This window comes from Buteo buteo, chromosome 5 (assembly GCF_964188355.1).
Source record: "Buteo buteo chromosome 5, bButBut1.hap1.1, whole genome shotgun sequence".
In the NCBI taxonomy this organism is placed as follows: domain Eukaryota; kingdom Metazoa; phylum Chordata; class Aves; order Accipitriformes; family Accipitridae; genus Buteo; species Buteo buteo.
The window spans coordinates 6,815,801-6,959,644 of record NC_134175.1 but is presented as its reverse complement, the minus strand read 5'-3'; the positions used below and the strand labels follow the sequence as shown (position 1 = coordinate 6,959,644).

Below are 143,844 nucleotides of genomic sequence, written 5' to 3'. Positions count from 1 at the left end.
AATGGCTTTGATAGAATAAATTTTTGGTGAAAGGTGCTGTTTAAAAGTAATGCATAGCACTGCAAAAGACATTTCTTGAAGCCCTCTGAGGATCTCATCTCAATTGGATTCAGATAAAATGCATGTAACAAATACAAGTAGTCTGCAGTGGCTGCATTGAAGTGCTTTGTAGAGATCTCTGTTGCTGTTTTTCACTCTCTGTGAACATGCTTTGGGCAGCTGCGCCCGTGACCTTGTTTACTAATGACTAATGCATTTTTAACATTACTTTTAATTAGAGTTTATTCCTTGGAGTGTGACTGTAGTGTCTCCTTTCTGTCATCTTGCCCTCATTTTGCTTTTTACTTATTTTCTTCTCAGTATCTTTGGGAAAACCTTTTTGGGAAGTTGTGTAGAGATTCTGGGATTACAAGAAATAGTCAGTGTCTATGCTTTTTGTGCTAGATGCAATGGTGTTTCCTCAACTTTTTGTGTTTAATACATACTCTATTCCCCACTATCCATTGCAAGAATGAAAAATTTTTCTGCCCTCTATTAAAACAGTATTAGACAGACTTTTAGCAATTTAATGACAAGGTTTAGACTGAGCATTTTTGGGGGTAGCCTATGTACACTGATTATTTCCAGAAAGACTTGAAAAATTAATTCAGAATTGGCCAGCGACAGAATTCCAAATATAATTGTGCTGCCTGTGTGATAAATAAAGGAAATAGATGTTATGAATGTTTGAAATTGAAGTACAAGTTTAAGTGAGGGTCGGTGCTCAGTGTTAGACTTCCCTGTTACAGACGCGATTAGCTGGCACAGTGTCAGTGCACCATCCTCTTGAATGCTAACATTTACGTTCACACCACTAGAAACAGAACTGATAAAAGAAGCCTGAAGAAGACAGAACTGGGTCCACTTGCAGAACTGTATCCCAAACTAAGTTAATCGCCAAACTTTACTGGAAGAAAGTTCATTAGTGGCAGCAAATCCCATATTACAACACAAAGGCCATAGCTAGTTGTGTGCACAAGACTACAAATTTTTAAGATACTCAGAGGGGTTTTTAGTGCCAGTACTGATACAGATGCTGTTTAGCTACTTTCAAGACTTCTGTAGCTAGTACCTCCTCAATGTGGATGGATAGGTAAATTCTGGTAAAGTGTCATATTTCCAGGTAAAGTTTGGCTATGCAAAAGAATAGGAGAGAAGGATGGCAGTGAGAGAAGGTAGGAAAAAAGCAAGAGCGGGTGACAATGAGACTGTAAGCAGCCTTCTGGAACAGGAAACTCAAGATTGAATTCAGTACTAAAATAAAGCAGTTAAGAGATTCAGAAGTGAATTGGTGTAGTGAGAAAAATTGAATTATTTTTGTAAGCCTGTTTAGAAAGACTGTGCCATGAGGTGATCATCTCTTGCTTCTTGGGCTCTTCTATAATCCCATTCCAATCTAAGATCTATTGCTAAACTTATTCTGTAAATAAAATAACATCTTAGTTCACTAGTCCAGGCCTTTATAGTAGCCCTGGGCTCACGGAAAATGTTAAACATTGTCTTCAAAACAAAGCATCATAATTATGTGAGAGTACAGGTTTCATTTGACCTTCTAACCTAACTAAAAGCCAGTGAAACAACTGAGCATTTTGTAAGTCCTCTTGACTTATCATTCTTTATCAGTACCTATTTATTCATCTGCTATGTAGAGAAGGCTGCCTTAACTTCATGTACTAATATAGAACCAGAGCAAGCTTCAGCTAAAAAGGACAGACTGTTCCATCCATTACAGCCATTCAGTTCTTTCCCAAGTATCATGCACATGCTAGCACGTCACTAGTACAGAACATAATATCCATTTTTTCGGAAAGGAATTAAAAACCTTAAGACATTTCACACATTCAGCAGCTTTTATTCCGTTCAAGCAGAAACTCCTAACAGAAATTAGATTCCCTAACAAGCGCATCAAATCTGTTTCTATATATATACACATATATAAATACATAATTTGATATCCTAGTCATTTTCAGTAAAATGATCTGACTGCCACTGGCTTTTCACTCTGTTTCTTCCATCTTAAGGTTTTTTGGAGTACTTCCATCTTTCACGGATTTGAAGATGTGAGGACAGCATTTGCAGGTGTGAACACCTAATGTTAAACTTTATATTTAGGCATTGAGACAAACTATTAAGTATCCTCTAATGCTGATCTGTAGGGCACTTGGCCATAAAAAATTTTATTTAGGGACCTAAATCTAGGCTTCAGGTTTTTTTAGGCTTTACTGTTCTGATAGCTTGAGGCTACTTCCAATGAAATTTCATATCTCTTCAGAGGCAATGCCTTTCTCACTGCTTATTAATGCATTAGCGGCAGTGTTTAAGTAGACTAAAGAGAACTATAGCTGGAAGCAAAATACCAAACAAGAAATAAAATGCCACATTTAAGCATTCCCAGTCAGTGTCTACTACATTCAGCAACATGAGAGAACAGCTAAATTGCACCTAAAGGGGCAAATACCAATTTTACTTTAAAAAGAAATAGCATATTATAGTGCTTTTACATTTATTGTATAGATAGTAATGAACACATGTGCATGAAGCTCACTTAAATGTTTATGGCTTCAGATTTTTTCTGGATGTATTTTCTATACATACTGGTGTATGTTAGGAGTGGGCATTTTCATTATCTCATACTATTATACTTTGCTAAATGTTAGGAAACTATTTCTCTTGATACTTGTTTTTTGTGAACTCTAAAAAAAACCAACAGAATTGAGGCCTCTCTCTTTTTTTTTTAAACTCAGCATCCAAAATTATAGCTGGGAAATCTCATTCTGAGGGTTAACAGGCAGACCATGATATTGAAGTAATAATGAATTTCAGAAATTCATGGATAAAAGATACAGTTAGCATAGGTATTAGAAATAAGCAAAGTCAGAAATACACAAGGAGTCCTTCAAAAGAGAGTCAAGTAGACCTGGAGTAAGTGATACTTCTTGATGCTTGTCTTTAGCTGGAGGAATATAAAATGAAACTCACAATACAATACATCATTAGTCAACGTATGTAGGGAAAAGCCATGTCAGATCCAAGAGCAGGCAATTTGAATGCACTTGATGGTCCAGCCAATGTAGTGTTTGAAAATTCCAGATCAAACAGTACCTATGAGAAACATGGTTGGATTATGGCTACAAAGTACCAGGAGAATGCTAATGAAATTTGGTATCTAGGTTTTTGAGATGGGAAGATCAGTGCCATTATAACTTGGGGCATTGTTTGTATAAAGATTGGGTTTAGGCTGCATCCATTTTCTAAGAGCTTCAATTTTACAGGGCAAGTATTTCAGCCTCTGAAAGTAGGCCTGTGCATAGTCCTTTACAGAAGCAAATGCAAAGTGTTTATTAGGATCTAGTTGCAGCTTAATTGCCTACAATTTATTATCAAGGTTTAAGTGCTAGACTTCAGTGGAGTTATAATCCTCTAACAGTAAGGCATCTCAAAGTCATATTGTTCTAAAACCCATTAGGGAATTTCCTTGAAATGAACTTTACCTGGAACCCTCCTGCATACTTCTTTATGAACACATGTATCTTTTTTTTTTTTTCTTTTTAAAAACATACCTCTCCTTTTAACATTATGGTTCTAGAATTCCAGCATTTTCACACTTCCCATGTTACTTAGGCGACCTATTCCTCAGGGTACAGACCCATATTTTCATCTTATTTTATTTTTTCAGTGTTAAGAGACAAGCCTATATAGAATCTAGCACCTGTCCCTTGACTGGGACTTCAAAGCATTCCCTTTTTAAAAGCAAATAATACATTACAGCTTGCCGGTATAGTACATCTGCTTCTTCAGAGGACGTAGCAGAAAGATAAGAGTGTGTGACATTGTCCTTGGGACAGCTGAAGTTATTACAGACGATGTGATGGCCCTGACCAAAATAACATAAGCTATATATTTATAACACATTCACACTTGTTATTTCATTTACAGATTTGTTTGGTATGAAGAAGCAACTCTTTGAACACGTTGTGGGGCAATGAGATACATATATAACTATCATCGAAGGTTTTCTTGCTGCAGCCAAGTACTAAATATCAAACTTCTTTGAGATACCATTTAGAAGAAGCCTGGCTGATTTTTTAAAAGAATAAATTGAACACTAAAAAATAATACTGGTAAAGTGTGTGAAAGTAGAGCACTAAGGTTAAATGGCACTCTCCTGTGCTCTGGAAGTCTTGTGTGTGGGGACAGGTAATTTGACTGAGACAGTCTGTATGCAAGAGAATCACCCAGAGGAAAAAAAACCACACCTTATAATTAATACTGATCACTTTATAGAAGCCATTCTTTTGTTCATTGTTCATGCAGAGGGGGTATGATGACCTGGATTACTTCCTGCCCAAGCAAAGAACAAAATTGGATCTATTGATAGGCATGAATGTAATAGGACAGGTGGAGTACAGAACATCAGTTCTCCACACACACTGGATTCTCATGTCATAAGGACAACCTACTTTTAAATAATGTAAAGAAAGTAACATATTGCTATAGAAGGAAGCAGATGAAATGGTATTGTTCATTGTCATCTTAAGCAGACATGCATGTAACCTTCAGATTATGATGTTTTCAGGTAAGCAGTTAGAAGCTCTGGTGCAATAATCACTGCATTCGCTTTGGGAGGAGAAATTCCTTGTGCTAGTCTTACTACTGTTACAAATGAACAGTCTGTTCCAAATTCTCTTTGAAGTTGAAAGAAAAGCTTCCATTTATTAGGTTTTGCAGTAGTACCACGACACAGCAAAGAAAAACATTCACTGAACAGGGTAAATGTTCCTCTTTCCCTCAGTCAATGGCTTGTGCTTCCACCGAGCTCTGCAGTCCTTCTAGGTTGCTTCCAGCACAATTTTAGCAAACTGCCTTGTGTGTGGATAGGAGAGGTCAGTTCATTCCTGTCTTGTTGAAAAGATGGTGCATACACAGGGTGGCTGAAACTATAGCTGGGAGCTAGCAAGGCCTCTGTACTGGCCCCTCGTTTATGATGCTGTATTTTGCCTATTGGCATCTATTATTCTCAATGACTAAGAATTCTGTAAAAACTTGAGGCTAAGCTAGCACACTGGAGTGTCACAGAATAAAGCAAGTAGAAAATTCCCATCTAAGCTATTTGGTTTGAGAACATGACCTAGATTCCAGTACCCATGGCTACATGGAGAGGAGCTCTTTTATTTCTTGTTATTGTATAACCAGACTCAAAATCATTACAGTACGCTGATTCTCATAACAAGAAGTACCCTCTAAGTGACTTCGTATGTTGCAGATTCTTTTCTATTTGTATTCTGTGTGTTGTGATGTTAGGTGAAAGCATCTGGGAAATAGGAATAGAGCTCACAGTCTGTAGGCTCAGTTTTGATCCACAGCAAAACTGCTGTTGGTAATGGTAATGAATAAGTGGGCTCCTACTTTTCCATCTCTAGGATCCTGGGCAAATACTACCATACTAAGTTATTTCTAGAAGCAAGGGCTGCAGTATGTAAAACTGCTTAAAACAATAGCTTTCTTTTGGAGTCTTTTTTGCTCTGTCACTTTCTTTTTAAGATATGCTTTTTCTACTTCTTCCTTATGGAAGCATGGATCTGATATTGCAGGTCGTCAAGGCCACTCCAGCACAGAGGTCATTTTAAAAGCTGGCAGGTGAGGACACTACAGACTTTCTTTTGCAGTTGGTCAGAAATAGAAAAAATAGAGTTGTTTATGGTCACCTGTGCACTCCTTCTTTAGACAATGCTGTGAGCATGGCTCAGCTGCTATGAAAACAGCAGTTCTCATGAGGTATCAGCAGCTATTACAGTGGTTTGTTTTACAGAAACACAGTTGTATAAAAACTCGTTTTTTCTTGTGCTTGCCACAAGTGAAATGGAATTCGTTTAGGTGCCATATTCACTTGGACCAGGCTTTTCTGCCAAAATACTGCAATGGTCTTTTCCTATTAGCAAGGAACTTCCTCTTCAAATGAATTTGCAATAAGTTACATTCATTTTCTTACTGTTTCTACACAACAGCAGTAACTGCTTTGATTACTGTCAACATCATGTTGGTTTATTGAAAACTGTTTGCTTTTTAAAATCTGACTTAAAAGATACAGGTCTTGGAATTCCAGCCTATGGCTTTTCAATTCTCCATTATTTCTCATGGTTTTGAATAGGGACGGATATCCATTTGTGTCCCCTTCTGCTTGTTACTCCCATTAACCCCTAGAGTTGCTATTTCCTTTCCAAGTCTTGATGAAAAGAAAATACAGATTCGATGAACAAGTCTCACTTCTTTCAGTAGAAAGGTTTGTACAGAGAGCTCTATCACAAGCTATAGAGTGCAATAGTATGTACTTCCTCTAGCTATCCGTGCAGTCACAGGCACGCTCAAGTGCTCCAGTATGTCAGCTTGTATTCAAGACCTGATGTGTATGAATACTGCAGGTTCCAGATTTCCAGAAATGTCAGAGGGTGTTTGAAACTGTGTGGCTCCTTTACCTTCTGGGCCAGTTCCATAGACAGGAGGTTTCAAAGATCTGCAGAGCAAGTTGCCTCACCATCTGGTATACATTGCCAGTGCACTCCAGGCTCAGAGAAAAAATGTAACGTGTATTCAGGTGGCAGTTTGCCTGGAGGAAACCATTCAGCCTTGGGCATGCTGACTGTTGTCCTATTCTGCTGGCAGCTTTTACTATGTTGTCAGTAAGAGGTACATGAGAAAGAGGGAAGGCAACAGAACGTCAGGCAAATATGACAGATACAGGATGGCTTCTAGGGATCAAAATTTGGTACAATCTTCATTACAAGGTCAAGTAAGTCAGGGTGATAAATGGATCCATAGCAGACTTAGCTAAAACTCCGTCTCAACTCAACGTAAACACGTGGGCTGGATCCAGATCACCAGTCAGGTTTGCACCATTAACACTAGGAGCCTGGGTTTAATAGTAAAACATCATATGCCATAGCTATTCAGCCACAAGAAAAATGGGATTCAGAAAAGCAGAGGAAATCTTACCGTCACGCATTCCTTATTTAAAGTGACATAATGGTTATATGATAGAGCTGTGTGATGGAAATGCCCTATAGACTGTGTGCACACAGCAATGCAGTGAAAAACTGGGAGTCTGTTCTGTGATCATTAGCAAAGAGTAAAAGTGTATCAAGTAAACCAACAGCAGTTCTCATGTCATTAATACACAGTTCTTGTATTTCCCCTTTACATTCATATCCTTACTAGCAAGATAAAAGCTATCTTGCCAACAGCCATAGAGACTTAATTCACTTCATTATTTGTTCTTTTCTAGCCCTGTTAATATGCTCTTCCTGATTTTCCCCTGTTGTGAATGAAGAGGGAGTTGGGCACATGCAGTGAACTGCAGGCTTTTACTGTCCAGTAGTAAACTATATTCTCACCAGTTTTTAAATTTGGATTTTTTTTGCTTTCACTATGAAGAAGCTAGCTCTACGCATTCTTCAATAATGCATGAAGGAATAATATCTGCTAGTGTGCATGTCCTTATGACAGGCAGAGGGAAAAGGTGGAAGCAGCTCATAGACAAACAAGCATCCATTAACCCTAAGCCATTCTTGTGACCAGAAGAAAAAGACAACTGTAGTTTTGGAACTACATGGGAAAAAGTCGTGTTGAAGGCACCAAGGTGTGGAAGGAACTTCAGTATCCCTATTACCCTGTTCTGGAGTCAGAATTTGTGTTCAGATGGAGTAGCTGGGAAGTGCTTCCAGATGTCCAGATTTAGATGCATCCAGGGTTCAACATTCACTTTTTTAAATACTCAGAATCATGGTCCCAGGTCATACCTGACCTCCTGGAAGACTGAAGATGAAATAACTTAATTTCCAGGAGCCACTCAAGGGGGTTATATAATGGCTTTTGGATAGTGGCAAATTTTGTTCCATTTTTTCCTGACTTTTGTACAAATTCAGAAACCTAGAGTTAACCCTAAAACTGTTCCTCAGCTATTCAATCTCTGACTGGAGCAACAGAAGGATTCATCAATATTCCACTGATTTGTTTCCCTTTCCTCTTCTTTGCAGGTCTCCATGAAATCCAGTGTTCCCTGCCTGTAGAAAATAGAAGAATTTTTCTGAATGAATTATCTGAGGTCAGCTTTAGTGAATGCAAATTTAGTTTGTCACTGACGGACCTTTTTATCATCATCTTCTCTGGAGTCGCAGTCTCCATTGCTGCTATTCTATCAAGCTTCTTCTTAGCAACTCTAGTACACTGCTTCCAAAGATGTGCTCCCAGTAAAGATGACGATGATGATGAAGACGACAGTGAGGACTGAACTTAGTCTATATACTTAAGTTTCCTTGGTTTATAAGTTACTAGATTATCAGCCAAAGTCTAGGAAGAAAACAAGTAGAGTAAAAGCTTTAAACATGAATTAAATGAAATCACAATGTGTAAGGATCCCTTCTAATCTCATGACGGTCACAGGTAGGAATTGCAGTTTGCATCTGAGACTGTTAGCTTTGCTTACATATGTAACCTGATGCAATGAGACCAGGTTAATTTCTATGATCCTTAATCAAACACTGCATTTAAATTTGCAGATTGGAGGGGAAAGGCAAAAAAAAAGTTCCAGTGATTTAAAAGACTAACTCACAGCTTCCAGATTGTCCTTCTGATGAGATGCAGATTCCTGTAAGTGCTTAATAGCTTGTCCTAAATGCACTTTGAAAAGGACTGGCTAAATGGAGGGTTTTCAGCTGGAAAATATGGAAGCAATTTAAAATAGTGTTCTTCCTAGATGTAAGTACTGGGAGATTCTATTAAACTCACACAACATTCTAAGTAACAAAATGCAATTAAAATGATACCTAGAATTGTAGAAAGCATTATAGGAAGGTCAGCATTTTCTCACTGCAAATGTTCTCTATAAACATTCATCCTCCATTTAATGACAGCAGTTGCAGCCATCATTCAGCCAAAAAAAATTTTTTCTATAAGCGAATACAATTCTAGATCTGAGTCATCCACTGCAGCTGCCTGGCACATCTTTAGTCATGGCACAAATACTAAATATAACATTCTTTTGCATTTTTAGATGCAACGAAGTAAAGGATTTCCCTTCCCTGTAATGCTAGGCACAAGTAACTGTTGAAGTATCCAGTCCATTTAGTTATTTTAAAATACTAAGGGCTATATTCTGCTCCTGATTATACTAGAGTAACACAGCTGAAGTGAACACCATGATCCAAGTTGGCAACTGTATAAACAAGAGTGGAATCTGGCCCAAGATGTTTCTGACTGTATTATAGATTTGTCAAAACTTGAGCTCTTCTATATAACGGTAGATATTTTTGTTAAAATTAAAAAAGACATTTATTACAAGAGATTTTTGGAATAGTGCTGGACAGCTTTTTAGGATAAGTATATTTTTAAAATATTTGTAATGGAAATATTTTTTTAAAGCTCTGTGTATTTAAAGTATTATCTAGAGTAGCTGTGAGGGCTTAAAGTAATGAATAACATAGTAACAAACAATGAAACAAGGACTGTATGCTAGTATAAAAGAATTAGATCTGATTAAAAGTAGCATCTATTTAACTACTGTAAATGCTATTATTTCTTAAAAAACACTCTTTGATTAAAATATTGCCTTGCTCAGTTAATGTGAATGGTCTTTTACAGACAGTTAGTTCCAAATCTCTTGTATTTGTTGTGCTAATCATTCAGGCAGACAGGATTGAATTACACTGTGTGTGTTAAGGGGTAATATGGTCCAGTAGATAGAGTACAAGATTAGGATTCAGAACTTCTGGGTGTTGATCCATCTAACAGTGATCAGCTAGAAGACCTTCAGCAAAACACTATCTGTCTGTGCCTCAGTTTCATTACCTATAAAATGAAGATCATAATAACTATTTATCTTTTTCAAGTGCTTTGAGATATGCAAGGGGGGGGCCACTATATTGGGGTTATGTATAATGATTATGTATGTCAGGCTGAAGCAGATGTTATGCAGTAGGTCTAATCTGAACTCATATCAGTATGACTTCACTGACATCAGTGAAGTTACTCCATTGGCTAACAGAGTTTGCAATGGAGTTTGCACCATGCTGAGGTCAAAACCAGGACAAGAGTGTTTATTTCTATTAGCTTTACAGCTTATTCAATGCGACTTAATGCTACCATTGTTAAGATTATTATTTCTGAAAACACACTGAGACAGAATTCAGTAGGACAGTGAGAGGATATTCTGTATCAATACTGTCGTATTCTATTCTGATTCTTTCAAGCAAAATGAAATGACATGATTTTCACTGTGTAGTGCCATGATTATAAATAACACAAATATATTTATAATTTCAATGTGGGCTTTCATGTTTATTTGCATGTGGGTATGAAAGAGGAAGAAAAAAACGTGCCTGATTCTCTCATCATTTATAAGCGGGGTTTTGCAGTATTGTTGGAAATACACAACTTGTTGCCCGATGCAGTTCATGAATTTGAAGTACACTCTCTTTGCAACAAATACGGATATGTTATCAACAGTTTTATATTTAGAGCTGTGCAAATTGTTCAGTCATGGAACGAGAAACTGGGTCACACTTTTTTGTCTGCAAGTTTTATTATGGACTCAAAACTTGCAACCAGTTAGCAAAATGATTTGTCCTATCAAACTTTTCAGTGAGACATCAGTTGATGTTTCAGCAAATGTCTACCCTTCCTTTGGTAAAGAATTTATGATTTTGTTTCATTATCCTGTAAGGCTGAGTAATTTTGCAGAGGTCACATCTCAAACTCAACTATTTTGACTGGGTTCTGCTCTTACTTGCAGGTTCATCCTACCATGGTGCCTCAAAATGAAGATCTAGATTTATTTATAGTTTCTAGCTTTTTGGTCACCCAACATAAAGCCCCGAAAGCACTATTTATATTTGGAACTTAGCACCCCTCAGAACAGCAAGGAACAGACCAAGCTGACACCCACATAATCCAGTGCAAGCTGAAGAGCAAAGCTTAGTAAAGCTTTATTTATGAAGCTGCTGTTATGGATACTCCATCACATCAAAGTGATTTTGCAATGTATGGGGGTTTTCCGCATAAGAAACTTTAATGATATTTTCCCCTACTAAGTAATGTATATTTCGTAAGTATTGAGCTCGTCTAGTTAGTAATGTTTATTCATTGTAATTTCTTCATCAGCAGTTACCTACTATTAATATTGATTTTGCATAATTCCAGTTGCTAGTAAATGAGACAGAACTTTGATTTAGTTCTTACTGGGATTTTTCTTATTTTATGTAATCTTCAGAGCAAAACATTCTCCTGTTGGAATATTGCCAGAACTAGTGATCACTCTAATGATCCCCTGCAAAACTTTGAAAGCAAATTTCATCAGGAATAGAAAGTGGCCTGAAGGCTGCATTATTATTGCAGTTTTACCTCCACAAAGGTAGTAACATAGAGGTAATCCCATCTCCAGCTTTGTGCACATGGGAAGTGTTCCCGTGCAAGGATGATGCTGTGGGTGGGATCTAGAGAGTATGCACTCCCTTCTCAGACTGCGGTAACCCCCATTAAGATTAGTGAAGTTAAAGTGGTGCCAAGTATAAGATCTGCATTTAGCTCCCTTGTACAGTACATTGCTAGCTCAAGAAGCACTGCCTGCAGGTGATTATAAATGTGTGCTAGAAAGATTGTCCTCATTTACAATTTTCCTCCTAAAATGGCTTTACTTTAGTGGTGGTATCTCTCACTGTCAGAAATGAGCATACATTTTACCTGCTTCAAGGGGAAGGAAAGATACTATCCGTGACCCAAATAAAATGTTGCAGGCTCAAAGAGCCAGGAAGCAGCTGTCACATTGCCTGCAGATATGTCTCCTTGATGAAATGCTGGATCTTGGTATGTGTGAGGATCCAAAAAATGTGCAAGAAAGCAAATGTGCATGATGTAATTGAGATACAGTCTGACTTTTTAGAAGCATGCGCATTGGTTTAAAAAAACTGATCCGTAGAATATTAAAATAAAGATCACCTGAAGCGACTGTCCAAACCTAGCATTTCATCCTCAGCCAGCCAGCATCTTTTTGAGGCAGCCTCAGTCCTGCTGTGATTCTTACTCAGTGTGAATATTAATGGATCATTTTTTAGAGCAGCATAAAAATACATTGGGAAAGTACCTTGAAGAGATGGTTCTGGAAGCTCATGAAAAGAAGCATACTGCTTGCCTACGTCAGGTGTATAGTAGAGAGTGAACCATTGTACACTGACAGCTAAAATTTAGCCTGGCATACTTATTGGTGACCAAAAATGGTCTCGTCTTTTGGCTGTGGGAAGAACTGTGTGCAATCACCTATGTATGTGGATAGGGTGAGCACACTCATGCAGTAGGGAGAAGGTGTGTAGATAACAATACTAGAGCTTGCTGTAACTATCACCCCTGTAGACAGCCTCAGTGGAACAGCTGAAGCCTGATGGGGATGCTGAGCCTGAGACAGTCCGTCATCCCTAATGGAGGTTCCTCTGTGCTGGCCTTCAAACCTGCGGGAGCAACTCTATGCAGGACCTTTTACTGATTCAGCATGTGCTGCCTACCTGCTATGTGAGTAAATTACTTTAGTTTCCAGGGCTGCTCGCTAGCACATTTCTAAGTTCAGCTCATGTCCCCCAAAATAAAGGAGCAGGGGTTCTGATAGCTTTCGAATCTGACCATTCCTCTCAGGGAGCGACGTTCGCATTTGCGGTGTAACCTGTTTTATCGGCCTCTAGTGGCAGCTGAGATGCTTTACTGTGGAGGTAAGTCGTGATTGATTGTGGTGAAGGTGCTGTTGAAATGCTGAATGCTTGCATACTCTTTCCAAAAAGAAACCAGAAATATACATTAGGAAATTACATTTCTTGGAGAGTAAGATCTGCCATGGACTTTTAGTGCCAAGCAGCCTGTAATATGCATGAGCCACCAGAAACGTTTATTTCATGTCCTATCTGTTAACATTGGAGCAATACAACCTTGTCATAGAATTGCAGAAAATAGCTATGGAAGAACCTCAAATACATCATCTAATGATAGCTGATGCTTTGTAATAAAAATACTTGGTTTTCTAATCAGATTCCCACTCTCATCTTGCCGTCATCAGATCCATTTTGTCTTGGTTTCTGTATATCTTTCTGTAAATCTGATATTCATCATATCTTGACTGTATCTAGAACAGAGTCCCAGTTTGGTACGATCTCTGCATGGTACAGCAATACAAATCACCAACAGCAATATAACCAACCAGCAGACTAGGAAAAACACAGTTTTGTTTATGCTGACCAACCATCCATCTATGATTGTAAAGAGTTAGCAGGAAAAAGCTATTCAATTTTAAGCTGACAGAGCAACAGGAGACCTTCTGTTGCAAAGCTGAATGCCTGAATTATGATGTGTCTCTCCCGTTCCCATCAACTCTCACACCCCACCCAGAGCTCCATAAAACTGTGTGAAATTGTGTAACATTGGGTTAGCAGCTCATAATGTGCTTTTTTGGGGGTTGTCAAAATACATACGAGTAAACACTTCAGAGCAGGCTTCTACTGTGAGTTTTGTGGGAAGTGAAAAGTTTGCAGGGAGGTGAGCAGCAAATAAGGAGTGAAACAGCTTGGGCCAGAGTTGTTCAGTAGTCAAGTTTGCTTCAAAGCAGCATTGTTTTGATCTCAGAGCTGCTTTTTCACCACTTTCTGTTAGCAGTGGTGAGGTCTAAAGGTTAGCCAGTTCACACCCGGGTGTGAAGTAGTATAGTCTGCTTCAAGCAGAAATTGATGTCAGTTGAATTTCTAAAGTTTAATGCTCCCCACCAAAGCACCATTTGCCTATTTAAAAGCTTTAATTTTAATCTGAAATGTGACACGTCACTTAGTAGGCTGTACAGAAGTTTCTTACCAACTCAGAACTGAGAAAGTAAAAAACATCCATCCAGACAATGGTGCTAGCAAGATATGGTTCAATTGTTTCAGTATGTGAGGTCATTATTCCAAGCTGACATCACTGGAATATAAGCGGTTGGACTTTGACTCTCCCTTTTTTTACTCCTGGTCATGCTACTCACCAATAGCTAAGCAAAGTACAAGATACAGGCATTGTACACCACCTTAGAATCTCCCCTTAGCTGGAAGAATGAGCAAAAAAGAATTGAGAATTCAGCAGGAAAGCCAGCTTTGTGACCTTTGCTTAAAATCTAAATGTGATACAGTCCAGCTGACTGACATTCCAAGGCTTGGTGGTGTTGTGTGGGGGTTTTGCTCTTTAATTAGGGCAAGTGTTGAAAGACTTTGCAGTAGAAATAATGTTTGGTCTTCGTGGTATTTAACAGGGAATTAAATGACTGTGAACATACTTGACAAACAATTCTAGACTATTTTTTGCCCACCAGTTTTTCTCAAATTGAGAAACTGTCGCTCTCTTAAGAGTAGATTAGGTTTGCAATCTGCAGTAGGTTAAAGTATTACTCTTTATCCTTTGAAGATCTGGCTTCAAACATGAATTTGGGTCACAGGAGGAAATGACCAGAATAAATCCCTTAAGGTCATTTTGGTCAGTTGGGCAAATGCATAGAGATGCTCTTATTAACAATATGAACTGTATACTTGAAGATGGGAAAACACTTCTCTGAACTCCAAAAGATTCCATGTAAATGTGATATTTGATGGTTTTAAAAGTACAAGGCTAACAAGAGAGATGGGACAGATATGTTGTAAATATCATTAAAAAGGAAACTGAGGCATAATTTGATTGACTAGTATTTTCATAGGTGACCATTATTTTTAAGCTGGTTACTTTGTTCAGTACTTACCTTAATCTTAGCATGGTGATGTTAAAGCCTATATACTGGCAGGGAAGTGTGGAATATTGGCTATAAATTAGCACTTGATGGGTTTAGAGCTGCAGTGTCCTAACCAATAATCTGAAATATCTGCCTTTCAGTGCTGATTCACTATGCAAACCCTTTCTTTGTTCAGAATAATTCAGTTGCCTTGTGATTTTATTAATTAAAACACCAAAATAAAACAAAAAAAACTAACAAAAAAAAAACCTATTTTGCATCTTCAACGGATGAGGAACAACAAGGAAATGTTCTGTAAGTGGACTCACTGCTTTCTTCTTGTGGCAAGTCCTAAATGTCTTTGTATTTACTGACCTCGGATAGGAGTTCAGTGATATATAAATATATTCCAGAAATACTTCATCACAGAGTACCTTTAGGTTGGAAATTCTCAAAATCCAATTGTAAATTATGTTTCCGAGAGTGGTACAATGTTGTGAGTGCAGTTAGATATATTGTCCACATCTTCAAAAAAAATCTTCTTTAAAACAAAAATTGGAAGAAAAAGCTGCTTTAGAGATTATTCAGCCTGGAGTGGCTTTTTTTAACAACCAAATTAAAATAAATCCTGCAATGTAGGATTTTAAATGAAAGCAGAAAGTGTTCTAACCATAAACTCATGAACATTATACTGTATGGCAGGGAAATGACTACAGATTTAACATAGTCTAATTTATATTATTCCTTGAGGGAACAGAAGTCATTAGGCTGAGAAGTTTGTATTGTTTTCAGAGGAAAGTATTTCATGCAGGCTGATTTCTTCAATATTGGCGTACAGGATGCAGATTATCCAGCACTGAGTATTGTGGGTTTTGTGAGACTGTGTGAGTGCACCAAAGGAAGTAATTGCTTTCTGTTTAACCTGAAGTATGTTTTTACCAAAAGTAATTGTAGCTACATGTTGGCCTTGATTCTGATTTCACTACTAAATTATTTGAGATCCATTCCTTATCTGGTAAAGACTGGTAGGGCTCCATTAACTTTACTACTACCGAAGGAAGATACTGCCTGGACAATGGAAACTCTGCAGTTGTGTGTGTGTGTTTATTCTCTACATTTTCATACAGAAGGCAAGCAAATAACTCTATGTGGGTCTTTTGTAGTGGTGATCTGTATGTATGTTAGTAACCTGAGTTTGTGGTTTCTGCATTGGAGGGTGAATGCTAATTTTATTTAGTATTGTAGGTGGCATTATTTGGAGATTGCAAACTTTCTGTGCAAAGAGAGGCCATACACCTTTTCCAGAATCCTTCTGGATTCAGTGGTATTGCTCTCTGCTCTGTGAAAGGAGGATCTGACCCTACTTACCAAAACTTGCAGTCTTGTGTAGCTCAGGCAGCAACATAGAAGTTGTCATTCTAAGCACATTCCCTCGATCTGATAATCACTGTACATCTATGTCCTAGTTTGATGATGGATTTATAATGAATGTCTTTAACCTCAGCCTAGCCCAGCCATCTGCTCTGTGAAGCAAGCTGGCACTTCAAAGCCATTTTTTGCTTCAAGGTGTCTCCTTGTAGTCTTAGAGAACAAATAGTGAGTCATCTCCTCCCACTAGAATAAAGCAAGTTTGTAACCTAGCTCAGTGTGAATGCCCTGTAGGAAAGACAGGTTGCAGAGAGCACCACAGTCAAATACAATAGTAAACTTTGCACTGAGGAAAATAAAGGCTTGTCAGAGCAAGTAGTATAGACTCACAGATGTCCTCAGCAGTGGCTGTAAAGGGGGCTGGAGTAGTGATTACGTTAGCCAGGCTTGTGAGGAGTCATTTGTAGAATCTCCTTGGTAGTACAGTTATGTAGAGACAGGCAGTCATTTTTTGGTGAGCCTTCTTAAAATGCAGAGGGCAGAGAAATCAGATAGATGTTTCCTATTTTGTTGCATCCCTCTTACTGCAGACTTCAGAGCTACGTATTACTGAACATAGGCACCAAACTTCAGCGTTATTGCTTCTCAGCTGAATTGCAGTGAGATGACACACTAATCTCTTGAGGGATGTGTTAGGTATGGGAATGGTTAACTTCTATGGTGTATGAAGGGAGGGATTTTCTTGCACATAGAATTGATGATCTGATTAAAACAAAAATAAGAGGTAATTGCTGTGTCTGGACTAAGCTGTTGGAGAAGTATCTCTGCCATGCTGGTTTCATTTATTACTTCTCCAATTGTTATATCAAATTATAGCAATTTTAGACTGACTGCTTGGTTTTGTTTCAGTTTTAGATGATCTTTGATTTAATAGATATATGTGGAAAAGATTTGAAGATATGGGGTCATTACTGCTACCTCATTGTATGCAGTACACATGTAAGGTAGCATGCATTGGCATAGTGTTGCATATAGTACTTTACATACCCCTTTCACTATATTACATGCATAGAAACTGAGGCTTAGCATAGTTTCTCTGTAAAACCCATGGTCACACAGGGAATCAGTTCCAAAGCTGGGTTTCAACAGAAAATAATAGATTTCAAATTTACCTATTATTTTACCACTTCAAATCTTTGAGAACCTGATCTAAATCACACGGCTACTGACGAGAAGACTCCCACCAACCCCCTATTGGATAGGCTTTTATCAAGCAAAATGCCTTTGGATTCTTCCAAGGACATATTGTCTATGTATTTATTTAAGGAAAGCTTGCCATTCAGTTAGTTGCCCATTTGCCCACCCTGAAGTCCCTCTGTTCTTTTCTGAGATGCAGGAATTGAGATTTCACTGTCAGCAAGGTACACTATTCCTGCAAGCCTCCATCACATACCCCTTTTGCAGCAAGGTGAAGACCCCGGCCCACATCTACAGGCAACAGGGGAAACCCAGTGCTTTTTCTACCTCTCCAAGACTTCCTTTGCATTCCTGATGAACTTCTGTCCTTGCCTGTTTCATATCTATATCACCATAGATTCCTGAGACTTTGTTCTTAAACTTTTATGGCAACTGTCCATTTTTTTTATTTAACAGGATAGATCAGAAAGGGAAAGTGTCAGTGAGGGCACTAACTTCATTAATGGAAATAATCTTGGGGTTATAAAACTGCTTTCCACCTGCCTACTGTTCACGAAAATGAACCTTTCTCGAGTATCTGGGATTTTGGTCTGTCTTATATTGCAGCACTAGAAAATTAGAGACATCCAATCTTAAATGGAAAAGTGTAAGAAGCTTTGTCTCATAAAGTGACATCTAAGACTTGTCTTTTTTTCCATGTTCTTTACTAGATGATCCCCCCTGCTGCCACCTTCAAATGACGTGATTTAAAATGGATGGGATATTAAAGCTTTAAGATGGGGTTTTAAAATAAATGAAATGTTATCGGAACTGTAATAGTAACAGCTGTTGTGTCCGCCAGCTGGACGGTAGACTTAATCACTCAGTCAAATCCCACTTTCCACAGTGCTGCACTTGTTTTCTTTACCTTCTGCCCTTTCACCAAAACCACAGCATAAACTCAACAGAGGGATGCTTTCCTGTGGTCCATAGCTGGCTCTGTTGGAGCCATGGAAGGAGCAATCTCTTTATCTGAACAGTCAGTGCAGCATGCACTGTGCAGCTGAGTTTCCAAATGCTTTCTAAAGTCCCAAAATCAGGAAGGAACAAGAGCTCAGGCTTAAACCTATGTACATGCATTTGTTTCCCTACATGCAAGATACAGATAGGAGTGTGTTGTTTGGTGCATTGCTATATACTTCACAGCTGCAAAGCAGGGCATTTTGGAATCTGTTTTTGTAGATGTTGGCAAAGTAGCTCGGAAGGCAGAAGTCCTGTCTTCTAAGCCTGCTGCTGTAGTGCTGTTTTTCAGAAAGAAGTAACTTCTATATTCAGTATGGGATTGAATATTAACTATGTCAAATATATTTCATGAATACTGTTGCTCTGAAGAAAAAGAACTTGTTGCTGCTGACTTTTAGGCTAGCACTATCTTTCAAAGCGGTTCCAGGTACCAGCCACTTCACCTGTTAAAACTCACTGGTGAAACAAATTATTTCCAACTGAGTCATCTCAGAAAACAACTTATTGTTTCAAAATGTCGGATTTCTCTTCAATTTTGACCTAAGCTTTCTATAAAGTTTAGCAAAATAGTTCAATACGATTTCCTTTGAGTTGAAACTGAATTTTTTCGTTGACAAAAATTAAATTTTTAGTTGTATCTCACTTGGTTAGAAGAGCTGTTAGAAGAAAATTATTTTTAGTGAAACTGAAAACACCATTTCTCTGATTTGTGCATCAGCTACCAAATCAAGAAATTGCTTATTTATTCAGGTCTGGGTTCTCACTCCTAACAGTGCAGCTAATTTAGTGAGCAACCATGGACAAGGCAGTTAACCTTTCTATTGTGCGTTTAACCATCTGTAAAATGGATATGATACTACTTACCTGCCTGACACAGCTGTACAGAGGCTTAATTTTTAATAAAGCTCTGTTAAAACACTTTGAGTTCACTGTATAAAAAATGCACGGAGAGGCAAAGTAGTTTTATTATGATGTGGCTGCTTTTATAATATTTACATTTCCAAGAGTAATATATGGTGAACTATCTCAATGTTCTAGAAATAACATCATAAAGGAAAGAAAGTATAAAGAAGCACGAGAGATGTACTGGGATGGAGTACAGACTTTCTGACAGTCTAGGGTTCCTTCGTCCCCATTAATTATACATGTGGAGCAACTTGTTAATGCATTTCTAAAGACATGTTGACACAAGCTTAGACCTCTATCCTGGCAGGCAGTCTTTTGAATTAATTTAACCCTGGGATTGGAAGGAAGTGGACAACATAGTTGCAGACATTTCTATAACAACCAAAGTAGACTACTGTCAACAAAACAGATTTCCTGGGTCCATGAGAGAGAACAGGAAGTAATGGTACACCTTCATGGGGAGCTTGTTATGAATAATTTCTGTAGAAGGCCCTGGCATTACATTTCAGGCTGATTGTCCATGGAATATGACCAGGTGTCATTCTCGATGTTATTTCTCTACCCCCTATGCCCTCCAACAGTTTCAAAAATAATTATAAAACCACTTCTTTTTACTAATAAAGTACTTGAGTCATTCAGGAGTTATGTTTACAGTAAAATATAATTGCTTATATTTAACAGCCGACAGAAACAGAAACCAACAATTAATTGTATTTTAACATATTGCCTAATATATGCTACAGTATTCAAATCTTACCTAATCTTTTTAAGCAAATTTGACAGTCTGTGTGTTTGCAGGCACAAAACCCACACAAAATTACTGTAATTACTGTTCATTTCCACAGTAGTGGAGGTGCAGTGTTTGAAGTGTGAAGTGACTGCATACATACTTTGGTGAGGTTTCCTTCTTTATGCCATCTCAGAACCTCAAACCACTCATGCATTCTTTACAAAAGAATAGAGAACAGTACAGCCTGAAACTTCCATGGACCAAATTGTGGCAATTTCTTGAGTCTGTAGATAAATAAGGTCATAAAGAACACATACTTCAGTGTGGTATGAAGCTATTACAGCAGATGGAATCATTAGCTCACAAAATTTTTATTGTCTCTTTTTCAGAGTCACTTAGAAAATTAGACTTTCCAGATAAACTGGTCTAAATTAAACAAAAAGCATTACTGGAAGACACATCCACACTGAGTGTCAAAACTATGACATTAGAAATACATTAGTCTGATTATTTTACACTGCTGATTCATTCACGGGGAAGTCCCCCCAAAGCATCTAAATATCACTGTGGGTGTCTTGGGCAATTTATAAAATGAATTCTTAAAACAACCAGATGATTTAAGCAAGCACTTTCTAAAGTAACTGCAGGTTCTGAGTGTGCAACTTGAGAAATCCTGAGGAACTTGACCTTAAAGTGCTGAGCACCTGCTGTCTGGAAAATGCTAAAAATTGGAGGTATCCAAATAACTTCAGTATGTTTGAAAATCCTAAATCTTAAGTTTAGCATTACCTCTTTACCTGAAGACCAGATCTCTTGTATGAGTACCTGAGTATGTATGAGTGGAGAAAAAAGTTAAAAAATGTAACTTACGACATTATGGCCATTACCAATATTATGGCTTTGGATTTTGTTGATTTAGTAAGTTCTTATTCCTCTTCCTTTTCCTTCCCATGCTGTTCAGAAATATCCTGAACAGCTATGAAGGTTAAAGTTTTATCCACCAAGATATATCCACTTCAGGCACAATGCATCTAATTCATATCCCAAACAATCCTGCAGTATTAACCCTGTAGTTTACACTTGTTGCAAGAATTTATGGAACTGACCAGACTAATATTTTTTTCTCTATTTACTCAATAAAAATAGGTTTTTGGATAATCTTTAAGAGCCATCACATCAGTCAGTGACACTTGTCACTGCAAAAATCCACTCAAGTTTCTATCATTCAAGTTGGCTTGGTCAATCTAAGCTACATGATGGTTCTTTTTTTCCTGATTTGTTGACACCACTGTGGAAATGACTAAAGAGTTTACAGGGTGTGTGACTTCATAGGAGAAAGAGTTTTGAGCAAAGCACTGCTTCAGCTATGTGAGTGCAGATGAGAACCCCTTTTAAAGGATGTTACCTATTGCTTCTTTAAATGAAGCTCTGTTTGTTAATTCCAAATCTCTAAGGCTTTTTACAGGTAAAGCTTAGGAAACTACTCACAAAAACATTTGCAAAAAAAGCAGAAAAGGAAAAGGATGGAAATATATTGTTAAAACCTGAACAACTAGTCAAGATCTGCTAACAGCCTTGTGGGCACTGAGAATGATGTCTTTCTAGTGGCGTTGGAAATTAGTAGGTGCCACACTCCACAGAATGAGAGACAACAGGAGATTTCAGGTGGAGTGGAAAAAAAATACGACTTTATTACCCAGTCAATATTTCTGATGTTTAGACAGGTGCCCACACTGTAGACAATAGCTCTGCAGCTTCCTCCTTCAGATGGAGGCTGTACTTGACTTTAAAGAGTTAATGTTCTCTTACTCTTCCTTCTTTTTTCTCTTTCTCTCTCTACTACTGGCTCAGAGCACTGGCTTTCATTTGAAGGGCACAGCATACTGAGTGATGTTCACATGATACCAATGACAGCAGCATGATAAGCCTATTTCTGACAGTGTGGCAAATTACTATTATGAAATCCCAGTACATTTGATTGCAGAGTGACTTTCAGAAGGGATCACACATAGCAAGGTTATGAAAGGCTCAGTGTTTACTGCAGTAATACCGACTTACTGGAAAAGAATATCAAGACCTCTTTAAATAAAAAAGCTTGGGAGATTCCCAATTCATAAAACATTTGGCTGGGTATATCCAGCTAAGTGTTATGTTTCTCTAAAATGAAAGGAGAAAAAACTATCAGCAAAAATTCTTAGGCCTTTTTTTTTCCCCTTTGGTGACTCAGTGAAATTTGTTTGCTAGAGATTCACTCAAAAGGGATCATCAACTTGAGGCTGTCCTTCCCCTCTGACGTTGTTCACTTTAGGAGGTTACGGGTGTTCTGTCTCTCCAGAACTGCCTCCCTATTCCAGCCAAAGGTCAGGATCTCCTATGTCTGTACAGTGCCCAAGTTAAAAGGAGAACAAGAGTCAAATAAAAAATTATGACAAAAGCAGAAGTGGCAGGAGAAATAGGTAATTTATGGGCTAAGAAACAGGGAAGTTGCCAGTAAAAGAAGCGTATCTGCAAAATAGCAGTAACCCACCTGTTGAATTACTGTCAGCATCCAAGGGTGTGTTATGACATGGAGATAAATTGTCCCTTCCCCAAGCACCTTCCTTTTAAACTTATTTGTGGAGTAGTACAATCAGCAAAATAAAAAAGAGCAGGCATTAAATGGCTCAGGTTTAAAGCAGGATTTTTATCACACCAGTGGGCAGCAAAGTATTTTCATGGTGAAATAAGTCTTTATTCAATAATCTAATAAATAAATATGATTTTTTTTTCTAGAAACTTTGTTGATCAAGTTTTTAGTTATGAAAACCCAGGTAAATGTCTAATTGGTTTTCTTGCTTTTCTTAATTACAATACTAGCAATTATTGTATTCATAAGCAATGTTCTGACTGGTTATCTTAATTAGAGCCTGTGTATTCTCTTTCAGGTAGAAGTAAGAGTACTGGGAGGCCTTCCTGTAAATTTCAGTTCAAGTACATTCTGCCCCCTAAATACAGAAATATTGGTCTCTGCTACATTTTAGCAGTGTTTTGGAGCACTTCTGTATGTTGTATTATACCCAAGGTGATACTACAGTAAAGAGCTCAGGATGCATATGAATCTGATTAGGATGATGAATTGGGGGAAAAAAAAAAACCCGCACACAAAAGAAAAAAACCCCAAACAATACCCAACAAACCCACAAAAGCAAAACAATCCCCCCCCCCAGTTCTTTTTTTAAGTGTCCCTGATTTTGGACTTGTTATAGGTCTGAGATGTTGAGGCAAATAAGTTTGCAATAAATATGTGCTCTAGATTCAGGAATTTTAACAATTTCTCTGCACTTCATTCAGTGAAGCAGCTACTTCATTAGCCTTGTCTGCCTTTGCTCAGGCAAACATATTTGCCCTGGCAGGTAAAATTAGATGTGTGGCAAATTCTGATCTCTCGCTTTCTCTTATCTTCCCGCTAATTGAGGAACTACCTAGATGTTGTCTGAAATACACCTGATTGCTGTAAGTATGGATACAAAATATAAAAGACCCTGAAGTTTAGGTAGAACCCCCTAGGTTTGCATAAGGTTTTTTGAACAGCAAAGGAGAAAAATTTGTCTCCAAAAGCCCCCAAACACCTGTAATTTCCACTTCTTAGCACATTTTTAAGCTAGGGCAAAACACGTCAATCAATAGATCAGTATACGCGATGATTCCCTTTCCTAATTACCTCCATTTTCTTGGCCAAGTAGAGAATTCCTGTGATGTTTATTTTGGGATACACACACAATACAATTTTGTTTGTCTGCTGGCTGGAATGTGACTATTCCAGTCTGCTTTGATTACTTTTCCGAGGTGAATTAGGGAATTGATCCCTTAGTTTAGTAAGTGCAGCCTTGCAGGGGCTTTTGTATTCTGCCCCTATTGCGATATGAATATATTTAGCTGATGATGGAATATGGCTTCAATCTGTAGGTGGCCACAGCCTGTCATAGGTTTAAGCTGACTGACCAAATGTCTGAGGTTGGATGTGTAGCATCAACAGCTGTCTTTTTTAAAGGTTATTTTTTAAAGGCACGTGTTCTTGGAATTTGTTTCCTGGGTGGCATGTTGTACCGTGGAGAGGCCAAGTGTTTAAATAACCTCTTCAAACATGTGTTTTGCACTTTGCTACAAGGCCTGAAGGCAATTGTCTCTGAAATCAAACTCGTGATGGCAAAAGGTTTGATGCGAGTGAATGGATAGTTACTGCCTTTCCCTATCTGTGAAAGGGGAAGAAATGACAAATTGGGGATCTTCTTGCGTGTCTAACAGGTATTTGGATAAATAAAACTTTTACTTCTGACTTCAGTGGGGCCAGAATGTCACCTGTAAGTTTTTGGAGATGAGAAATGCTGATGCTGAAGTTGGTAATACTATATTGCTGTGTACAAGCTGGGAGGATGAATGCTATTACTATTCGCAGTGATCAAAGACATACCACTACTGTGACTGCAGTGTTAACTAGCTTAGGTGCAAAGAAATGGTCTAATCGGAGCTGTACAGCATGTGGCACAAACCTCAAAACCCACCAAAAAGTTCAGCTCCGTGCACTACAGCTAGGCTGCCACAGCTACACAGGTTTGCTACTTGAAAGTTACTGTGTTCCTAATACTGAACTCGCATCACTGACTTGTTTGTAGACCCACCCATGTCTGCATCAATGCCAGCACATGCTTTCTTGGATAATTAAACACAGATGAATGGCAGTCAGTCTCTTTTGCTAAAACATCTTCTGATCATTTATGGAAAGTCCCAACATTTTGGAAAGAGAAGAGGGGGCAGGGGGTATCCAGTTTCACAATGCGACTCTTCCTCTGAAACCAAAGAAAAACATTTGGTGGTGCTACGCAGCTATCTGCCACCATAATCTAATAATGACAATTCTTGGTTTCAAGGTTGAGAGTGGCTAATTGCACAGTGTCTGATTTAATCTATAAAGAAAAAAGGGGGGGAGGGGGAAAGAAGGTCCCCCAAAACTTTGAAGTGCAAGGGGACCAGCGGATACAAGAAATGGGGGATTTCTTGTGAATCATCATGGTCGCTGTTGCAGTTCTAAGAACTAAGCATTAACAGCCTGCCCATAAATCTTTTACAGACGGTTTGAAATCTTTCCACTGTTTTCAATTTACTTTGAACTATATTGTATGTAATGCATCTCGTGCTGTAGAATTCCTAATTTTCCCCTGGAAATATAGTCTGGGTCCCTGCTGTGTTATATATATTACGATGCCATTTCCAGCAGAGTTTAAGGACCTACAATGATAAATGCTAGTTTGACAGCAAATTTTTGCTTAGGTATTTCAACTTAGTCATACAGTGGCTGATATCACAGTAAATCTGCATGTCAGTATTTATTTTATACAGGCAATTTGTTGTACTCCTGACATAGGAATTCCATCACTTACATGAAAATAAGGAAATAATTACTGTTGCAGAATTCCAAAGGGAAGAAAATAATTGGTAATAGTGGGTCACCTTAAAATAGGCCTTAAAAATGTCTGGAAGTTCGCTATGACTCAATATGTTTTAAGCAAAGAAAAATGTTATTTTAAGTATGAAGCTGGCAAATTCTACCATTTTGATTCCATAGCGGTAATCTCTGTAAAAGACATGATTTAAAAGCTGCTATTTCTCACTGTCTGAGGCTAAATACACTTTTCTATTCTAACAAATCTGAATAAAATTAGAGCACTCTGAATAAATTCACCCTGCCTCTGTGCCTGCTGTCTTAGCTTGAGGCAGAAGCAGATGACTGTGATCTTTAAGACTGTCAAACTAACACCATAAGCCAAAGCTACATTCACCTTAAAAAAACCATGAAATTTATTCCAGCCTGGTAACAAGCTGGTCCATTATTTCGGGGTTTTGGTGCCAGTGTTCAGTTTTGTAAAAGGCCATCTGAAACCTCACAGGCACTTTTGACATTTTGCCATTAACAGTCTTGGTATTTGGGGGCTTGAGAGTGCTTTGTTTGTGTTCAGATTTAAACTTTTAACACCTTAGATCTGTCACCAGTTCACTGGAAGATGCTATTTTGATTTTTCTTGTTAGCAGCTGTGAAAAAGGAAAAAAAAAATTAGCACATTTCTCATTTAATATTAATTGGAGCATATTTTTCCCTGTAGCAGTTTGCTGATTTTGAGATTTCAGTGCTGCCGATTGAGGTGGATTTGCAAATAGTCCCTATAAATAGAAAATAAGGAGCTGTTTCTGTGAAATTACCGACTAGAGAAAAGACTCATTAATCAGGGAAACAGGTACAGACCAACAACCCTGCCTAACACTGATCATGTAAACACAGGCTGACAATGCTGTCTGAGCAATGAAGCAAAAGAGTTTGGTCTATGCTAACATTTTGTGGGGAGAAAGTTTAGTCAAGTGTTTAAAATACGGAACTAAGGATCAAAATGCCTGTGTTGTTTCTCCAGCTCTCCTGCTGACTAGCCGCAGGCAAATCACCTTGCCTCCTTGTAATTCAATCACTGACAAAGGGCCAGTTTCCCCCTGAAAACTGTGGGAGCAACATTTCTTGGATACAGCAATGTCTTCAAAAATTAAATCACGGAGAGTGAAAGGTGAAAGTGGGCAGTGTGTAAATCACACAAATTTGTGTGACAATGCAAATTGTTCATGTTAAAACACTGCAGGTCATTTTGAGCTGTCTTGCATCAACATTTTTGGGGGAATTTACTATTTCCAGAAAAAAAATACTATTCCTGAAGGAGAGCAAGACCTCTTGCTACCTTGTCTATCAGCCATGTACCATTTAACAACTACCTGTGCCAAGGTCTGCTTTTTGTGTCGACTGCATAAAATCAAGCACAGTTTACCTTCAGTCCTGCTTTGACCTCGTTTCTACTGTAGTAGAAATAAAGAATACTAACAATGGCACCTTTCATCTCCAGAGATTTCAAAACATTTGGAAAAGCTGCATCCTCTGAACAGAGATACAACACTATTTTAAGGAACAGGGAGAAATAGTCCCCATAAGAAAGAGGGGGTACTCATTTCCCTTAAATTGAAGAGGGCCTCTAGGCCACTGGGGACCTATACCAGATCACAGCTGCCAGCGGTTCTTTGGTTAGCACTCGGACTTTTGCACACCGTGCAGTGAGCTTCAGTGTCCACAGATGGTCGGGGTGTCACAAATCAGAGGCTGAGAGACAGCTCCTCATAAACAATCGTTAGATGCCAGAGAACCCAAGGCACCATGGTGCAGTCTTCAGGGAGTACTAGAACAGAGCAAATTCTGCCACCTGCTGCTCCCCTGCATGTCTACAGTGCCCTTATTTTCAGTGTAGACTAAACCTTGCTCTGCTCTAACCTGGCTGAGATTTTACTGAGCTTGTATTTACCAGTGGGATTGCTGTATTTAAGCCTAAAGCCCTTGAGAGTCTGGATTAAGTGATTTGCTTTCAATGCTTATAAGTAACAGCAGTAATGAAAAGTGTCCACGCAGTATGTAGTGATATACATGGTGAAGAATGTCCACACCTGTTTTTCAAAAACAAATACTTGAATTGTGCTAAGTATATATTTAAAAGTAGAATTACTGATAACCCAAAATGTCAAGAATATTGAAGGAGAGTGGGCTGTCCAGTGAGAGCATTGACATAACTAAAGGTCCTTTCAAAGCTCAAGCATTTGAAGGAACAGAAGAAAAATGCAGGCTTGCCTGTACAAACCAGTGGATTTTTATAGTGTTCCTCTAGATATCTCAAAGTGAAGAGTTTAAATTAGAAAGCTGACTCTGTGGGCAGTTATCAGCAACCAGCATGTGCAAAACCGTAGTGTCTGTATCACTGTAGGAATTCAAAAGTGCTTTATTTTTAATTTTAAAAATCCAAGATTTTCTCTTTATTGGCTGCTAGGCTGAGGCACACAAGAAGCTTAGGCAATGCCTAGCCTCTAAGCCTCTTCTCCATAAGCACTTTTGTGTCTGGTGTGAGTGTTTCCCACCTTGAGGTGAACTAGGGAGGAAAAGGCTATAAGCTTCCATGCCAGCTGAAGCTGCTAAAGTGCTGATATAAAGGATGTCAAGGTTGCCATGGCAGAATGTAGTTGTTTGAAACTTAGGGAGACTTCAGTGGCATTCCTCAGGGATTCTTAACTACCTCTCAGGCCAACCTCTGTCAAGGACAAGGGCTACCACCAGGTCAATGTTCCCTTTATATATAGTGCTAACTAAATTTAGTGTTAAATCTGCTGTGAAAATTTACACCTTGTAATATTTACCTGACAGGCATCCAGACCCTCTTGTCCAAATATGCAGTTCCTTAAATTAGACACAAAATATGTCATGAGGCAGCAGCCTAAATTACATATTTACAGCACTGAAGCAGGTAAGTACATATTTATGCAGCCAATCCCGAGTTCTTATTTAAAAAAAATGGACTGGATTGTTCAATGTATTTTTTTAAATTCTGACAGAGTATTTAAACAGTCCTAGGCTTGGGAGCTCTCTGGGCCAGGGGCTGTCTTTGTATTGTCTGTTTACAACTGAGTTCTGCACAATGAGGCTGGCATCCTTAGGGGTTGTTGCAACTGAAAGAATAAAAGCATGTGACAATAAAGAGCAACTCCCTATAAAATGACTGTGCCTAGAGTTTTTTTCCTTCCTAGCAAATGTTATTGCCCCAAAACAACTAGTATATTATTTATATAACAATTTCCTTATAGGTCATTGTTGAATAGAACTTGGGTCCTTCCATACCCAGAGCGAAAGCCCCCACCACTGCAACTACAAAATTATTTCCTTTAAATGCTGCCAGGATGGAGTTCTCTACACCAACAAGCTTAGGAGCTACTTCACAGTTACATATAGAAGAATGTAATTATATTCTACAGCAGTTCTTCAATATCCCACACTTACTTCTTTGTGAAGTAGTTCCCACAAACAGCCTTTTGAACTTGCGTAGATTTTAAATCATAAGAAAACAAGACCAAAAAAATAATCAAGGGAATGTCTTCATTAGACACAGTTTATACATGCTGCTGCATTTTTGTTGCTTATAGCTACTCTTGAAGACAAGTGGCTCCTTTGAAATGTGAACATGGAGTATAGATTAAGAGGTTTCTGAAAAGAATGTGTCGTGTTTTGGGAAGTTTATGCACTCTTTGTTTGAGTTAGTAAGCAGGGCCTAACCACGCTTAATGGTTAACTTAGTATTATTGAAATCAGTGCGACTATGCCCCTACGTGGTCCTCTATGCCACTTTTAAAAGCTGTGTGAAACAGCACTTTAAGTGTTTGCTTTGTTTGATGAAAATCTTGATGGGAGCTGTAGTTTAGGCTGATGCATAATAGTATTTCTATGAGGAAAGCTGCACTGTCTAGAAAAGAAGGACCAAATATGAATTCTTTTTAAAATCTAGTAAATTAATTTTTTTTCCTGAAGTGTTACAATCCCATGTAGCAGTAAGATTATCATCATAGGTGTATTGCAAATTAAATCTGTTTAGACTGCTTAGACTTACGGGGAAAAAAAGTGTATCAATGGCATGGTTTTAAGATGGTGCCTTTCAAGAGCTGATCAGTTCAGCTCAGTTCAGCAAACAGTACAAAAATTTTAAAAAGGAAAAGGTTAGTTACTAATGCAATTCGATGTTTTCATCACCAATATGAAAAATACATGTTTAAATATACAACAGGCTTTGCCAGATATGCGTGCCTTGTGTAACTACCATCAAAGAAAGCTTTTTATGGGAGCAGGGTGACTCTGAATCCCAGTCCCAGGAGCTATACGTGCTTAAAGGCACTGTTCAAAGAAATCAGTGCAGTGGAATGTGCAGATTTGGAGGACAGGACTTGGCAGCCATTGTATCCCTGTTAGGTAGTGCTCAAATTCAGACCAGTGAAGCTGTTGCACCAGTTAACTGACTTGGATAGCTCTTTTTAAGCACCTTCCAATGAATATTTATAACTTTCTGAAAGAGGCTTCCTGACCACGTGAACAATGTCTTGTCAACAGCCTGTTTCTCTTCTCCCTGAAACCCTGCCATTTAGTCTCTGTGACCACCTTCACTTCACAGCTGGCATCCACAGTCCCCAATTATTGCCGAACTTGCCAGCCAGAATCAGTGTTCCTTGTCTGAGTCCCAACCCTGACTGAGATTCTCAGTCCAAAGAATCTGTCTTCCTGTTTGTGCAGCTCATCTAGGCTGACATTGGTCTCCTTCAAGGCAAGAAATATGCTTGCTCTGAGAGATGTGCATCAATTCTGACTATCACTTTGTCTCTTTAATGTCACAGAAGTTCAAATATGAGGCTGCTTTCATGCAATCAAGGCTGCTAGAACATTTTCATAACAGAGTTGTATCAAAACATCTATTTGCTCCATGAAAAATTGAAGAGACTGGTGCACTCTTGCTTTCCAGTCACAAGTGACTACAAGGCCCTGAGACTAAAAAAAAGTTTCTCAAAAAAAGCTTGGATAAACCTGACACATCAGCAAAAGGTAACCCTTTGCATATTACAATGATTCCCAGGAGTCCCGAAGTGCTTGTTGTACATTAATGAATTCTGCCTTACAACATCAGAGCGTACCAGAATAAACATTACCTATACTTGTCTGATAGAAATGTACTTAAGTTCTGAACTGGATCCATATTTCAGAGGTCTCCATGTTCAAGAGTTTCTATCACCAGGTCTGTATTTCAAGTTGATCTCTTTTCTTTGTAAGGGTATGCTATTTTCATCATTAATATCCCCTTTTCCTGAAAAGTGTACATCTTCATAGTGTAACCCAGCATTTCTGTTGTACATTTTCATTAGTTGGCTGCATTTTCTATTTACTAGTAAATGGATTTCTAAATTACTGCAAATTTTTTATTGATGACATTTCAGATTTTCTCACCTCTTCCATGGCAGCTGTAAACATCTTAATTGTTTCAGTTTTTACCTGTTCTGAAGCACAGGCAAAATGACCTCCATTTTAGTGGTTTTTATCTTGAGTAATTGTAATTGTCTTTGTAATTTCTGAAGATTCAAGGAAGTTAGGAAATGTATTTGTGTTAGACACAACAAGACTATTTATTATTAAAGGAATCTCTAGCACAACAATATTGTAACTGATTAAACAGCATTGTTTGTCTCAGCAAGAATTAGTGTCTATAATTATAGGTGTAGGTATCCATTTTTATCTGCCATTCCTACTTCAACACACTTCTGCCAAATGCAGTATAGTACTTGGAAAAAATTGTGTATGCGCTTACCTCTACCTATTGGCAATGAAACAGATGTACAGGATCAGAACCTAGGATTATGACCTAATCAAAATGGTCTGCAAGAAAATATAAATGAGGTATTCTTGATGTAGCCATGTGTTTGCAGCATTGCTTTCAGCAATGGCTCAACTTTATGGTTTTGGGGGGTTCTGTCTGGAATAATCTAGGTCAACTACATTTTGTAGGAAAAAAAGGGGAGGAAAAGCTTGAATATCAGTGCTATTCTGTCTGAAATTTTGTCTTGTAAAATGTTTGAGCAATATGTTTGAGGTAAAGATACGTTCATTCAATTTTTGTTACTGGCTGGTTGGTGTGTGTATGTTCACCTTCACTGAACTTGGATCAAGTGATGGAGAAGCCTGGACTCTTTCTGTCATGAGTTCAGCTTGAGGCTTGAGTCACCAAAAAGCTGGCTAGATATCTGTGATGCATATTTAGTATTGCTGAAGTGAAAACAGCTAATCAGTTAAACAGTTCAAAGCAGATATTTTGCTACCGGGTATTATTAATCACAACTGACATGTCTCGTAGAGTTGTGCATTTTTCTATTTAAGAAGCTCTCTATCCAAATGCATTTCATCCAGTTAGCTGCATGCTTTGTTTGGTTCCTTTGGGCGTCGTAGTTGTATATTTTACTTGTAAATGTCTCAAGAGTTGAACAGATTAGACCTGTGCTTGGGGAGCCCTGCCCAGTCAGTTTACAGATTTAGAATTAATGTTTTCCTACAAATTTCAAAGGTGCTACTTGTGCATCTCAGTAATTCCCTGTACAGCAAGCTGGTCATTTCTTTCCATATATGAGCTTTGGTTTTAGAAGCACGGTAGATAATAACCATAAATGTTTCATTTACTGTAAATATTTAATAATTATGAATGATTGATGACCAGATTTTTAAGCAAACTGATAGAGTTGTGTGAAATGAAGACTACCTTTGTATAATTTTCTAAGCTCTATTCTAAATATTAAATGGGCTTTGTTGTGCTATCAAGATGCATACCCGGTTGGTATTTTCATTAAAAATATTAGCACATGGGTAACAAACAGAAAACCACACTTTTTATGGTCACATTGGCAATAAAATTAATCTGGATGGACTTCCTTGTGGATACAAGAATTTCTGTATCCTCCAATTTTCATTCCATTGTAAGGCATGCCTTCTTTATGAATTATTTTAAAGATTTTTTTTTCAAGAGAATGTGTTTTTTTATAACACAGCACTAATAGCTGGCTGTGTTTCAGTGACTACTTTCACCTATTTTGCTTTCAATTTTTTCTAATTGCCTTTGATCTCCCTGGGGCTTTGAAGCCCCCCAAAACCCTATATAATGCTTATCTAATTATCAGGGCCCTTGCATCTCTGAAAGATTTCATTAACAATGCTGCCTTCTGATTCATGCAACTAGTTGAGGGTCTGCGTACCTCTCCTGCAGACGTTTTTGGTTGTCTCACAGTCAGTGAAGAATGACTTTGCCAATAGGTGCCACTGTTGCTCTACACACACGCCTGAATCGTCCATGTCCTTCAGTTGAAAATCCGACCTTGAAAAAGCAAACCTGAATCACAGCGACTAAAATGTTGCAGGGGTAAAACTCTGTACAGACCATGGCCAGAGGCTTGTCCATGCCAAGACTAAAGTATATGCTTTATCTTGTTCCTAAAAATAATTATATTATTGCTAATCTTGAGCAAAATTGTTTAAGAGATAAATATGTATTGAATTAATTCCAGATATATTTAATCTAAGCCTTTAACTTGCTGCAAGTTTATTGTTGAGCCTCAGACCAATATCAGCTGAACCTTCCAAATATGTCCTCTGAACCAAATGTGATTTAAATACAGGAGTTGCACATCAGTGCAATAAGAATTTGGACTTCTGTCAGCATTTTTTACATAGGTCATTCACATACTTTCTCATCCAAGTAAAGGATCGGGGTGGCCTATCCAGCAGTATAAAGGCCACCTACAACTATTTCTTCTAGGTTTACTGTTTGGTAATGTAAGGTCAACTAATGTAGTTCACTTTGCAGCTTATCTACCATTAAGTGCCATTCAACATGTAAAGCCAAGGGCAATCAAGGTCTGCTTGCTTACTGCATTGGGATAAACCTTGGTTCACCTTGTCCTTAGGTATGCAGCCATTTCATAGGTTTACTTTATTCTTGGATGTTTCAGACACATTATGGAATAACACAAGTTTCTTTTCTACTCTTTCATCAAAGAAATTATAGCAAGCTGTGTAAAAATGAAAAAAAAAAAAAAAAAAAGCTAAGGACAAAGCAATTAAGAGATTTATATCCTTTCAGGTTCAGTCCCATTCTGGGCTTTTTTTTTCCTTCCTGCAACTGTTCATTGACCAGAAACCAACAGATGAAAATTTTGTTTCCAGTGATTTAATATCTTCTGAAATATTCCCAGCCATCTGCAGGTCAGCATGTAACCCAGCAACTTGTTCTAACTAGTAGACAGCCCTCCACATTTATAACCTAATTCTCATTCCTTCTGGATGGAACAGATCACTCTTACGTACATGAGCAACAAGCTATATTAAGTAGTACTTAAGATCACCCTAAGCAGTTTACACAGAGGCGTCCCTTGCTTTTCTGTCTCTCACCAGTTGGCTGATGGCTTGCAGGTATTTCTGACCCCCTTCATAATCCAGGATTCTACTAACATTTTGGGGAAGACATCCCTGGTTGAAAGGGAGATCATGAGTTTTAGCTGGTTGTCTCAGTTGACAAGTAGTAAAAGCAGAAATTGGTGGGCTTCCATAGGAAATGGTATAGACACTGTTCATCACTCCATCTTCTTTCTCGTGCCATTTTTTCATCAGGTGCTCAAGAAGGCCATAGTTGGTAGGTGGTTCTGAGACAAGAAATGATTAAATGTTAGAAATGATAGAATTAAATTTTGGGTTCTGGTGGTTTTACTCCACAGTTGTCATAGGGAATATTTGTACTATTTTGACAGCAGATTAAGGACAAAGCAGATCTTTTTGTTCCCAGAGCATGTGTGTCTACCCTCTGGCTGGAAGGGAAAATCACTGTTAGATATCGATAGGACAGCAGTAACAGTATAAATGTAAAGAGTCCTGATTCTTCATAGTCTCTCTGGTAGATATTAAAAAAGTTATAAGAGCTGTACATGTCGCTTAAATTCAGAAACATAGTAATACTCCTGCTAGTTGTATCTCACAGCTCTCCTTGTTTTCAGCTGGTGTCTTGCATTATTGCATAGGGGAGAGAAATCTGTTTATTGGCACTATCCTTCACTGCTTCCTGTGGTGATTAAGTATTATTGTATGGATAACATTTCCACTTTATCAATCTGAAGAATAAGCTACTGACTGGGTAAGACACAGTCAAAAGTCACCACAAAATCCATTTTCAGAATTAAAACAGAAGGAGGTTCCTGGCTGTAAGTCTATATATTGACAACTGCACCATGTTCCATCTGATTGAAATAATAATGCCAAAACCTACCAACAATGGGGAAATCCGATTTCTGAGAAATCCAGGCAAACGTGCGTCCATTCCAGCTGCGGAGGGGAGGCAGCACAGGGTTGTAACCATGTCTATTGTATTTATCGTCATACTCCGATACCAAATTTCGGCTTCTTGGTTCCTCATGATGGGTGAAGAAGTGCTGCATTGGCAGGCCCTGAAATGAGAATTAAATGAGAAATGAAACCATGCTGCTTGTCTTTGAACATAGCATTCAGATGGCTTAGCATGCTTTTGAGTCAGACTGTACTGCCAATGATATGACAATATTTTGTCAGTACTTACATTACTTTTACTTATAATTTAAGCCCTGAAAATAAAGGCATTTGCATTTCAAGTAAAGTAGATGTCCAGTTAAATTAAGCAACTACATCTGTATGTCATGAGATCTGATTAGTCTGGTTTCAACTCATGCATCAGGGATTTGCAGATACATTTAAGAAGCCTGCAAATGAAAAGCTGATTGTCTTGTGCTGCTTAAGTGTTTCATTGTGCACTAGCATTACATATACTACCTTCTAACTGTCTGTCAGGAGAGAATGACAAGAATATTTGGGGGTGGAGAGGCACCTTGGACGAAGGGACATTCTAGCAGATGATACTTGTGGGAAAAGTATTGTTGTGAAAGATCTGGGACGCATTTAAATGCAGTTCGTTCCTATGAATTGGAGGTGTGCTGGTGAAAATAATCTTCTTTTACTGGCAAGCTCATATTATAGCCCACAGAATGTCCTGAAGATGCAATACCCAGTGCTAGCTGATAGAAACGTGCTAGCTTTCTTCATGTGCCCTGGTCACCCACCGAAGCAGAGACTCGGAAAGAACCAGAGAGTACCAGGAAGTATGTGCTGTTTGTCTACCTCTGAAAGGCATCCTACTTTAATCAAACATATGAGGGAGCTCTGGATCCTGTAAATTTGCCACGGAGCTGCAGTGCCTTCTTTTATGTATATAGTTGTTTAAGGATATTAAATATGATTTAAGTGTTAGTCAAAGATCATCACTGTTTGGAATGTTGGCACACACAGCCCCACCTTTGAAACTTCTTTTACTTACCTCAAATTTTTCCATCATGGTTCTCCTTAGTGTTTGGTCTGGTTTGTGATCTGGGAAGCAAATGAAGTCTGTTCTGTATATGATGCTGCTGCCGAGTTTCCCAGTGTCTTTTATAAACTAGAGAGATACATACAACAAGCTAAGGCAATCTGATCGTTACAGAAGCTCTGTTCCAGTGCTGCTTTCTTCATCTATGCATTTAAAAAGCACTTATTTGGAAAGAAGTCTGTGCTATGGTACTTTTTCTCAGATGGTAAAGTCAGCTGGCATAATCAGCCATTATAAAATTCTGGATTGATTCCTTGGTGAAAATACAAGATACCGTACAGCCCCTGAAAAATTATTCATGGTTTGGTGTTTAATACTTTTACCTGCCATGTGAACTAGCATCTGAAAAGGACAAACAAACTTTTTTTTTTGTCCCTTTGTTCCTAATTCTGCTGCAGCAGGCCAGTCTCTGCAATATAGTCTAGCATTTTGCTCTAGAAAAAAAAAAAAACATCTAAAGGAAGTAATTTTAGCGGAGTCAGAAGGATTTGCCCTAACAGCTCCAATATTGAACCTAACAGGCATGTTTTGACAAAGTTAAATGTCTCATGATAAAATCTTGCTCAGCCCTTAAGCAGGGCATGCAATCTATCGAGCAGCTCTCCTAGCAAAGATCCTCTTGTTTATACAAGAAACCAATATCCAAATCATTAAAGATCCTCTGATACAAGTAATAATAAGTATTTAATTTATGGAAGGATTAGTGAAGCCTCTCTTGTATAATGCTGGTTTATATTATTAAGTTGTATGTGTTGTTGTTGTATAGTTAGTTGTATGGAAGTTGTATAGCAGTCTGAAGGGATTGCCATAAAAAGTGCTATAGCATTTTTAATTGGCTACTATGATGTCCGGTGTGAACCATACAATGTAACACATGCTCAGGCACTGCTTCTGTCCTGGCTTAGAGAGACGAATGGCCAATCATCAACAAAATGAATGGATGCAGGCCAAGCAAGATGCTTATCCTTCTCCCTTTTATCACACTTCTGAGATGAACCTCAATCTAGCTTATGACTGAAGTAGTATTCTACCTCGACAGCATTGGTTCTGACCCACTCTATTCCTGCTCTCACACTTCTTTCCTGATCTTACCTCTTTCCTCTCTTCCAGCCCATTTCCAATGAGAACTTTAGCAGAGTATTTGGGTTCAATTTTCCACCAATCCTGTCCATCTTTTTGCGACGCAATCATATTTCTTTGTCTCACCAGCATGCCCCTCCCTGGTTGTTGGAACTGTCCTTCAAGTTACATGGGTGAAAGATTACTCAGTTGTCCAGTGCTAAAACTAAGGCAGAAAGGGGCTCCACTTCTGCCTGCCTGTGTGCTGAGAAACATGGGTGATGTGTGGAACTGCCTGGCCGTAGAACCATTTCTTTGCTATCCCCATGGTGACCGTTGTTCCAGTAACCACATTCTAGGCTGCATCATATTTAGTGTTGAGCAAAACAGTGGCTCCTAACCCACTAAAGTCAGTTGGGTGTTTTTCTCTAACTGTTAAGAGTTCAGAATCATAGCACAGAGTTATGTCTCAAAACATTGTGATAGAAGTGATGTATTCCTCTATACCAACACACCACACATACCTGCGCGACACACAGTCTCTCTTCATAGACAGACACATTTTATTTTAAACAAGTGGGGCAAACCAGGATGTCCATTCAAAATAATGTTCTTCTTTATTGACAAAGCTAAAGATAAGGGCTTGCAGCATGGTACAAGCTTGTATAAGGTTTGCATACTCCACGTTCCAACTAACAGCTGGAATGAGGTTCTGATGAGCCTTGTTTATCATTGTTAATGTCTGCCCTTGATTGACTACCCATCACCTGATATTAAATATCCTAAAAAGATATTTTCCTAGGTTGAGGCATGAACAGACTCGTGGAATCTAAGATGTTTACTATAAGCTTTTTAGGAAGTTAACAACACTGTCCAATCCCCTTTTCCCAGCTGGAAATGAGAAACCGCAATAATCATATAGGCTTATGATTCCGTGGAATCCATCCTCGAGGTGGTACCAGGTCACTCGAACACCGTTGTCCTCCAATCTCTTCTTGTAAAGCAAGCCGTCGTCCCTCAGCACATCATACTCACAGGTCAAGATGAAAGACTCGGGCAGCTGGTGAACAATAGCATCTTCGGCTAACAGCGGACACAGGTTGGGCTCACAGAATCTTTTCACTGTCTCATAAACTTCAGCTATAAAATCAGTGGGCCTAAGTGGCTTCACACCTCTGACCTTAAATTTTTCGGGGATGTTATCTGGACTCACCCACTTCCTGTACTTCAGCCTCATATCTGGAGGAATATGAGAGCCCTCCAAGACCTCTTGCATATGCAGCGCATCCCCATTTAAGTACTGCAAAGCAAAGAAAGCGGCACGTTCTCGGAATAAGAGAGGGACTCCTCGATTTTGATGATAGGATGGTAAATTGAAGTCCAGTGCCTGAAGGCCTGGGTAGATCAAGATCTGAGCACGTAGTTTGGGGAGGTCTGATCTACCTGCAAGGGTCTGGCTAACAGCAGCTGCTAGATTGCCCCCAGCACTGTCCCCGCAGACAATTACATTGGCGGGATCCACGCCATAGAGCTCTATATTCTTCATAAAGTGTATGGTGGCATTAAGACAGTCTTCATACGCAGCAGGGTATTTGTGTTCAGGAGCTAAACGATACCTAGTACACAGAAAGAGACAAGTATAAGAGAAGAAAATGTCATTAGTATTAATCAGGAAATGGTATCCTATGCTGTCTTCCAGCACTATCATCAACCCTACTAACTCTAGGTTAGGGTATTCATTACCTCCTAAGCAGGCATTCCTCAGTTAGTGACTGTGGATATGCTGTAAATTGTGTATTCAGTCACAAGGACTCAGTAAAGTAGGATTGTCTTCTGGTTAAGAGTCTGACTGAGACTTTGTACATTTCTTAGTCATGCTGAAAACTCCCTGTGTATTCTTGACAAGATAATTTAATAATTTTGTGCCTCTGCTTCCTATGTGTAAAATGGGAGTAATACTGTGTGATTATTCTCTCTTTTTATATAAACCACAATTCTTTGGAGCATCATGTAATAACATGTTCATATGTTCAGCACAAGGAAGACTTTTTTTACTTAAGTTTTTGATTGGCTTTTATAGATTTTCTTAGTGTGCCAAATATTTCTATTTGGGTCTTTTTGAGTATATCAGGGCATGAACAGTTAAGAGCTATGAAATCTCCATTAACACTATTTGTCTCTTTATGGACTTCACTGAATTCTTTAGAAATTTCTCTGCAAAAAGTACATCTCCGAAACCAGTGCAGCTTTTCTGTGGCACCACAGCAACAATAATCTCCAAACAACAGAACTGGGTAGGGTTCACTTACTGAACAGATACAACTACCGATTCACTTTCTCTGGATATGTAGCGGCATACTTTTTCATAGGTATCTGGAAAAGAAATATTTTCATTAGTGGTTTGCTATTGCCCTGATCTTTGAGATAGCTAAGGAATGTTCATTCCAGAAAGGCATGTATTTGTCTTCAGACCTCCTCCCAAATCACATGCTGAAACCTCCTCTTATTTCAGTTTTATAAAAAGATGAGAATGTTCTTTCTACATTACTATTATTCCTCCAGCAAATATCTTACCAAGACTTCCAAATACCCAGCCTCCTCCATGAAAGAAGATGATACCTCTCCTTCGCCCATCAGAGGTAGCTTTAGGCTGATAAACCCTCACAGGTACTTTGTTAAACTGCAAATCCTGGATGAAGAGCTTTGGATCCACCCCTAGTTTCCGTCCCTGTCGCACGTATCGGCCAAAAGTGATTTGACTGCAAAGTCCAGTCTTCTCCAAAATCTTTCCCTGTTAAAGGTAAAAGAAATTAAGGCTTCTTTAAAAGTCTTGAGTTAGCTGAGGTCTAAAAACTCTGCATCATACTTACATTGAACTGTGTTTGAGGGAAATTTTAAAGAAACACAGAGCTTACCAAAAAAAAAAAGTGGTAATGTTGTAAAATATGAATACGCTATAAGAAGATATAATAATAACAGCACAAGTAGTTAGAGTAACTACCATGAGGACTGTTCATAGAGGAGGATAATGGCTATGCAAGCGTTTCCCAAAGACTCTCTGAATGGTTTCCTCTATACTGAGTACTGATAGGTGAGTTCGTTCTAATAGGTTGTTTAGTCCTTGGTTTTTGCCTTAATAAACCAGTGGAAAACAGTGAGGAAAAGTAACTTCACAGCTGGTTTTCTTGATAGGAATGCCCAGTCCTAAGAAAGAAAAGAAAGTCCTAAGTCTCCTAAGAGACATCCCAGGATAGAGTCAGAAAGCAGCATTTGTTTTAAGTTTGCCTAGATTAGTTTTACCAAGAAGGAGAAGTTCTACCTTCTATCATACCAGCTGGAATCTGAAGAATCAGACTGAAAAATCTAGGCTTCACACACAGCAATGTGACCCCTGTTTCTCTCTGATTCGAGAAAACCAATTTTCCCATGTTCTCACACCCTACAAATTTTAAAAAAATTACTTCCATTACTCAAATCCAGTGTCATTCTAATAACACATCAGAAATTTTATATAGGCCATCCAAATTGGCTGTCTTGGAGTATACATTTTAATTGTCAGTAGTGTCCTGCGCACACTTTGTGCTCATTCTTGTTTCATTTATACTTGATAACAACAATGAAATGATGTCATATATAGAAACAGCAATATAAGCTTTAATGGTTCTTCATTGCATAAACTAATATTCCTGAAATAGATCATAAAACTCAGTGAATTTGCAAGCCTTAAGTGCTAAGTTGTGTTGTGCAAGTTAGTTACTGCTTTTTATTTGCACAACAGATTTACTGAGCAAAATCAAGAAGCTTCCTTTCCCAATGCTCTTGCAGTGATCTTGCAAGCTAGAATATAAATCTGACGTAGTAAATGAACAAACAAGAAGTTGGGAATCAAATTAATGGAATTAAACAAATAAACTGTTACAGTTGCATTACTAAACAAGATCCCAATTTTAAATGCCCAGTGGGGGTCTGTCTTTATCCATTCCTTTGCTGTCATGTGCTAGTGGGATCCAGGAGAGCTAGGTCGCTTTGCCAGTAAATTTCAAGAGGATGTCAATGGCATAAGAAACTGTGTGGAGGAAAACAAACAAGGTCTGTGTGATAGCAAACGCGAAGTTGTGGCTAAAGAAGTGAAGGAGAAAATCGAAGATTTAAAAGAATTAAAAGATATGGCAAGTGACATAGGAAGAGTTTAGGAGAGCTCTAATGCTGTTTATGCAATGCTGTAAAAGGGAGCCCAGGGATTAAGTAAAGCAGCCCTAACCGGATTTTGTACCATAAACATCAACCATGGCAGGAGCAGTTGAAGGGCTGTAGTTTTCTTTGTGCAAGGTGACTTCGCCTAAAGCTGAGGGCAGTTATCAGCCAAAACACCAGCTCAGCTCTGAATTCGACACTTAAATCAGCACCGCCGTTTGGCAATCTCTGCTAACAAGCCCTAGCATGCTACTTCTGAACGTGAAATGGGTTTTGCCCACGACGGGAGCCGCCAGCGGCCTGATTGAGGGTGCTCCCCCGCAGCCCTCTCCCCACGATGTGGAGCCGCAAGCATCACATGAGGGCGGCAGGGGCATGCGGATCTTAATCCAGGCTCTTTTTTTTTTTTTTTTTTTTTGTGGGTTGGTTGGTTGGTTTTGTTGTTGGTTTTTTTTTTTCCTTCCTAGCGCAGTCCGTGGGCCGGGGCTCGCCGGGGCCGGCCCGTGTTTCACGCAACCCGCTGGCGGGCGGCGGCTGCCCACCCTCGCCGCGGGGGACCCCGGCCCGGGCGGCTGCGGCGTGGGGGGGGGGGGGGGGGGGGGGGCCGACCTGCGAAACCCTGTAGCCTCCCCACCCCACTCCCCATCCACCCCCCGCCGGCTCGGGTGGAAACACTCCCCCGCCCCCCGAAACGATGAGCGCGGCGGCGGGGCGCGACTCACCAGGGCGGCCGTGCCGAGGAGGACGGCCAGGACCAGGCGCAGCTTGGCGGGCTGATTCACCCCGGGCGGGATGTCGTAGCTGGGGAGGCCGAGGAGGACCGTGGCCAGCGCCAGCGCCAGCGCCGCCAGGGGCAGGAGCAGCAGCAGCAGCGCGGGCAGCAGCGCCATGGCCCGGCGGCGGCCCCGCGGGGCTCCCCGGCCCGCGGCGGGGCCCGGCAGCGGCCGCCCGCCCCTCGGCGCCGCGACCGCGGCCCGGGCCGGCGGCGTCACGGGCCGTTTGTGACAGCTCTGCAAAGCCGCCGCCGAGGTCATGGTGCGGGCGGCCAGCGAGCACCGGGGGGGAGGCCGCGCTGCCGGCTTGAGGCGCGGTGTAATCTCGGTTCAAGGAGGCAGTGCGTGACCTGCGCGGGCAGCCGAGGGGGCGCTCGGGGCAGGCGCTCGGGGAGAGCCTGGCGTTCGGGCTGCGGGGCCGGTACGGCCGCTTCCAGAGAGCCGGACAACCGGCAGCGGGCTGCAGGGCACCTGCCTTCCTGACGGACTCACCTTCAGGTCGCCGGGAGCAGGTCGTTTGTCCTTAAGGTTAGGGATTCTTTGTCTAACGGCAGCCTGCAGGAAGCTAAAGGCAGGGCGGCATTTGCACTGTGCAATCTAAGCGGAAGACAGCGTTTGTTTCTGGAAAAATTTCTGATTTCCTGTCGTGGGATTTTTATTTTTTTTTCTCCTTAGGATTTTCATTTCCTCAGTCTTACTGCTTTGAGTAGGCTCACTACTGTTTTTCCTTGCTTTCATCAGCAGGGTATAATGAAGCACCATGTCAAGGAATACACTGCCTTGCTCTGTAAAGAAAACTCAAAACATGGAGAAACATCACAGCACAAATTCTAAAAAAAATAATATCGGGGAACCAGTCTCTGAAAGAACATGAAAACATTCTGGTTCATATTTTCTCTAAGCTAAACTTAACAGTATACACAGATCAAAAGCACAGTTCACTGACCCTTACTATCTTTCTAAAACCTGATAGAAGTGTTCCCTCTCAGCCAGTATCTCTCACCTTGAGCTTCAGTGGAGACATCCCAAAATTAAAAAGGAGGTTGTAGAGCTACAGTTATTTCAAAATCAGAGCAGCCCTTACTTGCCTCCAGCAAGGTGTCCCCAATTAACTTGGGCCTTGTACTACTGCTCTTGCAGATGTGGTTCTGCCATGCCCACTGAGTGTATGTCAATCTCCTCACTGAGACCTTGATCTCTGCCTGTTTTTCCAGAGCTTTCCTCTGACTTCCCTCCAGCTCACTATGTACCTAACTGGTAGTTTTTAGCTAAATGAAGTCATGCTTTGGAACTTACCAAATGGACATCACAAAGATCCCGACTGTAATTCACAGGAGCTATTTAATCCAAATCATTCCACAGACATTATTTACAGAGAAGTAAATAATCTGGTAATTAAATACAAGGAATCAATCAGATGCTGAATTGAAAGAAAAAGGATTGAAGCACAGCATGTGGAAAATATTTAAACTGTAAAGACTGAACTGTCAATAGTCTCAGAGGACAAAGACCAGTGTTCAGACAGTATGTGAAGTTCATTAATATCAAAATTGGTATGTTACACATCAAAGGGTATCAAATTTTTGCTGACAAGTACTACCTGAGGTTTGGAAGCCTAAACGGAGAAGCATAAAGAGGGAAAGTTGTTTTTACAGACCATTTATGAATTTAACAATGCTGTCCAATCCCCTTTACCCAGCTGGAAATGAGAAACTGCAATAATCATATAGGCTTATGATAATCCATCCTCAAGGTGGTACCAGGTCACTCGAACACCGTTGTCCTCCAATCTCTTCTTGTAAAGCAAGCCGTCGTCCCTCAGCACATCATACTCACAAGTCAACATGAAAGTCTCAGGCAGCTGCTGAATAAGAGCATCTTCAGCTAACAGCGGACACAGGTTGGGCTCACAGAATCTTTTCACTGTCTCAAAAACTTCAGTTGTTCAGTCAAGAAGCACATGTGATTTGTAGCCTCTGACCTTAAATTTTTCGGGGATGTTATCTGGACTCACCCACTTCCTATAATTTAATTTAATATCTATAGGAATATGGGAACCCTCCAAGACCTCTTCCAGATTTGATGCATTCCCATTTAGGTACTGTAACATGTAGAAAGCGGCACGTTCTCGGAATAAGAGAGGGACTCCCCGATTCTGCTGATAGGATGGTAAATTGAAGTCCAGCGCCTGAAGGCCTGGGTAGATCAAGATCTGAGCACGTAGTTTGGGGAGGTCTGATCTACCTGCAAGGGTCTGGCTCACAGCAGCTGCTAGATTGCCCCCAGCACTGTCCCCACAGATAATTATACGGGCAGGATCCACGCCATAGAGCTCCATATTCTTCATAAAGTGTATGGTTGCATTAAGACAGTCTTCATACGCAGCAGGGTATTTGTGTTCAGGAGCTAAACGATACCTAATACACAAAAGGAGACGAGTATAAGAGAAGGAAATGTCATAAATGTAAATACAAATTTCCTACAGCACTTTGGCTTTCCCTGTGTTGTTTGGAGTATTTTTTCTTTAGCAAAAAAAGTGTCATTATCTGCTAAACAGGTATTTGTCCAGCAAGTTATCACAGATAAATGATAGCCAGTAGGATGAAGTTGCAAGGGTGTAGCATAGTTGGGGTCTTCTGAAAATAGCATCAATCAGAAATTGAGTGATATATGTTCATTTTACTCTTCTGGTGTAGACTGCATCTGGCTTGTGGATGAAGTGATTTAATCAGTCTGCACCTCACCTTTACTTAGGATATTTCCTCTTGAGAATTATTTTCTTTGTTTATTTAAATAACTGGGACAGAGTTCTATTCTTCTGTATTCTTAGCATGAAAATATATTAGCATTTGATTGTTAGAAAACTCCTTGAAGTTTACAGGGTGATTACATCTCATTAAACAGATCCCTGTATCACCACCTTCCAAGTTTATTAGTAGGTTCTCAACATGTAAGAAAACTCCTCTGGAAAGCATTCCTTCTTTTTGTGTGGTGCCAGCATAGCTCTGTGCTGTGAGATTTGTGAACCTTACTTTGGGGTCTGTTTGCACTCTCCCTGCATTAGCAGATTGAGGGGGGAGAAATGAAAATAGTCCCCTTGAAATTCTGTCTGACCATCTGGGATCCTGGGGAAATGGTTTACTGAGGAGGAGTGTTCCCACAAGACGTGCGACGCTCCGGTGCCGAGAAGTGAAAGGAAGCAAGACGACTTCCATAGGGTAGTACTGACTTAACTCGCCCAACAGAGACAACCATCGACTTGCTTTCTCTGGCAGCCTAACGGCAGATCCTTTCGTGGCGACCCGCAAAAACCTGGGGGGTTGTTAGCTGCCTGCTCCCTTTCCAGATGCAACAGCCAAGGAAGGTGGAAGCCGCCTTTTCCCGCCCTGCCCCATGCCCTTCCCGACCCTCACGGGGCCACCTCACCTCCCCTCGTCCCTCTTCCCCTCAGCCCTGCCGCCTCCCCTCAGGGCAGGCAGCAGCGGTTCACCGAGAGCACTAAGCTGCCCGAGGACGAACGGGGAAGCTCAGCCAGATTCCGGACCTTCTGACAGCTCTCGGGGCAGAATGATTCCACCCCCCCCCCCCCCGAAGATACCAGCGGCAGCGCACAGCCGCGCTGCGCGGGGGAGGGAACGACCCGGCCTGCCCTCCCGAAGCTGCAGTACAGCCAGCCGCCGCCGTGGCAGAAGATGGCGCCCGCCCGCAGGCCGGCAGATGGCGCCCGGGGCCGGTAGACCCTCCCCGGCACCCGGCCGAACCGCGCGTCCCTCAGCGAGAGCTGCGGGTCCGGCCCCGGCTTCCTCCCGGAGCGCACGTAGCCGGTGAAGGCGATCTGGCTGCACGCCTCCGTCTTTTCCAAAATCTTCCCCTGTTCGAAGAGAGGGAGGAGAGTCCGGCTGAGCGGAGGGCGGCCTCCCCGGGGGGCAGCCGGCAGCCGCGGGCCGCCTCGGGGGAGGCTGCCAGACACCACGCCGAGCAGGTTGCCGTGAGGGAGACCCTGCGCCTGCCTTCCCCCGGCCGCTGCGAGGCCTGAGGGGGCGCCCAGGCTTCGTGTTGGCGGGGTTCAGCCTGCTCCAGAGCTCCTCGCCTCTGCCCTCGCCTTTACCGGCCGCTCCGGTTTGGTCCTCACCAGAAAGCTGGCACAGGAGAAGATGGAACCGTGGCGGTCCCCAGTGAGGCTACGCGCCTGGGCGAGCGGGGTTGCTTTGGCACAGTGCGCCTGAGCAGGTAGGCCCACGCGTCCGACTCACGCTCTGTCAGGCAAAATGTCTTAGGGGAGAAACAAAGGAGTTTCCATCTCGGCGTCACCAAGTCCTATGGTTTCATACCAGCCTCCCTGTCTAAGGTTTCCCGTGAGTCTCTGGTTTTATCTGCTTAAGAAGCACCCGGCCTTCCATCGGTGTTACTGGGAAGCCCCAAGAATGGCCTAAAATCATCTTCTGTGCTTTGCTAAAATGGAAGTCAAAGCAATCTCATTTTCTATAAATAATTAATTTAAACTTAATTAGGGAAGCTCAGCTGAGGAAGCTTGGACTCTTATGGTTGGCTTCATCCCTATGCAATAGGGAAAACCTGACTGAAACTATCTGAGGTCTAACAGAAATTATTTTACAAAAATTGTCCTCTAAAGTCAGCCTCAAAAAAAAAGGAAAGCCTTCATTTAAGTCTTAATGCAGCCAGCAACATTCTGGTATTTACACATATAATCTTATAAAAATAACACCTAAACCACATTTCTGGCAGACATCATGGCAGAGTAACTCACTATAGCAGATGTACTAATCATAGAAGCAAGGAAAATTCAAAGCTTTCCAGGATGATTCACTCCAGGAGGGATACTGAAATTGAGAGTACTCAGGCTGAATTGTTCCCATAATTGCTATTATGAATGAAGCAGTAAAAATCACCAACAGTATTTAAAAAAAAAAAGTCATTTCACTTCATCAAAGGTGAGGTGTCTTTACGCCTATCTTTGATTTAGCGTTCTCAGATAACAGTAAACCTTAGAGCAGTCCAAGTTACAACAGATTTCTCAGGTGCCACACACCTTAAAGTCCTTGGAAATGTTGTGCAAGGTGTCAGTACATGTCACATTAGAGAAGAGGGAGAAGAGAATGTGTTTAATTTCCTGTTTAGCTTGACGTTAATTGTGGGACTGATACAGGGCCTGGTATTCTGCATGGTATTGTTGGATTGCGGATGATATGAATGACTGTTTAGAGATAGCAGTTAAGCACTGAATGAAGTTCTAGTTTATGATGGATTGCTATTTACAAGGAGAGCCAAGTGATGTGGAGGTTAAATTGTCTCTTGCATCTGATCTGCAGCCACAACCTATTGCTTCCTGTATTGTGGACATTCTTTAAGTAGTTTGGAATATATGGTTTCAAAAAGGACATTTAGAAAAGACAATGGGAACTAACATGAGGGGGGAAAAAAAGCTAACGTGTGCTCTATAAAAGTAAATGCATCAATCTTACTTTGTTGTTAAAGAGTATTTAAGCACAGGAGCAAGTTGGTATTTTTTACTGCATCTTTAATATTTACTGAGAGAGTAACAAGTGTCTAGTCCAAATAGATCATTAAAATAGGCAGACTGCACATCAAATACTTCAAGCCGCACTAAAAGAAACTTTCATAGTGTTCTTGAAATATCTTTTTCAGTGGTCACACTGGCATAATTGCGCATTAACAAATTGTCCTATCTAAACCTCTTATATGGAATTTAGAAGCATAAAAGACCACAGAAAATTGGCAGTTCTTACAGAAGGAAAGAAAATTGTTTCTATAAGCTTTTTAGAAAGTTCATAATATTGTCAAGACCCCTTTTTCCAGATGAAAAGGACAACCAGTCATTGTTAAATGAATTTATGATTCCATGGAATCCATCCTCGAGGTGGTACCAGATCACTCGAACACCGTTGTCCTCCAATCTCTTCTTGTAAAGCAAGCCGTCGTCCCTCAGCACATCATACTCACAAGTCAACATGAAAGTCTCAGGCAGCTGCTGAATAAGAGCATCTTCAGCTAACAGCGGACACAGGTTGGGCTCACAGAATCTTTTCACTGTCTCAAAAACTTCGGTTGTACAGTCAAGAAGCACATGTGGTTTGTAGCCTCTGACCTTAAATTTTTCAGGGATGTTATCTGGACTCACCCACTTCCTATAATTTAATTTAATATCTATAGGAATATGGGAACCCTCCAAGACCTCTTCCAGATTTGATGCATTCCCATTTAGGTACTGTAACATGTAGAAAGCGGCACGTTCTCGGAATAAGAGAGGGACTCCCCGATTCTGCTGATAGGATGGTAAATTGAAGTCCAGCGCCTGAAGGCCTGGGTAGATCAAGATCTGAGCACGTAGTTTGGGGAGGTCTGATCTACCTGCAAGGGTCTGGCTCACAGCAGCTGCTAGATTGCCCCCAGCACTGTCCCCACAGATAATTATACGGGCAGGATCCACGCCATAGAGCTCCATATTCTTCATAAAGTGTATGGTTGCATTAAGACAGTCTTCATACGCAGCAGGGTATTTGTGTTCAGGAGCTAAACGATACCTAATACACAAAAGGACACAACAAAAGTACGAGAAGGAAATATTAGTTTTAAAAGTATTGCTGAAAATACTGGTTCCTGCCACCAGCAATACCCTGATTACCTCAGAATTTTCCCGTTCTCCACAAGTTGATCATAAATAAACTGTGGCTAGTTGGACCAGGTGGTGCAGATTAACTTGTTAGGATATCGTCTGTTTAGGATGTTTCTCAGGTCTTTAACAGCAGAGGAGTACTCAGCTGCCAACTATGTCTAAGTTTTATTGACAGTCATTTAGTTGTTTTATGCCTCAGCTTTCCGTGGGTTAGATACAAATGACAAGACTTCTGTTTTATGTCTTTGTTACAGTGCAACTATATCCTCATAATTCAAATCATTATGTCTCTATATTGATGGTATTAGCTTGTCATTCATGCAGTGCTTCTGTAAGCATCAAGCAGAGTTTCCTTGAATAAGCATTAAGTAGAATATATGGCTTACTATCTGTTTACTCTCAATTTTGAGTTTGGAATTTGAAAACATTGATTCAAAACTTCATTTTCCAGCTAGATATCTCAAAGCATTTTTTGTGATGTAGTCAGACAGTGAAAACTTAGCCTGAGTCAGTCTTCAGTTGCTCCAAACAGGAGCAGAGTGAATTTGTAAATCACATGCTTGACAAGTTCCACAGAAACGTTTCTCTGAGAATGGTTGTGGCTATGATCAGGCAAGCTATAACATGGTATTTACACTAGAGGAAATGATCTCTAGAAAACAGCATGAGGAAGGACTCACCCAACAGATACAACCACTGATTCACTTTCTCTGGCAATAGAGCGGCATAGCTTTTCATGGGTCTCTGAAAGAAACATATTGGGTGAGGTTTGGGTTTGGTTTGGTTCGGTTTTTTGACAGAGTACTAATGTTTTGTATCGCGTAAGTTAAAGAATTGCAAGAAGAACATACTCTCTACTTTTCTCTGCCCCTTACTACATAAGTCCTCAGATCTTTTGTACCCCCTCATTTTCCTGTTTCAGTATTTGCTTACTGTGTTTTTTCCCCTCACATCTCATTATCCTTGTCTTTAAGAAAAATCACATAATGCACAGCAGATGCTTTCTTCTGACAGCAAGACTTAGGAGAGTGCATCTGTGGTTATACTCAACCTTCATAACTGCTACAGATCAAGCGACAATCAACTTTACCACTTATGAAGTAGATACTTCCTTACCTAAATTGTAATATTTTTTCTGTTAGGTATCTTACCAAGACTTCCAAAAACCCATCCTCCTCCATGGAAAAACATAACTCCTCTCCTTTGGCTGGCAGATGGAACCTTAGGCTGATAAATCCTTACAGGCACTTTCTCAAACCACAGGTCCTTGATGAAGAGCTTCGGGTCCACTCCTAGAGTCTTTCTACCTTGCATGTACCGGACAAAGCTAACCTGACTGCAGATGCCAATATTTTCCAAAATCTTTCCCTGTTCAAAGGCAAAGAGAATAGGGAGTTTACTCAAGAGATTTAGTATTTTCCGAAGTAAAGGAACTGTATGGGCAGTATCCTCGTGATGTCTAAGTCATATATTTTAGGGTGATCATAAAATATTTGAGTAGTTGTACAGGTATAGTACAACTGAACAAATAACAGTAGCATCATGACAGGTCACATGAACAGCAGTGTTCACTGAAGAACATAATCCCAAAACAATGCAGCATTAACAAAGGCTGGTGAAATATATCCCTTTGCTTTTTCAGCAGATCCTTTAGCTAACACTGAAAATGAGTTTGGTTTTCACTGGTTATTCTGTCCTTGCCCTTGAGAAGATGTGAAAACATAGTGAAAGATGATAGTTCTGGTGCTGATTTTCATTATATGGACACTTTCCTAAAGTAGAGTTGACTAAGTTGAGAATATATTTGATAATTGCTTTTTGATTCATCTTGGAAGTCTTCACTGATGTCTGCAATGCACTGGCAAGAAGATCCTCATATACTTAGTAGGCCTAAACTTCTGTTCTTTCTGTATGCCATAGTGATATTCATGCTAGCCACCAGAAGATGAATACAAATCAGAGCTACTGGTCCAACATAACTTCGTAAAAATTTTAAAAAAGCATAACTTCTGCTTTGAAATATATTATTTAGTCATGCCAAACCAGTACTTCAGTCCTTATGAAGATTTGGATCAAGCTCTTAATATTCAATATTTTGTTATGAATATTTTTTATTAGACTGCCACATTCATATGGATTGTCAATACACTGTTATGACTCTCAGTATGTTTACCTGTGAAAGACCTTCTCTTCAATGACTCCAGCTATTTATAATGTTCTCCATGTGTGATTTTGAGGCTGAAGAAACTAATACATTTTGCAACATACTGATTTTAATTCATTATAGAAACTAGTCTTAGTGTCTCTGTATACAAACATGATAAAATTATTTATTCTTTTGTATTTGCTGTTTTCCAAGCAGAAATGGAACAACTACAAATAATATTCTCACCTTTACATTCAACTTGCTTGGTTTCTTTCATCCTGCGTTTACATTGCAGCATAGAATTCTGGTTTATGGTACTAATGGGCAGTGTATAGGTGATAAAAAGAGAACTGGCTTTTCCAGCTGCTTAAGTGAAGTAGTCTCTTTCTAACTACAACTTGTGTGCAGCCAAAGCATGAGAATATATTTCTAGAATTCTTTACTATGGTCCACTATAATCTAGAATATTTCTGATAGATAATTTTTTTAAAATTTATTTTAAATAGTTTGTCCCTCTTGGAAGTATTTAAGTAATTTTTTTAATATATGCACAACTTCTGCTATCTCATGTATTTCTAACACCTTCTATCATCACAGCATCTATACATCTATCATTACATGGAAATACTCCTGATTCAGTGAGATCCTTTGTCAGCAGAGATCATCAGAAGTTGAGTGCTGGTAAGAGCTTCAACTCTTGTGGATTGGTTAGCTTCCCACTCTTTTACAGGCCAGTTCACCTGCAGAAGTTGGGCTGCCCAGAGCACCTCATTCCCATCAGACAAGCCTTCTTAGTTGCTGCAGGACTTCCATCAGGGGAGATGGAATTCCTTCAGCTCCTCTTCGGCAATGTTACCTGATTTTGTCACTTGTGTGACAAAAACTCCCCCTTCCCAAAACCAATTCTGAAATGTTCAGTTTCTAATTTTATCTTCAAAATAAATACATAACTCCTCATCCCCAAGTCCCAGAAAAACTTGAAAGCATGGCCCAAAGACATCTGATATATTCTGAACCTAGAATGGAAATATAAATGATTCAACATGTATAAGCATTCTTAATCAAATTATTGCTAGGTTAGTACCATTCATTGTAGAAGCACAGTCAGACTTTCAAATGTTTGTGTTAGGCAGTGTTTGCATACTGCCTAATGTAAGAGCTAGGCAGGACTGTAATAATGCAGTGTAGTGTAAAAAAATCTGGTAAAGGTTTACTTAGCAAAACTGAGCTTCTAAATACAACATGCAGCATGATAGTAATGCCCTGCTCTCCTCTCTGAAAATTAATTCCAAGCAGGGTTTTAGCATTGCATTAAGTTTAAAATCTACAGGTTCACCGTTCTTCCCCCCAGAAATCACACCAAGTTAACTTACCACCACAGCTCTGCTTATTAAAATTATATGAATGATTCGGAGCTTTACAGGCTGATTCACTCCAGGAGGAATTTCTGAGTTGGAGAAATCAAAGTTAATTGCCCCCATGACCAACAATATAAATCCAGCAACAAAAACTGCTAAGAATAACACCAGCAGTGTGTATACAACTGCCATTTTGCTGAGCAGCAAAGTGATCTGAAATGTCTTTGATTTGACTTTCCTGGTTATCTTTGGCTTGTTACTTCCTGATTCTTTGTTTGTCATAAGGTTGCTCTAGTAAAAATCTTTCTCCTCCCTTTTACAAATACTTTAGTAGGTATCTTTCCCGCTTTCTTCCCCCCCCCACTCCCTTTATTTCACAAAAGGTAAGTTGGTCAAAGTCCTGAATTTGTTAAAAGACATATGCCAGCATAATTTCAGAATTTTTGCAAGAAAGCAGTCCTTAGCTGGGAGAAGAGTGTTATGAATAAACTGCATGAATATTAAATTAATTAGAAGTGGAAAACAGACACAGGGCATTTGTGTGCTTTGCATTTGTGACACTATAAACCACTATTCTGAAGCAGAGTTTCTATAGTGTTATGCAGAGGTAGGAGCCTGCATATGATGATTATCACTCTAAAGAGCCAAATGGATTGCCACCAATGTTTTCTGGAAAGGTGCACCTATAAAATTATGTCATTACCTCAGTCTCAGTTTTTGTAGCATTTGTGGTTTCTTCTAAAAGAGAACATGGTTAAAAAACACAGGAGACTGAGTTTAGATTCATGATCAGGTTACCTCCTATCAGGTAAACTTCAGTAACTCTCAGTGCACAACAGATACAGCATAAAAGGACTTAAGGTAATCAGCAATTAAAGAATTTCAAATCAAACTGCTTCATCTTGTTCTTGCTGTAGAATGGGATTGTGCTAATGTAGATATGCTGTAGTTTAAAATGATGCTTGAGGTATTAATTGTGAATCTGAGTCTGCAACTCTTCAAACAACTAGGATATCAGAACATTGTTGAAATTGCAGATTCCCAGGGAAATGAAAGATGTAAAAGTCTAACTTCATTAAGCAGCCATGTTATAGTTTTGGGGTTTTTTTTAGTTAAATTGGAAGTGATCAGGAGAAAGTACTATGTCATTTTAGTTAGAAAACTTAATAAAAAATGAAATGTCTTAATTTTTTCCAGTAAGAAGTTGAGTGTTTTTAATAGGGCAGATGGTTGTTGTAAAATATTCTGAAGTAGAAGGAAATATTTTGTTTAAAAACAATAGAAGTCCAGATTAAAAAAAAATAGCCCACCCAATGGTGTTTCTGGACTTACAGTTTGTATTATTTTTCTGCAGTTATGTGATCATATACAATAGTCTTTGGATAGTCCAGTTGTCTGATAAATTAATTACTGCGCACAGCACAGATTTGACTAGGTAGAATTAGCAAGATTGTGGTCTCTTTCTGCCAGTGCTGCATTGTTCCTTTCACCATGAGGTGTTCATTTAGGTTTATCAGTGAGTATGTGTTTACCAAATGTAACTTGCTCTTGTAACAGAAGTATTTGAAGTGCTAGGTTTTATTTTTTTTTGAAAGCATCACAAAATTGCCACAGCATCACAGTGATAATATATAATATAATAGAACATAACATAATATAATATTCTTTTCTACCTTCTTACATCTGTGACCTTCAGAACTTTTTCAACAAACACAGCATAACAGGTAGTTTTGAGCATAAGGCAATCTTGAAAGAAAAACAAAAAGTACAAAAAGGAAAAGAAGTCTCACCTCTGCACTTTCCTAATATGTACACACTCATTAAAGTTCAGGGATTCCAGTTTAAGAATCAAGTTCCAAAATGAAACATCATTTCTCAGATTCCAAACAAAATCAAACCCATACTAGTTCCAGTTCAGAACTTCTGCTTTAGACAGAAGCCTTTCTTTTGATTACGCTTTTTCACAAAAAGTGTAGTCTTTGTGCAAGCTAACCCTAGAAATTAAAATACATAGCTGCAATTTCACTATATGACATAAAACTTCACAGAACCTGAGTCATTGGGCTCTCCGTCTGATACCCTAAACATCTCCTGTCTCTCACAAGGGCCAAAGTAGACCCCAGTTGTCTTCAGCACTTCTGGGCAGTCGAAGCATCTTCAGGAAGAGATGTTCTTGCAGCTTGCCTTGAATGTGTGCCAGCCATGCAAGGATGCTAGAATTGCTAGAGTTGAAGTAAAACAGTATATGCTAGGTGCCTCACTTCTGCATCTCAGTCTTATTGGTGTGTTTTTATAATAATGTTTTCTAGAATGGTGGTGCTTTAAATAATCTTAACATTTGTTTGAGAGTCACTGCAGAAGCAGAAATTAGAAAGTATAAAATGCAGTCAAAATCCAAAACATAAATCAAAAGTGTTTAAGTTCTTTGCCAAGTATAAATTCGTCAAGGATAATGTAAGACTTGCATCTTTGTTCTGAAAAAATACTTTTATAAACTGTTTATATAATTCACAGTACTATCCATTATCTTTTTTCCAGATGAAAAGGAAAAAATCCCGTAGCCAAAAAAGGCTAAAATTCCATGGAAACCACTCTCAGAATGATACCAGGTTACTTGAACGCCATTGTCCTCTAATCGCTTCTTGTATAACAGTCCATCATCCCTAAGCACATCAAACTCACAGGTCACAATGTAGGATTCAGGGAGCTGGCGAATAATGGCGTCTTCAGCTAAAAGTGGGGAAAATGTTATTGCTAAAAGTTCTTTGACTGCTTCATGGACTTCAGGTTTATATGAAGTAGTTTTCTGTGGTACGTAGCCTCGAATCTTAAATTTGTCAGGAATAATGTCAGCACTTATCCATTTTTTATACTTCTGTTTCATACTCTCAGGAACATGGCAATTTTGTAGGACATCTTCCAAAACTGATGGTTCTTTATTAAGATAACGAAAACAGAAGTAGATAACTAGCTTCCGAAACAATAGGGGGACTGAAGCATTCTGCTGATAGGAAGGCAAATGAAAATCTAGCCCCTGTAGTCCTGGATAAAGTAAGACCTGGGCACGTACTTTTGGGAGATCTCTTTTATTCAGCAGTATTTGGCAAATAACCGTAGCAAAATTAGCTCCACAACTGTCACCGCTAAGGATGATGAGAGCAGGATCCACATGATACTCTTCTAAATTCCTCATAAAGTATAAGGTGGCATTGAGACAATCGAAATATTGCCCTGGGTATGGGTGTTCAGGAGACAAACGATAACTGAAATGTCAAAGATATTGTGGTTATTGTCAAAGTAATTGTAAAAATTTAATTTGCAGTGTTCATTATTGAGTGGTATGGTAGTTATGTAGGCCTTTTTTTCTGAATTTTAAAGATTATATTTGGGTTTAACTAGTGTAGATTGGAAAGACAAATGAATGGTGTTACAGCTAATTTAGAATACCTTGCCTATAAGCATATTTCTAAATTAAATGAAAGGCTAAAGCAAAAAGTAGGGAGCACAATCTAAAATAGTAAATATTTTCAGCATATTTCTCAGAAATGTTTCAACTGTGAACTGTATTACCATAAATACTTCTATGTAAAAGTAGCACTTACCCAACAGACACAACCACTGAGTTGCATTTTTTGGCAATATAGCGGCATATTCTTTCAAAGGCTCCTAAAGAGAAAGTTTATAAAAAATGATGTTTTCAAAATCGAATATCCTTTTGAAATGAAAATATAGATCCTTGAACATATGCTCTGTGGAAGGCACTCCAACATGAGACCAATAAGTAACTTCTGCTATGCAATGCGGTCTTTACATGTTAACATATTTTCTGGTTATTGATCAGTGGTTGTTAGGGCATAATATAAGGATGTAAGAATGGTAATACTAGGAAAAAATAGAATTCTGTCTAGGCAGGTATCACATCGCAGCTGGTGGTCAACAAAAGATGTTGAAGGAGAAGCATAAGCTGAGGACAAGCATATAGTAATAAGAAGCATACAAGAAGTTGAGGCTCAGGGCACTCCTTTGAGATAGAAACTATGTCTTTATATTTAATGCCCTTGATTAATGTTTCTTCCCTGAATTATTTGAACCAGTTCTTGAACCCATGATTTTAACATTAACAACTTTGTGCAGAGAAGAATTCCATAGTTTGCTTACAAAGGTGTAAAGAACCATTTCTATTTGCTCATTTTGTACCTGGCATTCGCAACTTCCATTTGGTGACATTAACTCTTGTACTATAAGAAATGGTGAATAATCATTCCCTGTTTAACTTCTCTTGCTGCTCATGATTTTGCAGACATTTAGTGTATCTGTCTTTATCTGTCTTTTCCAGCCTGAAGAGTCATAGTCTATTCACTTATTCTCTGTACAGAAGCACTTTTCTCACCTCTGCAGCCTCTTTCTGAGTCTTTCCGGTACTGCCATATCCTTTTAGAGGTATGGGAACTAGAACTATAAGCAGTATACTATATTTAGATGCACCATGGATTTATTACAGTGGCATAAAGATGTTTCCTGTTTTGTCCTTTCCGAATAATAATTCCTAGCATTTTATTTGCTTTTTGACTGCTACTGTGCGCTAAGTCAACATTTTCAGGCAATTTTCTACCATAATCCCAAGATCTTCCTGCAAGGGAGTAGTCTGCTTAGAGTCCACTCTTTCATTTATAAAAGTTAGGAGCTCTGTTCATCTGTTTGACTTCTCTACACACCATTTCACGTGTCATTTTATTGTCTAATCCTTTGCTATCATAAAGACATTCTGCACTTTTTGAACCATCCTTTTGCTACCTCGAAGGACTTAGTATCATATCAGCTTTCACCATCTTTTCTCTTTTTGTATATACTGATTAGCAGTGCTTTCAGCACAGATCTCTTTATGGGAATCTCACAGGAACCTCCCACAACCCATCTTTCTTCTGTCTTTTAATCAGTTTTTATCCAAATGAAAGACCTTCCCTCTTGTGTCATGGGTGTGTAGCCTCTTTATGAAAACTCTCTTGGAAATCAAAGTAGGTTTTATCAACTCAGTCTCTTTTATTCATGTATTTGCTGACTCATTTAAAAAGCTTACATTGATTTGTGAAGCATGACTTCCATTTATATGGATTTTATGGAGTAAGTCGTATTTATCTGTCCGCTGATTCTGTTCTTCAGTATAGCTTCTGCTAATTCGCCAGTTGCAGACTTCGGGCTTACTACTCCTTACAAGTCCTTTTAAGAACTTCTAATTATGTTACTTGATTTCCTGTTACCAAGTATCAATTGGAATGCAAATGAAAGCTCACTTACTACAGTCAGTGTCTTAAGTATAGGTATTATATTAAGCCATGACATGTGATAAAGCTCCTTCAGTGTCCCAGTTGTACAATAGCAATTGTGAACAACTACAAATATGCAACTTTGTGGTGTGGATTTTTTCTTCCAGCGAAAGGAATTCACCTTTCGCTTAGATCATAGAGGCTTATCTCCTGAGTCCTCACTGCCACCCAAACTAGCTCCAGAACTAGAAGCATCACAGCTAGTGTCAGCCTAACACTCCACCCAGACTAACGTGCTCTGCAGTAAAAGAAGGGCAGATTATTTCTGCCACAGTGCAGAATGGAACCTAAGTTACTAGAAGTTGCATTATTGTTTCTGTGTGAAGTTAAACGAAGCTAGGTAGACTCTCAAACTCATGTGCAGATAAACTGAAGTCTACCTAACATAGTGCTAGTGGAGACTTACCTTTTGAAACAGTAAAGGATTCAAAACCCACAAACTTCCCTGTCTGACCCCTGGAATGAAATCTAGATTTCCAGGTTAGGTGCCTTGGTTTCCAGACAAAGCACCCATAGACTTGGTTGCTCAGAAAGACATCCAGAACAGTTAGGAGGCTGAGCCAGCAGCTACCCAGACAATCAAAGGATCGTCTCCCTTTCTGAAAAAGAAATAAAGTATTCTGTGCAGTGTTACTGCAAGAATCAAACTCCCCCAAATTGGCTCTATTTTTATTTTTTTAATTTATTTTTTTTCCCTCCATTTTGATTCCTTGTTTGCATGAATGGGAATATATTTATGGAATTTTTTTAATGTATTCTTTAAATTCTTTCTTGGACCATGTTATATCTTTTAGACTTCCTTTGATGCATGGACTGCAAGCTGAGACTGCTTTTGTAGTGTTTCTAGACAAAAGTTGAGTGCTGAGTACAGTATATCTTAAATTCTGTACTTTGAGGCCCTATCCAAACTTACAGGAAACATTTTAGTCCAGTTGAGATCCAAACCTAAAAATTTCTCCTTGACAAGTAACCAAAGCATTGTTCCAAAGAGTGAAGCCAGAGTGTATTCTTTTTAGCAACAGCTTTGCCATTTTGATGATACTGTAATTATTCCAGAAAGTAGATCTAGGCTGAATTCCATATCAGCCTAAAAGCATTTTAAGGTACATTTCCAGAAAAGATGGAGTAATGAGGAGAAGGAGGAAAGAGGCGTGGATTCCAGCCCTTGCTCCAGGCCTGTTGCTATATCTTATTGTCACCTAGCTATTAGTTAAGGTACAGGAACATCCTGTGAGCTAACTTTACTCACAGTGACCTAAGCATATGTGTTTTGTTTTAATGGTCTCTCTTTCTCTGCCCCAGCAAACTGAATCTTTCTCAGAACAGCTTCAAAAGGAGGAGGAGCAGAGTCCCTCTGCTGTTAGCTGACAGCTGATTGAGGGGTTTCTGGATCACAGTTCTGGATTTAGAAGCCTCAGATCTTCTAAGAGCTGCTTTCATCAACTTTGCCTGTAGCCCAGAGGAAGTCGAAATGTGATTACCCTTAACTGTGCACTAGACTATTAACTCCACAAGGTGCTTTGCAGTTAGTATTGTGATTGCAAAGACTATTGTCATTAGGAAGGACAGGTGAGATATTGACTGACACATGTCTGAAGGTAAAAATATAAAGGTTTGGATTTGGTTTTAAAAATAAAACTTGCTGATTTCTTACTAATGCTCCCAAATGTGCCAGCGCCTCCATGAAAATATAGTATTCCTCTTCTTTTGCCAGTAGGTGGCTGTTTAGGCTGATAAATCCTCAAGGGTACCTCATCTACTTTGAGATCTTTGATAAGAAGTTTTGAATCTCTCCGTGGTGGTATTCCATCTAGCACAACTCGCAATAAGCTTAAATCACTGCAGATCCCTAGCTTCTCCAAAATCTTTCCCTGTTGAAAAGAAAGAATTCGGAAGAAGAGGAGTAATGTAGGCTTGCTTCTGAATAGATAGCATTATTATATGTACATGCAGTTCAATAGATACAGTATACATATAGTTTTTTTTTTTAATATTTATGTGAAACAGTTTTCCAATGTAAAGTGGCTGCAGTTTGACAGATGCACTGAAAAATCTAAATAAGCTTTTCAGATTAGTCATATCAGTTTTATGAGTTAATTTAACATGCTTTGGTTCATATAACAATGCTTACAGGCTTCAGGAGGGTGAATTGCTGCTTCTTCTTTCCTTTTTTTTCTTAAGCCGTTATCTTCCAGCTCACAAATATCCTACCAAAATAAAAGTGAAATCCCCAGTTTTAAGAAAGTTAACTTACCGAGATCATGGTTGTAATCAACAATGAATGGAAAAAACGAAGCTTTAGAGGTTGGTCAATTCCAGGTGGCAATTCTGAATTTAAAAAATCATAAAATAACGCCCCCAAAAACAGTGCTGGTATTATAACAGGCAAAATGAAAACCATGCCTATTATTGCTAAAGTTGTATAAACAGATGCCATTTCACTTCAATAGAAGTGAATGCTAAAAAAACCTATGCTGTCTTAAGCCTTGTTTTTAAGCGTTTCTGCGGTGTCTTCACAGGAGACTAAGGACTCGATTCATAAGCAGAAATAAAAAGTTTATTAATGTTGCAATACCCTAATTTTCTCCACCCTTCTTTTGCTAATGATACTATTGGCAACACTTCCTTATACTAAAAAAAAGGGGAGGGGGAAGTTTTTACCCTTTACAAAAGGTGGAATTCAAAGTATATGGAATTGATTTATATCATGAGTTCTTCACTAACAATGAGAAATGATTATTCAGAGGGGGCCCTTATTTGAAGATTGTCTGTGTTTGGTTTGTTGTGGATTCATTATGGATGGACATTCCTGTTGTAGCATTTAATTTTAGTGATGTGAGGCTACTTGTAGTTGTCATCAAGGTGTATACTCTGAGAAGAAAAATACTCAAATCCTCATTTTTTTAATAAACTTTGTTTCATAGTGGAGCACACAGACACATTCATGCCTTAATTTTGGTTTAAATAAGAGTACATTTGCTCAGTGTATAACCTGGCAATATGCTCGAGCAGAGAGATTTACCCTGTTTATGTGATGTATGTCTACGTTATGTTAGCTGTGCAAGATGTTTTATGCATAGATATTGTTCTTCACACTGGAGTAGGAGTACAGGTAAAATCAGTACTAGACAGTGCAAGTCTTAACGTACATTAAGGTCTGTACAGATACGTGGTGATGTGTTTGTAGATTTAAGCCACTATTGTTTCTGGTAAAAGATTTTCACTAATTAAACTCTCAGAATTTTATATTCATTGTAATTCTTGTTTGTAGTTCAATATAGAGGCATTATGAATACATGTATATTAGTGAGAGATGATTAAAGTTGGTGGCAGTTGTTTGGTGAAGTAATTTTTCTGTTTTGTATTCTTCTTATCGGAATTTCATTTTCCACACAATTTTAAAGTTATAGTTCCCAAACTTTTTCCCTGTCCTGGCTTTTAAAGTGAAATTCCAGCCTGAAAACTGAATCGGTCCTTAGCTTCATTAGCACAGTTTAAAGCAAAGCAATCATGACAGCTGATTTGCACAGTTTTAGCTTGTGGAGATAAGAATATGTGGGATAAAGCAACATACGTTTGTGAAATAGGCAAATCATCAGCTGTTCATAGTAAGGGCTTTTTCTTTGCTGATGTTGGCTGATTTGGGGGTGCCTTTCCTTTACATGGAGCACAAATTTAGCGATATAGTTAATTACAAATGTCAGACTGTAGAGTGTTGAAGCGAAACCCAGATACCCATGGTCAATGCTTATTCTCTCCTAAGCTTATCAGCGTTTATCCATAGGGCTTTCTCTGCAACACAGCAGGGTCATCCTATTGATGGTTTTGGTTATTAGTTCTGTAAATAGTTTCTATGTAGTGTGATATAATAGCACAGGCTGTGGGGGTTTTTTGGAGTATTTGTTTTGCCATATATTCCCAGCAAAGCAGCAGAACACAGTTCTTACTAAGAGCTTATTTCTGATGTCTGTGCCATCAATCAAAATATCCTGAAATAAATTACCACATGGAGATCAGCTTTGTATATTGTATTTCAGCATTCTTGACAATTTCTTATGTTTGACTCCTCAGAGGAGGAAAATTCTGTGCTTTCAGAAGAACCTGTAATCAAGAATAGTAAACTCATAAAGGCACTTATTAGTGAAGTGGCAGTAAACAAAACTTTTAAGAGCAACCACTAACAATTTAATTAAATCCCTGATATTTGGAATAGATCAGTTCAGATTATGAAAGCATCATATCGAAGAGGACATGTACATCTTCTGTAGCTGTATAAGCTGTTGCTGACACTGTATTGGCAGGAGTCTTTTCTTCACAGTATTTGGTGAGTCAACAATTGAACACCTTTAATAAAAAACAAAACACCTCACAGATGCCATCTCTGTTTTGAAACTTTGATGGATCTGATAAGAGTGGAAGGAATATTTCTTTACTGTCTTTTATTTTAAAATAAATTTTAAAAGGGGCAGTTTGGGGGTTTTGCTTGTTTGCTTTTTGATGTTATGCCCTGGCAGTTGTCCAGTAGAATCTGTTGTTACAGTCATGACAGTCTGAATAAAAATATTTCAGTTATGCATTATAGCCCTTCTGTTGTTAAAGAAATGTAGGTTAAGTAATGTTTCAGAATAATATCTTAATATTTTACTCTTAATCTCTTAATATCTTAATATTTTACTCTTAGAGCATAGTCTTGAGTATGGTCAGAGCATATTCTAACTGTATGCTGTGGCAGCACCTCAGTCCTTCCTCCCTGTCCTGTTACCACAGTTTCCATGTTTTTCCAGAATCACGCAAATCCCATGGTCTTAGAGCTACTTTGTCCCTCTGGGGATGCTCATATTCACAAGTATTTCATGATATTTGGTGCTTTATATTCCAAAATGCTCATGTGACTCAATCCTGCTGCTGCATGTCCCTTTTCTCCTGATGCTTGTTCAGAGATGCTTCAAATATTTCCAGTCTGGTCAACCATTTCTATACCTGTAGATGTATGGGTAGAAATATCTGTGATCACTGTCAGTCTCTCATGCTTCTAACAGTCAGTGGGGTTTTTGGTGGTTTTTTTCCCCAATTGTTTTTGAGGTGTTAAATGATCAAAAAAATATTTTATTCCCTTTCAATCCACTCCATGAAGCGAGCACCTAACATCTTTGCAAACAAAAAGGCTTCTTCTCTTTCTGGCAGTAGATAGATAATCCATCTAGGATAAAAAGCTACTAGTAGTAGCTCCTTAAACTGTAGGCGTTTACTGATGTGTTTTGCTACATCCGTTCCTTTATTCTTTCAGCAAGCTCATTGCAAAACCCCACCTTCCACAAAGTCTTTACCTATCCGTAGATGAGAACAGCCTTGCATTAGCTGAGGAAGATTCAAGAGATTCCACTAAACTGGGGAAAATTAACACAACTTGGAGTTTGGCATTGTAATGTGCGTTATGGATATGCATACAGTTCTTTATTCTTATAAAAGTCAGCTACTCATTGCTCACAATATTGATACTTTATTCGTTGAATTTAGTGTTGCTGGAGACTGACGTGTTTAATATATTAGTTGGTGATCACAGAATTGGCAATAATTCAGTAAATTCTTCTCATTTTCTCATCAGTGAGCCTCTTTTTATGCAAGAAGTTAGTCACCTCTAAAAGTCATTCTTTTCTTAATTTTTCAGCATATTTCTAATGGTCATAGTAATGGTGGGAAGGCGAAGTATTATAACAATACCTATTCAAAGAAATACGCTCTTTGCTGTTTTTCCCCCAGCTTAACCTATTGGGTTTTATAAGGTTTATGTACATGTGGAATCACAGACCTCTTTGTAGGTTGAGAATGCATAAAACTCATCAACTTCACATCAGTTGTTCATCAGCATGAGAGGCAGGCAGCTTTCAAACCAAACACTAATAAAGGCAGAAGTGTCAGGGTAGTTGGTGCTAATGTTATGCTAATATCAGGTGTTACTGTTTTTCTTGTAATGTCTTCCTCTAAAATATTGCAAAACATTTAACTTCTGATTGTAGGCTGTGTTAGGAAACACAGCCTACAAGTAGCCTGTAGTTAGTTGACTATTGTGGAGCTACTATGTGTAATACAGGAAATACTACAAGGATTAACTAAAGCATGGTAAAGTAGCCAGCTATAATGACTGAGGTATCGATTCCATCAAGTATAGCTGGGCTTAATAATTAACTGGAGGGCCCAAAGCTAAGAAAACAGGAAAAAATAATGTATTCCAAAGAAGAATTAAAAGCAGAAATAATAGCTTCTGATACGTTCCTTTTTTTTTTTTTAATGTACATTTCAAAATGAAACACTGGTAAATATAATTTGCCTGGCATGCCTTTTTTTTTTTTTTTTTTTCCCTTCCAGGTAATTTAGTAGGACACTTAGGCTCTGTAGTGCAATTTAACTAACTTCAGTTTTGCCCAGTAGAGTATGTAAGAAACTTACTGTCCTCCATTTCACATTTCTTTTCTTGTATTTATGTAAACAAATGACTGAAAGCATCTCAGAGCTCTTCATACCTGTAAGCCTTAGTCTTCCAGTCTGCGAGATGGATTTAGTATGCCCTTTACAGTGACAATAAGAAGCTTTAAGAAATTACAGCTTGGTACACGCTCTATGATACTGTTTTTTAAAGGTGCTATGTATTTGCTTGATCTATGTCCTTCTTCATTAAGCCTGCCTCCTACCTACCTTTCGGTGTCCTCCCTTTTTGTTATCTCCATCTCCCCACCCAAATTAGTAGCTACTCCCTATGCGTTTTGCTCTTACTCATGACTGAAAGCCATCTTTCATTTAGTCTGCCGTAAATCTTTATTTTAACCTTTCTTCCTCTAAGTTATTCTTTCAAGTTGAAACCTTCCAAAAGACTCCTGGATTAAACACCTGCTAACAAGTTCTGCAGTAAAAAGCTGTACTGTATATATAAAAAAAAAAAAATCAAATAAAAATGATGAGAAATATTATATATTAGCATTCAGTGATGGAAATTCAGATCTTGTGCTGTACAATTCAAAGCAGATATATTTTTGAAATGGTGACTTGACAGAACGTTTTTGTTATGTAGCATTTTGAAACATGGACGAGTTCTTGAGTATATGTATCTCGGTTCTGTTCCTCAGAATGGATGAACTCTGCTCCACACAAATGGAGTCCAAATAAACTGCTCTGGAACATCCACCTGGGATTTCATGACAGGTCACCACACTAAAATGTATTCTTATTAAGTCATAAGTAGCCTGAACATAAATATAAAAACTGAACTGGCCTTAATTTGCTGTAGCCAGATTTGTCTGAGACTTGTTACTCTAAATATTTAGGTTAGCAGTTTCTTCACTATCACGAGAAAGTCAGCAAGCACAATGAATCATTGAGGTAATGGGTAATCAGAGAAAGACGATTGACAGGAATAAAAGCAGCCATAGTTTGCAGGATTATGCCTATTTATTTCAGGAGCAGTACAGAGAATGTGTGTCATAGAGAGAGAATAATGTTAAATGCTTTTAAATAAATAATATTATTTATAAATAATAGCGTTAATAAATGTGGAATGTTTTCTAATTGCCTGCTTATTTTTCAAATTACTTGCTGTTGTATATTGACTTTTAACTACAGTGGTACAAAGAGGTAATGTAAAGATGGCAAAGCAGAAGATAATTGAAGTTGTAGACTTCTGTAATAAACCACTGTAACTTGGTTAGTTTAGAACAGGTAATCTAACTTGAAAATTGTTATGACTTAAAACGTGCTCTGTTATTAAACATACAGCCTTAGTACATGAAGGCATAACAACAGGTTCAGTAAAAATATTTAAGTCTAGGACACAGATTGACCTTTTGTAATGTCTTTCGGGTAGTCATATTCTGTGCCCAGAGCACAATGAAATTTGCCAGGTTATTCTGCTGGCATTGAAAAATCAGTTGTGTACTGACATCTGGTGATCAGAACGATGCACAACAATTTGCTTTCCCTTTCTTAATTTAACATCTTCCTGTAACACAAAGCTGTTCAAATAGTGTCAAGACATCCCAGCTGTACTGAACTTTCCAGCATTTCACCAGTTTTCAGGTCCTGAGAGTGTTCTGATATGTTCCTGAATCCTTTTATTTGTGATATACTGCCACTTTACATTGTTCCTCTATGGGAAAGTGCTTCCCTGCTTCAGACAGTGCAGGCCTACAGTTAATACAAGCTCTTTGTAAAGTAACTCATATTAGTGTGTATTCCCATATATCTTTATCTGTATAAAATTTATATGCATTATTTTTTTAATAGATATTGTATTCCTTAACCAGTACTTTTTATAACATCTGTAGTTCCAGCCTAACCCTTTTCCTGACCTCTTTTCCTTTCCTTCTACTTCTTTCATATCTATGCTCAAATCTTTTCTACTGTTTTCAATTCTCTTTAAGCTGGCCTCAAATTCAGCTTCTGCTTTGATAAATCATTGATCATGCTTATTATACACTTTAACCTGTAGATTCATGCCCTATCACCTGTCCCAAGTAGTCTTCAAATCACGGTTTGTGTATTAATATTACCAGAGCTTTATTAAGCCAAACTGCATTGCAAAACAGTTGCCATGGGGACCAGATCTTTTATGGTTACAGGAGAAAACTCTGAAGAGGTGGTAGAGGAAAGAAAGGTATGTTCACCTGATTTTGCCTATCATAAGAGAAAACGAAGTAAAAGCCATCACCAAATCAATTTATTGGGTAAAAAGAAGACATGCAATGCAGAAATTTAAGAGGATGATTTAAGAAAAGGAAAATTGAGGGTGTTTTTTAAAAATCTTTGCAAGGAAGGAGAGATAGGAATCAGGAAAGGAAAGCAAGAAATGGAATTTACATCAATCTTAGAAAATCTACTATGTTTTCCAGGCCTTTATTTCCAGATTGTAATGCTATGACAAAGAGCTAAAAATACTGTTCCATGGAATCCATCTTGCAGATGGCACCAGGTCACTTTTACACCATGATCCTCTAATTGTTTCTTGTACAGCAGCCCATTGTCTCTAAGCATATCAAATTCACATGTCAAAATTAAAGCCTCAGGAAGTCAAGCAATAACAGTCTTCAGCTAGCAGTGGTGCAAAAACAGTGTAAAGCATAGGCTTGATCAGTGTATAGACTTCTTTTGAGAATGGATGTGTTGTACTTGGTTTGTAGTCTCTTAAACTCATGAGGGATGTAGTCAGGACTCACCCATTTCTGATACTTCAGTTGCAGATCTTCTGGAATATGACAACCTTTAGATATTGCTTCCATGATTGACAAGTCTTTATTAAGTTACTTCAAACCAAGAGCAAGGGTTCATTCCTTTAACAAAATGGGGACTCTCTCATTCTGCTGATAAGAAGGCAAATTAAAGTCCACACACTAGAGAAAAGTATATATTAGGATTTGTGCTCTCAGCTTTAGGAGATCTCTTCTGTTCACCAGTGCTTGGGCAACAGCAGCAGTGAGTGTACCTTCACTACTATCTCCACAGATGATAATGCGAGAAGGGTCTACTCCATAATCTTGTGCAGTCCTCATAAAGTGTATGATGGCAGTGAGACAATCCTTAAACTGGGTTGGATATGGATGCTCAGGAGCTAAGCGATACCTGAATAGTAGTGAAAGTGTTTTAACATAGTCATATCTATGTTAAACGGTGAATGGTCCCATTGTCTTTTCATTCATATGTTTCTTTCTGAGATAGGAAAATATTCTGAGATTATAATTACAGCAATAGACTTGATAATAATTATTGCTTTTTATTTATTATTTTCTACTATTGTTAATGTTTGGGGGAGTCAGTACACTATTCGATCATTGCAAAATACCTCTAGCTATCTTTTAGGTGACTGAAGGCACATGCTGAGTTATGGTAGAGCTAGGTGGCAAGGCAGATATGTATGAATCAGTTATCAGCAATTCTGGTTAGAAATTGAAGTGAACATTTCCCAACAAATTGTTAGAGAATACGAGCATAGAAAATTTATAATGAAAATATGAAGGTTTTCAGTGGCTTTCTATAAGCTGAATTCTTTATAAACAAAATCAATAAGAGTTAATGGTTCTTCAAGTATTTTAGCATGTAAATAGTAATTAGTGCAATTTTAATCAATTGCAGAGACATCAACTCTTTTCCTGACCTTTTAGAAACTGGTTCTTTTAAAAATGCATTACAGTTCATCAGAAAAATATTGTGAATGTTCATCTCAGGTTGATTGCAAGCTAAATGTGGATTACCCCCCCCCCCCTAGTTTTTCAGAACTACTAGTAAAATAAGTATTTAGTAGTCTGGGCAACTGTGCTTTTAACAGAAATATTTAGACTTCAAACACAGTGTTGGCTTTCAACCTAAGTTGGCTTGGATATGGCTTTAGGAAACAAAAACATTCTCACCTCTTAGTGGTGGCTACAAACTATAAAATTATTATAATGGGTTTTATTTGGAAATAAGCAAGTAGGGATTAGTTAACTAATTCTTCCTAAGAGTAATGAGTGCTGGTGAAACACATGTGATCATTAAATGTAAGTACTGCATGCACTTTACAAGGAACTTGGCTTGCGGTGACTACACATTAAAGACTTACAAACCTAGAAGGAGGCACAAATGGCTCTCATATTGTGTGTCTGGATTGACGGATTGACTCCACTTACCCAACAGACACAACCACTGAATTGCTTTTTCTAGCGAAATAGCGGCATGTTCTTTCATAGGCCCTTGTAAAACAAAATATTTCAATGGAATTGTAATGTGCTTTAAAAATAAGTTGAATGAAAATATTCTGAAATTCTTGTCTCTATTCTGTGATTAATGCTACACTGTAATTCTCTTATTGTGGCATGGCCTAATCTGGACATTGCTCTTAATTTCATTACATCTGTGGGAATCTTCTTGGCAGTAAGAAGCCTGGAACTTAGACCAATGCATTGTTTCAGTCTCCCCTTGGAAAAGTTAGTTAATAGAAAGCACCACTGCTGCCACTTCTAAAGTGGTATTGAAGATGAGAAGTTATCTTAAAATATAAACAAACACAAAAAAACCCTGCTGAATCTAGCACAAGAATTTTTCTTGTGCATGAGCCACCATCTAATCTCTTATGCCTTTCCATTATCAAATGCTCAAATGTATTTTTTCCTTGTTTTGCCACTGTAAAGACACACAGCAGTATATACACATACACAGAAGCTTGCACACGCATGTGAACACAAATTGGGTTCTTTTTAAAATAAGAAATAAAATTCTGATGAGATTTTCAACTTTTCTTATAAGCATCAAGGAGAAGAGGGAAGAAAACAGTTATAATAGATGATCAGAGAGTAAAAGTTCTAGATACACGACCTGTATAAAGACAATATGCCTACTGCCTGTAAATAAAATTATTCTGCTATCCTGAAATTAATTTTGTTATTTATAATGCTTAACCTACTAACTCTTCTTGTCATTTAAGAAATACTGTATAAGATCAGAAACTACATAGTATTTGTAGTTATAGCTCATATTATTTATATTACTTACAAATGCTTCCAAACTGTCCAACTCCTCCGTGAAAATAAAGGATTCCTCTTCTTTGGCCAGTGGTTGATATATTTGGCTGGTAAGTTCTTACTTTAACCTTTCAAACCTTAAGTCCTTGATAAAAAACATTTATCTTTTAATGGTGGTATTCCATCCATTACAGTCCTGAGGAAATAAACCTCTGAGGTGATACCTACTTTTCCCAAAAGTTTTGTCTGTTAATAAAGGGAAAGAAACCACAAATTAGTGCAAATTTCCATCTTACCTGGAGATTGATCATGAAAAATTTAAAATTCCATGGTCAATTCAAACTTTGTCTCCTGATGGTTCTTACGATGAAGTGGCCAGTTATGATGATGATTTGGATACATCTTCATTGTAACGTAATACTTACCAAAATTTGAAATTCAAAGAGCAGTAGATTTGACAGGAATGGATGAACTTACCTTCCATAGCTGCCTTGTGTCCATGCTTCCCCAAAAGCAAGGCCTGCCTGAGAGTTGCTTTCACAGAAGCACAGTAACTTGGCTCATTAATACCATTGTACATCTCTGGCAAAAATAGTACTATCTAGCAGAATATAGGGTTAGCTTTGGTGGTAATTTCTAGATTATATTAGAAATGTTAGATGGGAGCATGGTGGTTTTCAAATTATTTCATTATTCAGTGGTGAAATCCTGGCTTAGTTTTTATCAGTAGGAAAAAAATCAAACTATTAATAGTAGATAAGAGAAGGTGTCAAATACTTCAACTTGTCAGGTATTTAAGTAGCCATGTGCCTGAACAAAATAAGGAGAGAGTAGTTACAGCATTTTAAACTTTAACTTTGGATGAAGAAATGTGGCTAATACTTTAGTTTCCCAGCTGACACTACTTTTTAACTTGCAGAAAAAAACCTCTGTAGCATCTACCACAGCTGGCCTCCTGAACAAGAATAGCTTTGAACCTTAGCTTGATCCTCTCACAGCTTAGTGATTCTTACTTAAACACTCAGACTGAAGATTCTTATGTCACTCTAAGCTAGTCTACTTTATTGCATCTCCATGTCTTTAAGCTGTTTTCAGTTGTAGTCTGCTCTAGTCTCTTCCTGCTCAAGATGCAAAATATGAGGCAGTATCGCTGTATTTCCACTATATTGGATTAAATTTTGTACTTTTCTTCTTCCACAGTAGACTTCTTTAATGAGTAATTTAATTTCTTGTGTTGCTGTGATTCATGTGTATGTATTTCAAAAAGAATTGCATATACAAAGGTATATGCTGAATGTATCTTAAAAACCCACAATAAGTCTTGTGGCTTTCACCTCACATTTCCCAGACCTCATGTGGCTCAGTAACGTGGTCCTGTTAAATTTGATGTTGGTATCCTATTTTAGGCCATTTGAGGAGCTGATCCCATATGCAAGAAGGATCATCTTGTGGCCAAGTTTTAGTCTTATACCAATTCCTTCTAAAGAACTCCTGTATGATGACCATGGGAAAATAATTTGGTTTTTTAATCCCAATTCCCTCTGGTATTTTCTTTCCTCACACTAATACTTTTGTAACAGCAAAGTTTAAACCTGTAATTAGCTGTATTGTTTGTATATAATACAGAGATCATCTTTGTCTTGGAAATACTAAAAATAAATAAATAGGAGTCCTTGTCAACTACAGTGTTGTTAGCAGTCCGACATCTCATTTTCATTAAACCTGCAGTAGTTTCACGGGTCAACTTTCATAGAGATTGGCATTTATGTATATTCCTCTTAGTCACTTCACTGTTAGCTGTGAATATCTTCTATGAATTACCTGCAACAATGTACACTTATGGCAGACATCTGTAATTAGTATCATCATGCGTAATCTTCATAGTTACTTCTGTTAATATGCAAATTAAATTTTAATCTTCTGTTGTTGTTTTTAATTGTATTGTTTTAAATTGTACAGCTCCTGTGAATAGAAGTTCTACAGGAACGAGCAGAATTTGCATTTTTGCTTTGTTTTCTGACTCAAGTCTTTTTTTTTTTTTTTTTTTTTAGTATATATGCTCCCTCATAGTGAGGTATTGGGTCTTGGTGTACAGTTTCTGGAAAAAAGTGATCACTTGCATGACAGCCCAAGACTGGGCTGTGTGTACGTAAAGGTACACTTAGAGTCTAGCTAGACTATGGATCACTGATTTCTTTATTACTTTCAGGATCTTCATAAAACTTGTTCTTTTGCAGGTGATTACCCAAAGTCAGTCAAACATGACCTACATTTTGACATTTGTAAATAAATGTGACTGCTTAGTAGTATAATTTGTAGACCAATAATTGGACAGTTCGGTTATGTATTAAGGATCTTCTAACACTATAGCTGACATGACAGCTTGAAAATTAATAAAGACTTACACGTAGCATAAGACAAAGTATGGGACTAGAGAATTGTGACCTCATTTGAAGTGTTGTCTAACTCAGCCTGTGCAGTCATACTAAGTGCAACAGTGCCTGGCATTCACAGTGAAATACTGAAAAACTGATTGCTCTGGCAACCACTGGCATGGAGATTTCTATGCACCAGGAGAAAAGCTGTGTAAGAGCTGAGTTAGCTTAGAAGTGGGAGTGCAGATACATATTCAAGCAAAAGACGAGGGTCTACAGCAGCATGCATATAGTAATGTCTGCGGGAGGGATGTGACAGAGCTGTGCTATCTGTGGTGTTAGGGTCCTTTGTTCTCTTTACACAGGTACAAAGACCTACCGTGTACACCCCAGAACTCATCTGAATTGCACTTTTTGCCAGCCCTTCTACCTAAATCACTACTAGAATAAACTGGGTGCAAGAAGCTTACAGAACTATTAACACAGTAGGTAGCATAATTTAGTCAGCCCCCCAATTTCCCAGACAGAATCAGTCATAAGTCCCCTGGCTATTGTTTAGCTTTACTGATAACGTCAATTTTTCTTCTTATAGACTGAATATTAGACGAAAAAAAAAGGATGAGTTAATAGATTTTTCAGCGAAGAAGTTTTATTAACATTAAGATGTAGCTGGTTTTATTTAAGTATATCCTCATAGGTGAATGCAGACGTTTCTTCATAAAATCTGTTAGATTGGGCACAACTACTTCAAAGTGGTTTGTCTTCAGTGGCTTCACATGCATCATTTGTCCCAGCTGAAGACTGGATATGCTAGTAAACTTTAATTTTTCCTGTAGTTTTAACATCATGGGTTGTCATCGCTTGAAAGGATTTGGCTACTTTACCATACGTAATTGGCCTAACAGCAATACCAAGAGTTGCTACATGACTGGGACTTCACTTGCACTTAAACTTTTGTATAACTATACATTAATATTCTTAATCTTTCTGCTCCTTTGAGGTGATGTGGTACAGTGCTTTTGCTTGGCCTCTCACTGGCCAGCAGAAAGGATATAAAATTATAAGATCAGAAGTTAAAAACTACATCAATCAGTAAATTTCTACATTCTGCAGTTTAGCTTTTTACATATGAATTACACAAAGATAAAACTTTGTCTGATGGATAAAGAGTATTCATACAGTGTTTTGAAAATGTGGAAGTCTGCACATTGTAGAGTAGATGTAAGAAAATTTAATTTGACTTCTATTACTATCCTATTTTATTGCATTGCTTTACTATTGTAGCAGTGTTCAGGCCTGGGTGGGGCACTTCTCAAGAGACATGAGTCACATTCTTAGGAGCTTACTGGCTGACTTCAAACAAAACTTAATAAGCAATGTAACAGGGAAAAGGAGGAAGAAATTATAACATTAGAACATGGAATCAAAGTGAAATGTAATGCATAAGCCAAGGAAACTGAAGGTTTTTTTCACAATATAAAACACTAAAAGAAAAGAATCTTGATTTAGGTGTCACAGGAAAAGAGTTTTTAAAGTGACAGAGGCAACAATTAATTCAGGAAAAGATAACTGATGAAACAGATGGGCAACTGGAAGTCTCATTTTAGTTTTGAAGAGAAACGAGGATGAAAAACAAGGGAGGATCAAAAATGTGCCAAAAACAGTGACACGGAAAGACAGCTTTAATATTATGTGTACTATCTCAAAAAAAGAAAGTCATATTGAAACGCAAAAGATGAGGAATGTGGCAGCTGTCTTTCAGATGGCTCAGAAGTAGAGTCATACAGTTGTAGAAGAGAACTGAGATCACGGACATCATTTAGTTGCTCATTCTCTAAATAAGCACTGTGTTATACAGAGCAGAAGTTCCACATACACAGTGCAGTAAGCTTCTTAAGCCTTCCAGCACTGCATTGAGGCAACAGGATTAAAAAGCTAAAAGATAGGCCATCAGAAAAAACTGGGAATTACACAGTCTGCAGAATTTTATTTTTCCGTATTGTTACCTTTGGTGCTGTATAGCAAGCAGCAGAGTCTATTATACCCAGCTGAGCTGAAGGGGTCTGCAGTGGTGCTCACATCACCAAATTATCCAGTTGCATATTTGCAATATATTTAAACATTGATTCTAAAAGAAACTCACCAATGCATTACCCCTCTAACAAACTCCAGCTTTAATCAAGTTTTACTTACCAGACCAAACAGGAAGTTCAGGACGTGATGAAAACTGTAAAGCTTTTGGTGCTGACTAAATCCATGAGGGATTTCTGCCTTGGGGTGTTAATAATAGAATTCCATTGCCACAAAAACAGTCAAAACAGCAAGAAAAATCACCAGGAGGAGTTCCATCTCACTGTACTGTTAGGAGTCAAATGGAAGAACCAGCTGTGGCTTCCTTCCCCCTCTGACTTTTGATGGATTTCTGAAGGTAAAGGCACAGGATTAGCAATTCTCTTCATATCCCATCATCCAGCTTTTAAAAATGCCAATCGGAAGATGAAAGCATGTGGCAATCAAACCATACAATTAAATAGACAGTAACAATTAGTCGTGGGAGAGGCTTGCGTAAGCAGTTTTTCCTATTTGCAGCTAACATGTTTTGAGTCTGTGCCCATCACCATAGAACCAGTGCTTGATATATCATTTGTAGCGTCAGTGTTATGAAAAGACAAAAACTTACTATGTCTCTCCCTATTTCTTGAATACAGTCAAGTCTCTGTTATTTCTGAGTTCCTGTGAGTTCCCACAGAACAGGATTTTTGAGTAATCATCTTCAGAGCTGCTCAGTTTGTTGATTTATTGTGCCTCCACACCTTACTTCTTCAGAGTTTTAGTGAAGTCAGGGTTTCAGTGTCACAAACACATTTCATCGCCTTTGATGACTGATTTTGGACAGTGCTATGCCGTTGCATCTTTGAGTTTAATGGAACCAGAAGCAGCTGCAGCCTGAAGTGGCAATGCTTTGCATCTTGCTTCATCCTCCTTGATGGCTTTTCTCCAGCAGGTGAAAGCCTGTACCACCTGTCATGTTTGTTTGGTGTTTGTTTTTTTAAGGGCGTCTTAGTTGAGCCTCACAGTACTGCAGTCTCTGTCTTCTCATGAATATATTACTTACAGGAGTCATTCCAGGTAGAAATACTATTCCAGCTGATGAAAACTAGACTTGAACTTCATGGTTTCAGTGCTAGTAGCAATGACTAGGCATCAGCAGCCTGCTCTTTTCTGTGTACTCTGTGGTGAGCTTTAGGATCTGTGCCTTCCTCTGGAACTAACCTATTTTTCAGTACACAGATCATTAGCAATAAGATTTAACCTGAAACAAAAAATCTGTAAAGCAAAGCTTTTTCAGCTTGTATGAAGTCACCTTTGGGAACAGTGTCTTTTTACCAGTCTGCTCAAACCATGAAGGCAACAGATTCTCACTCTGTAAAACAGCAGTATGGCTAAAATGAGCATGTAAAATTTTTCCTTAAAAAAAAAAAAAAGAGTGCAAAGGATAAGCTGACCTTGATATGTATATTAAAATGAAACATAAATGCAGAGAACCCCAGAGCTTTAGAATGCACAATCCATGACCTGCATAGAAAAGATGACCTCAGACTTGATTCTTGACTTTAGAAACTGTTTGTTAATTCTTTAGAATAAACTGGAAGGAACTTCATTTTAGAGTCTGGTGATACACTCTCAGAGAAGCAGCTGACTGTGTCTTCTGCTTCCTCTGCCCAAACTGTTTCTCATTTTACTCAACAACTCTTTGCGGACTTTCATTTCCTAGTGTCCCCGCTCCCTCTCACTCCCTTGCCGGCAGGTTGTTTACATGCCAAGTATAAAATCAGGTTCCTTTTTATATATTCTTCTGTGTGGCACTTGATACAGTCACCCATAAGGGATGTTGGTGAAAGGCACATTGCCTGGTAATTGGGGCACTCTGCCTCAGCAAATGGAAGTGGTAAATTCAGACCCATCAGGACCAAGGTGCGTAGGATCAATATCATTAGGAAATACTGTTACACAAAACATGGTTGCACCTCCCTTCTTTAGTGTTTAATAGTGAAAGTAATCAGCTTTGTGCTAAATTGTGCCGTCCCAATGAGTTAGGTGTGGTCTAAGCATGCTTATCAGATTTGGCCCTTCTGGGAATCTAAGAAGTCTTCCGACACTTCTGACAGATCCTTTGTACTAAGGTTCTTACCACCACAAATTGTTCATTTGTTTTCTGAATCTTTTTAGCGCCAGTCCTTATGGTAGCCAGTTTACCAACAGCTGGTAGGTCTTTGACTCTTTCGGACATGTTAACTAGGTCCAGACATCACAGCACCCCCACCAACCCCAGAGGCTCCACACAAAGACTGGATGTGCTGGAATCTGGTATCAGCTGTAGAAGAAACAAACTAGTTGGTTCCTGAAATAATAAATTGGTTTTTTTACTTTGCAATTGCAGGTACACAGAGTAATACTTAATGTTTTATAAGCGTAGACTCAGCAATTTACAAGCTTGTTTGAATCCCAGGATGGAGAACCATTCCCTAAATAGTCTTTCAAATGTACGCTTTCTCTAGCTTCTGATTTTTTAAACTTATCTCTTGCTCCTGTGAGATAGACCAGAGAAATTGGCCTCTGAGGCCAAAATCACATTTTCTCCTACCCCAGGAACTCCCTTTCTTAGTCATTTCCAGTGAAGAGCTAAATGTCAGTGCCTGAAATCGTGTCAATACTGGGCTGGCATCCTTAAGCTTTTTCTCTGTTGCATAGCTGCACGTGCTAGGGAAGAGAGAGGCTGAGCCAGTTGCAACAGATAGGAAATATTCCCTCACATAGTCTACAGGTGGTCCTAAGAACTCTCTGCCTGTCTCTGAATCATGGTGCTGATTCAGTGGCAGCTAGGTACTCACCTGCTTAGATTCAGACACACCAAGTGTGAATGGATGCCTGTACTCAGATACTAGCAAACGTTCTGGAGAGAAGGTGCTGCTTGACAGGAGAAGGTCCTCGTGAGTTCTGCAGAGCGTGACAGCCATCTGGTGCTTGAAGTCTGAACTTGAAAACTGAACTAGCCTACTCAAGTCCTCACCAACGTACTGCCATTAGCTGTAAGCTTGCATGCAGAGCACTGACAAGATCTGTTAATGGCTTATTTTGTGTGGTAACTTGTGTGTGCACACTTGTATCTGTTTGTATTTCTCTGTATGCATAATTCCTTGTGGAAAGACATTGGTGTGCATAATTCTGTAGGTGCACTGCAAGTTTGTCACTGATTGTGCTTTAAGTACTTGAAAACTAATTCCACGCTTTGGAAACTATAAAGCGTCTTCAAATGAACAAACTTTCTACCTTAGTAGTGCAAGACACACAGCAGAACTGTAATTAATTAAAATAAATTAGAGGACAGGAATTTCCATGGAGACAATTAGATCTTGCAACTTTCTAAATTTTAGGAAATATGGGAGTCGCTACTAAAAAAGGAGTTCATTGTTTCAGCACTTGCTGTTCTCTACTTACCCATCTGCACTACCATGGTTATAGCCCTCAATACAAATTAAAATGCATGTGTTCAAGAGAGCTAATAATTCTGCTGACATTATAAAGATAAATTTATTAATATTTGTAGTAAATTAAGACCTACAGATAAAGAACCATGGAAGAATCTTAGGAGTAGATCAGTGTAGAGTTTGGACCTTGGCCCATAAATGAGGCATAAGTCCAGAGGCTGAATAATGGAAAGAAAACAAGTATTGGTTTGCTGAACTGACAAGGAGTAAAATATATGCTGCACTGAATGAGAAGTGTGTAAAATAGTATGTGATCATCTCATAACTTAAAACATACAAGGTGGAATTGTATGGACATCCTTAGTTCTGGCATTTCCATCTCTGTACTTGCAAAGAATCATCAAAAGAACAAGCCTGGTACAGAAGATGCAAAGAAGAGTGATACATGAATAAAAATGATCTTAAATAAAGATAAGAATAATGATACTTACAGGTTTGACTGAAGTTCATGAAGTCATACCCAAACTAACTTTAAGCCAGCTTGCTCATGTACAGATAACAGTACAGCTGTGGCAGAACAGGCATGGATTAACTGCTCAAATATTATCCAGCTTTTTGCATAGCTTTTACAGGAGATACCAACTCTACTGGCCTAGCTTCAGCTACCAACATGTAAGCTCATAAGCCAACCTTCATCTTGAGATCAGAATCTAAAATGAATCCCCAATTTCACATCATGTTGCATAATCAAGGCAAATCCTGTAATTCTCAAACAGTGGAACATTTGGAACTTTATCATGTTATTTACTCCTGGAAGAATTTCTTTGCTTGAAGAGTAAATTGCTAATACCTGCAATAGGAAAAATAAAACAAAATATATGTTGTGTCAGCAGAGCATGAAGAGATGTAATTTCATTTTGCTGAGAGGGGCTGAAGAACAAGAATTCACAGGTAACATCTTCTTGCTCCAGAGATTTGTAACTGCTAACTTGTCACCATATTTAATTAATTTGGTGACAACGCAAAGGATTTAAGCCACCATTTTCTTCCTACTCACAGTTTGGCTGGTGGAGAATGAAGATACGTATGCTACCCGCTTTCCACACTTGTGTGCGCATAGATATTACAAGTGCAAGGTGGTTGCATAACAATGATTAAATACTTTACAATTCCTAGGCATTGCATGGCCAGCTATTTTGACATGCAATGGCAATTACCTTGGCATCTGCGTTTAGCAAAGGTGGATCTGTCCTAATAAGCAATGTGACAATTGAGCTGAGATTTTTTTATCTTCATGTTTTGGATATTCATAGAAATTATTTTGGCAGCTTCCATGCTGTTTACATACTTTATCCCCAAATTCTGAGTAAACAAGTTGATTATTTATCTGATTACAAAAAGTCAAAACCCACTATGTCTCTGTCTTCCCTGAATACAACCAAATGCTTCTCAGAAAGGAACTTTACAGAATATAGTTTAGAGGACATTCAGTTATGTTTGTGCAGTTCTCCCTCACTGCATCTGTGTTGCCAGTCTCGGATACTTACAGGCAGTCATCTTGTACAGCTCACATTTCTGTACCTCTCTTCTGTGTCAGCCATTTCCCTTTAAAATCAGATTTGTAAGTACACCCAGTTCCCTCCTTCATATTTGGACAACCAAGTCCAAAGCTACTGGTTGCCTATACACATAGCCTGATGATAATTACTACTCATCTCAGAAGTACTGACAGTATCTTCAATCTCCAGAGGTGTTGGGGGGAGCTTTTTATGTGTGCTGCCATGCTGATTTTATGTGTATTACATGGATATGCATATGCATATTGCTGATTACTCATATATTGCATGCTTTGAAATGTTTTTTGCTGTGGTGAGTTTTTATTCTTTGATGGAAGAAGAGAGGAAAATTTCTTACAATGTAAGAAGAGAACAGCAAAGCAAGCATACCAATTAATGGGTTTAAAAAAAAAAAAAAAAAGGATGAAAAATACATCATGTTCCCAAGTAGAAGCAATTGAAAATCAGAATTCAGCAGACTGTGCAAATCTTATTATTTCTTGCCTAGATTCTAATGTACAAATAGTTAGTAAATAGTTAATTGAAATACACTCTGTCTGCATACTAGTTCATGGTATTCAAGAAAACATTTTAATAGCCTTTTATAAAGTCTACAGCGTGGTTCGCCATTTTACTTGGTGATGGAAAAGAGAAAATACCATAACCAAAAAATCCCAGTGCACAATGGAAGCCTCTTCCATGTGGTGCCAAGTCACACTTTAAGAGTTTCCTGTACAACAATCCATGATCTCTGAGCACAGGTATCAGGTAGGCAGCAAAACCCAGCATCTTCTGCTAACAGTGGGGAAGTCTTGTCTCAAACAGTTCATTTCTTCATGGACTTGAGGTAAAAATGAAGTGGGTAATGGTGGTTTATAGCCCAGTTTAAATATCTTTGTGATAAGATCTGGATTTATCCATTTCCTGTATTTCAAATTCATACTCTTGGGAACATGAGAACCTGCCAAAATAGCTTCATTCATAGAGCAATCCTTATTCAAGTACTTCAGAATAAAACAGACTGTACATTCCTGGGACAAGAAGGCAATGAAAGCATTTTTCTGGTGAGATGGCAGATTAAAGTTCAATGCTTGGAGAAGTGGATAGATCCGTACCTGGGCATGTATCTTTGGGGTAACTCTTATATTTACCAGTTCTTGGCAAATGCTAGCAGTAAAAGTGCCCCCTGCACTATCCCCACAAACAGTAATGCTATCAGGATCCACCCTGTAGTTTTCTGCAGTCTTCAGAAAGTGTACAGTAGCAGTGAGACAGTCCAAAGTTTGGGCTGGATACTTACGCTCAGGAAATAAATGATAACCTGAAATGTACAAAAGACAGCTATTATTACAAATACATAGATTTGTAAATTGCTTGAATGTGTCATCTTAAATGCATCCCATGCATTTGCAAAAACTCAGCGAAACCAGTATTTATATTTATATTTATATATTTCAAGTTTTGCATGCTGAAGCAAACCAGAACAGCTTCCCCTCCTATTTCTGTCAAAATACAGAGACCACTGATCATTGAGGTTTATTCTAGCATCATTTAAGAGCATGAGGCTGTGAGTAGTGCAGTCGAATCACCCACGTTATACAAAGCCGCACATTTACTTAGTTCCTGATCTGAGTGCCCCTGCCTGGGATCAAAGTTCATGCCAGCAGGGAAGTCTGGAATTCTCTCATTTGGACTGACCTTGCATGTGTGTATAGCTATGAGTCAATCCTGCTTACCCACAAGATCCAACCAAGTTCTGGCTCCTGAGCTTTTTAACACTGGGGACACTGATCATTGCATTATTATATTATAGTACAGTATTGTATATTGCTGTTACATTTTAATATAAAAAGAATAATAATATATTGTATTATAAAACACCATACAGTAAATGTACTGTGGTGACAAAATAGCTTCCTGCAGACATCTCTCTAATTTATTTTACTAATTGGAACAAGAGAATTACAGGAGAGTGATGTTAAAGTAACAATTTATTTGTTTATTTCTTAACTAACAACTTTCATATGATAAAAAGCAAGGCAGGCATAACAGACAGATACCCAGTCAAAGTAAAGTGTTGTAATTTGATTCCAATGACATATAAGACTACTTTGAGACTACATTTTTAACAGCCAAGGTTCTTTATTCTCTGTATTCATGGTCTTAGGGCTTTCTGGAGAAGATTAAGTTTAATAAGGAAAAGATAAATACTACAAAGGTAACATTGCAGGCGTTCTCTCTTAACCCTTCACTGTTTGCTGAGGCACACTGCTTCTGCTTTTCTGTTCTTTCACTATTCTGTGAAATTAGTTCAATGGATTCATAAAGTAAACAGCCTAATAACCAGGAGGTAAAAGGATATCAATATCTTATTTCAGAGTCACTTTAAATGCATCGTGACTTACCCAGACAAGATACGGAATATGCAGTTCATTCTCAAAACCAATTCCTCCCAACTTAATAAAATTATTTAGTAATGATTTTTTTTCATGGAATAATCTGTTGGAAACTAAAGTTTCTGCATACCATCAGCTATCTTCCTTAAGCAAAACACCTTTAAAAGCAAGCAGTGGTCCATGCAGTTTAAAAAAAAAAAAAAAAACAACTAAATTTTAGACTTACTATTTACTCTTTAAAATCATCCCCCAAACCCCCTAAATATTAAAACCTGAAATTGGGAAAACAGCTTATAATTCCTTATTATCAAACAAAGGCGATGATTTTTGTGGTGATAATGATGTAAAACAAACAAACCTCTTTGTTCCTCTGAAAATAGCTGGCATACATATTACTTTTGTAACTTTATAAATCTGTATCGGGTATTTCTCATTGTCATTTCATGGCACATGGTTGCTCACACATATCAACAGCACAGGGGTAGACAGCACTAGAGCTCAGTTTCTTTTCTTATATTCAAAGTAATGTAAATACAGAATGGGCATTGTTCAGGGCGGTGGGGGAAGTAGGGAGGAAAGCAGCAGAACGATCTAATTCTGGGAGTAACATTGGGTGGAGCTCACTTAGCCAACAGATGCAACCACTGAATCAGAGTTTTTGGCTATGTACCGGCATATTCTTTCATGACTTCCTGAAGAACAAATGCTATTAATGTAATTAATGTATTAGAATACTTGAAGCAATATCATCCCTTACGTTTTTATGAGATATTGCCGTGATTGAGTGTGGGCCCCTTCCCTATTTAGTGAGCTACCCGAATTTTCTCTGGGGTAAAAATGATCTAGACTTTTGATCACCAAGACGCACTGTAAAGTTCCTACATTTAGGGAGGTTGTTGATCTGTAATTAAAATAAAGTATTATTATTATGATTATGACTATTAGACAAGGGGTAATGGTTTTAAACTGAGAGAGGTTAGTATTAGATTGGATATAAGGAAGACATTTTTTATGGTGAGGGTGGTGAGACAATAGAACAGGTTGCCCAGAACAGGATGCCTCATCACGGGAAGTGTTCAAAGTCAGGTTGGATGGGGCTTTGAGCAACCTGGCCTAGTGGAAAGTGGGTTGGACTAGATGATCTTTAAGATCCCTTCCAACACAAACCATTCTATGATTATTTTACACAATTGCTTAGAGTGATTGTAAGGGATAAAATAGCTTGAGATCTTTGTAAAAGCTTATTACATTAAGTAACTGTGAGTCTGAGACTGACTGAGGCATGTCATACCATTTTGCTGTGGAAATGCTAATTGTAGTACCATAGCTAAGTCTAAATGAATTTTGGCTTTGAAGCAGAGATTTGACTGTCCTCTGAAGAATGAAGGGTGCATCTGGTATGCATCCTGTCAAATCATTATATTTCTGTGTGGCTAATTCAGGCAGAAATCTAAGGCATCCAAATTGTGTTAAGTAAATTGTCTAATTATATAATTATTCCATGGTAAGATTGCAGAAGTATGCCTCTTTTAATGTATTTAAGGATACATTGAGTTTTCCTTGAACCTTAATTCTGAATTTGCTGTATTTAGAAGATTTGGTTTACCACTATTTGCTTGATGATGTGTTCTTTCAATTACAGAATGCTAACACCATTTAATATGCGTTCATGCCTACTGCCTGTAGAAACAGTATCTTTTAGAACTTTTTAAATTACATGTTTGCAATTATCTGCTTTGTCTAATAAATTAAGCTGGAAAAAAAAGACAACATAGCTAAAGTACATGCATCATGGACTCAGGTTTTAAAATGGCTCCTATAGGCCACATGAATTGCCATGAACACTGTCTATGGGAGTCCCAATAAACATGCTGCAGTTAGGCATCAAAGGAAAGAATGCAGGTGTTAATAACTTATGTCAGGTTTTCAAGGAAAAAAAAGAATTTATCTCTTTAGCAGCACTACTTGCTGTGAGGAATATATATGCCGTAAAGAGTGCTATAGCCTGTAAAAAATTATTTAGATACTAAACAAGGGCTGATCAGAGAGTTTAAAAAGTAAAATAAACATTGAGTGCTTTCTATCTCTCAATCTCAAACTAAGCTTCAGTCACTTCTTAGGTTCAGGAGAGTTTTTAAAAATATATAGTTAACAATCCTAACTAATCATATTTTCTCCTTCAGTTCCTTACTGATGCTTCCAAACATCCCACATCCTCCATGGAAGAAGATGACTTCTCTCCGTTTGCTTGCAGATGGTAGTCTCGGGAGGTAAATCCTCACTGGCACCTCATCAAAATGCAGATCCTTTATGAAGAGCTTTGAATCCCTGCATGCTGGCAGTCCATCACCAATCAGCCTTATAAGTATGTGCTCCTCAAAGATACCCAAACTTTCTAAGTTCTTTGCCTAGATAGATATAACAGGAAAAATGAAAAATTAGTGTAGGGAATTCAAGTCTTCCCACTCTATAAAGGCCACAAGTTACCTTTTTGTATACTATATTTAGGATAGTTATATTGGTTATTTGCTACTTCGTAGGATTACCACAAATAACTTTAGTGGCTTTGTGATTTCAGTTATGAAAGTGAAACTGTACATCTTCATGATTTGAGGTACCCTTATTTCTGGAAGAATGCTGTAATACTTGTTCCATGAAATGTATTATATAAATACCTTCTAATTTCTGTGATCTGCATTTACCACAAGTAACATCAGGCATTTGCTTAGGTGTGGAAGTTAGGAGTCATGGGGCCTGAGGCTCCTTTTCTAATCCGTGAGGAGAAAGAGGCATTTCTTGAGGATGGTTTCAATTTCAGGTGTGTTAAATCATGCTCTGGATATGTCTGTTCATCTCCATTGATTATAAAGGGAGGCTGTGTACTTCAGATGCCTCAGTTAAAGTATATAAGGTTAGGTGAGATGAAAATGTCCCTATCATGACAGCATTTAGTATACTGGAAGAAAAAGTCTCATTCCAATTTGTGTGCAATAGCCAGTAACTTACTGTCTTGGGTCATCTCCGTGCCACAGGGTCAGTGAGAACAAGCTTTAAGAAAATCATTAGTGCCTATAATCAATAATGAAGGGCTGCTGGCCTACATGAAGAACTGATGAAAATGGTTCTGAATCTTATCTCCTTCTCCATGAGTGAAACTGTTGCCTTTATCAAGACCTCACAGGTATTCATGAAATGGCTCTGCAGTCAGTTTCTTACATCTAATCAGGAAAAACCAATATTCTGAAGACAGGGGAGGCTTGTTAAATGTGTCAAAACATTTTCTTATCCAAGGCCAGTCAACTGCTGATAATTAAGAAAGCCTGAAAACCACACTGGAATCCTCCTTTATTTTGAACACGTTGTAACGGATGCATTTCCTGCTAGGGACAACATTTCCCTTCCCATTAAATGGTGACTTAATTGCCCTTATGGATTATTATAATTCATTATTCTGGAATGATGATAATCATCACAGGCAATCTGCAAACTGTATTTTTATCTTCTGAGCAACAGAAGTCTCTGTACACTGCTGTATCAATAATTTATAAACTAATGGCCTGCTATGCTTTTGTAAATTGTTCTTTCTAGCCTCATATATCTGGCCTTTAATTTAGATCTGCTCTGGCTATCTCAGAGACAATTCAAATATTGGCCTTAAATAGTAATTTTGTTGTGAAAGAATGCCAGAGGAAGACAAAGAGGCAGAACTTTCTTAGGTGCATGATCCCAGCTCTCATGTATATATGAAACCAACTCTCATGTAGTTCAAGTGTGTTGCAACACCCAGTTCCTCACCAAGGCCTTTCTCAAACAACGCAGATTCTTTCTTACTAGTAACCTAGACCAGGCTGCAATAAACAAGTTGGGTGAGGAGTAATAAAAGAAACCACCATAATGGCTTATGGAGGAGAGAGAAAAACATTTAGAAACAAAGATGGGAACCCAGAGATGATCTGGAGTTTTTTCATAACACTCTGTGCCACAACTGCCAGCAGTGCTTGGGGTGTAACTGCCAGCAGTGCTTGGGGTGTTTTAAGTCCCAGTTTCTAGAGACAAATGGATAGATATAGTACTTGCCTTACATTTGAAAACACACATTTTTAGGTATCATGGCAAAGGGGAAGATGAATAGAAGAGCCAAGGCAGTCATGGCAGAAACCACAGGGTCAATATAACCTTCCCCAAACAGCAGTTTTCAAAAACTCTCATGACTCTTAAGCCAGTCTTTTTGTCAGAGTTATGATTTTGAAATGGTTGAAGTTGGCAGAATTGCTATACCCTGATTATTTAATCTCATCTGTACTTTCTAACATTCCTGAGTTTTTACAGAGCTTTCAGATGACAGATAGTAATGTATAGGTAAACTTCGTATCAGAGCATTCTATCTAAATATCCTCTGTTGTTTCCTTATCTTAGGAGCTCCTAATGTCACAGAGGCATCTTCAAATTCAGGGAAAACACTGTCATGAAGGAGAATGGAGAATTTGGTATGTATTCTGTTGAAAAACTTCTTGCTCAATAGTTACAAAATACTTCAGAACCAATAATGATACACTCAAAAAATAAAAGGTATGACTATTTCTAGACAGATGTGATCAGTGTTAGTAGATGAAACATATTATGTAAGCCAGGTTCTAAAATGCATATATGTGTTAGAAAAAGAGGACCCAGATCAGCATGTCAGCATACCTTTTCTTGTGAAATAGGGTCGTTGAAAAACTGTTTGCTGGAACACCTAAATTCTGGCACAAACTGGCTTTTTATGTAGAAGATCATATGGGGACCAGATTTTTACTTTAAAAATAGTTACAAAATCACATACCAACTAGCAAAAACCATTCAATTTGAGCTTCATGGACTTTAAGACTACATTAGACAGTCTTTCTGTCAGTCACTTTTAAGTATTATGCTTTGCCAGCCGAAATAATTATCATCAAATCTTTATATCACAGTGCAATATGCACAGTTAGTCTAACTGCAGATCTGTATGAATAGATTAAAACAAAAGCTAGGATGTGAGCTAGGAGGCTTTCTCTCATATCTTCCACTTGGGACTGTCATGATTTCTTTATGACAGAGTATGCGGATAGATGCAGCAGGAGCATCATATGTATGACACCTATGCTGTAGAAGGTACACATTTAACTGTTGATGCAGCTTTTCTAAGACATATCACAAGTAAGGTGGAAGAAAGGAGAAAAAGACTGTCCTGTATTGCAGAAAAAAGAGGTCTTTACTGCAACATACAGTACAAACAGACACACACTGGCACAAGAAGAGCAGCATTCATCAGAACAAGGAGGATATGTTCATTGCACATGTGCAATGCACAAAGCATCGTGCACTTTATAAGAAACCCATGAAGTCCTCACTGCGAGGGCTACTTCTGTGAGTATAAGCATAAACCTAGAAATTCACCAAAAGTACCAGCAGATGTCTAAAGGTTTTTGAAAGAAAATTAGGTATTGAATGGGCTCAATGCATAGCAAATGGTGAAATGCATCTTTAAAACTATCCAGAAAAAGGAAGCTGAAATTTCTGGAACATATTATCAATGAGGATAGAATATGTACTATTGCATAGCAGCCACTTAGAAGCTGTAGAAGCAGGTAAAAAGAATCATCTGAAAGAATCTTTTCATCCAACCAAGTATACAAACGTAGAGAAATTAATAACATATAGTCATATTATTATATTAAGTTTATATATAGCTTAACATGAAAAGCAATGTGAGATATGTAAGGACAGCAGACTCTTCTGTCATGCCAGGTAATGCAGAAAGGTACATGGGGCCTAGGCCATTGGAGAACCAGGGACAATTACTGGATTTGGTGAATGCTGCTATGTAAGTTCAAGCAACCCACATAATTCTTTAATAGATTATAGTGCCCCAAATCACCTTTCAGGATGTGGGCCTTAATTACTACATTCATTATGTATAACTAGAGGGTTAGACAATACCTTTACTTGAGATGAGCTCTGTACAAATATTAATGAAACCACTCTGTGATTTTCCTGCAGGCTTTCTTTTGATGTGTTATGTGCCAGACACGTCAGGGCTTAGGCTGCTCTTATGTACTTCTGTTGCCTTCTTTGAAAGCTTTTTGGGCAAAAGCTGTTTCTTTCTCTGGTGGCAAATCACACAGCACAGTGAGTCTGACTTAAATAATAAGTGATAACAGATCTAGCTGAGCCTGCTTTGGCCCGGAGGTTAGATTAGATGAATTCTGGAGGTGCCTTCCAGCCTACATGATTCTATGATATTTAACTAAGAAACAATAATTCAGTCACTGCAGAAATAAGAACAGAATCACAGGTAAGAAAATTACTGCAGATAGTTCAAAATTTAGGAAATTACCTTAAATATATCAGTGCCTTGTTTCGTTATTATTATTCATGTAAATGATATCCACAGCCCTCCTGTCGTCCACAGGACCAATCATTTCATTTTAGAAGGCAATCAAATTACAGTTGTGGCATAAGAATGCATATCTCAGTATTTAAAAGAACTCACCTCATACTGGCTGCTTTTATGTACAGTAATAGAATACCAAATCAAACTTCGGATTTATCTTTAAATCTGTGTTACTGTGTGGTTCCCATTACACATAGTTGCAATATTTAGATGCATATCTTCATAGTTCTCCTCAAGTTTTTCCTTTCCTGAAAATCACAATATCACAGAGCATGATAAAGTCACCAGAATTTCCATCAGAGTGTATAGGCAATGATATAAGCGGAGCTTTGATGGCTGGTCAACATCAGGAGGAATCTCTGCCTTGAAGGAATTACAAGTTGCAGTTAAAACCTGTAATACAAAAGCAACTAGAATTCCTGCTATTAAAGCCAGAGCATAAAAGGATTCCATTTTTCTTTGGTGGGAATAATTTATTAGAGAACTGTTTGATATGATTCTGTCAATATTTATGTCCTCCAGACTGACTCCACAGAGAAGTAATTTGCATACCAAAATTCCTCCACCCTCCTCCTACATATAAGGCTGCCAAATGCTAGAAGGATACAAACACCAGCTATTACTGGTGGACCACTTTATTTAGCGTGGTCAAAGTTAATACATAGAAGGCTCACATCCAGGAAATGTCATTATTTTGTATATTCCAAAATTGCAAATTAACTTTATTTTTTATCTGGTTTAATTGTTTCCTCCTTTATGGGCCTGAAAAGCTATGTGTGGTTTTTTGCAAGTGTAGTAGTTAGTGTAATGAAAGATATTACCCCTACTTAAGAACCCATGAACAACTGGTAATGCTGAACTCCAGTCTCCATGTTCAGGAACTGGATTGGTTCTGCTCTTGGATAGGTCTGAAGTATGATTCTAAGGCTTTTTGCTTAGTGCTGATCTTTGTTTTCCCTGTGTCCTGGCTTCGGCTGGGATAGAGTTAATTTTCTTCCTAGTAGCTGGTATAGTGTTATGTTTTGGATTTAGTATGAGAATAATGTTGATAACACACCGACATTTTCAGTTGTTGTCAAGTAGTTTTTAAGACTAAGGATTTTTCAGCTTCTCATGCCCAGCCAGCAAGAAGGCTGGAGGGGCACAAGAAGTTGGGAGGGGACACAGCCAGGGCAGCTGACCCAAACTGGCCAAAGGAATATTCCATACCATGTGACGTCATGCCCAGTATATAAACTGGGAGTTGGCCGGGGTGGGTTTATCACTGCTCGGGAACTAACTGGGCATCAGTTGGCAAGTGGTGAGCAATTGCATTGTGCATCACTTGTTTTGTATATTCAAATTCTTTTATTATTATTATTGTCATTTTACTATTATTATTATTTGCTTCCTTTCTATCCTATTAAACTGTCTTTATCTCAACCCACGAGTTTTACTTTTTTCCCAATTCTGTCCCCCATCCCACTGGGTAGGGGGGAGTGAGCGAGTGGCTGCGTGGTGCTTAGTTGCTGGCTGGGGTTAAACCACAACACCCTGCTATATTGCTGAGTCAGACAGCTGGCCAGAACAGTTAGAACAGACATTCTGAAGTACATCTAAAGGGATTTTGCTTTTAGAGATTCATACAGAGCTATCAGTTATTTGCAAGCTCCCTACCTGAGTGTGCAGGAATGGTCTCTGGGTTCACCAAGGGTCCAGTGATATCAGAGGGAAACTTCCTCCTTGACTTGGAGAACTTCGGCCCTAACCCTCTATTCTGATTCATTCTAAAGAAAGGATTTTGTTGTCTTTACAACTTCATAGTTGGCTATTTTTTGCCAAGACAACTCTACGTTATCCCTTGTCGTAATTTAGGCTGTGATTAGACCATATGGCTAGCCAAATGCTTGTACCAATAGAGGTGATGATAGCGAAGGAATGAGTAACCAGCTGCAACTCCATGTATTTCTGTCCACCATGTGACTGGACAACACTTGTTTGGGTAAAAATAAAAAGCGAACAAACATCAGCTCAGCTTGACCTAATCGGTACAACCTATGCTTATCCCCTGAACACTCTGAAATATTTCTTTATCCCCACTAATCTCCCAGATATTCCATTTTAAAATCCTTATAAAAGTTTGTAATCGTGGTCATAGAAGAGAAAGACTCCTTTTTATGATCCATAAAATTCTGCATTTGGCTAACAAACCTGTAGTGGTATTCCCTCAGAAAGTGAGAACTTGACTAAAAAAGAGGTGAGTCCTTTCTAGCTTTTCTTATACCCTTAAAAGAAGCAGATGAAATATATCTGCTTAGAAAAATCCGATTTATACAAAATATGCATTACAGGAAAGAGCAAGAAACTTTAATGTGAATTACTTAACACGGTAAACAAATATTTAGCTGTGTGGAATGAGATTAAACAACTTAAGTCATAAGAGATAAAGTACCAGATGATAAGAGTGACCAGACAGGATTCTTAAGAGAATAGGTCTAATTGTTAACTTTAGTGGAAGTCAGCAAGTACAACTGATTGAATTATGTGGTTTAAAATATAAATAGATAAATAGGTGTTAAGGGTAAGAAAACCATGAAATCCATGTAAGTTATAACATGGAACTCTTGGCTTAACTCAGCAGGCCTGGAACTTGTGATCATAGTAGGCATCTTTCCAATACTGACTCAAATTATTTGACTAAGCTGGGGAATAATTGATCTCTTCCATGACTGTGAGGTGCAGGATACTTAACTGAGCCCCTCCCAACTTCTTACTCCATCCAGACCTGTGGGGGTACACTAACTTGAATTATTTTTTTTTTTTAAACTACATAAATTAAAGCAAAAATTAAGGCTACTTTTGTATTCCGAGAAGGAATATCTAGGTTGGGGTTTAATGAGTTTTACTAATCCATCCTAAAATTAATAGACTTTCAGACCAGCAACCAAGCATCTAATGAGAGATTGGAGGGGAGGTAGGAGTCCTATGAAGAGGGGTTCTTGGACTTTGGGGTTGGTTGGTTGGTTGGTTAGGGGATTTTTTTTTTGATCAAACACTGTTGGACAAAGTTTAACTGGAGGGCAGGGATGAGTGTTCTGAAAAAGCATTTATGTTAATTATTTTACAGGTCAGCTTCTAGGAGACATCTGGGTTTGTGCATGCTACTGTTATAATGGATCTTTCTTCCTCCAGAGGATCAGCTGATCCTCACTGCCCTGTGTCCTTATGCATATCAGGAAAGATAAAATAACTTTTTAAAAAGCAGCAGTCCCCATAAATGAGTTAAAGGATCAGCTGGCCTTTGGAAGCCCTGTGTTGTTTACCTCATGTATCATTTGCTCCAACGTCCTCCTCCAGAGGTGCTCTTCCCTTAAAAAGATTAGTGATACCAATTTGTAGGGGTAATGGTAGTGATTCAGCAAGAATGAGCAAACTGACTTTCTGCTAACAGTGGGTAAAGTTCTAAAAATATCCAGATAAATTACTAAAAATCCAAACCTTATCTTTGCTCAGACCATCATCAAAAATGCTGTGGGTTCTGTTTGAATGAAGAACCCAGCATCCCTCTGTGTGGTCTCTTAGCTCAGCTGCATCTCTCCAGAGATCTTATTTTCCCATAATCAATTTATAATGTGATCTTTTCCCCCCACATCAATTCATACACCTAATGCTGATCCATCCTAGCCTTCCAACCAAAAAAGTTTGCCATTGACAACAGCATTCTCTTCCTAACATTCCTTCTGTTTTTGGTTTCCTTTCTAGAACTGTCAAGTTTGAAGAAGCTTATGACAGTTAGAGGACTTGAATTATTTCACCTCTGTATATACTAGTGAACCACTAGCTCTGGAAAGAAATTATAGCTGCATGTAATAAATTCTTTTAAAAAGACATTGTTAGAAAGGATTCAGGGAACATTTTATCTAGAGAACTTTTCCTAAGCTTGTTTACAAGCTTCCAGTGCAAACTTACTACAGGCATTAGCCTACTATTCTGTTGTTGTCAAAATCCGCATCACATTGGTTTAGTAGGATTTCAGTTTAGACTCTTGAAACAATAAGCTTCTCTAATTTTGAGGGCCTTACGGACTTAATTCTTCTGTCTCCCTAGTTCCTTGTGTAGAAGTTTTGTCAGGACTGAGGAATTAGCCAGAAGGAATGGTAAATATTGACTGGCATAAAAGTGAGGTAAATGTACTAAAGAGAACATAAGATGAGTCAATCAGTTTAACAAAAAGTAGTCTCCATTCCTGTTCATATGTGGTACTTTTTCACTGTTCTCTCTTCCAATATGAAGAAGCAGGCTAACAGATTGAGACAGATTTGGCTTCTAATTAAAGATAGGTGAGAAAAAAGAAGGGCAGTTAGTACAAATGACAAAATCTAACATGTACTAAAATGACTAAGCAACTGAAAGAAATACCACATTCTTGATGTTGCTGTCCCTTAATCTGAATTCCAAGTAGCACCTAGGTGCACTTTGAAAACACTGTACTTCTGCTTATAAAGACAATTATTTTTACACATATTGAATCTAGAAAGGGTTGTCATCTAGAGTTTAGAATTACTCAGAAAGACGTTTGTTATATCTTTATTCGTGATACTGATTTGTTGTGAGACCCTGGGAAAGCAGTAAGATGTCCAAATGTAGTTTTTTGCACAAGGCTGGACGCAGACTGTTTTCTGTCAAGGCTGGAAGTTAAACAGAAACCTGCTCCCTTTGAGCTTAGTCAGTGGCAAAACTCCACTTACAAGGCAACAGTATCAGACTCTTAATACTTAATAGCATATAGAAGGACAGTGTGAAATCATAGAACTACTGGGACACATTTCAAATGGAAAATGTGAACTCAAGGGAAGAATGAAATCAAGAAGCACAAAAATTTAGCTCTTGATTTATCCAAATCTGACAGCAGTACTTCATGTAACAAAAACCAGATCAACTTGGCAAAAGGTTTTCCTTTTTTAAAGGAGGTTTAGTTTTAATCTGTGATTGTGATAGATTGTCCGTGGTCAAGAACGCTGCACTGATGTAAAAAACTGGTATTACTTGACACCCTAGTAACACAGACTTTCCATTGTGTAACAGTGCTGTTCTGTGTTCCCAGTTCTTTCACATCTGCTTACCAATGTACTCTATATATTTGGGTGGATTTTTTTAAGTTGAAAACACAGAATTGTTAGCCCAAATGGTTTTCAGACATGCCTTGAGCATGCTTTTAATTTCTAGCTCCTTTTTCCTTTCAAAAGTTCTTGCAGTTTAGCAACTTCATTTGCACAGACTTCCAAGTTTGCTAGGAACTTGGCTGCAAAGGCTCTGTGAACAAATTAGAGTTCTGCCAATATACCTAGGTGCAACATGAAGATCTAAGCATTCAGACACTCTACCTCAGCCTCTTCATAGGTCCGTGTAACATTGTTCTGCAAAAATAGACCTTTGTTATGCAAGTGATGTGTGTAGTATATAAACTTGTTTTGGAGGTAAATGTTGCTTTTTCACTGCTGTTTTTTCCTTCAAGACAGGGCAAGTAAGAAAAAGTAGGTTTCTGTGACTCTCATTGAGAGTATGAGTAAATCCACACTAACTACAATCCAAAAGCTGGGTTTCAGTTACTATAGGCCTTCCTAACCTACCTTTACATTAGCTAGCCTAAATATGAACAACAGGTTTAGTTTTAACCTGGGCTATTACAGTTCGGTATTACTATGGTTAAATATTCAGAAAGTATAAACACATCTTTTGAGCTATGGTCCCAGGAATGGGTCATTCATTCAGGGATGATCTAAATTTAAACCTATTAATTCAGAATAGATTCGTAAAACCATATTAAAGCCATCTTCCTTTACAGTTCTGTGAAGAAGTACAAACCCAGAAATTTAAACAGAGATGCAGGAGCCAAAACTGAATGAGTTACCACTGAGATGTATTACATGACTACCTTCTTGCTCTTGTGGCAAACTGGAATAAAACATAGTTTAAAGTGCCATGAAAATGGCTTAAACCAAGTTGTTGGGGTTTTTTTTGCAATTTATGCTTTGTTGTGAGTGTCTGTATAGGAAACAAATAGTTCATTATTATGCAACTATCCAAAATGCAAATTTAATTCTGCAGCTAAGTGATAGCATTAGCAACTGATGCAATTTTACAAAATTAACAGGCCTGCTTACTGAATGCTCCAGTGCACTGATTAAGGACTTCTGAGTAGAAACATGGAAGGGATTCACTTGGGGACAACTTTTAACTTCTAATTAGGAACAACTGCTGTGATGTGACAGATCCTTGTTACCATCAACAAAGGTATGTACTAAGTGTCTCTTTGCACCTACAGATATTTACTAAAAGCAGTTTGGATAGTCAAACCTATGTGAAGGTATAGTTTAGGGGGTTTCACTAACAGAGATGAACTTTTTGAACAAAAGCACGTGTTGGTTTTGTAAAGGTGACAGTTTGGAAAAAGACCTCTTGCCAAAAAAGAGTGCAATGGTTACTATACAACAATCAGATGAAATCCCAGAATACTACTTTTTTGCCACTTTTCAGAGTGGAACTGCAATTAAAAGGGACAAACCTCAGCTGTTCTCAGTGTTCTGTGTGGTATGTGTAGAATTCAAAGCTATTTGGCTTCTTGTTTGAATTAGGTGAAATATTTTAAAATAACTTGCATATATTTTTCATCATATTTATTACAGGCAAAATGCAGTACTTCAGTTTTACTGTAAGCCTGCTTTTGCTTCTTGCTTTTGTACGTTTGTACTATGTAGTAACTACTGCTTTTCACTGCTTCAAGGTAAATCTAAAGTAAAGTAGTAAAGAAGTAAAATAGTTTATACTTTCATGAAATATGAAGAGCAGGCTAGGAAAATTTTAAATATTTAGAACTGTCTTTTTAGTCCCACTCCAAATTTGGTAGCAACTTTGCACATAGATCAATAAACTGAAATCATAATGAATGAAAAAAACCCACTTCCAATACATTTTGGAATATTATTCAAGCTGGAAACAGATACATGAAATCAATATTCACAAGATTATTCCATTCCCACTGGTGTTAAAGGACCTACAAATGTTTTAAATTAATAATTAATTTGTTCTGAAATCTGAATAGGTTAACTGTGTAATATTGCTGGCTTTTCAATTTTAAATGTGTCTGTGGTGATTTATGCATAAAGAGACTGAACTCAGGAATGAAAAAATCAAATTTATTTTGATCAACTTCATATCCTTTCATTTTTAACACTGCTCCTTATTTCCATACCAGAAAGTTGTTATATTTGTTACCAGTCCAGACACTGAGTCATTCTTGTTTAAACCAGACACTAGGCTCTCTGTGTAATTTCTCTCTCCCCTTCAGAGTTTTTGGACTGAGAGGAAAATTGTAATGCCAGGTGCCTCCCCTAGCTCCATTTCTGTAAAAACACACACAGGTGCTAAATGCTGCCAAGCGGCAATGGAAATTCTCTGAGCTCTGGTTCTTTCAGATGCAGCTAAGTTAAGCAATACCACCCGATTCTGACAATATGTACAGACTTACGGTTTTGGGTTAGAATGCTTCATCTTCTTCTCTCCAAAAACCTCTCTCCTGACACTTAATGATGATGCAGTGATAGTCATATGGCTTATTTCATATGATGTAATCTGGCATTTAAAGGTAAGAACTCTGCAAGTTTCTCTCTAAATTTTATTTTCTTTTTTTCTGAAAACTTATGTGGAACTTTTAACAGAGCTGAAACTGAAGGATTTAGATATTGTTCATATTTTGTGTTAAAAAAAACTATGTTTGATACAGGTTTTAAATGTGGGTGGTGCCAGAAACTTGGTTGTTCTTCTTTTTGCACACAAGTAACCCCTGAACACTCTGTTACCATATGGCCACTTTGAACAATGCTCGTTCACAAAAGATACCTGTTTGATTCCAAAGCATAAAACTGAATTTATTTTCAAAGGGATTCAGCATCCTAACTCACTTCTATTGGTTGGGTAATATAACTTGGCTACCTACGTATAGAGGCTTAGACTCATACAATTGCAGTGCAGTGGTGCTTTAGTAACTATAGATGTAAAGAAGTTCGAGAATGTCTTTCGAATTTGTCATTTTTCAGTAATTCTAGTTTTTACCACTAGATGGCTTCCCAGGATAGTGGATATAGATCCAGACCTCCTGAATTAACCTGCGGGATTGGATTCATTTTCGCACATTCTTAGTGATAGATAGTCATAAAAACGAAGTTCTTTCCAGCTCAGCCGTGAAGATAGCAATGTGAGGTTTGACATCCCGGAGCATCTTCTGACATCCTCAAAGCTTTGTATATTAGGTTATTTGTGATTGCTGCCACAACTAACTGTGTATGAAGAGCTCTCGGTTCAAATGTGCAGTTAGATCCTCCTCAGAAATGCTTAATCAGTGCAATTGAGAACATAACTTACCTGCCTAATGCTTAGCAGTGCAAACAACCAAGTCAGGGGACCTAGTTACAGTACAATTTGCCCTTTCTCCTGTTACAACATAGTTTAAAGTGCTATGGAGACCTTCTTGTGTTGCAACTATGCCTTCATAACGGGACAAAAAAATCTTGGAAAAGGAGAGGAAAAAACCCACCCTTTGTCATGAGCAAGTGAGTCTCCCTCCTTCATTCAGAGCCTGGCTTTTTTATTGCCCTGCTACTAAATCAACAGTTTTCAGCAATGCAAGCATCTTCCAGCTTGGAAAATCCATGCGTTGTCACATTGTCCATCAAACCATCGTTCCAACGGTAATAGATTTTGACGATTATCAGCCTAGGCTGGATTCAGCCTGGCAATCTAGGGCTGAAAGAAGTTTTCGCCCTCCACGCCAGCTTATCCCGGGCAAGCAGTTCTCTGCCAGAGCTCCGTAAGGCAGAGATAGCTCCCTTGAACTCAGCCTTAACCCCGGCTGTTCCTGGAACTGCTTTTTCCTGGGCTCAAGTCAGACCACAGCACCTTCTTTTCTGGTGTGTGTACGTTAGGGAGGAGGCAGGGGTTGCCTGGCTCGGTTACAGTGTACTTCAGCTACAGCTGCAAGCCCAACGTGGCACGCAGCAAGCCCCGACTTGCGCGCTGCAGCTCCGAAGCGAGCGTACGGCTCAGCCTGCCTGCATGTGTGAGTTTATGTGCGGTGGCTCCGAGATAGCTCTGGGGGAGGGGAGAGCCAAGCCAGCCACTCACAGAAACAGTAGTGAAATCTCCCCAACACTTTAACTGTCAATCAGGCTTAATGGGGTATAAAAACTCCCCAGCGCCGCGGCTGTGATAGGCAGAGAGAGCAATAGGGAGAAATGAGTAAGAGCCAGAGCTGAAATAGTGTACGGCATAATTCCTGCTCTGTGATCACAGATACTCCAAGTGAAAAAAACAGGAGAGGGGGCAGAAGGAGGCGGTTATCAGCTCAACCTTTGCAACCGGCTCAGGACAGAACGTCTATAGATATTTATAGATATTAAAACAAAAACAACAACCTTGCCCTGAATAGAGCCTTTCTTAAAAAGAAGGTCCTGGCAATTCTGTCTTATTTAAGCAATTTCCTGAGTCTAAGAATAGAAATAAGCTGCCTGGAAGGCACTGCAGGCTGAAATTTGGAGACATAGGCTGCTTCGTTTTATTTCTCCAAGAATAAAAACCTTCCATTTGGATACTGGATTTTTATGTCGGTTTTTGAAGCAGAGGGTTGTATGGTTACTTTTAATTCTACTTTTTTCTCTCTCTCTTTTAATTTAAAAAAACTGTTTTCCAGTTAAAAAGCAAGGAAACCGTTTTACCTGCATGTGACAATCCCAGAGGACACCGATCAAGAAACAGGGGAGTGACTTGGTCTTCTGCACTACTTTACTCCTACCCCAATTTTTTTTAGGGGGAGAGAAGGATTTTTCCAGTCCAAGAATCTCTTTGCCCCCAAGTTCTGGAAGGGGGTTGAAGACTTGTCACCCATCTGGGGGTGCATGAAGGGTATTGGTTTTCTTTCTCTGTTAACTTGGTTCTGTGAAGGGTTGGAAGAGAATTTTGCCTTCCTGACTTGCCTGGAACAAGAGGATGATTTGGAAGTGGCTGGGCGCTTTGCTGCTTTTCCCCGTGCAGATGGTTTATTTGGTGGTGAAAGCTGCCGTGTGCATGGTGCTGCCGCCCAAGCTCCGAGACCTGTCCGGGGAGAATGTGCTCATCACCGGAGGGGGCAGAGGCATCGGCCGCCATCTGGCCAGGGAGTTTGCTAAACGAGGAGCCAGAAAGGTGAGCATCGGCATGAAGGGGAGGGGGGGAGGAAGCTCCCACCTGCTGCTCTACTGGGGAGTCCTCCGACTCGGAGACTTAAAAGCCTTTTCCCTCGCCTCTAGGTGGGATTGATGGGATCGCTTTGAAAAGGTGAGAGCGGAGAAGGGGCACTAATTTTGCCAAACCCTGGTGTGCTGGGCCATTACGTTGACTTACATTTCAGAAGTTGCCCACTCCTCCTTCCCTGTGTCCTGTCTTTCCCCATCTCATCTGAGAAAATGTGACAGTGAGAAAGGGAGCCCCTCGTCAATCCTCCTCTGCTGACAAAGGAGAGGTTTTTGCTCCAGCCCAGGCTTCCTGTGGCAGGGAGAGGAGAGCGATGTGGTTCCCATGCCTGAAGCTAGTGCTCACTTGCTTTTCTGTTTACTAGGCTGCTTCCTGGCAGTTCTGGTTGCTGGGACTGCGTACAAACAAGAGAGGGGGGCAGCTGACTGCCGGCTCCAGCCTTCCAGGCTGAGCACATCTGTAGCTCTCCTTAGGACAGCCAGAGTGCCGCTGCCACGCGTGTCACCCCTGAGGAGAGGGGCTTGACTCGGAAAGGGGCAAATGGTGTGTGCAGGAGGGTTCTGGCTCTCGGTCCTGATAATGCATTCTCTCGGGAAAGTGGAGAGAAGAGTTCACTTTCACCCCGATGGTTTTCCATTCACGAAATTAATTTCTTGTGCCTTCTGCTTTTGGCCAGCCCAGAGCTGTTCAACGGTAGGATGAATGAGAACCCAGCAAAGAAGAAAAGCACCACACGAATAGGAGCTGTGGGATTGTTCGCATGTTTCCTTTAGGAAAGAGAGGCTGAGAGGCTTGTCTGTCTGCACAACAGCCTAGAAATGCCAGTGTAGCTGGTGTGTCCATTCTCTAGCTCAGGAACTGGTGGTTTACCTTGAAATGCTGTGTTTTCATAAGTACAGATATCTCGGTATGTGTGAATCAGTCTGCAATACAAATACACATACCCTGAACTGAGGCTTGAGATTTAAAGTTTCAGCTCCCACTTTATGGGTAATGAGAGGGAGGAATCATGAAATTAGACAGCTGCATAAATACTTCCCTGTGTGAGAGAGGATGAATGAGAGTAAATAGAGAATAAAGAAGAGGAAAAATACAGAGTGAGAGGATATTTAAAGAAAAATTTGCATTTAGTTTGGGATAGTGTTTTGTCACTTCCTGACACATGCATTACAGTTTTCTATGTGTGGTATAGAGCTATTTTGGCATACAACTTCGAGGTGTAAAATATGTCAGCATTGAACTTTGATGTTTGTATATGCTTGTGTTTAAACATCATGTTGAGATTTACAAATTCTTGGAGACAGAGCAAACAAGTTGACTGACCTTTGGACCCAAGCAATTTGCTGAAAGTGTATTTATATTATCTGTTGGAATACCATGCTTCATTATTTATTTAGTCCGGCTGGTTGTATGCTAAGCTCTGGTATTGAAGTACCACCACTTCTACAACTAATTCAAGAGCTGCTCAGCTGCAGTTAAGCTAGAAGCTGGACAATGGCAGTCAGCCCTAATGAACCAGGTGATATGGGCCAAAAGGAGAGCGAGCTATTTAGGATATAGAGCTGAGGGTGAAATTACTGTCAACAGATACAAACTGCAGTTCATTTGTATGTCTTATCTATAAAATCTCTGTGTATCTTAGAAGGAAAGAATAAATGAGAATAATTGGTGGGTACCTTTGTACTTGTCTCATATGATGTTGTGAAATGCTGTGTGGTTGCTAGTTATTATTTTGAACTTTGGGGGGGGGGGGTTCCTTATGGTTTTTTTTCATGTTTGTCATCAAAGTGTTTCAGTTTTTGCTTTTACTGAATTTGAATTAGATTCTCCTTTCAGTTTTATCATTGCTATCCGGTAAGTCAAATATGGCACTCAGCAAGTTTTGATCCTCTCTGTAGTGGCACTGCCTTTCTACCTTCAGGACTGGCACATGTTCCCTGCAACTCTAAAGTAGGCTTATTCTTTTCTTCCTTAACATTCTTAATGACAGTTTTACCTAGATGTGGTAGTTTCCATTTCCTGTGCTCTGAGATTTCATTTCTTTCCTGCCTTCTGTGCTCAACCCTAACTTTGTGAATGTAATGCAGTCTCCATGTAGAATGCCAGATCTCTGTTTGGCACTACTCTTCAATTTTATGTTTTGTTGTAGACAATCAAAAAGAAACAAAAAAGACTTGAAGTGGCTAGAAAGTCGTCTTTCAATAAGGCTTGTGAAAACTAACTATTCTACTTTTCTGTTGTCTTCTTACACAGTTAACTCTTTTACAATTATATGCAAAGCTTTAATTATTGATCATAATTAATAATTTCTAACAGATTCTGATTATTTGATGGCGTGGTCACAATATTCCAAGTTTAGAAAAGCACTTCCACTAAAGGCGTGAAATTCTGAGGCCAAGCACTGTGTTACATAGAGGTGAACAGAAACAATACCATACAGATTCAGAGTCTAATAGTGGTTGTGAAGTACATCTTGAAAAAGTCATCACAGCGCTTGCGCACACAGACATAGTGGCAGAGTTTTGGAGGTAGGCGGCGATATATAACCATATTTTTGAGATTAGAATCTTCTGAATGATAGGTTAGTTGAGACTTAGCGTAAGAAATTTCCTCTGATAATTAGACTGGGTTGGATTTATAATCTTACACTCTATATTTTCAGTTTTGGTTTTGTTTATCACGAATGAGATGTATTTGAGCAGTTTTCACGTAAGATGACAAGTGTTGTATCTCGCTAAGATTACGAATTGTCAAATCTGCAACTTTTTTACTGTAAAATTTGATCTTGCATTTAAAGCTATGAAGATGGCAAGAAATAAAAAAGGGTTTGTGCAAATAGAAATACAGCATCTTTTGCTTGATAGATGAGTATGGAGACTGAAATTCTCAATCCAACAGAATGGAAGTCTCTTGGGCATGATCATGTAAATCCATCCTGATTCCCATCCTCTACCCCCCATTCTTTTAAGTCCATTGCTCTGCCATTGTGCGTCAAATATGACTTGGACAGGTAAATGTCTAGGAGACATTTCCTTCTAAGGTGATGTTTCTTTTCTCATGGTTGTTCATTAGCTTCTCTGATGAAACGGCCAATAAGGGGACAAAGTGTCAGTTGTATTTTTAGTTATGGAAGTGTGTATCTTCTATTTTTTTTTAATTAAGACTACCAGTGATTTTTAGGCAATGAAAGACTTGAATCATTAGATCATCCCTGTTCAGGTGTATACTAAGAGGTCAAAGGATCCATACTGTATTTTTACTTTCGGATAGAAGTTTTCAAAAACTACTTGGTCATGGGAGGCACTGTGTATTTAAATGCTTCCTGTAGAACTTCTGGAAAAAAACAAAAGCATGTAAATTTTGTATGCAGAGAAAGAGTGGTTTACAGATGATACAGGACATGTTAGTGTTATTATGAGGGATGACTAGCATTGAATTTTCCCTGGAAGTACTGAAGTATTGTAATTCAACTTTCATGCTGTTCCCCAGAGATGTGTCCAGATTCAGAAGTGCCAGCTGAGGAGTTACTTTGCTGCAGCTGACTTGCTGGAGAAACATACTTTTTTGCTTTAGTTCCTTCTTGGTTGCTTGCAAAATTCAAAATTTTCACTATTGTTGGCTTTAACTCTTGAGAATTTTGACTACACCTTAAAAGTATTTGACCAGTATAGCATCACCTCTGCCTCAGTCTCACACATTGGTAGTTTTGTTAAGGCTCTTAGCTTTTGGTATTCTGTGGTTAGCCAAAATGGCAGAGTATATCTGTGTTAATGAAACAGGAGAAGGAGAGATTTTTATGAGTTTATGATTTAATGCCTATGAAATAAAAATCCACTTCCAAAGCTTAATGGTGTTTTGCAAAGAATATACTGCATAATCGAGTTAATATTGGGAAGACTGGCCCCTTTGAACAATATTTCTTGTGTGGAAATACAGATGTGAGTAGTCAAAGGGATGCAGGGGCTGAATGGGTTCATTCACCGGTGGTTAGAGTTGGAAAATGCTTCTGGTTTCCTCTAAGCCGTTTGCTTTTCCTACAGCATTTTCTATTATAGTGCCTTTGCCAGAGAGTTGCCAGCCCTGGTTTTGATGATCTCCAGTGATGAAGTTTTGATTTGTATGTCTCTTGTATGTAATTTTTATGTCTTGCTCTTTGTTAGGTTTTCTTTTAGGGCATTTCCTTGATGTCTAAAAATTTTCCTTGTAATTTGTATTTACTTTGTTCACAGATTATTTAATCTAAGGTCTGATTGAACAGGAAAGAGATGCTTTTTTCTTAGTCATTCTGCATTATTAAAAGTCACCAAAACCTAAAAAACGTTACTGAAAAAGATGTAATTATAGGGTAGAAACAGATCCCCAACTTTAGTATGTATTTTAGTATTCAAGGTTATCTGATAGTGACTTTGGAAGAGTTTCTTAGGCCTTTTCTGTTGGGAGGCTGGTCAAAAGCCATTGATTTTCATTAGGTTTATTTACACTGAGGGCTCTGGGCTCAGAATTCAGCAGTATGGATCTTCAGTAGCATATCTACAGGGAATCTTAGGCAGCAGTGCTTTTCTATTGTTCCTTTGTGATAATTTCTGTGATCTCGGTTTCTTTCAATGTATATTTTGTTGTATTTTGCTCCACACACACACTTCCCAGCTGTGATATGTTTGCCTTTTTGGTAACTGTAGCTATTGATGAATGAAGAAGAGGGCTTCTAGGGAATCAGGGTGTTTTGGCATGAGAGATGTCCCCAAAACACCAAATGGGTTAGGGGCAGCCCTGGCCTTGTGCTAGTGTGACAGTACTGCAGAGAAGAGTTGAACAATTCCTATTAACCTTGTTGAGAGTTCTTCACATTCATCACTGTGCAAGAAATGACCTCGTAGATACACTGAAAGATCTCTCCCTTCACTGTTTTGTCCTCTGGACATTCACTTCCTGTATTGCAGGAGACTGCGACTCAAAGGGTTTGCATGCTTGTGGAGCGGATGAGGTAAGCAGTCTGGAATATCAGAACAGACAAGAGCCCTTACTAGATGGCAAGGACCTGGTATCACCAACAAAAACAAGAAACGGAAACTTTGCTCTTGCATGGAATGTACCGCTTGATAGCCATGACCTCGCTCTGTCAGCACTGGAGTCTAGACAATTATGCCTGCAAGTCTGCAAGGTACTTCTAACAGGATGGCAATATGATGGGCAGCTGTAGAATGCCACAAACACAATAATACAGTGATTGTTATGGGATAGTGAACAAAGATCCTGAAGGCACTACTTGAAAAATTTTGCTTTGAAGACTGAGCAGAGATTTTCTTTGTTGTTGTTTTGGTTTGCATTTTGCTTATATCACTCCTGGTTTTGTTCAGGCTACAAAGAAAAAAACAAACCTTGAAATCTCAACTGTTCTTTCCATCACTACTTTGACAATGTTTTCAGACTCAGAGCTCAATGTCTTCATTTAGGGATACCTTATCATCTGAGCATGCTATCCTCTTTCAGTTCAGTTACAGTTGTGATGGTAATAAGAAGTCAGTGGAGGAAGGAGCACTGAGGAAGGGTTGAGAGCTGTGCAAGCCCACTCTGCTGCTGAAATCTGGAGCCAGTTTCCTTCAGTGTTCCACTGACTGCTTGAGAGCCTTGTGTAATTGGAGAGTTTTAGCTGCGTGAGACTTTAGGCTATAAATTGTGTTTAGGATGCGAGTATTGCAGAGAGGTTATGTGAAAAATGGTATCAGGTCTTAGAATTTAGCCTTGTATTCCCAGTAATGGAAAATTTGGCCAGTTTTGAAATGAGTTTTTACAATGGCATGCTCCTCCCACATAATCCACACAAACTGCATCTGTAGTTCCATGAATATTTCACTTTGGTCTTTATGAATCATGTTGACATATTACTGTCCTGGTTTGTATGAATTAGGATATACCATTTAAAAACTTCTTTATAACATATACCAATGCTATGTGATAAAAGAATAACTGCATTGTGACTAGAGCTGGAAATGAAATTAATACTCATGTCCTGAAGTGAGGGCAAAATACTGAGACTGATGCTAAAAGTCATTCAGAGCTGTGACCTTTTTTAAGTTGTAGGGCAAAACCTATTAATATCTCACATGGATTTCAGTAAGAGTTCTTAATCTAAAATGTCTTTTAAAATATTCATCATTCTCAAACATTCATCTCTGATTTCACTTTCAGAACCTATAGAATACTCTCATGAAACTGTATTTGAGAGTTAGCTCTTCCCTAAAGAAGAACCTGACATCAAATTCTTAACGCACAGGAATTTTCATCTGCCACAGAGTTCCATCCAGATGGGCTGTAGTGTTCCAAACCTGAAAACATTTCTTTTGTCATGTACAAAGGCATATAATTTCTGATAATGTGCTGGAGGAGTGGGGAAGGGATGCAATAGCATACCTGAAGTAAACTCAGTAAGTCCTTCTGCTTGCTGTCTGTCAGGTTTTAAATCCACTGCAGCTGGCCCAGTCATCAGGAAGACACTTGTATTCTGCAAGTAATAACTGATTTCTGACATGTATCTTGCAATTCTTTCTTAACATGAATAGACCTGATCTGGTCACCCCAGAGGAGATTAGTTCTGATATAAGGCAAAGAGCTGACTTAAATTTACATAATTTCAGAGCTGAGAGGAACTGGTTTTCCACAGAATGTGATTAATCACCATGTACTTGTTTTTAACAGGCATCATGATCTAACATAATGAAATCATAAAGCCTTTCAAATTATGTTTATAATAGAAATGGACACAGTTCTGATGTACTTTACCCAATGCAAATGCAGTATGCAAATGTACTGCACAAACAGATGTTGAGTTGGCCTGGTATATAGTGATTTTTAAAAGGCTCAGTGTAAAATTTACATATATATTTTTAGATTCCAGTACTAAGACAATGTTGTCAAGAGAGCATCTGTCCACATCCTGAATGCTTTTTATGCCCTGTGGAGATACCAGAATGACATATAGTCCATGGGTCTAATGGATATCTGTGTAGTAATTTAGAAATGCAAATAAGTAACTAGCCATTTTGAAAAGGCAATCTGACATGTCTCAAAGTGACAAAGATAATGTAATTTAAAAGGAAATTTTGCATTTTCTATGTTGTAGATATTGCAGTATAATGAGAATATTTACCCATAGTGCAAATGTCAGGTTCTAGGTAGTTAATCTCTCCTGTTGTGCGTGGTTGAAAAAAAGCCAGCATAGGAACTGAACAATTTCAGGCATATATTTAGTGATACTTACTTTAATCTTATTTAAATTTAAGCAGTTAATCTTACAGCGAACTATTAGAGCATGTCATAACTTACCAGTAACCAGAAGTCTGTGAAAAGAATTGGGGAGTGAATGTTTTTCCATGTCATGCAAAATAATACATTAATTTTGAACTTTTGGTAAACTATGAGAGCATAGATTTGATTGAGTTGCTTTATGGTCTCTAGAAAGGCTTTCTTTCTATAAAGATTATATACTGACAGCAACTTTATTTAATGGCTTCCTGTTGGCAACTCACTTCCTTGTTGATTGAGTTTAAGGATGGGCAGAAGAACCCTTGTTTCAAGTCCCAGGCTTAGATGGCATTAAGCCTGTTATGTGTGCTAGTGCCAAGGCCAGCAGTTTGAATAACATGCTGAGTAAGTGTCTCTGGTTGGCAAGCCCAGCCAGAATTTTTCAGATATCAGATCTGTTGATGTCTGTGAAGCAGCATTCCGGCTGGAGCTGTTTTAGCTTATAATTTAGAACATACCTGTCTTTTGTTACTGAGTATGTTGTAAGGAGAATAAATAATGTTAACAAGAAGTGGAACTTGCAGACATCTCGCATCAGGATACAGTGATGTCATGTGAAAATATTGTCCCAGTGAGACTGTGCTCTGTTGGCACACCAAAATCCAGCTTTAAAATGCTTAAGGACTAGCATCAAGACAGTTAAATGAGGCTTCCCACAAAGTATAAGGACTGTGTTAATGCTGTAAGAAATCTTGAGGTAAGTTTTAAAGATGAGGTTATATATTAATATTGCTGTAGTGCCTCAGAAACCCGCTCATGCACCATAAATTATTTAGCATAAAGATACTAACGCTGTATAAGGACAACAGAAAAAAAACAGAAAAAACCCTCAGGGTTTACAATGTAGATATAAAACAAAAGGCAACAGCTGAATACAAACACAGAAGTCTGTATTGATTGGGATTGTAGAGCAAGGGATTTCAGCACCACTCATTTAGCCATTTTTGAGTTTTTTGAAAGGCATCACAGCAATGGAGATTTTAAGGTGGCATCTGAAGAGCAACACTAAAGAGTTTTGGGGTATGTTTACAGAGGTGCAGACTGTGGTAGAAAACACAGAGGTTTTTTTTTAAATTAATGCTGGGAGGTAAGGGCTGCAATAGGAGATCTGATGCTAAATGAAATGTGAACATGGGGATAGCGGCCTTGAAAGTGAATACAGAAACTTAGATCTGGAAAGCTTGAAGATGAGGCAGTGAAATTCAAAATGAGAGTTGACCTGGTCAAAGCAGTAGTCTAGGTATATGATCTTGAGGAGGGGGGTTGGACCAGATGACCTCCAGAGGTCCCGTCCAGCCTCAACCGTTCTGTGATTCTGTGATCTTAGTCTTATTTGTACTAAAGAAAGAAAAAGGCTGCTTTTCTGAATTTCATGGCTGACAAGATGGTTTTGGTCTATGATGTTTCACCTTACTTATCTGAAGTGTTTCATCCCTATTTTATTTGCGTGGTTTCATCACCTACAGTGACTTGTAAATGTGCTGCTGTGTATTTCTGTTGCATTTATGTCATGAGTCTGGCACCAGCTAGGAAAAAGTTGTCTCAGATTTGTAGAACTATTTCCATCTGAAGCACTGATATGTATAGGCAGTTTATACTGCATTACAAAATGAATTAAAGATGCTGTTGAGCTGATGTCTAATTAGTCTGGCACAGCAATTTGCCTTAAGAGTGACCATAAGCCCTGCATACATTTCTAAGCATTCCAACTAAAAAGTTTAGAAGGAATCAAAGATTTATTTAAACCTGTCTTGATAGGGTGATACTATGCAGTGGATAGTAAAAATATGAAGGTGGAACTTAGAAAACTCTGAATAGGCCCTGTATTACATTCCTCAAACAGATCAGCAACATTCAAAGAGAACATACACAAAGTTAGTACATCAAGAACAAGCTGATTTTACATCATACTACCATAGCCAAGACCAGGAACTTAGCCTTATAGTAACCTGAGAGATATGAAGGTATTATAATTTTTCCAAGAAAAGAACTAGGACAAATAGATGATGATGATGAACTCCACAGAAGTAGCCAGTTAATTCTACAGGAACTGTGGGCAGAAGAAAAAAAGACAACATTTCTCTTTATTTCCTTCCCATAAAATTGGACATGTGTTTAGAAATTCTGTATCTTTCCTTCTGGACAGTTTGGAATGTCGGCTAATGATTATTGATTTTGAGTGTTTGTTTTAAAATCCATTAACAAATGTCAGTTAGTTTCTAATGTTCATTTTTCACTTTGATTTCTGGACTGAATTGAAGATGCAAATCTAATACCATTGGTATTGTGTAGGAAAGGGAGACTGAAAAGGAAAAATCCTAAAGACAGAGAACAACAACCTCAGAGCTGACCACCGAGAGAGAACAAACATGGGAATTTTTAAACCTGTGTGCTTATCAGGAATATAAAGCAGAAATTATTAGAGATATCTTTTTAGCTGGGCCCAGACTGTTCTTCAAAGCATCATGTCAACATGCTGAAGAGTCAAACAAGTCAGACCCAGGCACTGCCAGATCCATTGGCTGATAACACTGACGCCAGTAGAAAAGGGTCAAATACATGTTGTTTGACCTTTATCCCAGTGGGGATTAAATTGATTCTAATTAATAGACTTGGGAATAGATGGGTACCTTGGCAGAGTTTGTAACTAATCTAAATTGTTCATCCTATTAGCTTAGCCATAAACTATGCATAATTACAAAAGGACTTTGTGGACAGCCACCCTTATGTTGCCGCCTTCTTAATTACAATTTATTGAATACAGTGCTACAGAGCTTACTTGTTTTGATTAATGTAGGGATTTCTGTTGTCTAACACTGCCTGAGCAAATGTGTCAGTGCTCCACTTACGGCAATAAAATACTGTTTGAAAGCACAAATGCAGCTCTGCTTAAGTCAGTTATACTTTATGTATGTGACTATGTGATAGATCTGGCTCTCAGTATGCAATCAGTGGCAGTTGTACCTCTGAGTACACTTAAGCAACATAAAATTATATATATTTTGAGATGGTATAAAAATGATGCCAGGAAGGATTTAGGGCTGTGATTATCCTGTAGTATGACATATTTTAAGCCAAAAGTTAGAGTCTATGTAAAGGTGGGGTGGCAGTTGGTATGACCTGGCTAATATATTTCATCCCTTATCTAAATGAAACAGCCATTTAAAATAGGTGCAAATGGAGTTCAAGCTTGACTTCTCTTTCGGTCAGTGTTCCTTCTCTCGGTCAGCACAGGTATCAGCTTGCAGCAGCTGTATCGATAGGTAGTATTTGTCTTTTAGATATGTCCTCTTTCCCAGTAAGTCCTGGACTGAAACTACTAGCTAAGTTTCTGTGAGTGCTGACTTGTATCAGAAAGTGAAAACTTCAGACATGGAACAAAATCTTGTTTCATTTTTCTTAGAAGCTTCACTGAGCAGCAAATGTCTCCTGTAGAGCTAGGCCTGTGTTAAGAAATCAGGAGTTACCACTCAAAGAAAGCATGGTATTTTAAGTAAGTATAATTTTTTTTCGGTCTTCTTGCCGTTTGAGTCACAGGATACACCCAAGTTACATTTTCAAGATATTCTCCATGTCTGACGAGTGGACAAACTTGCACCACTTTAACTGAAAGCAGAAATTGTTAGATAATCTTTTAACTGGACCTTAAGAAAAACCTCAAATATACTAGACTTAAAATAAGTTAATGGGAGTGGAAGATGTTGTAGAGGCACTGTGCAGTTCACCTTTCCATGCCCTTAAAAAGAACGGATCAACAATAACAGTGGACAATCAGATATTTTCTACATGAAGATTAAATTAGTGTTTGTCTTAGATCTTTCATTTTAATCTCCTTGCCAGTAGTAAACAGAGACACCTTGTCTCTCTGATCAGTACACTTGCTGCGCAAGACTGGGCTGTGGTAGTTTGGAGAGGGAATGGGAAATCCTGACATCCACTTTCAGCAGCTTGGGTTTATGTTGACTACAAACTCAAATTCCCTGTGCCCTACCTCCTAAAAAAAACCTTACCAGTGAGGACAAAACTCAACTTACTGCCTTAAAGAGAAGAGGTCATGCTTCCAAGTAGAGTATTAAAGACATCCAGCTGGTACAAGTACTTCTTTCCCAAAGTGGTAATAGAACAGGGCTAGCTCTGACCACAGTGAGCTGTCAGAAATGATGTAAGAACATTTCCAAGACTCTTGGGAAACATGGGAGTCCTGTCTCACTGAGCTGAGTTGATTGATTTTGGGTTTTGAGATACGCTGATTGTGCAATGTTGTAGAGTGTTCTTTGTGTTGCTTGTTATTTGATTTTAATCCAGGCCCCTTAGAGACTATTGTCTATGTTGTGTTTATATTTGAATGTGTGCTTTATGGAAGCAAGAGGTTTGCCTCTTTAAAAGCAAAATGTTTAGCCATCAAAGGAGTTTTTCAGGGTTTCATTTCCCTAGATGATGATGTGCAACTGTTGCAGATTGCTTTATGACACCTTTTATGCTGTAAGGACGTGTGTGTAGTATGCACACAGAGGGGGGGTAAGTGTGTGCGTAGTGATCTGGCACCTTGCATCTCCTTTACAGCCTAGAGTTCATCAGTGGGTCAGCCAGCTCCTAATGACATCATTACACTTGTTTACTGCTCACACAGAGGAAGTGCTATGCTGATGGGTTTGACCACTGTTATTATCTTATTTTAGTCCAGCATTTTTGCAAAATCAGAAATTTAGAAAAGCATCTCGCTTCTATAAAGTGATTTTAGTTTCTCTTCCTGACTGAGTTAAAAGGGAAAATAAAAGACAGAAAATTCTTAACCATTGAAATAATATTACAAGAATAGTATTTTATGTTGTCATTGAAATTGTTAGTGCAACTAAATCAGAATGCTGGTTATAGATTGAAAAAAAGGTCCATCTCAAAGGGAGTCATTATAATTGGGATGAACTATTCTGCCATACATGAAGTCAGAATGGCTTCTTTAGTCACTAGAATCAGTAAAACCAGTTAAAATACTTTTGGTTTGTTTTTGACTCACAGATTTAGGCCAAGTCATGTTATTTGTTTCAGGATCTAGGCTTCTAAGTGCGATTTCAGCAATGACAATACATTACATTTTTCCTACTGATGCACATGGAGATGACTGTCAGTCAGCACTCCTGCAGATGATGTCAATCAGTTAAATTGTTTGTGTCTTTTTGTGTACCTATAAATATTTTTCAGTGGAAGTAAAGATTGTTCTACAGTGAATGGGAGTCAACCAAAAATAGGCCTGTTTTATAGGGCTAGATTACACACTCTTCACAGAATTAGTTTACAGATCCCCAGTGCTCTGCAGTCTACTGGTAGGTAGAAAACCCTTATGGCATAGAGCTGTGCTTGTTACTGACTTTGAACATATTAAGGAATTATTGTGCCTCAATATTATATTACTGTCGCCCCTGCTAAGTCTTAGTTACTGACCAGGTTACTTTATATAGTTTATTTTACTGGAAAGTAAAGCTTATCTCATGTTCTGTGATAGCTTAATTGATTTTATGTTCATGTTGAAGTGAACTAACTTCATTTTGCATTGCAGTGGCCTAAAAAGCATGCATGTGATAGGCAATCACATCCAAAGGATGGTAACTTCCAGGGAGCTGTAACTTATTAATATGCTAGAGTTTGATCTGTGGTTGCCTGACCAGTCCCTTTAGTTTAAATAAGTATCATTATAGCAGAATCTGATTAGAATTGCTTTGATCATTTCTGGATAAAAGTAATGATCTTAACTTTTGTTTCTATATTTAGATATCATTTTATTTAACTAGAGCTGTGCTGGTTTTCACATTTTTTTATAGGCAGAGTAGCTACTTCATCTTAACAGTGTATTGAAAAAATCCGTATAATCAGTGAAAGACCCTTTTTAGCCACGCTGTACCCCTTTGGGGGATGCATGCTCTGAGAGTTTACAATCCACCTATTCCCATCCTCCTTCTTTGACTTAATAGGCTGGGAGAGTTAAATATGTCCTGAAAACTGTCATTTGTACAACAGATGAATAGATTTTAGAAATTCTGCCCTGTTGCATAGCAACAGCCACCATTAAAAAATAACGTTTTGAAATGTACATTAAAAGATAAAAAAACAGTTAAGCATTTAAATATTAAAGATTTCTTCTAAGCAGTATCCTTTATTTCTTTGACTAAAATACTTACAAAAAAAGCTCCTTTTGGCAGCTTTTAGATGGTTTTAAAATGGTAGCAGTTCTCTTTTTCTGGAGGCAAAGAAAGGAGGCTTGTAGGGGAGCTTGTCTGGAGCTGTTGCTAGTGTTTAGTTTATATATGAATTTAATGTAGGCTGTTTTAACTCCCAGTACTTCTCCAGCAGCCTCATGGGAGAAATTATTTTTTCAGTCAAGAGCTGCTTCATATTATGCACATGGATGATCTGAAGCATATTTTAGGCCTTTCTGGAGGGTAGTTTATAATGACAGTGTTAGAAACATTATTTATCCTTAGGATTCCATGCCTGTTTTTGTTGCAAGCCTTCTTCCAGTTTAACAAATTTAAACACTTCCCCTAGTCTTCCTTCTCTGTGATGTTCCTACAAGAGCTGGGGTTGTTTGTCTGCCTATGTCTTCCTCTGGCTTGTAAACATTCCTTGTGGCTTTCCTCATTCATCAGAGCTTCTAATACTTTTCCCATTTTGTCCGCCTTATTTTTTGATTCTGCTAAAGTGACAGTACAGCAAAATGCAAAGTCCCTTTGACTAGTAACAGGACTATAATGACGTATCACAGATCTACATAACAATGTGGAGTAAACTTAGTTCCAGTTCACATAGCAGTGATCATAGATTACTGCCAAAGTTCAGAAGCGGTCCAGCATCAGAAGGCTAATTAAGTTACCTTTTGAGTATAGCATCTGATTGATAAAATTGTATTTATTATTTTTCATAGAGCTTGTAGTGGAATTTTATATATTCCCCAAAATAAGTAAAGTGCTGATGAAGTACTCAGTGATTTAGCTTAAAGCAAAACTGAAGATGTTCTGAATTAAAGATGACAATTTTTTACTCTAAACTGGTAATCCAGCATAATTGATACTTTTGTAAACTATACAGGGGTCCTGCCCTAGGAGTCTCTTGAGTGCTGTCTCAAAGGTGGTGGTGATGCAGTGGCCAGCCTTCTCCACTAGAAGTTAAATCTGCTCAGCATTTCAAGATTACGCACTCTGTTACAGAATTAATCCATAAATATAAAGGAAAACTCTAAAAAATAATCCAGTTCTATTGGCACCCCGTTTGTAGTTCTTTAATTCTTCTTTCCAAAAATTTATGTTAGGTCTGATTTTCCCACTTCGTTAGTTAAGAAGTAGCAGACTTTTCAGTAAACTGTTGGTTGAACCAGGCAATTTTAGGAGTTACTTTCACCCACTCAGGTGGTGGAAATAATACTGTGTTGGCTCCATGTTTTTAATTTCACATGGCCCTTACTTCTAACATTAGCCTGTAATCTAACCTTTTGATTGTTTTTAGCTTTACAAAACCAAACACTCTTACCGTTCAGTGTCAACATAACTTTCTGTCACAGTAAATGTTTAACTATGTTACATGAACATTTAACCTGCCACTAATAATGCAGCATTTTGGAAGGAAAATGTGCAAACAGCAAACCTTCAACTATGTTGAACTGCCCTGTTGGACCATGGCATTTCTGTCAAGCAGATCCAGTAATTTCTTTTTTTCCTTTGAAATGTTATTTACTGACTTTCTATCCCTTCATCCTGTCTGCTGTGCTTGCAGTACGAAAGGGCTTTCTGCACCTGCATATTTACCCTCCCCACAATTTCCTGAGATCTCTGTGCACATTTTTATATGAATCTGGATTATAGGGATGGCATGCCAAGCAAGTGGAGGCAGCAGCACACTAGTTATTTTTACAGGGTGGAGTATTATATTTCTGTTGGTAGATATCTACAAAGCCTTACCTCAAATACATAACTTTAAAAAACTTACCCCTCTCCCCATCCCCCAGATATGCCACTTTTTTCTGCTTTGCAGCCTGAGAATTTTATTGCTGGATATTTCTTTGTGTGCTTTGGTTCCCTGGAGCAGAGGCCGGTTCTAACACATGGTGTGGCAGACATTCACCATTAAAAATCTGTCGGTTTTTCCCCCACAAATGCTTCCATGAACCTTTGCAGGGTGACAGCTTGTGGCCACTTGGTGCTTTTGTTGGAACGTGCACTCCATTTGACCCTGTCCCAGCGTTAATAGGATTGTAAAGGCTGACTCCTGCGTGACCTCTTCTTGCAAACAACCCTAACCCTTCCCCTTCCTCAACTGTTCTGTACAACAGAGCTGAAAAGTGTTGCTCCCAAGGCAGTCTGGAGTCGCAGTACATGTTGCAGACGAAAGCAATTGGAAAAACCACTGGAAAAAAGTCAGCATGGGGCCACCTGTCCTTAAATAGTCCTGACTGTGAGAACAGTAGGCATTTGTTCACTTCTTTAGAGGGAGCTGGTCTTAAATGCCTGTATGCAGACAGAAAATTACAGATTTTCTTTCCAAGGAAGGCCTCTATTGAAGAGGAGACAGGTGTTTACATACTTCTCTATGATTTTTTAGGTGCTGCTTTGTTTCCTTCAGAGGAAAAAAGGGGTGATTGGGGTACAAATGGAATTGACTGTGGTTTAGGTGAATAATGTTAATCCCATTGAGTGCTAAGTCAATATATAAAGGAATAAAAGTTCTGACTCTAGACTAAAGGAATGGCAATTCACTCTTTTAGTCTCCTTCTGAAGTTGCTTTAGACCTAACTTTTAGTCTCATAACTGTTTATTACTCCTGGCCTTAACTCAAACCAGTTTATAATGAAGTCTGTGTTTGTGTTTACCATGGTGGCAGGACTAAATTTAAATTAAATTCCTACAGTCTAATGTCTTTATAACTTCGGAATACTAATCTAGAAAAGCTTGTGTGTAAAATAGGTAAATGGGCTTACTCTCTTGATTCCCCCATTATACCCATCCCTTGCAGCTTTGCTATTCGCTTTCCACTGTGGGAATTGAGAGGATTTTGCCACTGGCCTGCTTTGTTTGCTTACTTTTATATAAGTGTCACTAAGGGGCTGGGTTAAGTATTTTGACCTACTTCAGGCATCAAAAGGTTCTTTTTTCCTTTCTAACGCAAAGATTGCCTTTTCACACTGAACGGCCACACCTTTCACTCTTCCAGTAATCTGTCTTTAGCATGCCTCTCCCATGAAGAACTCCTGAAAGAACTTGTCTGACTTTGCCCTGGGGGCAAGAGAGGGGAAGGGGTGGAGCAGAAAACCCTTATGCCATTGACAAGCAAAATACATGAACACTTTTGAGGCTGTAGGATTTAGCCTGCTGTTCTCATGATATGCAAAACTGTGCCAGGATTATGGGATACACTGGAATGTGTTTCTTCGGAGGACCAACTGTTAGTGCTACCAGGCTTTGTAAATATATGGGGATAAGACTGACATACTTCAGTGGATTATCTACACTTTGTACTTCCTAAAAGTATGCAGAAACTTTCAGTATTGGGTGCAGAAAGGCTTTCTCTGTTTGAACAAAGGTAGCAGTCTGTGCAATTACAGATGCCAACTCAAACAGAGCAACTTTTGTTTCACTGGACTAGGAAGGAGGTTGAAAGGGGGAATGAAATGTGTTGACCTACCAACTACTTCCTATCTCTGCTGATCTGTGGTGAGGAGTTGTGGTTGATTTGTGGAGGCAGCAATAATGAGATCTGGCAGGAAGGGCACTTTCCTGTCTCTCTGCAACACTTTAATCTTTCAGTATCTTCGAATTGATACAGAGAATTGCTTCCTGAATCGTAAAGTGCAGAAACTTTTGGAATGGAAGTTGTATGTAAGCTAATCACAATGTGTGTTGTCGTGGTGGAAAAGACTAAGAGTGAGCAAGTCTGTACTAAAATACAACTCAGATAATCCAAGGGGAGTGTCAAGAAATGGCACATGTTCAGTCTCGGGAAAGCTTTTGTTGTGGGACACCTTTCCAGTACTGGTCTAGTTCACTGGAGGGATAAAGTCTAGCACAGCAGGTTTGCTGAAGATATAGTGCCAGACTAATTGAGGATGTAAAGTGGCAACATTCCTTTGCTGCTCTTCTTGAATTGTGCTAGCAATAAAATCGGGCCAAACAAGTTAAATAGCCTTGTAAATGATGTAAAATTAGCTCTAACCTCATCTCCTGCACCAGTAATATACCTAGGACTCTGGAAGCATAGCTCATGTGTGTATATTCTGGTAGATAGCAGCTTCAATCTAAACCAGTTTATATAAATTAGTGGCTTTATCTGATTTTGTGGTGGTCAAAAGCCTAACTCTTACTCACTTGTGTTACGGTGAAAATCAGGATTTAAACCTGCAGGCAGGTTTGGGGCTTTTGGCAAGTAGCCAGTGCAGGCCTCTATTAGAAAGTCTTGCCTTAGTGCAACAGCAGCTAAAACCTTCCTTTTGACTCCCCTCCGACCTCAGGGCATGTCTCATTAGCAGATTAAGTCCGGAGTTAAATGAGTCCTCTGGGAGTGGAGGATGCAGCGTTTACTGAGCCTGCCACTCTAGCTGAAATGATTTTCCTGAGGCCAGATAAGGAGTTCTGTGACTTGCCAGAGGGGAGAAGATCTAGAGATACGGTTTGTTTTGCAAAAATCTGCTCATGAATAAATCCTGGGAAAATCTGCACTAAGCTGTGATGTCACAGCCCTTGCCTACTGTAAAGTTAATTAAGAGGAGGGCGTGCAAAGTTCCTCTGTCATCATAAATCTAGTCTTTCATATGTCCCATGGTAGGAAGACTCCTACCCTGCTGCTGCCGGGCTCTCCCCTCCTCTCGCTAGCCGCCTGGAGCATCAACGATTGCTTTAACATTCCACCTGCCTCCCTGACTGCCAACCACTGGGGTCACCCAGAGGTAACCACAGGGCAGGAAGCCTCCAGGAGCGGGCTTGCCACAGCGGGGATTAACCGCCTCACTGGGCTGTTGCCCTCGACAATTTTCTGGTCAGTAACTTTTTGAAAGGAGAGCGTGTCTAGTGCAGTAGGGAGGGACAGGCAGGAGAGGATGACGAGAGATGAAGGGGGAGAAGAAATAGGGGCTGGATTCTTTCCAGGACGGAAAACTGTCTGTCCAAGAACTTATGCAAAACGCAAATTAAATATTCCTCTGTCCACCATTAAATTACCGTGAATGGGTGGCTGTGCAACATCCTGACAGGCTGTGTAATAAGGAACGCCGTGTCTCTTTTCTCCTTTATTCCTCTGCATTTTCCTCTGTCCCAGACAGGAACTTCTGTGTCTGTAAAAGTCATTCTTCCAGTACTTAGCCTCCAGTTGGGACACACTTATTGCCAATTTAGAATTAAACTTAAAAAGGAAAGGGGACACAGACCAGACTCTGAGGCCCATGTCTACCTTTTGAAAGTTGTGCTTCCTAATTAAATAGACCATATCTTAACCTGCAGATCTAGACTCCTTACAAATGCAGAGCTCTCAAATCCTAACTAGGGTGTGAGAAAGCTAAATGACAAAGTTAAATGATGCCTTTCTTGATGTTGACTAGGCGAAGAACAAAATGAGAGTTCCTTACATGCTTGTTTGCATATAAAGGGAAGTGAAGTGCCAACTGCATAGCTTTAGACTAACTGGAGCTTAGGGGGCATCAGCAAAACACAGGCCCAGGCCCACAATCGTTGATCAGTTCAACAGTGCGCAAAATTTTTTGTTCAGGAGCATCGAGAACATGCATGATTATCCCTGACTCTTAAGCTCTCTAGTTGAATGGTTTAGTGAGAATGTTATAAATAACACAACCTTATAAGTGCCAAGCAGCAAATTGTCAAATCGCAGATTTTGCAGAAGGAGGTGAATTCAGGAGAGCAGAGGACTGATGCGTAGGTTTGTAGGAAATCTCAGGAGGCAATAGTAGAGTAAGGACCTAGAAAAACATTGGTGAAACTGCTGCAAGCAAGAAGAGAGAAGTATTGCCTACACAGAAACACAAAGCCAAAGCCGTCTGTAAAGACAGAGTTCAGGAGCAACAGAAGCCTCAACTATGAGGCTAATGCAGCAACTAAAAGTCTTGTCTCTTTGTAAGATCTGATATCCTAGGAGGCCAGAGGGAAGCCCGTGCCAATTTAATTTGGCCAGATGCAAGAGAGAAATTGAAAGTCTCATATGATCTTGTAGGAGCAGTCAAGCTTGAATTTGGACCAAAAGCATGTTGTATTGAGTTTTGAGTTTTATCCATCTGTAAAAAGTAGCAGAAATGATGGCAGGAAACCTCACTTCCCACTGTGTCGTTAGGGAACTTTCACCTCTCACAAAAGAATGGTCTTTTATTTACTGCTTTTCTCTTACCCAGGCTGAAGCCTTCACCTGAGTGTGAACAGTATCAAGGACGTGAAAACTTCCCATGGAAAAAAATCAGTACTGAAGTTAATGCTGTCAGCAGGATAACCAGCAAATTCTGTCTTCCCCAGATGGCCCAGATTTTAATGGGGTCACCTTGCAAGACTTGCCTGTAGGATATTAAAGGTCCCAAAGTAACTGTTGGGGCATAAAAAACGTTATGTCCAAGAGTTGCATCACAGACAGATGTTCCTTTGACAGGTCGTCCTTTGCTTAACTATTCTTCCATGTATATTTCCTGACATTCAATGCATCAGTGGCAACTCTTGGGAATAGGAGTTGGATGAGTTGCCCAGTTGAGTATGGATGTTTGAAACAGATTAAAGTGAAGGGTGGGGGATCTACTTTTTATTTTGCAATAGCAGTGTGAAACCCTGGAGTGCTAGGTATGTGAGGTCAGTCTCTTGCCTTACTCCCCTTGTCTGACACCTTATTTCTCTTTCTCTCCTCTTCCTCTCCTACCTTCCCTCACTCTTCAACTTGTCAGTTAATTTTTTAGTGTCTGCATTAGACTGATCCAATCCTCCTAAGAGGTTGAAGTTCACACTGATACAAAGTCTGCGGGCATCAAACTTGATGCTTACAGTTGACATTTTGTAGTGTTTTTTTCTCCCCTATCCACAGAGATGTAGGTTGTGAAAGAGGGAGCAAGTAAGTGTGTGTGCTTATAGTTGAACGGTATTTTGTAAATATTTCCTGAAAGCTTGTGAAATTTCTCACATGTTCTTGATTTCCCTTCAAGTCTGCAGAGTAGGCATAAGAAATATCATCCAGTCTAGCTCTGAGTTCAGAAGCGAGTAAATAGCCATCAGTTTTACAAGCTTTGTGTAGATGCCAAAGCCCGATGGCCAAGGGTGATATGCTGAGACTTTTGAAGACAGACCAATACATAAGCCGCATTTTTAACCATATGCTTTCTTACAGTTTTTAGGTCTGGTCACAGATTTTCCTTGAAAATTACTTCCCCTGAGATAAGATTTCCCATGAAATGGCTCTGGCATATTTATACATGCTCTGAAGTTTCTGGTTAACCAACTCATTAGTCCTTTGGTGATTTTGAGAATATAAGTCTGTCAGTCTGTGTGTGTTTATGTTCACAGATGTGCCAATGATTTATAAATGGGATTAATTGTAAATTTAACTCATTTAGGAAATGGTTGAGGACCCAGGTACTTCTGTATTTTAGCCTTGCTTAGTTGCACTGGAAGAGCTGTTTGACCCTGCCAGAGATTAGTTTTAGTACCAGTTATGAGATAAGCTTAACTACTTCTTAAATATAAGCATGTTAAAGCTCTCTGCAAGGGATTTGTTGTGGGGAGGGAATACAGCAGCTCTTAAATTTTTATGTTTATCTTGCTGTTACTAAGTTAATTGAGTGATATAATTTAGACCTTTTTTTCCTGTTCTTTCAACTTTTGGAAAACTCAAAGATTATTAAATCTTTGAAGTTTAAGTGTGCTTATTTTTAACCATTAAAAAATCACTATACCAGTCAGATTCATACTCAGTATACGGTGGTATGGCAAGCAACTGTAATCCTGGATCACAAGTGATAAGGCCGCTGCTTGGAAATAGCACCGTTCTGAGAGCAACAAAGCTGTTTCCATTTTCAAAGCCCATTTTCCCAGTCCCCTGATCAGAGTAAACCTGCATTTGACTATGTGAATGTCCTCATTTATTTTTTAGTACTAAATAGTAATTTTGCATTTTCAGTGCTCACAATTGCAATTGTGAGCAGTAGCAACCTTTTCTCCTTTCTCTTTTGGATCTTGCTGTTTGACTCACAGAGCAGTCAGCTGATTTCAGTAACATACTCCATTCAGTAATTTATTTTTTGCAGAATGACAAGGAACTCACCATTCATAACATGATGAATGCTGAGAAGACTTAGCTTGAAGAGCAAAAAGGATAGATTGATTCATATATAGATGTCTTAGGTAACAGAGAGATTAAATTATATTCCTTCCAGTAGCCTTAAAAGAAATAGAAAATAAGGTTATATACTAGGAAAAAGATATTTTTATTTAATCTGTTTAGCTGTAGATTAATTTTTGAAAGACAGTGGTGGAAGCACCCATTTCATATTTGAGACAAATATTGTTGGCTTACTAGGAAGAATCATACTGGATAAAGCCCCACAATGAAAGTTAATGAACCTGGTAACTTTACAACTTATTTCTATTTCTGACCTCCATGATGGTGTAGAAATACAGATAGGGTTGCGCTGGTTATGTCTTCGTTATATATCAAATCCATGCTCTATGATTTGAACGTTTTGTTTCCATGGAAATTCAGAATTATTCTTTGTACAAGAACTATTGTATCATTTTTACTGTGTTAAATGAGAGTGGCAAGTGAAATCTTGCATATAGTAGTTGCAAAATAAATTCTTGCTTGAAATTTCTCACATTAAATGTCTGTATTAGGATGAAGCATTTGTTTGAAATGCACATAGGACACCAGCCTGCAAACAGCATTGCAAATAGTTACATATGATATGCTGAAAAAAAATGTTTTACTGCAGAGCAGATACTATCTCCAAATACAGAACAAGAAGTAGATAACATACCAGATATACAGGAAGGTCTGTGATTTTAGAATAAATTTATCTTTCTCTGTGTGTGTGTATAGCAAAAGCAGGGATAGATTTGAAATTTAATGAAACAAGTGTTTCATATATTTGTCATGTTAGGCTAAAGATCTGATTTTTTTGTGTTAGCTATTGTGTTGCTTGTAAAGAACCTGTAAAGAGAGTATCAGCAGTGGGATACAGCTACCACCATGATACTCAAGTCCCATCCTCATGTAATAGAAAATCATTGTTAGTTTTAAATGAAACAATGCAACAGGGCTGGCAGTGAAAACACATCAAAGATATTCATCAAATTGTTGAAGTTAGAAGCATGTTTTAATTATTTTAGATTTGAAGCAGAAGTGGTTTGACTCTAACAAAAGTTTCTTGCTGCAGATCATCCTGTGGGGTCGAACTGAGAAATGCCTGAAGGAGACCACAGAGGAAATCAGGATGATGGGGACGGAATGCTATTATTTCATTTGTGATGTAGGAAATCGAGAGGAGGTCTATCAGCAAGCCAAAGCTGTGAGGGAAAAGGTTAGTGTCTGTGGAAACACTGTTTGTGGGCAGAATTTAGCAACGGCTCATATTTGATGAGAAAAAAACTATATTGGCAAATTGGGAAAAAAGAAGGGTGACCATCCAGATTATGTTGTAAAAAGCCTAGCTACCTGTTTTAAGTGATCTGGGAGGATTACAAGGCCTATAGGCAAAAATGTCTAAAGCTATGAAAATAATAATGTATTTAGGCAATAATAGATATTCAGATACAGTGGTGACTGCTGATTTGTGAGGAGAGATACTAGTAGTAACAAGTAATTTGCTTTTTTTGCAGGTGGGTGATATCACTATCCTGGTGAACAATGCTGCTGTGGTCCATGGTAAGAGTCTGATGGACAGCGATGATGATGCACTGCTCAAATCACAACACATAAACACCCTGGGACAGTTCTGGGTAAGAGAAGCTCTTGTACCACATGTATTCAGAATTGGAAATGAGAGTGACAGATTACAGCCAGTAAACACTTGGGTGCTAGTAGGTCCTTCTACATGATGCTTGGTAAAATCAGTCTGACATGAAAAGGAGGCAGAAAAAACAATGTGAGGGGCAAAGGCCAGAGGAAGGAAGTCTAAAAAAATCTCATTTTTCCAGTAGTAACACAGTATTTGATGCTCTTGTATCCCTATTCTGTGATTTCCAGTAAAACACTTGATTTCTTTTGAGAAAGCCTGAGCTCACAGAGGATAGTTTTTTGTACAGTGATGTGTATGGAACATCAGAGGAGCATGAGACCACCTTACTCAGGAAAGGAAGCTAGTGTGAAACTCATTCCATTTTGAATTAGATAATAGTAATAAAAAAAGAACTTCTTGTGATTTTATCACTTTGTTGAACTTTATCCGCTTCATGGTTAAGAACATACAAAGCATTCTGTTCATGGCCTTTATCCATGGGTACTGCTTACTTATGTGCTAGGAAAGATTTTGTTTTGTTTTTACACAAAAAGTAGAAACTTTTTTTTTCTGGCCTGTTTAGAATCTTTCAGAAAATAACAAAGCAACAAGGTACTCTCCCATTTCTTTCCTTGCATAATGAATAGCACAGTTTGGCTTGTTGTCTCTGCGTCACCTTATTTTTTTCAGTTACTATTGTTTTTGCTATATCTCTGCTGAGCAAACTTTTTTTTTTTTTTTTTAACTCTGTTGTTCTTCAGACCACCAAAGCATTCCTGCCAAGGATGCTGGAGTTGCAGAATGGACACATTGTTTGCCTGAACTCTGTCCTGGCCTTGTCAGCCATCCCTGGTGCCATTGACTATTGCACCTCCAAAGCCTCGTCCTTTGCCTTTATGGAGAGCCTGACCTTGGGGCTGCTAGACTGTCCTGGAGTGAATGCCACAACAGTCCTGCCCTTCCACACGAGCACAGAGATGTTTCAGGGCATGAGAATCAGGTCAGTCCAGGGGAACTAGAATAAAGCATCTCATTTTAAATGAATCATCAGAATACACTCCTAATTAATGCTTCATTTAGTTAAGAGAATTTGATGTCTCATTTGGCTGCCTGGGAACAGAAGGTCACTCTAGGCCACCTGGGACTCATCAGACTGGTTCCCTCACTTTGCTGGCATATTCATACAGCCTGCCTGTACTGAGACATTTGCTTCTACAGAGAAAACTGAAAGCTATTTTTTCCCTGACTGTATTTGGGCCATATGCAGCCACCAGAGAGGGAGGGGAGGCAATCTAAAAATTGAGGTCATTCAAAAGGAGCAGTCTATAAATTACTTGAGAATTAACAGTACAAATTCCTTCTTTATTTGTTGCAATACTTAATTTTTTCCCACTGAAAGGAATGACAGCCAGTTACAGAAGTAAAGCTACCAGTACCTCCTTTTTGCCTCTGTCTAAGAGAACAAGCTAAATTCAAAGACTAATGGCTGATGAAATTAATCTTTTACAATGGACTAAATAACCTATTAATATAGTTTGTGCTCTCTTAGTCAAGAAAATATGCAGTGTGAAGCTATTGCTGGAGCTGGGAAAAGCCTTATGTTTGATATTAAAAGCAGTGGGGGAAAATACTTGTCTTTCACCTGTCAAGAATTTGACTCAAGCAAAGAGCAACAGAGAGGAAGAAGAAAAACACCAACACTGGAAAAGACAGCATTTTGGTATTGGTTTGCATACAGTTTAAGAAAATCCCTCAAAGGAGGTTCTGAATACACTCTGCCACTTCCCCCTAAAGGCACCAACATGTACATTCTTAACCATTTAGCTAACCCAATAGTACTAGTTGGAACTGGGCTTTCTGCTTCTTCCAGCCTGCTTTGAGGCATGTTTGAATGCCAGTAACCAGTGATAGCTTAGTGAGTAACAGGACTTGGACAGTGATATCTTAAAGAAGGAGTTTGGTTAACAAATAATTATCTTATTTTTTACTTTATTTATTCAGGTTCCCTAATCTTTTTCCTCCTCTCAAGCCAGAGACAGTGGCTAGGAGGACCGTAGAAGCTGTTCAGATGAATCAAGCCTTCCTGCTCCTTCCATGGACAATGCATGTTCTTGTCATCCTAAAAAGGTAAGTATTTCCTTTGCCCAGCAATAGCCTAGCCAGTTAGGCAAGACTGGTTTACAGTACTCTGTGTCTGACCACCAAGGCGAACCTCAGTTTGACTGTAACCCGATATCCAAGATCAGATTGGTTCATTCCTTCCCCTGAAAGACAGTCATAGAAGCAACAGGGAGAAAGCTTTCTGAGATTACCTTTGTAGATGTTTTCCCTGGGTATAACCCCTTTATGAAACCAGTTTCACTCCCAAAATTTGGATTCCTGAGGTCTGAACTGGTATTTGTATCTACAAAATTTCTTAACAATTAACATATGCGTGTAGTTGATTTTGATTTAGTACTCTTTGGACTCCGGGCTTTGTGTTATAAAGGATTACTGTACAATAAGGTATCACAGCTGTATTTAGAGAGCATTGCTTGTGTTAAAGCAATGAAACTATTAAAAAAATATTTTTGCGTATGATTAGGACAGGAATTTTGAAGTCCCTAAGAAAAGAAAGTCATAACTTCATATCCTGAAACAACTAAAGAGAAAGGACATTTGAAATTGTGTTTCCATGAGAGTTTGCACTAAAGCCTTTGGAAAACCTACTTCAGTCAAGTACTGAAATAAGGCCATGAGATTTCTGTGGAAAATAATTATAATATTGCATTTTGAACAAGAAAAAATAGTTCACAATAAATGCTTCACTCTGTATGTAAAATTTGGGATGCTCTCAAAAGTTCCCAGAAATTCTACAGACTGAAAAAGGGCTGTTCTCCTTCTGTGTTGTAAGAATTAATAATTAATAAGAATTAATAATTAATAAGAATTAATTGTAAGAATTAATAATTTATTTTCCATTACAGTAGCTGTCAGGAAATTGATCTATATCCATACCTTATGATAAGGAGGCCACATGCCTAGCACAAATACATGGCAAGTTAACCAGAGAACTCAGTTTGTGTATTTCAGAGTACAAGATTCTGCACAATATTTGGGAGGAATAAACCGAGATGGTATCTTCTAAGTTACAGTTTTTACAGACCTTTTTGGATAAATATTTCTGTAGAGAAAGAATGACTTGATATAACTTTCTTCTTTTAGGCCTACTCAAAGCAGGATACTGACACATATTTTGTCTGTGCACTCTCACTAGACGATTTTGGAGAATATGTATACTTACGTATGTGTGTACATAAACGCATATTTACACATCCTCTTATTAGAATAGACTAAGAGGTTTGTCTGGTCTGCTTACTTTCTTTCTGCTTCTCCTGCAGCATTCTCCCTCAGGCAGCACTTGAAGAAATCCACAAGTTTTCTGGAAGCTACACTTGCATGAACACTTTTAAAGGACGAACATAGACTTGATGATGGTGCAAGGACTATTCTTCAGTGAAACCAACACAAGCATGAAAATCCTGACAAGACTGTGAATCAGCAGGCTTGGCCTTTAGCCTGTTCATGTGACTTGCACTGCTCTGAGGCAACACATTTCTTGCAGGTCATATCCATAGTAACATGACCTTTGCACAGGATTGAATGACTAGACTATGGACTCTTGGAAAGAAAAACAAAAAGTGTGAAATGTTTATATGATGTTTAATTCTTTAGAGTTCAATTGTTAAATCTACTCATAGTTCTAAGATGTAATTTTTGTTTCTAAAGTGTCTGTAGGCTGTTTCAGCTGAGAGGCAACACATCACACCCCATACTTGCTTTATCCCCTCTCTTCAGAGGAATGCAATTACAAACTGCTACTGGTTTCATTTCATCTTTTTGAATGGGGAACTCAACAAATACTTTGAAGAACTAAAAGTTATGGACATTTAATGGAAGCTTCCTTCCCTTTCTTCACTTTACATCCCTTGATGAAGCTACTCCCAACTCACATCAGGGAAGGAGCAACTGTGGAGCAGTGTTTTCCTTGTTAAAGGCCACCCAGGACTTCTGTCTGGAAGGACTGTGCTAGGCCCAAGAAAGCTGTCTTACTTCACCTGTGAAGTCTGGAGAGGAATGCTCAGTCAGAAGAGCAGACAGTTTGAATAGTGGAAGATTGTTTCTGTCACTGAACTCATATATGAAATTTAATTGTCTTTCTGAGTATTTTTGTTCATTTATGATAAAATATATATATATATTTTTAGCATTAATCCCAGATTGCCACGCATGTAGGCAGCATCACACTGGGGATGAACTAAATCTAGAACTAAAACTAGAGCCTGTTTGTACAAACATACATTCACTGACATAATCCATGCAGAGAAAATCCATTGTATCTATCTGCACAGTGAAGTGGAATAATGCTCTAAAAATAGAAGACACATTACTGTAGTGCTCATGAAATGTGAAGTTTGGAAGCACAGTTAGCAAAGACCTGATTAAATGCACATTGAATTCAACTGGGGATACACCCATTGTTTTTTAGGGGCATTGAATCAGGCACTCATCAGCCAAAAGTGATAAATACTGCTTGGACTGAAATGCCAGAAGCAGCTAGACATTATTTATTTTTGTAATGATATACTCTCTTTGACAGCCTAGTAAGAGCAACACTGCATTCCTATGCCAGATGCAGTGTGCAGCACTAGGCATAGTAATGTAGTTGAAACATATTGGAACACTACTAAAAGAGGAATTAATATAATTGCAATACAGGAAAGTAGCAAGCCTAACTGAAGAACACCTCCTGAATGAAGCGCCTCAAGGAAGGCCATGTGGTTAAAGTAAAGGAGTGAATTTAGGGCTTCTGACTTGAATTTCGAGCTTTTCCATAGATGTCCTGTGTGACCTGGGGCAAACTGCATAATTTCAAGGTGCACCCTGACCTGCAAAGCAGATATTTCTAGTGTTTCCCTACCTCAAAAGTTGTAAGTCTGACTACCTAAATGTTTGTCAAAAGCTCAGTAAATTCAAATGGAACATGCTATAGAAATGAAAAGCAGTATTTGTTCATAAACCAAGAGGTTCTATACAAAAATTTAGAAGAGGAAAAAAAACCATATGCCGAAATACATCATTTCCTAAAAGAGATCTGAGTTACAGCAGAAAAGCTGTGAGCTGTATTTGAAATACCCCTTTGGTTCTGCCATGTAGAATGGAGACCAACTACTTAGGTGGAATGATGTGAATGTTAAAATCTGAAGGTCTGAACCATACTGCAATTAGTAGATACATCTCTTCTTGAGCAGTTCAAGAGGAAGATATTGCCAAAAGTGCCATTGATGCAAGCCCCTCTGCCTGCATGGGTATTTTGAGGAGCTCTCCTATCTGGGTCAGTGCTTTCCTTCTGAGTGCAGAACATATAAGCTGTAGCACTGTGCCAGCTTTGAAAAGGTTTCTTACAATGGAGTTTTGTTTTGAATTCCTAGATGTCTGAGGCTCTCTGGAGAGGATGAAAAGAAACTTTGATCTCTGTGATTTTGACGCCCACCCTAATAGATGCTTTCAGCTTTATTTTTTGTCAATTTTTTGAGAAGAAACCCAGTTCATTGAAAACACAAGTGCAATGAGGGGAGAACCCCTTCCAGGATCTGCCAGGAATACTGAAGGTACAATATTTATCGAGAGACGCTTGGGAGGGGAAGGGATGATTATACGTACATCCCCTTATGCACTCTAATCCTGTCTAGTTTCTCATTAATCACAGTCACGCATGCCAGGCTTGTAAATGCAAGGGCAAACAGAATTGGTGAAAGAGAGCACCCTGAGTGTCCCCCTTAATTTAAACCTTTATGTTGAGACTCTATTAATTGATAACATGCTAATGCAAAAGGGAGGTAAAATCTAGTACACACATTGAAACTAAGTCCCCACTCATCCCCCAATCCTGTTCCTTAGATGAATCTGCTCTTTTCCTGCACTGCATAAAAGATGTTCCCTGTCTTCAGAGGTTGTCTTACATACTAAGTGCTGTTGATTTCTTTCTAATGAATATAAAAAAGTCAGAACATAGCTGAGACTCTCATCATCTCACTCCTCTCGTACACACACACACACAAACTTCCCTCTCTCTTTCCCTCAGGGTCTCTGAGCGGACAGCAGGTCAAATAGCAGTCACAGTGGGGGAGAGGTATGCAGCAAACAGAAAATAATGAGGAAAACATTGACTTTGCTTTTCAGATAGTAAGAAGAGTTGGGTAAGAGAGTTTCTTCTCTTGTGAGTGTTGCGAGATTAGAGCACTCTCCATCCAGTGAGCTACTTGCAAATTTGGATGGATACATTTGAAGACTTTTTTTTTTATAGAAGGGCTCCTCTGGAATGCCTGCTGAGGTCTACTGTCCCTTTTCACATAAGGTTAGTATTGGGTAATCTTAAAGTGCTGCAAATGTCGACAAGCTTTGTTGAAGCCTAAGGCCTTCTCAAAGGAATTTCCGCCCTTTGACTTATTTTAATTTTGGTTTTCCCTGCTCTCTCCACTGCCTCCTGCTTTCCACTGCCCAATTATTTTTTTTCCTTCTGTTTTCCAGTGTCATTACTGCACTTTTCAGTGCCACCATCTTGAAGCCAGATGTCATACAAAAGGGTCTGGAGTAAATCGAAATCGGGGTATATATTTATTATCCTGCTGGAGGAATCTAGGTGAAGCTGTAGGAGCAGGTCACAGAAGTTTCATATGAAATTAGTTTTACTTGCTCCAATCTATGAAGAAGTAGAAGATCCCTTACAATTGTTTTGATACAGGAGATTGCTGCTGTTTTAAAACTTGAATGATACAGAAGTGTTAGCCGTTTTCGGACATAGGTTCTCCTGACAGAAAAAGACCCTATTTAAATGGGAGGATTTTTAAGTACCGGGTGTTTTCAGAGGCTGGTGTTCACACAAAGTAATTTTCAGAATTAGTGAGGCAGGGCAGGGAGAGGAGGAGTCCTTTGTAAGTAAATCTGATTCCTCATGTTCAGTATTTGATTTTGTAGTTTGTTTTTGATGAGGAAAAAAAAAATCATGTTTCCTCATGCAACCTTAGTGAACTTTAAGAAGGTCCTTCCAGCCATATCCCTGCTGATGGCATGCTTTCAGCAGGATGAAGAAAACGAGTGAGCCCTGAAAGTGGGAACTATGCCCTGCCTACTCATCCATTGTTCTGTTGTTAAAAAGTGACGGAGTCCATCCCTATAGTTCTTCTAGAACTTCATAGAAAGTGCCTGGGCAAGTGATTCTGATGTTTGCAAAGAGAAACTTGTACTTTTATGTAATGTGTTAATTAGTGTGGGTGGATATGATCACATCTAGTCTTGCAAGCCTTCCAGACAACTCCCTGAACACTCCCACCTTCAGATATTAACAGATAACACTGCACTTGCCAAATCTCATAAAAACCTGGTAACAGACTTAATGCAGGCAGAGCGTAAGTGCATGCATTTATTTCAAAGAGAACACATCTGTTTGTTTGTTACAAACATTAATTTGGCCTAGCGTTGTCCTCTAGCTGAAATGCAACTGTTGAGAAAAGAATACAGGGTGACCTTGGATCATCTATTTTGTTTGTATTTCTTCATGTGGCTTTAATAAACTTAATCTAGCTGACAGCCACTTTTTTGACAACACTTGTTCATAAGTTTGGGGGTAAAGCAAGATTATGTCAAATGTAATCTTTTGCATTTTTCACCGAACAACCAACACCCCTGAGAATCAGAACGTTCTGCATTGTCTTTGTAGCTCTCACCTCCCTGGTGCTAAGATCCTTCAACCTGGTACTGCTTCTCAGCCTGCTGGAGTTTGGAGACTAAGTGAAACCAGTCAGTCACAAGCACCAGTTACATTTTTTAGTGAATAGAATCCTCTTTGTTAGAGTGCTGTTCTGAAGGAGATTTTGAGATGTGAGTAGTGGCAGGCACCTCTCACAGATTTCAGCAACTAACTTGGAGAAAGACATGAAGAAAAGCAGAACTTCACCTTCTCCCTGCTACTAATTCTCTTTTATCCAGTGTTTCCTATGGGAAGCTGGCAATTCAGTCACTTTTCTGACTGATGAACTGCCCCTCTTCCCACCCTCCATTCTACTAAGATCACCTCACTACCTTTCTTCTATACCTTCAGGGAGTTGACAGCTTCAGCAGAAACAACTGTTTTTGTATTCTAGAGGAGAGTCAGATCAGCAAGGTATGTGTTAAGACAGAAGACCAGACTCTGTTCTGATGGGTTTGAGGTACCCCAGCCTGGAGACTACAGATGGAAGACACAGGACACAACTTGAATGTTGCCAGTACCATAGAAGGTAGTGAGTTCCCCCTGCTCCTGTCATCTTTTCTTGAAACATAACACCCTCTTGAGTTTCTGTAACAGATCCCTCAAGCTGGTGCTTCAGCAGAAACACATACTGATCCAGCCTGTGTGGACTGGATACAACTGAAAAGCGTAGACCTCTGAGGAGACAATTTATATCTTCACACCTTCCCAGAGTCCAAAATTACTAGTTCCTTAAGCTTACCTTTGCTATGAGCATTGTGACATATTAATACAGAACAAAAATCAAGGCAAATGTATATGCTGATTCTTCTGCATAGATCTAGAAAAGAACAATTCCTCCTTAGATGAGGGAAGAAAGCACTCTAATTTGAGCTTGAGAGTGACCGAAGAGTAAGTATATGAGAAAACAAAATAGAGGATAGATGCAATGTTAGGGGGAGTGTGGTGTCCGTAAACAGACTGGCGAGATGCTACCTTATATTCCTGAAGTTATACAATAATAGAGGCATGTGATTTCCATCCAAATACAAAGTCGATAAAAGAAGTGTATTGTTACTTCTGCTCGTTCCTATGGGTCACCATGCCCTAAAAAGCTGTCCATTAACTTTGTAGCTTGCTGGCTCGGAACACCCCAATACACCAGTTCTGTTTGCTGTCTCTTGTTTTTTTGAGGAAAGGAAAACAACCCCTGCATGTAAAAACAAGGAAGGGCCAGTTTGAATCACCACTCGCTTTTTCCTAGCCAGCTACAAAGGTCGTCCATCATGCCTAGGTATTACAAGGACATGTGGTTCTCCGGCTAGTGTTAGTAATCGTGCTGACCTAGTGCTACTAGGTAGATGTGGTTCCGTTTCCTGGTTTTTATTTATGCAAAAGCATTTTTTTAACTTGAATTTTGTTTATCTGAAAAAGTTGCTTCTGTATTGTACAGGCTTTTCACAGACAGGCATCCTAGGCATGACATTTCCCTGTCTTATGTTAGTCAAATGATAATGAAAAGAATACAAAAGTGAAAAGTTGCTGTTTGACATCTCCCCCAAGCATCTTCTTCCCCAAGCAATGTGGAATTAATGTAGAGGAACACTGTTGAAATATCAATGCCTTAAATCTAGACATCTCAGAAGCCTGCTGACTTCTGTATGAAAATGACCCTGGCTTCCAAAATTTACTTCCTACTTTCTATGTCTTCTGAGGCAGTTTGCCACTGAGATTGGTTACCTGAGTAAATCACTATTGCGGTGCACTAGTACAGAGGAAGACTGCATGGAAAGCTGTGGTACATATAATCACTGACCAAACTGATTGAAACTTCTGGTTTGAAAAAAATAGATTAAAGAATGAGATGACATGTGATAGCTGGTACAAAACCAAGTACTGCAGCAAGGTCTGTAGTTGCCCTTAGGTGCCTGAGAGTAGCCTACATGACTCCCAGAAGTCCTGCCTTAGATTTGAACCCTGACTAGTTCCTTCCCTTAAGCCACCATGTGCAAACATTGGGCACTGCAAATACATGAACTGAAATGCTTCTTCATCTTTGTTTTTTAGCATTAGGCACTTTGGAGCATAGCCACCAACTGCTGCTTCTGCTTTGGGCATTGCTATTGATCTGATAAGTGTTCCCAGATACTGTTCTGGCACACTGCAGTATTAACATTAGCTGTAAGAAAAGGAGGCAATTCATTGCTCTTTTCCAGGCAAGTCAACTATTAGCGCCTTTATGCAGAGAGAGCAGGGGTGATACGGTCTCTGGAATATTTTGGCTATATGAAAAATGCTGTCATATGGAATAAGGGTTTATAATAAAAAGGGCTCATCTCAGAAGAATGTTAACAGAAGATGGAAAAGGTCATAATGGAAAACAAGTGATATCTGAACACACAGTTTCTTTTCCTGAAGTCTGCTGGGAATGCTGATTTCATGCAAATATGCCATAGCAAAGTCAGTTCACTTGCATGGTCATTTTACCCCCTGCAACTTTGCCTATTACAAGTGATAGCAGAGGTGACAAGCTCATTGTCTCAGCTCTCTCAAGTGTTGAATGTAGTAAAATAAGTGCTTTTAAAAAAAAAATCCATCCATCAGAGAGTAAAGCAATTCTTTGGTTCAGTGTCAGCCTTAGAGAATGGAGAAGACTCCCTCAGGTACCAGAGAGAGAAGCCACAGCATCTCCTGGCTGATTCCTTGAGGTCTCAGGCCACATTTCCCCTTGTTAATAATAAATAAGGTGGGAAGAATATGATTGACTCAAAACAGCAATAGGATTAAACAGAATCACAAATCGGTTTGTGAGCTATTGCCTGGCTTGCTTTTCCTGAGCAATAAAATACCTTGTGGTCTCTTCTGGACTCCCATCAGGGCTGCAAATTAATGGAGAATACTGGCAGAGCTGGGCAATATTTTGTTATTGTTGTAAGGGCTATGGAAAAGACAGTAAAGAGAGACACCAGCAAGCAATATTGTGTGTGCTTTGGTTGCTGAATAGTCTATAACTTTCAATATTCTACTAGTCTTGAATATTCAGTATTAGCAACCTGCCATGTTTCTCAACTGTCTGCTATTGCAAAAAAACTTCTTCACCCACATCAACTATTATAATAGATTTGAACCCTAAAATTCAGCTTCTCTGTTGTCCTGTTGGCATAGCTGAGGTTTAACAAGCATGTTAATCAAATGAAATATAGCCTTGAATTTCTTTAGGAGGGATCTGATGCTGACACAGAAAAACTATTATTAAAAAAAGTCTTGATGTCCTGCAGCAAAAGTTGCTACACACATTAAAAAACAAAGTAGTCACGTACAAACAACTACATTTAATCATTCAATAGAATGCACTGCTTCCATCGTTACAGGGCTATAGCATCGAGCCTTCTGACCCCATTTTGATTGTTTTAAGCATAGAGAGTCAATGCATCTTCATTGCAGTTTTAAAAATAGGTTTCCTGATACACGGCCCCTCTGTTCAAACAAATTACAGAACTGTAAGATTTCTTACGTAAAAACTATAATTTGTTTCTTAATTCAGACAAGTCCTTCTCACAGCTCTCATTCCCTACATCAATTAAGAAAATAATCTTAACTCTTTCGAACTCTTAACCCCAGTATTTAGGAGCACTGACACTTTCTGGCTGGAGATGTCACATTTCCTATGATGCAATCTGGTAGGTAGCATTGCAATCTTCAGTATTTCCCTTTAAAAACCTCTTCATATTGTCAGTCAGATTTGCCAATGGCTCCTAAGAGCACACAATAGAGGAAGGTATATTCTATCTTTCTTCTTCAGTGGACTGAGTTCTTACAAATGAACTCTCAGAGAAGACCTTCTTTTGAATGAGCCACAGGAGCCATGCTGAGTTTATTTTAGTTAGGTTTATATTAGGTCTGATTTTTGCTGATCCCTTCATTTTTCATCATTTTGTCTGTCTTCCAGTTGTTCCTGTTGGGGAGGACTGTGTTTTGAGAGTTTCTGAGCCAGAATGCTGTGCATGCAGATTGATTCATCTCTGCGCCTTCCCTTCAGGCAGTCTCTCACCTGGGCCTGCCTGTGTCCACACCTTCTTACACATTAACACTGCAAAGTGCCCTAAGTATCTTAGAGATTAGCTTCCTTTAAAGCATTAAGTGTACCAAAAGCCCAGAGAGCTAGCATTAGTTCTACCTAACGCGTTGATAACCGCATTTTCTTTTTAACACCTACAGGATTTGAATTTGAACTGGGAAGGACTGTTAGGTGGTGGTTGGCCAGAATGTCACGTCATGGTTAAAGGGGAGGGAATCATAAACTAGAAGTCAAGCAATGAAAGAAGGAAGGTTTGCTGAAATGGGCACTGTATGCATGAAAAGTCCAGAGTGCCAACAGTAGGTTTAGGTGCAACATCCCTGCTTTCTGGGATAAAGAACTGAACTGTAGATCTACTGGCATTTACAGATCAGTACTGAAAAAGAAAATAAACACACAGTAAAGCACATGAACCCTTTCCATCTGTCTGAAAAATGGAAACAGGGTGCAAGCCCTGAATTGCAGGGTACCCAGCACAGCTTTTTGATTTCTTCTGATAATTTACCATTCAGGAATATTAAAACAGATTGTTCTAATGATACCTAAAAGGGTCCTTTTGCAGTATAAAGTACATACCATGTTGAATATGCTTTAAAGCTGGATGGGCAACTCATATTCTAGTGATCTTCATTACAGCTAGCAGTACTGTTTGACAGGGGCAATTCTTGCTGTAAAATTAGCCTGGTTTCTTTCAGTGGATTATTTTTAAACAGACTTCTTACAAATTTTCATTTATCAAATACTTTATATACTTAATGGTTCTCGGCCAATGATTTGCTTGCAAGCTATTCACTATAACTACTACTTTGAGTGCTTGCCATTCATTAATGTATAGTTTTCCTGTGGAACTGGGCATCCAGATCACATGGTGGCTTTGCTTTCCCCTGGCTGGATGCCTTCCAATCCCACAGAAAGCTTTCTAGGGGCTCCAGTATGTCTGATGATGACTGTGAGATGGCTTCTGGCAACAATATTAATGCAAATGCATACTTGAATGTGTTCTCATGACATATTCCAATCTTGTGATCAAAAACGTGCTTATAAGCATTTTCAAGGGAAAAAAACTAACTTGGGGTACTTGAGAAGTGCATTTGCTTTTACTTATAGCAGAAAATTGTCACAGTTTGGTTTTGCTTCTTTCACTGGATTCCTCTCTCTTAGCCTCAGGTCATCAGGGGGAAAAAATCACACTGTGCTGATCCTGGAAATAGTTAATTAATATAAAAGTGACCTCCTGACATCAAGGCATGGCATATTTCCATATGAGGGGAGTGGCATTATGATTTTTTGGGATTTGTTTTGCTGCAAAACTCAGCCCTACTTCATTTAAGAAAATAAAACCACAAGTGGAATAAAGTTGTACTGCCACTTAAATTTGGAAAGTGAGCAAACGTAGAAAAAGAGCAGAATGTCTGAATGCACTGAGAACACAGGTGCATTAGCAGAAAGGTTGTGCTTGCTGCTGAGCATAATTCAACTCACCTGATGTTCATGTTCTCCTTCTTCACTCTGACTTCGGAGTATAGATTTGAAACTCCCGTATCAAAACTGCAAACACAGTATTTTGACATAGACCTTTGCAAACCTTGCCCTACCAGAGCATTGCAGTTTCTATTATATACATAGGGCAAGGGTGAAACAGAGACTTGTACAGTCTTGCTCAGTGTCACAGAATGAGACAATATACGATTGCACTGATGCTATAACCCTTAGGGTCACCCTAAAGCCTTTGCATGACAGCAGCCTAGATCATAAGTTCCTGGCCTAGGGTTCAGAGGCAAGTGCTGCCACTGCTAAGATCCAGATTTGACACGCACAGCAAAATACCCTGTTTGGCCATGAACTGTTGCTTACTTAACAAACCCTAGTGGCAAATTTGTAATCGGGTTTTCACACTCGTACTTGACCCGTTAGATTAGATTACAGCTTCCTCTGAATGCCACAATTGCAACATTTCCATGCCTTAAAACAAAACAAGGCTTGAAAACCTGGCCCTTTGGCTCCTCCCTGCTAGTTTGCCGAGGTGTGTTTTGGGGGAAGGGGGAAGATATCTGCTGTGCTAAATTGGCCTAGAAATGCAAAGGCTCTGAGGATTTAATCGCTGAAATGTTTGCTTCGGGGCACTCACGATGGTTTTTTTCCTTGGAACTTTTAGCAAACGTAGCCTTTGTTTGCATTTTTCTGTGGTATGTGTTTACTGTTCATTTGCGCTGCACACGCTGTGAGAAATTAAGCCATTATGTTGGGTTTTTTTTTTCCTTTCTCCTGCTTTCATTCTTTTTATCCTCCCTTCAAAATCCTTACAATTCCTTTCATTATTTGATGTTAACAGGACAAAAGAAATAAATACTTGAAAGAAGATACAAGCTGTGTTTCTGTTTTACTTTGGAGCTGCTGTGGTAACTGAATACCAGTCTGCAAGGTCAAAAAAAAAAGAAAAGAAAAAAAAGAAAACTGCCAGAAAACCTCAGCGCTCAAACCACAGGTTGCGTTGCCTATTGTAAAGCAATTTTCAGCCCACATGCCTAAAGAGCATAACAGTTGCTCTGTAAATCTCCGAGTGTTTCATATAGTTTCCTTGTCATGTGGCCGTTAAGTTTTATAACCTTTATATTTCAAGTGAAACAATGAACGTGAATTCCTTCTAAATGTCCTAATAGATTCCACATGTTAGCAATTTTTAATATTTTGGTTGCTCAGTAGGTAACAAACCCGCCTGTGGGACGGTTGGTCTTGGCCGCAGCCCTCGGACGTTGCCTCGCCGGGGGATGGACTCCCGCTCTCGCCGAGCGGCCGCTGCCCGGTGCCCGTCCCTCCATCTCCCGCCGACGCCTGAGATCACTGTCAAAACACCCTTCGGCACCGCGCTGTCCTGCCGGCGAAGCCCCTCAGGGGCGAAGCCCCTCAGGGTTCAAGCCCCTCAGGGTTCGCGCAGGACCTGCTGGCGCTGGCAGCCTCCCTCAGGCGCGTCCTGTCAGGGGTACGGGCTCTGCGCGCTCCGCTCCGCGCGGCCCTTAACGGCCGTTGGGGGCCGGGGGGGCGGGGCACTGCGGCTCGAGCCGCACCTGCTCGCGCGCTGCAGAACCTTCCAGAAAGGCGAGGCGCGGCGCGGCGCCCTCTGAGGTGAGTCGACAGGGTGGGTAGGTTTGGGGTTTTTTTGAGGGGGGAGGCGGTAGAAAAAACAAACAAACAAGCAAAAAAACCAAACAACCCCCAACGTAAGGCCTAAACCAAAACCGCGGCGGCGGGTTGTTTGCCCTCGCCGCCCCGCGGGGCCGTGGTGTGGGGCGGTGGCAGGCCCGAGCGCCGTGGAGCCGCCTTCGGGGGAGCCTGGCGGGGGAGGTGGGGAGGAGAGTGCGGAGACCCCCGCGGAGGGTGGGTGAGGAGAAGCGCAGGGCGGCTGCCGGGAGTGTAGGTGGAGGGCACAAAGGAGCGTGGACGGGCGGCGGATAAACCTCGTTGGAAGGCAGAGAGCGGCCCTTGCTGTCGGGGAGAGCGCGGGGCGCGCTCCAGGGGTGAATGCTAAGTGCTCGTTATCAGCTTGTGAAGGAGTATCAGTACCGCGATACGCCGTGATCGCCCGCGATAGCTGCAGGTGAGGCTGGCGACCCGCCTGAGCCGCGACATGCCCTCCGGCCATGGAGCGGAGACAGGCCCGGAGCCCTACGCTTCTCCTCTGGAACGGTTTTCTCGTGGAAGCCTATTGTCCACAGATAGGGTGATTTTCGTGTCATTGTCTTTAATTTAATTTCGTTTTGCTTTAAGCACAGTATCTAAAGTTCTCGGTAATTAGGCTGCCCCTTAAGTATGAGGGCCTGCTGTCAGAGTTAATCCAGATAGGCGTTCCTGATAGAAGCAACAAGTGGAAGTGCATTGAACCCTAAGTATCTGGAAGTGGAGGATTTATGTTTGTGAAGGTCTGTCTGCGATCGGAGGGGAAAGAGATTTCCTCCGATTTATGGAATCGGCAGGAACAAAAGAACCTGCCAGAGATACCGAAATGCTGAGTTTCCGATTGCTGCCTTCTTATGTTTACATAATTTGTGGGTTTTGGGGGAGGAGGGGGTGGAAGTGTTGGGTTTTTTTTGTTTTTTTTTTTTCACAAACAGCAGAAGCCTTTAAGTTCGATACGTTGAAAAGAGGACATTGGTTTCCTTTAAAACTCGACCTGTTAATTGTTCTTCTGTATGTTGTCATTTCTAAAGTTGAAAGCTGTTTTTCTCTCTGAACGGCTGGGTTTGCACAAGCTCTTTTCTGCTGTTAACAAACACTGAATTTTTTGGGGATAGGTCAGAATGATGAAAATCGCTGCTTCAAGTTTCTTTTTTTAAAAGAGGTGATTCTTAAACTGCAAGATGTAAACGATCTGTGAGCTGCATTTCAGTTCAGCTTGCCTTTAGTTTTCCCATGCGGGTATGGTATCTTTTGAAGTATTTTTGTTTTCCTGCGTGGTGGACGGAAGGAGCAAAGAACTGATTTTATGCATCATCTTTGATAACTGCTGTATCGATCCTGTGCCTTTTTACCTGTCTCTAAATAGCTTCAGCAGTTTCAAAGAGGTGTTAAAATCTCTAACAAAGGCTTTGGAAATTTGCACAAAGAACTCCTTGTGTGGAAGTTACTGTTATCTGTTATTGTAATAGTTTAATTATCCTGATGCAATGGTGAGTATCCGTGCTGGTCCTACTATTGAGAAATACAGATACTGGGCGCCTTAGGCAATGTGGGCGAAGGGTTTGGTGTGTATCCTGTGTTTTCTTATGTAGCAGTTTGGTGTCTTCCTGACAACCTTGCTTGGCTCTTCTTAGCGATTTTCATGCCTTGAAAATATGCAGGGGTTGGGTGGGGGATGCTGGATCATGTTCTTTGATAAGGCCCGGGACTCCTTTAATAACAAGGACTCTTTGTTGCAAACTGGTCTTTTGCTACCTTGGTGTGGGAGTGGTGAGGTTTGAAATGGATGGTGTCGCTAAATTAGTGACCACATCAGAACTACTCCAGTCTGCGCTGCTTCCAGACAAATTAAGCCATGTGTCAAGGCAAGGTCATCTGGTGATCCTGGGAATCAAGTTTAATATTATTCTTAGACCACCAGGAATTTCCACTTACTGTAAAGCTGTCAGGCTGTGTGTCTGCCTCCCCCCCCCCCCCCCCCCAATCAGTGGGACAGCAACTTTGTTCTCTGTGTGTACAGTGATGCTGTAATGGAGTTTTGGGGCATGGTGATGATACAGATTATTATTATTAATAAGCTCTTTGTGAGACTTTCTACTGGAGCTAAAGCAGCTTAGGTGTTTCAAAGCTGTGGAACAGCTATAAGTTTTTTTTGTCGGGTCACAGAGTGTAATGAAGTTAAGGTTTACAGGAAACATTTATTCTTCTCAATTAGCAGAGTCTAGTCACATCTTAACTCACCATCTCATAGAGGCAGAGGGTGCCAGCAGGTGGGTATAAAAGCATGTTGATTCTTGGAGTCCAAGATTAAGCATGAAAGAGAGTACTGGCTGCTCAAGTTGAGCAGTGAAAGCACAACAGGTTTGGTTTGTGCACTGTTTTCTGATGGTGTATCCAGTCATTGAGAAGGCCATCAAATACGCTTTGTGTTGCCCCAGAGAGTGCTGGGAGCAGTCCTGAGCACAGCAGGAAAATAATGAAAGCTTGCCAGAAATGCGCATTCTTGGGCAGTTTTTCCAGTAGTTTGCATCACCTGATGTGAAGCTCTGACGTGCTGAATCAAGAGGTGGCGTTGAATGTGTTTTCTAGGAGGTGAAACTGGTGCCCTGCTACTGCCTGCACAGTGGGGGTAACTTCAGGGTGTTCTTGTGACGCTTTTTTGGGTACAGGGGGAGGATATGTGGGAAAGTTGCAGTGGACTGTCACTGAAAGGGAAACTGATAGCAGTTTCTCGGCAGAACCTTTTCTGTATTCTGCAGTATGAGTAGCTTACAGATGTATAAAGGTCCATGGATCAGGGAATCCTTTTCTCCAAAGAGCAGCAGTGGCATGTCTCACTACCCCAGCCTTTCCTTCACTGACTTCATGGCATTTGAGGGGAGAAGAACCATTTAAGCTTTTCCTGCTTATGCTCGCTATGTTACCGCTCTGTTCTTTGCAGTATTTTAAGTATGTCAGGTGTGTTCCTTTTGAGGATCTTGAGCTGCAGAAACGAGGTGATGGACATACTGGGCCAACTGGAATCTTGGAGATCATGAAAGCAGTAGGAACTGTATGACAGTCCCCTTGCAAGGGCTGCCAGAGTGGATCAGGGATCCATTATAAGCTACCTTAGGAAGTGCTGCATCCTTGGAAGAGCAACAGGGTGCAGAGGAGGTGGGGGCGCAGGGTGGGTGCCATCCAGCCTTGGAAAAACTGATAAGCTTGAACACAGTATCAGGCAATGTTGCTGACTATAGAACTTTTCTGTTTGCTCCTGAGGATGAGGTCTGTTGAAGTTTAGAGCATAAATAATTATTATCTCTCCAGTGCAAGGGCTCTCTGTGCTTGGCCCTCTGTCCCAGCCCCCGCTCCATTCAGCAGGGTCAGGGAGAAGGGAATAAGAGGCGGTGTCTTTGGCTGACATGAACCCGCTGGGGAGGGATGAGAGGAAGGGGGTCTTGGGGGCTGGGTTCAGAGCAAGGTTAGCCAAATATCGGATAAATTAAGCAAGAGAAACAGACAGCTCAGCTTGCAGTGAACTTTTCACCCAGCTAACCTGTTCCTCACCCTGCATTGCACAGGTGGAGTAAACTCAAGTAGAGCACAACCCTTGCTCTCCCTGCCTCCTTTTTTTTCTGCAGTGTAAAGCATGGCCAAGGGGAAAGCAGGAACTGAAAAGGGTTTGATTTGTTGTTTTGAGTCCAAGAAATATGATAGTTCTAATTGCTGTCTTAAGAGCACTGAAGTTAACACCACTAATTGCAGAGGGGTTAGTCATTATTTGTTCCAGTGTAGAAGAAGGACCAATAATGTCTGGTCATAGAGGATTGGGAAGAAATTCCATACTGGACAGGGCGAGGAACAAATGGCAGTGTCTAAACAGGGATGATTAGAGATTCTTTGTGGGAAAATGCAAGACTGGTGGGAATTCAGTGAGTTCTGGTGCTTATATTTCTCCAACTTTTCTTCTGCATTTGCAGTGCAAGTAAATACAAATAATTGCTGACAGATGTTGTAAAAACATAGCATTATGCTAACCATTAAGCTTAATATTTTTCTTAGTTAATAACATATATTGATAAATAGGCATGGCATACTTGGGCTTTTACTGACATCACCTCTATGTAACGGGCTTTGCTCCAGAGAGGTGGTATGGAACCAAGACCTGAATTTGTTCTGTTGACCCTTTCCTAAATCCCTACTGCTTCCTCTCCCTCTCTCCTCAACCAAGAAAGCTCCAAGCAATTTAAAGTTACTGTTTTTTAAGTAGTTGCTCCACCACAATCAGTGTGTAGTGGTGAGGCTGAAGTTTTTGATATGCTTTCTTAGACCATTTTTCTGTTTTGTGGTGTGGCAGGTTTGTTGGAGAGTAATACCTGGTAAAGCATTTCAACCTAGTTTTTAAGCTAAAAATCACTGTTCTCACAGAAGAGCGGAGTTCTGTTCTGATGTTCCTTTTTCCTTTTTACTCATCGTAGGTAAGGAAGGTCTGAAACCAATAGAAGCTATCTAATAGACAGTCTTTCCAGGAGTTAAGTCCTGTATTTGTCTCTGTGTGTGCCTAAATTCCATAAAACGGGTCCTCGCAGACCCCCCTTTAAGAAATTTTTGCCGGTAGCACACTTTCAGATGGTAAATACTGGGAGCTCTGTGTCTAAAATGGAAAGAGCATTGTATAAACGTAGAGATAATCTCTGACTTCAGGAACCTGTGAGCCTTCCTGGAGCAGTGAATATTTTCAGTTTTGCCTCTTGCTCTGCTCAGTGCAGAATGATGATTTGCACCCCCCATTTTGGATCTGGGAAGGAGGTCAAGTTCTTCTCGGACTACATGTAAAATGTCAGTTCACATACAGCTCCTCAGCCACTGCCAGGTTTATGGTTGGCTGTGAAGTAGTACTGACAGCATCTCCCTTGGTATCCCAAATTCCTGGGTGCTGAGGAAGGACAGGAGCTCAGACCGACATGACCACATTGTCCACATATGCATTCAGGTCAGCCCTGTGTTGCAGTAGAGCAGCTGGCTTCAGTTATCCCAGTGGTGCCACTCTAGGTTACAGAAAAACTGTGGGGGTGAGTATGGGAAAGAAAGGCCATGCCTACTGTAGAGCTTACTGCTACCATTTGCGGTTTGCTCGCACCTCTTGTACCAGAGGATGAGAATGTAATTTTGCTTTCTTAACATTCCAGTATTTTGGCAAGCAGGTGAGAAACAAATGTGGATGAGATGCAGCAGCTTGGTATTTCTATTGACAGAAAAGGGCCATGGTTCTTCAGACTGGGAAAAGCAAGGGGTGTGTTAGAAGAAGGTGAGGAGAAAGGGAATATGAACTGTAGTGTGGTTGCTGCTGAGTTCCGGAGCCTGCCTGTTGCTGATGCTACTACTTGTTTATCAAACAGTTTTTTCTTTTCATGCAGTTGTTTAAAAAGATAAAAGAAGTAGTTGAAATCTGCATAAGGCAGCACTGCTCTCTGCTGCCCCTTCCCCTGCAACGACGGGAGCATTTTTGTAGGTTTGGTAAGCCCAGTCAGAGAATGGATTCTGTTCAAACTCACTTTTTTTTGTTTGCTTGTTTCAGGCTTTTGTTTTGTTGTTCTGGTTTTGTTTTGTTCCCTTGGGATGGTTCTGGCTGGCTAATTTTGCAACCTGTAGTTTCAAATGCAAATATCACCACTGGGGAGGGGATGGGGCAAGGACAAGTTCAGTGGTCATCAGGCAAGCGAGACCACTCCTTTTCCATCAGCTGAAGCAGTTTCAGCAGAGCTCTAAGTAACATCATAATTGTCCTGAAGACAAATTGGCTTGTCTGGTCTGTCAGTTAAAGCGTATGTTCTCCACAGAAGTTGCTCCCTTTTACACGTGTTGGTGAAGTTTCCCAGACCTGTTTGGCCGTTCACCTTGTGGCTCGAAACCCTTGTGTCATGGCAGGCTTGTTTCTTCTACTGTATTTTTTTACTGCCCATGGAGTGACATCATTTAAATGATGAGTCTCTGAGAGATGATTCATACCAAAAAAGATCTAATAATTGTTACCAGTTATTCAAATCAGTGTTACTGATTTCCCGCATCCTCCCACTGGTCCCTTGAGCTCCCACACCCACTCGTTTTTCCTAATAATTCCCAGGCTTTCTGGCTGTAGGCTCAGTATGCCCTCTTCTGTGTTACTGTGCTAAGGTGTAAGTATCTAGCTCTCCCCAGAGGAACATTTAGGGCTTGGCTGCAGCAACTTGTGTAGGCAGATATGAGCTGGAATTGAACTAGCAAGGTAGATTGACTACTGGCAGCTTCAATAAAGCTTCAAACCATGTTCATAGCACATCATCTACTTTGCTCTGCTGTGGCGGTGTTGTTGGCAGTCTCTGAGGTAGCTAGTTCAAAGCTAGATGAGTAATGTATCTGCAGGCTACAGTGTTGGGGTGCACAGAACTACAAACTGGATTCTCTAGAGGAGTTCTGCAAAGAATTACGCTAATTACACGCTTTGTGCTAGCAAAGACTTGCACCAGTAGCGACCCCATGTGCTGCTGCTGTTCCGGTTTGTAGTTATGATTGTTTCTTCTCTTTTGCAAATAAAAATCTTCAACTCATGAGGCTTGTTTCTCCAGCACCATGAATTAAAATCTGTATTGTGCAGTGATTTGTATTGTCAGTGTAAACAGTAAGCTGCTGTTGAGAACAGCTGTATTTTCTTCAAGCAGCTCCTCAGTCTGGCCCCTTTTTCCCATCACGCTCTTCTCTTTTCATATCCCTATGCATTCTTCCTTGATCTTGCCTGTCTGAGTCCCTTCCACATCTGTATTCTCATTTCTTGTACCTTCGTTGCTCATTCTCTCTCTTAGTAATTTCTTCTTTTGGCAGGAACACACTTGACTTTGCCCAGAGTCAGATGGATCTAGAGTCCCAGAGATGGAAAAGCGTGAGTTCTGGAAAAGATCAGTTCTGGATGCCCACAATAAAATATGTCAGAACACATCAACATTAGGGTGGCTGAAGTTCTAAAGTTGATTTTAGAGGTGTTTTTGGCTTTGTTACACTGTCTTGTGCAAGGAGGCCTAAAAGAAACTGAAAAATGTAGACATACAGTTGTATGGATCTACAGAGTTCTCTCCTAAGCAAGGAAAACAGCATTCACCCTTCCTGTTTATTAGCCCTGGGGGGCAGGGTGTTAATCTGACTTTGAGGGGTGGGAGAGTTGTTACCTTGTTGAAATTCGTGCTGTCAAAAATCCTTATACAGGAAGTGAAAAGCCACTTCTGTTGTGGAGCTCATTTGTTCACTCTTGCTGGGAGAAGTTGGGCTGGGAGGAGTTGGGATCACAACAACTGAAAATAAGAATGTTCTCTCCAGTATTTGAGGCGAGTTGTTCATTTCAGAGACAGTGGCAAGGAGAATGAAAAGGATATTGAGGAAACAGGGCACAGAGACAAGGTCTTAGTAAGAGGACATAGAGGCCGTCTTCAGATGACTAATAAAAACAGTCAATTTCCTAGTACTTCGATTTTTTTTTTTTAAAGGAACCCCCCCCACTTGTTGGGGGTTTTCCTATAGAGTAGATATGAGGACATTTTGTAATATTAAAGAAAGGGATCTAAAGCATAATCCATCCCTTGCACAGGATTCCTGGATTTTCTAGCTCACTTACAGATTATTTTGAGGGTTCTAAGCCATGCAAATTATAAGCACTGTGGCTTGTTAGCCATGTTTCTGCAGTCTGTGAACTTAGTCTCCAAATAAGCTGACAGCTCTTCTGGAGAGAGCTGCTTCACATAGCAACCTCCTCTTGTGTTGGATTGTATTCACTGTTCTGTTCAGGGGTGAAAAGTCCTGTGTAGCAAGTGTTGGCCTAGCAGAATGAGCTCACACAAAAAGAGCAATATAGCTGCCCCCTTTCTTCCTTTCTGGAAAAGCAAGTGGATTTATGGCTGTTCTTGTGCGTGTAGTAAAGCTGGCACCATAACCCCTACTTTGTCAGCAGTAGGACAGTTGAGGGGAAGAAAAGCTTGGCGTAACCTTTGGTATGTTATTTATTATCACTTTGCAGCCCGCTGGAAAATGAACTTTAGAAAATTCTGAGCCGATGGTAACGGTGAACACTGGGAAAACCCGGGAATCAGCAAATCCATTGTGTTGTGCTGACAGAAAGATACTGTTACAACACACTTTAGCTGCCAACTTGCTGCAGTCACTCAATCCATCATGGTGGGCTGTTGGATCACAAGCCAGTGAAACTCAGCCTGGCGTGTTATTTTAGTCTTACATGGACTGTGAGATA

At 39.3% G+C, this 143,844-nt stretch overlaps 6 protein-coding genes and 3 pseudogenes across 9 annotated transcripts in view; 2 read left to right on the top strand and 7 right to left on the bottom strand.

Annotated features, from left to right (window-relative positions):
* LRRC38 (leucine rich repeat containing 38) overlaps positions 1-10,311 on the top strand; it is a 15,905-nt gene extending 5,594 nt beyond the window's left edge. The window contains 1 exon segment of the mRNA XM_075027491.1: positions 8,070-10,311. Within this exon segment, the coding sequence (XP_074883592.1) occupies positions 8,070-8,323 (254 nt within the window). The 3' untranslated portion in view covers positions 8,324-10,311.
* Positions 10,312-33,807: 23,496 nt separating this feature from the next.
* Positions 33,808-37,060, bottom strand: CFAP107 (cilia and flagella associated protein 107). The gene is made up of 4 exons (XM_075029214.1): positions 36,929-37,060; positions 35,789-35,905; positions 34,712-34,889; positions 33,808-34,094 (listed from the first exon to the last, which is right to left on the bottom strand). Exons 1-4 carry the CDS (start codon positions 37,046-37,048, stop codon positions 33,808-33,810), a joined length of 702 nt encoding a protein of 233 aa, XP_074885315.1. The 5' UTR covers positions 37,049-37,060.
* Positions 37,061-37,489: 429 nt separating this feature from the next.
* On the bottom strand, positions 37,490-42,553 carry LOC142031566 (arylacetamide deacetylase-like 4). The gene is made up of 4 exons (XM_075029213.1): positions 41,812-42,553; positions 39,470-39,686; positions 39,205-39,268; positions 37,490-38,511 (listed from the first exon to the last, which is right to left on the bottom strand). Exons 1-4 carry the CDS (start codon positions 42,121-42,123, stop codon positions 37,737-37,739), a joined length of 1,368 nt encoding a protein of 455 aa, XP_074885314.1. The 5' UTR covers positions 42,124-42,553; the 3' UTR covers positions 37,490-37,736.
* Positions 42,554-43,511: 958 nt separating this feature from the next.
* Positions 43,512-46,651, bottom strand: LOC142030930 (arylacetamide deacetylase-like 4; annotated as a pseudogene).
* Positions 46,652-47,650: 999 nt separating this feature from the next.
* Positions 47,651-52,213, bottom strand: LOC142030927 (arylacetamide deacetylase-like 4). Its single transcript, XM_075027477.1, has 4 exons — positions 52,037-52,213; positions 49,669-49,885; positions 49,198-49,261; positions 47,651-48,425 (listed from the first exon to the last, which is right to left on the bottom strand). Exons 1-4 carry the CDS (start codon positions 52,211-52,213, stop codon positions 47,651-47,653), a joined length of 1,233 nt encoding a protein of 410 aa, XP_074883578.1.
* A 1,421-nt stretch (positions 52,214-53,634) lies between these two features.
* On the bottom strand, positions 53,635-59,872 carry LOC142030926 (arylacetamide deacetylase-like 4). Its single transcript, XM_075027476.1, has 4 exons — positions 59,600-59,872; positions 59,000-59,216; positions 55,624-55,687; positions 53,635-55,284 (listed from the first exon to the last, which is right to left on the bottom strand). The coding sequence occupies exons 1-4, from the start codon at positions 59,780-59,782 to the stop codon at positions 54,510-54,512; spliced, it is 1,239 nt and encodes a 412-aa protein (XP_074883577.1). The 5' UTR covers positions 59,783-59,872; the 3' UTR covers positions 53,635-54,509.
* A 6,316-nt stretch (positions 59,873-66,188) lies between these two features.
* LOC142030928 (arylacetamide deacetylase-like 4) lies at positions 66,189-73,549 on the bottom strand (annotated as a pseudogene).
* A 4,892-nt stretch (positions 73,550-78,441) lies between these two features.
* On the bottom strand, positions 78,442-87,509 carry LOC142030929 (arylacetamide deacetylase-like 4; annotated as a pseudogene).
* An 8,622-nt stretch (positions 87,510-96,131) lies between these two features.
* DHRS3 (dehydrogenase/reductase 3) lies at positions 96,132-124,773 on the top strand. Of its 4 annotated transcripts, XM_075027480.1 has the most exons (7): positions 96,132-96,150; positions 96,781-97,271; positions 120,010-120,153; positions 120,452-120,571; positions 121,332-121,570; positions 122,572-122,697; positions 123,951-124,773. In XM_075027480.1, exons 2-7 carry the CDS (start codon positions 97,077-97,079, stop codon positions 124,033-124,035), a joined length of 909 nt encoding a protein of 302 aa, XP_074883581.1. In that variant the 5' UTR covers positions 96,132-96,150; positions 96,781-97,076; the 3' UTR covers positions 124,036-124,773. The 4 variants fall into 4 exon arrangements, with proteins under 4 accessions (XP_074883581.1, XP_074883580.1, XP_074883582.1 ...); XM_075027479.1 differs by lacking the exon at positions 96,132-96,150 and having other exon boundaries at positions 96,294-97,271; XM_075027481.1 differs by lacking the exons at positions 96,132-96,150; positions 96,781-97,271 and adding an exon at positions 102,301-102,480.
* The last annotated feature ends 19,071 nt before the right edge of the window (positions 124,774-143,844 follow it).

Coding starts and splice junctions, on each gene's coding strand:
- CFAP107 (XM_075029214.1), bottom strand. CDS start 37,048: ATGCTGGTGAGACAAAGAAATATGATTGCGTCGCAAAAAGATGGACAG. Junction 35,906..36,928: donor GGCTGGAAGAGAGGAAAGAG/GTAAGATCAGGA, acceptor GTATCTCTCTAG/TTTATAAAAGACACTGGGAA. Junction 34,890..35,788: donor CCATGATGGAAAAATTTGAG/GTAAGTAAAAGA, acceptor TTCTCATTTCAG/GGCCTGCCAATGCAGCACTT.
- LOC142031566 (XM_075029213.1), bottom strand. CDS start 42,123: ATGACCTCGGCGGCGGCTTTGCAGAGCTGTCACAAACGGCCCGTGACG. Junction 39,687..41,811: donor TCCTCGGCACGGCCGCCCTG/GTGAGTCGCGCC, acceptor TACCTTTAACAG/GGAAAGATTTTGGAGAAGAC. Junction 38,512..39,204: donor TCGGTAGTTGTATCTGTTCA/GTAAGTGAACCC, acceptor TCTGTGTACTAG/GTATCGTTTAGCTCCTGAAC.
- LOC142030927 (XM_075027477.1), bottom strand. CDS start 52,213: ATGGCAGTTGTATACACACTGCTGGTGTTATTCTTAGCAGTTTTTGTT. Junction 49,886..52,036: donor TAATAAGCAGAGCTGTGGTG/GTAAGTTAACTT, acceptor GCCTTTGAACAG/GGAAAGATTTTGGAAAATAT. Junction 49,262..49,668: donor ATGGGTTTTTGGAAGTCTTG/GTAAGATACCTA, acceptor TGTTTCTTTCAG/AGACCCATGAAAAGCTATGC.
- LOC142030926 (XM_075027476.1), bottom strand. CDS start 59,782: ATGGCATCTGTTTATACAACTTTAGCAATAATAGGCATGGTTTTCATT. Junction 55,688..58,999: donor TGGCACATTTGGGAGCATTA/GTAAGAAATCAG, acceptor CTTTCTCTTTAG/GAGCCTTTGAAAGAATATGC. Junction 55,285..55,623: donor TCAGTGGTTGTGTCTGTTGG/GTAAGTGCTACT, acceptor TTGACATTTCAG/TTATCGTTTGTCTCCTGAAC.
- DHRS3 (XM_075027480.1), top strand. CDS start 97,077: ATGATTTGGAAGTGGCTGGGCGCTTTGCTGCTTTTCCCCGTGCAGATG. Junction 97,272..120,009: donor CTAAACGAGGAGCCAGAAAG/GTGAGCATCGGC, acceptor TTCTTGCTGCAG/ATCATCCTGTGGGGTCGAAC. Junction 121,571..122,571: donor TTTCAGGGCATGAGAATCAG/GTCAGTCCAGGG, acceptor TTATTTATTCAG/GTTCCCTAATCTTTTTCCTC.